Raw genomic sequence first — 119,227 nt, forward strand, 5'->3', positions numbered from 1 at the left:
TATCTAGTTTGTGAAACTTTGGTGGTGTTTGAATTGTTTTTTGTATTGTACTAAACTTGTTGAATTATAATTTAATTTCTTTTCATTCATCATGTGTTATAATTTTATACAGTGTTGAGCTTTTGATTCATGATATTGAACTTAATTTTAATTTTATAAAGTGTTCACCTTTTGATTCATGATATTAAACTTAATTTTAATTTGTTTTTTTTCTTAAGATAATTATTTCAGGCGTTTCAGAATCAAATGTTTCTTCCCAAGCTTCTCGAGGAACCAAAAGGAAATGGGTTCCAGAAGAAGATGCAACATTGGTTTCATGCATGGTGGACTTGCACAATGTTGGAACATTTAATGCTGATACCGGGTTCAAAGCCAGTTATTTAAACGAGTTGGAAAAAACGTTAGAAAAGGTTTTACCCAATGCAATGTTGAAGGCTAGACCTAATATTGAATCGAGGATTAGGTTACTAAAAAGGAATTGGTCAATCGTGTATGACATGCTTAATGGCCAAAACAATAGCGGTTTTGGTTGGGATGAGCATAGGTAGCTCGTTGTTGCTGAAGATGCGGTTTGGGACTCTTATTTAAATGTAAGAATTATTTCAAGTCTTTATTATCTTATTTTTACCAAACTTATAACTAATACGATTTCCTCTTTTTTATAGAGTCATAAAGAAGCCGGGTCAATTCAGACATCGTAGTTTCCCTTACTACGACCAACTTACTGCCATCTACGCACGAGATCGAGCGGCTGGTAAAGATGCTGAAACAGCTGCTGATGTTATTGAAGAAATAAATGTTCAGGATGTACCTATTACAGATATTAATGAAGAAAGAAACGAATTTTAGGACTGCGAAGCTGATGTCTCTTTGGATGACATGGATGTTTCTGCTACGGAGCCGCAACCAGATAGAAACCAAGGGGGTTCCTCATATTCAAAGAAGAAAAAGAAGAATTCTGATGCAAGTGATAATATTTCTTCTTCATTTCATGATGCTGCCACTTTATTGGCGGAAAACATGTGGGCCATTGGTGAACAAATCAGTAGGAGTATTGCCTCCGATGTGGTAGTTCGACAGAAGTCAAAAGAATTCCAGATCATCCAAGAAAAAGCTACAAATTTATATCCAACCTTATGTGAAATAGAATGTTTAACTGTGGATGAGCGGTATCGAGCTTTGAGTAAAATTCAAGATCATCCAACTCAAATGCTCGTTTTCTTTAGTTTACCTTCTGATGTGCGGTTGGAATGGGTCAGAAGATTTCTTGCTGACCTTTAAAAATCATGGTTCTCTTGATGATATTTTCGTAACTTTTTATGTTTGTAATATTTGGGATGGTATGTCACTACAATGTTTAACTTTTTGATGTTGTAAAACTTTATAACATATGAATTATGATGTAAAATTTCATTTTCATCTAACCTTTTGTTAATATATGAAAATTATGTTTATGCAAAATATAATTCTCAAGTTATTTATTACTGCTAATATTTTTTTATTGTAGAATAATTAAATTATTTGTTTCACTAATGATATTTTAGCACATTAAATATGTATTGCAGTTTAAAAATAATAAAGTAGATTATAAAATATATTTAATAATTATTTTAAATTATATTTTATAGTATTATATATTATGATTTTAGTAAATTCATATAAGAATATTTAATATTAAGAATTTTATTAAATTATATATTTTAATTAAAATATATTTAATAATAATTATTTTAAATTATATTTTATAGTATTATATATTATAATTTTAGTAAATTCATATAAGAATATTTATTATTAAGAATTTTATTAAATTATATATTTTAATTAAAATATATTTAATAATAATTATTTTAAATTATATTTTATAGTATTATATATTATGATTTTAGTAAATTCATATAAGAATATTTAATATTAAGAATTTTATTAAATTATATATTTTAATTAAAATATATTTAATAATAATTATTTTAAATATGATTAAATTATTTATTATTGATATTAATAATCTTATTAAAATTTAATAACAATAACAATAATCATTTACCTAAAAAAATTCTGCTAAGGGTATTCTAATCATTTTAATTTTTTCCCTTATACTATTACAACTTCATTCCATTCAACTAAACACAAGAATACTATTACAGTTCTATTTTATTCCATTCAACAAAACAAAAGGATTACCTATTATGCCTCTGTTCCATTACACTTTTATTTCATTGCAGCGAATCAAACGTGCTCTTAGATGTAATGTAAACAGTTAAATTATTATTTTTAAAAATGATAGTTAAATTACAAAGTTGTTATCTATTTATATATATTTTTTTGAAAAAAAACTCTAAAATTGAGATAATTTTCGTGGCAGTGCATGAACCGCAGACGTCGAACTTGACATCCTGTCCCCTCGTCTCGTGCTGCTTAGCCCGAGAGGCCGATATTAGTGCATGACTTCGTATCTGACCCAAAGGCCACGTACCGGTTGCCCATGCTACGCTGGCGCAATGCCATCCACTTTTTCATACTTGGTGGTACGGATGCAACCGGGGAAAACTGGCAGGCGGCGAAGTCACACGTCGAAAGAGGGTCCCACGTGGCATATCTGGAGGCGCTTTTACGGACTTAACCTCACAGAATGGGAACTTGTGGCTGAGATTTGAAGTGAATGGTAAGAAGCAAAGCAAACAAGTTGAAAAATAATAGAGAAAAAGCGCAAAGGTGGGCTACACCTAAATGAGCTACTAAATTACTGCCAATTGGCAGCATCCTGTTGCCTCTCTCATTTCTGTTTACTGTTCACCGTTCATTCTCTTTCTCAGCCAGCTCAAATGAATTCTTTCGCAAGGTTGAATTTCATTTCCCACTCGTACATTCCGATTCTTCCTCATTACTCTTTTTATCTTTGCATCAAAACAAAATTGAACTCGGCCAATTTCCTTTCTTTTTTTCAAGAAAATATTTCCACAGGAAATTGTAGTGGCTGAGATTTCTCCTTACTCCTCCCCAAACTGTTGTTTCTGGTGTTTTAGGTCTCACCAGAAACGAGCCAGCTTTCATCTTCAGCTTTATTTCTTAACTCTCTTTTAAATACTTTATCCATTAAAAAAACTGTTTTCAGATGTCGATTCCGATCTCTTCATTGCCGGAAAATATGATGTCTCTAACAGGTCCTTGTTGAACTCTTTCTCTCATGCGTGATCGTTGCTTCCAGAATTATCGTCTTCTATGGCTATCTCTCAAGGTATTTCCACCGCATTTTCAGGATTTCTTTCTTTATTTTCCGTTTGGTTGCCACCTAAAATAATTTGCTTTGTTAAAAACTCTGCGCACCTGAGTTTAAGTTTATGTTCCTTATACGCAGTTGAGCAGAGTGACAAAAGAAAAAGTGTTTGATTCCCCCCCCTCTGGCAACCACATAGAAGGTAAAGGATCTTTTTTTTCCTCAAATTTATTTATGTTTTTGGTTGCTAAAACGGCAAAGTTTTGCATTTACCGGAAGGATGTATGTGCAAGTGTCGTTAATTACTAATCAAAGTTTTTTTTCCTCTCATTTCTCGAAAGGTTTTGGCGTCTACGGGTTCGTTTTGGTGAGGATTCTGAGTAAAGGAATTTTCTTTTAATCTTTGGGAGAAGCCGTTTCTTCTCTTTGTTACGGTGGATGTCCTTTATTTATTTGTTTGTTATTTTCCAGAGATTTAACTTTAGTTCAAAGTTTACTATGTGATTATAAATAAAGTAGTTCAGTCTGTTTATTAATTATTATGATTATGAATGATGAGGAAGTAAAATTAATTGGAATGAAAAAAAAAAACCAGAGACGGATATCTATCGATTGTTGTTGGCTTTTGTGTTTTGCAGCAGTAAATAGCTATCATCAGGTTTTTTGGAGTTCAAAATCGGCATTGCTATTTGTAGTTTTGGATGTCGAAATAAATGAAAGGAGTTTCGCGATTTACCCGTTGCTCGTTACAGAGGATTTGAAGCAGCGGTAGAGCTCCCAGGTCCTGTAAATGGACGCATACTCCTCCGGAGAAGAACTTTTAATTAAGGTATTAATTATCAAATGAGGAAACTGTTTTCTATTTCTTTTAAATTATGCAATTTGAAATTGTAAAAAAATTAGAGTTCTTATTGTTACAACCTCAATTATTTAATTAATTTTCGTTTTGAATGGTAGACTAGGAAGCCTTATACTATTACAAAACAACGTGAACGATGGACTGAGGAGGAGCATAATAGGTTCCTGGAGGCCTTGAAGCTCTATGGACGAGCTTGGCAACGCATTGAAGGTTTTCACTTGTTCTTCCATCTTATTATTTCTTTTTGTTGGTGGGTGGAGGTGGAAGATACAGAAATATTTCAACTGCTGGATTGGAGCTAAAATTTGTTAGTACTTAGTAGTTCCATATGAAATGCTTTAGTAATTTACTGTTGTCTTAACTAAATATCTGTTTTTTCTCTCATTTCTGTTTACCTGGTGATTCGCAGAACACATAGGAACTAAGACTGCTGTCCAGATCAGGAGTCATGCTCAAAAATTCTTCTCTAAGGTCATTTGGTGCCTTCTTGCTTATGCTTATATCCAATGTATTTTTCTGCTTCTTAACTCTTGTTTCTGCTATAAGTATATGAAATGTTGATCCCTCAACTGTTGGGAATATTATGGTTACTCTCTACTTTATAGTTCATATTGTTTTTAACACTTACTTGCAACCAAGAGAATATTATAGAGGTTCCCCTGGCACATCTGAATAACATATTGAGGAGAAAGAGTTGAACCTAATACTTGTAAATACTCAATAGCTTTCTGTTAAAACATTAGTTCTGTAACAGTGATCAGATTTATAGCCAATTATGCGAAGAAGCACTTCTATCATATCTAGAAAAGGCAGCAACCTTGATACTAATTTTATAACCAAAGTAATTTTGCTTACCACATTTAGGTGAAGCCTTTCCCCTCTCTAGAAAGATGCTTTGTTGTTCTGAAGATGTCGGCTACTTCACTTCCATTTATTTGGGTATGAAAACAGTGATCAGATGTGTGCATGGAAGGTTTTATCTTCATAGGAGTCTGATCTGTGAGAAAATAAAGGAGCATGGCTCCATTTTTCTCCATTGTTTTAAATGGTTACTTCCTTGTTGGAATTTCATTTTATGCACCAGGCATCCACTTGTCTGTTCACTTTTTGAACTTGCTGATGTAATTTTAAACTTAATCTACCATAACAGAGGATTTGGATTTAATATATATGGGTTTTTGGCATATAAAAGTCACGTAGCGACATGTAGCCTGAATTATTATAGAGAATGAAGTACACCCATTTTGAGGTTTTAAGGAGAGAATTTGGGCTGACCCGAACTAAGGCTGCATCAGGGCTAGATTATGCCAAAGTTTTGACTCTGCTTCAACTTGAATTTTTCAACATCCATGGACAGTGATTGTCAATTACTGTTTCCTTCATAATCAGCTCTATGAAAATCGAACTTATTCATCCTGAACTTAAACTGTGATTCCTAAGAAACCACTGGTAATTTTCTTCCATCTATACGTAGACTGATCCTCTCGCTCCCCTGTATTTATGCCATTTTAAAGCTTTCTCCTAATAAAAATTGGGGGCTGGTTTAGCCAAGCAATTAATTTAGTCAATGATTGTGCATGTATGTTCAATTGTGGCCTTTTTGTATGTCTGCTACAGTCAAAATGTTATATCGTGTAGGATCCTTTTGAGAGAATTCAATGTGGATTTTAAGGACTGAAAACTGTAAATAACTCTTAAAAGGTGGCTTATGGAATGAGCTTACCTGATTTGAAAGCTGCAATTGTGTGTATACTTTCTTAGGTGAGGGTAGGAAAAACTGTCACAAAATTGTCTGATGTATGTAAAACAGGCCATATTGACAGCAAGTGTATAAAATTTTGCGTTAACCTCATGTAAGAGTTATAAGTAGATGTTACAGAAATTTTTCATGGACTTCTAGTTTCCTGATAATGCTTAGTATTATTCTAGTCAGATTATTTTTTTTTATTCATATTAGAAAAACAACTTTGTCTCCTTATCTAAATTAATTCCAGAGAAAATAAATGGCACCATCAATGACTAGAAACATTTTACTTCTCCATTTTCATTTGAGTTGAGACTGCTAACAAATATTCCATTCTCAGCTGGAGAAGGAAGCACTTACTAAGGGCATTCCAACTGGTCAAGCTCTTGATATAGAAATTCCACCTCCACGTCCTAAAAGAAAACCGAGAAACCCTTACCCTCGGAAAATGAGTGCTGCTACCTCTGTGCAGATGGGAGCAAAGGATGGAAAATCTGAAACTCCAGTATCTTCTTTGCATTGCAAACAGGCTTTCAACTTGGAGAAAGAACCACTCCCAGAGGTTAATTTCAGTTCCTCGTATACCTCACTTATCTAACGCATGTCCTTTGTTATGTTCTGCATATTGTCTAATCTTAATATGTTCCTTTTTCTGCCAGAGATCTAGCAGAGATGAAAAATCTTCAAATCTGAAAGAAATTCTAGATGATAATTGCTCTGAGGTTTTTACCCTTCTCCATGAAGCAAACTGCTCCTCCATATCTTCTGTGAACAAGAATTTTATACCAACATCAACAGTGCTTAGAAATTCTTGCCCTCTTAGGGAGTTTGTACCTTCAGTAAAGGAGGTAGTAAATCATGATAAATATGAATTCTATCCTATGTCATTCTTGAACTTTAAAAAATTTATGAGGCTTATAAACTTGATGTCTTACAGACAATTAATAAAGATACAAGTAAGCCTTCAAACTTGGAGAATTCTTGCACTTCATATGAGAAACCAGCTCAAGTTCAGAGAAAAGATGATATGGACGGTGCTATATGTACAGATGAGATGCAAGCCACTCATAATAATCCTCAACATGTTGCTGTGCATGTCCTAGATGGAAGCCCAGGAACATGTGCTCCAAATCCTTCTATGGATATAACTTTTCAGGATTCTATATTTCACCCTATGGGTGATATTCATGGACAAGTTAACCTGTTTGCAAATCCAGCGGCATCTGCTACCACTGCACATCAGAATAATGCACCAAGATCAACTCATCAGGCGTTTCCAACGTTTCATACTCCCTTTATGCATCTTCATCCCAATCAAGAGGACTACCGATCATTTCTACACGTCTCTTCCACTTTTTCAAGTCTCGTTGTATCTACTTTATTACAGAATCCAGCTGCTCATGCTGCAGCAAGCTTTGCAGCTACATTTTGGCCATATGCAAATGTTCAAAATTCTGATGATTCTCCTGCTTGTGACCAGGAAGGTTTTCCTTCTAGACAAATGAACTCTGCTACAGGTATGGCTGCAATTGCAGCTGCCACTGCTTGGTGGGCTGCGCATGGACTGCTTTCCGTATGTGCTCCTCTGCAGACTGGCTGTACTTGTGCTCCTGCATCCACTGCTACAGTAACTCCTATGGAGAATGGTGAAGCTCCGGCTGCAAAGATGGAAAGAAAAATGTATGCTGGTCAAGATCCATCCATGCAGGATCAACGGTTGGACCCTCAATATGCTGAAGCTATGCAATGTCAACGATCAGCATCTAAATCACCTACATCATCATCAGACCGTGAAGAGAGTGGTGAGGCAAAAGCAAATACTGAAGTGAAAGCAACTGCAGTAACTGAGCCTCAAGAACCAAATAAAACAAAGAATGGAAAACAAGTTGACCGATCTTCATGTGGTTCCAATACACCTTCTTCTAGCGACGTGGAGATAGATGTATTAGAAAATAACAAGGAAGACAAGGAACAAAAGGAAGATTCGAAGGCAGCTGATGCAAATCATCCACAAGTTGAATGTAGCAATCGCCGTGGCAGAAGCAGTACCAACCTGAGTGATTCTTGGAAGGAGGTATCTGAAGGGGTGAGTTGATGTGTGTGTTTTTTCATGCAGCTTTAATTTTGTTTTCATTCCATTTTTCTTGTGATATTGTTACATTTGTGGCCCCACTACTATTCGGTAGCTATGTTTGTTTTTGTCAGGGCCGACTGGCTTTTCAAGCTCTCTTCTCCAGAGAAGTACTACCACAAAGCTTTTCTCCTCCTCATGACAGAAAGAATAAGGAGAAGCAAAAGGGAAGTGTAGGTGCAGATGAGCAAAATCCAGATCAGAATAATGGAGAGACATCAATTTTACACTTCTCCAGCGAGGCATGCCAATCTTGTTCTGACCATCAAGGAGTCGAGAAAAAAGTGTTGTCAAAAGCTAAGAACATTGTGGACGAGAGCTTGCTGACGATTGGGCTAGGACATGAAAAGCTTAAGGCCCGTCAAACAGGATTTAAACCTTACAAAAGGTGTTCTGTGGAGGCCAAGGAAAGCAGAGTGATGAACACAGGCAGTCAAGGTGAAGAGAAAGATCCCAAGAGGATACGCTTGGAAGGGGAAGCACTGACTTGAATTACACTATTGCATCCAATCAACAAAGGAAAATTCTGTTTGCTGCTTGTGTTCTCTAATTTTCCCCGTGTCTGATTTACTATCATGTTTAATTTTAAGACTTGCAGCTCACGAGACCTTATGTCAAAGTGTGTGTACTATATGTCTATATTGGCTTAATCACTTTCCTGGACAATGCAGTTGTAGTTAAAAACTCCTTTGAAATAGACTTAGATAAGAAGCTTTAAGTATTGAATAGCCCTTGCTTTGGGTTCTTTTCAGCATATATACGCCCTTGTGTTTACTATTCTACTCTGGTGATCTTATTCACTATAACCTTTTAGATGCATTGAAACGGCAACATGAAAAGTAAAGGTTTGCTTGCCTGCCTTACGGTTGCAGCCTGCAGGACATCCACTGGTTTGTAGAAACTATTTAACTGCTCTTTTGCTTTTTTTATTTTATTCTTCCTAGTCTTAACTAGATTTTTTTTGGGTGCAAAAGAGGTCCTGCCATGAGAAATCAGTGAAAGGTGATATTGATGCTGCTATTCATGCTCAAGATCAACTAGATGTTTGGGTGCGCTATTCTTGAAACTTGATTATATGGTTCTTTATATTCTACTTTTGGAATCAATTCAGTTCTTATCTCCTTGTTTCCATTGATGAAATCCAGACAGTGCACGAAATGTGGAGTAGGCGAGTGACATTTTCGACATAATGAAAAAATGTCACCTGATGCTATACAGGTCTGCATATCCCTCATCCTTTTATTCTTGCGGAGAATGATTTCGATTTGTCCAATTTATTTCAGGTACACGATTTCTCCACTGCAATTTAATTTCAGAAGACAAGGGCTACTGGGTTGTCTGCCCCAACAATTTGAGACAGGTTCTATCCTTTATCAACATCTGATAGTGGCTCCAACAATAATTGAAAGAATTATATCCATTTATGGAAAACATGACTGTACAGGTTACATTTCTATTCAAATTTACAGTCCATCAAGAGAGAGAATACTATTATTTACATCAAACTCCTATGGAACATAAGATCATTTTGTTCGATTGCCAGTATTTGTTAATATAATTTTTTTTTCTGTACATTAGATATATCAAGTTCAAGTCTATTCATAGAAAGACGTCATTTAGTATTGCCCATTATATACTCGAAAGATCCAGCTCAAAACTTGCTGCAGTTTTGAAAATACTTTTTTACACAAGCAGAGCACTTTCATTTGGTGTGGAAGTCTGCAGACAGCTTAGGAAACGGTGCTGATGTTAGAAACTGAGATTGATGAGTCTGCAAGTTGTTAATGTATGCCTGAATTCGCTTCTTATTGGCAGGAGTCAATGAAAATGGTGGGTTCAATGGAAGACTTGCCGCCTCTCCTACAATAAATGAAAGTAAAACCATTGCTTTAGAGTACAATGCCGCAGCACTACCTTTGTTCCGCATATACTCATCTACCTAAAACAAGTTCATAAAAGATCAAGAAAAAAAAAGCATTTATGTTAGTCACACTACAAAGGGTAAGTAAATAAATTATGACGTTAATGCAAGTTACTCACAGCGCCATTTGTCCCGATAGTGAGTGCGGTTTGATATATTATTTCCATGGCATCAGGCATCTGTGCTGTAGCTGAAATTATTTGACCAATCAAAACCCCAATTAAGAGAAAGTTATAAACAAAGTGTTATTTCATATTGACAATCTAACCATCCATATCTTGAAGATGACATGACAACTTCTCGGCACGATCATAAGCAACGATAAATCCTTGCTCTGCCCAGATGCAAGCAGATGAAGGCTTGTTTAAATCTACATTGTCACCTGAATTTGGAGCCAAGTCTGCGCTACTCTGAATAGTGGTAGTAGGTTGATTGCCTGAATTGCTTCCAGGTGATTCATTGTCTGGAGCAGAGGTTTTCCAAGAGCTACAGATCTGAAGAGCTTTCTTCCATATAGCCAAGACAACAAGTTCAACTGAAAATGATTCTACAAATAGTCCTGCATTATACTGCACCCAACTGATGTTAGAGAGATGTTTCACTCAATACAATAATCTGCAACAACAGATATGCAAATGTTTTTTCCTGAAAAAACTAACAGGCTTTGACTCGGCCATAAATGGAACTCACATCCTAAAATATAACGAGTATTAGTTAACTGTTCATAGCAATCCAATGTTTCTAAACGGAAAAGGTTAAAGCATTTAAAAATTTCACCAAACAGAAAAGCAGGCTTTTCCGAAAGTTGAGCAGCAAGTTCGAATAGCCAGATCATCTATGACCTAGATAAGGACAGATATAACTGGGGAGCTACTACTTCACTATTCTTCTATAACTGACAAAATTTCTGCTACTAGAAATACAATATCCATGTTCTTCTAGGTCATGCAATTGCCTGTCTACAACAGATAGGCTGTACTTATTCAGCAGAAAACAATGAAAGATCACCTTTCCTTGAGCTATTTCTGCAATAGCCCGTGCATACCGATGCAATAACTGCAGCCTAGTTGAGGGATGCAATACGTTAAGTCTCTGTACTTCCCTTAGCATAGCTGATTCAGATGATGTTTGCATATCCAATCCCTGAAACTGTGGAGATTTTGCAGAAGCGGCAGAACTTTCAGCGGTCTCCTTTTCCAGAGAAACTGCTGGTTCCTGGTCACTCTTCTTTGCTTGGCACTTCAAAGTTGAATAATCTTGGAGGGACGTCTCAAGGTAATAAGAGAAAGTCTCCATCGATGTGGAATGAGAATTGACTAGAACGTATTCCTTCTCAATACCTTCCAATGAGTCAGCTACTGGCCATAGAAGGGAAAAATGAGGAATTAGAAGGATAGAAAGAAAAGAAAAGACAATGATTAAAAGAAAAGAAAAGAGCATACTGGGAACATTGTCTAGCAGAAGAATGCACCTCTGAGCTGAGCTGGTGAACACTGGTTATCAACAGATTTTCCTTTGCTATCACATACAGTAAGAGCCACTGCCCCAAGAGCACCTTTGACACTGGATGAACACTCGTACTCCTTTGTTTGTGATACCGTACCACATCCAAATGAACTAGCTGATTTCTGATTTATGCTAGATATGTCTATGACATCCCGATAAGGTAATGGAGATTTATTCTCAGAGGCAGAAGAATCAAACTGCTCAACCATTGCTTCTGATTGAAGACGTGATGAGTCCAGCTCAAGGCCCACCTTTTTGCTACAGATAATGATACAATAAACTTAATCCAAGCTGCTTTGCCTGCTAGACAACTTTACATAAAGGAATTTGAAACAAGTAGCATCAAAAGCACCAAAAGCACCAAAAGAGGATTTTACCTTCTCTCACCAAGGAACTTGTGATCGAAAAATTCCCTGAATGTCAGTCGCTCAACTGCAAATTGAAGTTAAATTTTAGATTGCAGGATTTACAAGTACTGCAAGTAAACTAAAGATCCCAAATATTTGCAAACTGCAGGCATAATTATTGGTACCATATAACCCAAAATCAAGACTGTTAGTAACCAGTACCCGGATCATGTCGTAACAGACTTCTGCAGAGATTAACACAATCAGGATGTAATTTTTCCAGGGCTCCTTCTGGAAACTGCAATTCAGTGGACCTCAATATATTCTGGAACAGCTGCATACAGAAGAGAATCACAATGAATTTTATGAAGCATTTAAGCTTTGATAATAAGCCAAATAGATCATCCTACACATAAACCTGTAGTTGATTATTGCCATCAAATGGTGGCTTCCCAGTGACCAGTTGAAATAAGATTGCCCCAACACTCCACAAATCAGCCTGCATTGATCATTACAGCCAAGTAAAAGCTAGCTAAAGAAAAATAAATGGAGGTGGGTGGACTGGAGGGAGTAAAATCCATGCAGTTCTTTCACCTTTGCATCATACTTCTTATTCTGAATAATCTCAGGTGCCATGTACAATGGTGAACCACATAGTGTATCAGCCAAGTTTTCAGGTGTCAAGGATCTGCAAAACAAGGTATATCAACAGCTTTCTATGAACAACTTTGATCCCTGTGTCAAAATGTTATATAGTTATCTAAACCATAACTTGTTTGAATCATTTTGGGTCATGACAAGAGAATACGACTGACAGATGTTCCATGGAAGTCAGAACACATGTTTCTAGATAGCCTAACTTTTCTAATTTTAAAAAAATGAGAACAGAAAAAAGATCTCTTCCTTACAAGTATCAAAAGCAAAAAAGAAACAGATTAAATTATACTGCATGTTGCAAAATGAAGCCATATCCATGAACTAAGCATTGTGCCAACTAGAAGGCGGCCAATTAAAGTGTTCACCTTGCAAAACCAAAATCTCCTATCTTCAATTGCGGAGTTGATCCTTTAGTTAACAGTAAGTTCTGCAAAGTTACAATAAATTTAAAAGAAATAAATGATCTAGTATTCATCACATACAAACTACAGAGGTTAGCTGCCAGTTAATTACGAAATAGATCTACTAACATACAACAAGACAGAATGCATTGCAGTGTCCTATAAAACAAGAATGCCTGCATTTCTTTAAACATGACCCGTACTACTGAGAAAATCAACATCCTACTAAACATACAAAGAATTAAACTACGATATTGAAGCACCATACCTGCGGCTTTAAATCCCGATGAATAAGGTGTTTTTCTTGAAGAACTTGCAATCCTGCAGCTGCACAAGATAGTCCACCGATCAGGGCATTCCAGATTTTTCTAAATAAGCTAAATAGAAACGAATGTAAGCAAAGAAAATTGGGGATATGAGGAAACAATGGGCTCCAGTTTGGCATCATATCCATTTGACTAACAAAGCAATTAAGAATATCTTACTGTAAATCACACGTGAAACAATAATAGCTATATAAATTGCAAATCAATTGCCTTAACTATCAAACATTTAATTTAAAAGCCGTTACTACTTAAGAAGCAAAAGTTTGTGCTGTAACTGTTGTCATGAGGTTTCCCAACAAAAACCCACATGCAATATCCAACTAGAATTATAAGTTTAAAACAAAAACAACCCAATCATCAAATTTGTATTCAATAACTGTTACTACCATCAATGAGGTTCAAAGAAGCAATTGTCTAAAGATTCTAAAAGAATTTCAAAACAGAGTACCCAATTGCCTCATAAGATGCCTGGCAACTTCCTCCGATACTTTTCCATATCTTTGAATATAAGCAGCGAGATCCCCTCCATCGCAATATTCCAACACTAGAAATATCCTATCTTCAGTCTGCCACAGCATTACTTACGCATTAATCAGTCATAAAATAATTCAAATTTCCAAAGGAAATAGAAAAAGTGGGTATATCAAAAATATTTTTTTTGAAAAAAAGAAAGACCTCAATGGCTTCAAAAAGTTGGATGATATTGGGGTGATTAATAGTGCTGAGAATGGATATCTCCTTGAGCAGACTTTCACTGACTTTGGAGCTCAGGAGTTTCTTATCAATCTCTTTAACTGCGACTTCCAACCCATGTTGTCGATGCCTTGACCTCCAAACCACCGCGAATGAACCCGACCCGATTCTTGGACCCAGAATATAGTCTCCGACTAGTCGGACCTGGCCAGGACCCGGTCCCCCGTAATCCACCCTCGTCGTCATCATCAACGACCAACCAGTTGACTTGCTCCCTTTACTGGGTTTTTGTTCCTTGAGTTGAAAACATCATCGTGTCTTGTCTTTTAGCCTTTTATTCCCCAATACCAGAATTGCCCAATTTATCTAAAAACAAAAGAAAATACAAGGAAAAGGGAAGACGAGCAGGGAGACAGAGAGAGAGAAAATAGGGTTGGTTTATTGGACCATTTTGTCTATTTCTTCTTTTTGCTTTTATTGAATTGTTTTTGTGTGGAAACGACGCCGATGTATAGTATTAGTAGTAGAAGCGTTTTGGTTTGGTTGGATTTGCACTTGGACTTTAAGTTAAAGCTAAAGTAGGATTGATATTTTTGTATTTTCATTATTTTTTTATGTATTTATAATTTTATCACAATTCTACTTTACTATTTTCTCTAAATTTATAATGTTTATGGTTATTTTTAAATAATTTGATCTAATTTAACATACAAAACAAGTGTCCATGCATATGCACTATTCATTATTTCGTTCTATTTAATACCAAAAATACCGAGCCATTAGTCATTTAAGATATTTTAATATGTTTTCTTATATATGAATTTAAATTGAAATATTGTTAATCCAATCACTTGAAAGCCGAGTTAATGGTTAATCGAATTAATTAAATTTGTACTCTTTTTATTCAAATAAGTTAAACAAAAATGATTATGTTTTTTTATGTTGTTTTTAATTTGTAGAAGTTTAGAAGAAGGTAATTTTTATTTTGATAAACTCTATCTATTATTTATAAAATAACAATTGTTTCACTTTTGCTAAATTTTTATTTTTGTTATAAATATTTTATTATAAAGTGGATGTTTATTAGGATAAAAAATTTGATACACTTTAGGACTCTAACGTTCATTAAAAGTAGAATCATATATAAACACAACTCACACATTATCATAGTTTGCCTCATAACTATTTACACAGAATTCGCATGTAATTATCTTCCAAGTCAAATACAGTGATAGTTAGCATATTCAAGTAGTCATATATGCCTAATAAGACCTAAATACATTCACCAAGTATTCAAGTATAACAATGTCAATTTTGTTAAACAAATGCTTCTTTCGTTGCTTGCTGCATTTCCAACAAACACATATATGTATATGATAGCCATTCAAAATCCAAGCCATATTCATGACCAAGAATATCATAATTCGAAATCTCATAGCATCATGTTTTCATGCAAAATTGTAGCTACAAATACCATTTGGATTTTATTCAAGACATCGCATTAAGCTATCACTCAACCATCACATATTGAAAATTTGGCCACCATACACACTTATATACATAACATGTAAACATCCAAAATCAAGTACCACATATGCTCAAATTCATGAGCAATCAAAATGACACATATGTAATACGACTCATGTATACATGCCACATAACCAAGATCGAAATGATTAAAAATCTATCGAGTTAGAAGCTAGATAGTGTGGACTTCAATTTGATTTGACCGATGCGTTCCACAAAAGACAAATACAAGACAAGAAACATAAATGAGTAAGCATTACGAATGCTTAATAAGTTCATACGAGCTAGAATAGTAAACTCACTTCAAATCACAACTAACATAATGAATTAGCTAACCATACGACTTTTCTGTCAACACATCTCATAGCAGTAAGGTGAGTTCATCAGATACAATTTTACAACATTTCAATACATACAATACATTTCCAAATACAATACATAATATCAATCAGATATTTTCCGTTTTACAATAATTATATAGCCTGATGAACTATAATAAATAGATACGGATATGCGAGGTAACCACCAAAAACACACTAAATTACTTGTTCAAGAGATAACTTCAAAACACACCTGAGCACCGAAGTGCTAAGTGTAACAGCCCGTTTTCAATAAAATCGGAACAGTGGTTTCGGGACCACAAATTCGAGTCAGAAAGAAAAATATTTTAATATTAGTGCATGGTATGCATTATGATAAAAATAACGTATGAAAATTTCATTAAGAAGATTTTACCGATTACATGTCTAATTTAATAAAGGACTAAATTGCATAAAATGCAAAAGTTGAGCTTTAGTAGCTATAAGTATCAAATAACTATGGAATTCAAAATTTGAGGTCCTTATATAGCAAATAGACTATTAAGAGGAGTTAGTAGATAAGTTTGATGAATCATCCATGGAAAATTAGAAAAAGAAAATGACTAAATTGAAAATTGAAATAATTAAATATGATAATAAACTGATATCATCTTATTTCATCATCTTCCCCAAATTAAAATACATGGAAACCCTAGCTAAGAGAAAAGAACTCAAGCAATCTTACTTGGCTTAATTAGGTATGTTTTGTCCCGTTTTTAGTAATTTTTATATTTCCAAGACCGTAATAACTTAATCTAGCTATTTTGGGGATTAATTTGAAAAGTTATCAAAGTATTAAAGTTTTTCCATGGAAGAATATGAAACAAGTATGAAGTTTTATGGTATAAATGGAAAGGTTGTTAATAGATAAGCAATTTTTGTAAAGGAAATTTTCATGAAATTGTGATTTAGGGACTAAATTGAAAAGATGTAAAATTCATAGAAAAATTCTAATTTTTGTGAAATAAATGGACTGTTATTGTTATATAAAAATTTGGCTAGGCTTAGAATAAGGGTTAAGTTGCATGAAATTTATTTTCCGAGCCTAGGGACGAAATTGGAATTAATCAAAGGTATAGGGGTAAAAATGGTACTTTTGCCTAAGATGTGGATTGGATTGAATTGAATATGAAATATATTAAATTGATGTTAAATTCATTTATATAGATACGAAAAGATCAAATAAGGAGTTAGATTGAGGAAAAAAAAGTATCAGATTAGTAGGTTTTTGTACACGAGCAAGTGTTGAGGTAAGTTCGTGTAACTAAATTGTATATTTATGTGATATGCTTGATTTATATGTATGTGATTTGTATAATTGTTAAGTATGAAAATAAATCACAAATCCGACAATGTCTGACAAGAAATAAATCTCGTTTGAACAAATGAAATTAGATGGATACAAGGTTCCTAGAGTGGTTGTGGTTCTGCATATGTTGCGAACACACCATATCTCGTAAGAGCATCCCGTTATAGCTCACATGAGCATCCCGATATAAGCTCTCTTGAGTTTTCTGATACATGGTTCTTCTAAACTTCCCGTTTATATGCTATTATAAGCATTCTGATCAGTAGTGATCCTGCATGTGTTGCGGACACACCGCAGCTCTTATGAGCGTCCCAATATATGACTACCCAGAGTTTCTCAATTAAAAGCTCTTTCATGAGCTTCCTGATAATAGCTCTACAGAGTTACCTGTTAAGTTCGCATGAGCTTTCTGATTTAAGATCTTATGAGCTTCGTGTTATTAAGCCAGGATAAGCTTCCTGTTACAAGCTCACATAAACTTTCTGTTATTTGCCTTGGAAGAGCTTCCTGTTTAAATGCTTAATGAGCATTCCTGAATATGAATTGATGGAAAAATAGTATGTACACTTTGTGTGTACTAACCATGTATCTATCGATATTATAAGTGGTTCAACGGGTAAAGTTATGATAAATGATAATAATGAATTTGTGATGAAAGATTAAGGACAAATATTTGACTACAAGAACATGACTTGCATATGAAGTTTGTATACAAGATATAGGAAGTGTATGGAAATGATATTTGCTTGATATACTAAAGCATAAATTGGTTGTTACTTGAAAGTGGAATTTGCTTAATGACCTTGTTCATCCATGATTAAGGGTTATTATATATAATTACTTGACTAACATGATGCGGATATATGTTTAGGCTAATGATCAACTTGCTTGAATATATTATGTGTATTTACCTTTAATACATTTGAATGGTAAGTTAATTCCCATTATACGAACTTACTAAGCATTTAAATGCTTACTCTGTTTTATTTTCCCTGTTTTATAGTAACCCGGAAGCTCGTTAAGGTTGGAAGCTAGTCGGAGCCACATCACACTATCAATCACCCTTTTTTCGGTATATTTATTAAATTAACTTTAATATAATGACATGTATATGTTAATTTAGCCATTGATGGCATGTAATATTTAGTTGTGATTAGCCATTTGGATGGCTTATATTTGATACATTTTGATATATAATAGTATATGGTATTATCATGGTTGATATGTGTTTTGGTATAGTTGATTTATAGATAACTAATAAGCAAATTGTTAAGCATGGATATTTGAATATATAAGATAATATGATATGTAATAGACTTGGTTTTGGCTTGATTTGTATATTTTGTGTTGACTTGGGAATGTGTTAAAATGTCATTGTAGGTGGAAGACAAATTGGGTGAGAAAAGTGGCATTGAAAATGGTCTATTTTTGTCCACACAGGCAGAGACACGGGCGTGTGTCTCAGCCGTGTGTGACACGCGGCCTAGAATATGGGCCTGTGATCTGGCCGTGTGTCTCTTGCATCTTTAAAATTTCAAAATAGAATGCTCAAGTATTTTCACGCGAGCAGAGATACGGGCGTGTGTCTCAGCTGTGTGTGGCACACGGCCTGGCACACGAGCGTGTGACATGGCCGTGTAGCCCTTGCACCTAATTGATATAAATTAAAATGTTCACACTGCCTAGCACACTGGCATGTGACTTGGCAGTGTGACCCAAGTCAGTAACCACCCTAATTTGGACACGGGCTGAAACACGGCCATATGTTCCTATTTCGAATGTCCACACAGCCTGAGACACGGACATGTCTCTTGACCGTGTGAGCTACACGGCCTGACCACACAGGTGCGTGTACTCTGCATATAGGAACAATATTGAAACTTTGCGAAAAATTCTCTGAGTACCGAATTAGTCCCGACTAATTTCTATTGCATATTTTGGGCCTCGAGGGCTCATATAAGGGACAATTTATGATTGATTTCTGATATAAATGATATAAAATGTCTGTATTTGATCTGTTTATTCTGGTAATACTCCGTAACCCTGTTCTGACGACGGATATAGGTTAGAGGTGTTACATTTATTAGTATCAGAGCTACAGTTTAGTCGATTCTCAGGCTAACTTAGCGTATACGAGTCTAGATATACATGTCATTATATAATATGTGATAGTGTAATATCTCCTAACCATTTTAAATATGTTTTTCATATAGCAATGTCATCCAACTAAGCTGAATTTGAAGAAACTGAGAGCAATGCTCAAGCTTCAGTACAAAGAGCATCATATAGTAGTAGAAAGCCCGTATCTGAGGGCCGAGGAGGAGAGGCAAAAGAAGTCTTCTTCCAAATGATGAATGAATGGTTTACAGAATTTGTAAGAACAAATCTGGTTGTACAATAACCTCCACCCCTTTCGTTTCTCAACCGGTTCCTGATATGCCACAAGGCACAGAACTTGTTAAAACTGGTAAGCCTCATGTAGATAAAATTCGTAAGTATGGAGCTGAAGAATTCCAAGCAACAGCCGAAGATGATCTTAAAAGAGCTGAGTTTTGGTTAGAAAACACTATCAGAGTTCTTGACGAATTATCTTGTACACCAGTTGAATGTCTAAAATGTGTTGTATCTTTGTTAAAAGACTCAACCTACGAGTGGTGGAACACGTTAATTTCTGTTGTACCAAAAGAATATGTTACTTGGGAATTTTTCCAAATTGAATTAAAAAAGAAGTTTATTAGCCAAAGATCCCTTGATCAGAAACGGAAGGAATTTTTAGAACTTAAACAAGGGAATATAACTGTATTTGAGTATGAAAGAGAATTTGTTCGACTGAGTAAATATGCTAGAAAATGTGTCTCGACTGAAATCGTAATGTGTAAGTGGTTTGAAGAAGATTTAAATGAAGACATGAAATTATTAGTTGAGATTCTTGAATTAAAAGAATTTGTTGTACTGGTTGACCGAGCACATAAAGTTGAAAAATTGAGTAAAAAAGAGACAAGCTGATATTGAAGCCCGAACTTCAAGTAAAAGATTTGCCGGAAAGTCATATCAGTCTTCCTCAAAGAAATCAAAGAAAAATCATGACTGTTCCACTACTTTTGCTGGGTATTCTAGGAAAGATAGATGTATATCATGCTTTAGTCTAAGATCTCATGCTACATTTGTAGCGAGTGCAGACAGTGTTAGAAGTACCAAAACTAAGTGCAAACACTGTAATAAATTTCATTTTAGTGAGTGATGCATGAGGAGCGGAGCATGTTTTAGATGTAGCTCTTTTGACCACTATCTCAGAGATTGCTCGGAAAAACCTGAGAAGGATATTATACAGACTCCAGAGCCAAGCAACTTTGCTACAAGAGGTAGACCACCTCATAACCCCGACAATGTCAGTGGTAGTTGAGGTATGATAAAAGATTCAACTGTCAAATCTAAAGCACGAGCATCAGTAAGGACATATGCTATTTGTGCATGTGAGGATGCCTCTACACCCGATGTTATTACTGGCACTTTCTCTCTTATTGATACTGATATAACTACTTTAATTGATCCTGGTTTAACTTATTCATACATTTGTACAAATTTAGTGTTTATTAAAAATTTACCTGTCGAGCACACTAAATTCATGGTTAAAGTATCAAACCCCCTAGGCCAGTATGTGATGGTGGATAAAATTTGTAAGAACTATCCGTTAATGATACGGGGTTTCTGTTTTCTGGCCGATTTGATGTTATTACCATTTAATGAGTTTGATGTAATTATGGTTATAGATTGGTTAACTCAGCATGATGCAGTGGTAAATTGTAAACAGAAGCATATTGTGTTGAAATGTCAGAATGATGAAATGCTCTATATTGAATCTGATAATTTAAATGGGTTGTCTAATGTGATATCAGCCATGCCAATACAGAAATATGTTAGAAAGGGTTATGATGCTTATCTTGCTTATTTATTGGACACTAAAGTATTTAAATCAAAGATTAAGTCAGTGCCAGTAGTTTGTGAGTATCCTGATGTGTTTCTAAAAGAGTTACCTGGATTACCGTCGGTCAAAGAGGTTGAATTTTCTATAGATCTTGTTCCGGGGACAACACCGATATCTATAGCACCATCTAGAATGACCCCTACAGAATTAAAAGTGTTGAAAGCACAGTTGCAAGAACTGACAGACAGAGGTTTTGCTCAACCTAGTTCTTCACCTTGAGGTGCGCCAATTCTGTTTGTTAAGAAGAAAGATGGATCTCTGATATTGTGTATTGATTATTGGCAACTTAATAAAGTCACAATCAATAATAAATATTCACTGCCTCGAATTGATGACCTGTTTGACCAGTTGAAAGGTGCCACCATGTTTTCAAATATTGATCTCTGTTCTGGCTACTATCAATTACGAGTAAAAGACTCAGCTGTACCGAAAACAACTTTCAGAACCACGTATGGACATTATGAATTACTTGTGATACCATTTGGCTTAACAAATGCACCTGCGGTATTTATGGATATCATGAACAGAATTTTCAAACCGTATCTAGATAAATTTGAGGTGGTGTTTATTGATGATATTCTAATATATTCCCGAGATGAAACCGAGCATGCTGATCATTTGAGAATTATTTTACAAACACTGCGTGAGAAACAGTTGTATGCTAAATTCAGCAAATGTGAATTCTGCTTCGGGAAGTTGGTTTTCTTGGACATACAGTATCTGCTGAAGGCATCAGAGTTTATCCAAATAAAATTTTAGCAATTGTTAATTGGAAATCATCGAAAAATGTGTTTAAAGTCAGAAGTTTTCTGGGATTAACTGGTTATTATCGGAGATTTGTACAAGGGTTTTCGATGATAGCTCCTCCTAATGCCACGGTTGTTACAGAAAGATGTGAAGTTTGAATGGACCGATAAATGTCAGCAGAAATTTGACAAATTAAAAACCTTGTTGACTGAAGCACCAATTCTAGTTCAGCCTGAATCGGGTAAGGAATTTGTGATTTACAGTGATGCATCATTGAATGGTTTAGGCTGTGTATTGATGCAAGAAGGTGAAGAATAGCCTATGCTTCTAGACAGCTAAAACCACATAAAAAGAATTACCCGATACATGACCTGGAATTAGCAGCTATTGTCTTTGCACTGAAAATTTAGCGACATTACTTGTTTGGTGAAAAATGTCATATATTCACCAATCATAAAAGCTTAAAGTATTTGATGTGGCATAAATATTTGAATCTGAGACAGCGCAGATGGCTTGAATTATTGAAAGATTATGATCTGGTTATCGACTATCATCTGGGAAAAACAAATATGGTTGCAGATGTTCTGAGTAGAAAGTTTATGTTTACCTTGCGAGCGATGAATACTCAATTATCATTGTCTGATGATGGCTCAATCATAGCTGAGTTAAAAGCTAAGCTGACATTTCTACAGCAAATCTGTGAAGCTCAGAAAAGTGATAGTGAATTACAAGCTAAACGGATACAGTGTGAATCGACTTCTGATTCAGAATTTTAGATTGGACCTGATGACTGCATGTTATTTAGAGGAAGAGTATGTGTTCTAAAGAATTCAGAGCTTATACAGAAGATTTTACATGAAGCTCATAGTGGTACTATGTTTGTTCATCCTCGGAGTAATAAAATGTATAATGATTTGAAGAAGATGTACTTGTGGCTAGGAATGAAACATGACATTTCTGAATTTGTATCTAGATATTTGATATGTCCGCAAGTTAAAGGTGAACATCAGGTACCTTCAGGATTCTTACAGCCAGTCACGATACCAGAATGTAAATGGGAAAGAGTTACTATGGACTTTGTATTAGGATTGCCCCCATCACCGAAAAAAAAGATACCATTTGGGTAATCGTCGACCTTTTAACAAAGTCTGCATATTTTATTCTGGTACGTATGGATTTTTCCCAAGATAGATTGGCTGAGTTATATGTTTCTAAGATTGTTAGATTACATGGAGTGTGTAACAACCCGTTTTAGTGAAATCAAAATAGTGGTTTCAGGACCACAAATCTGAGTTCGAAAGAAGATTTATTTTAATATTATTTTATGGTCTACCATATAGTAGGAATATCGTATAAAAATTTTCTTAAGAAAATTTTATCGATTTCATGATTAATTGAGAAAAGGACCAAATTGCATAAAATGCAAAAATTGAATTCTAGTAGCTAAAAGGATCAAATAGCTATGGAATTCAAAATTTGAAGTCCTTATATGACAAATAGACCATTAAGAGGAGTTAGTAGATAAGTTTGATGATTCATCCATGAAAATTTAAGAAAAGAAAATGAATAAATTGGAAAGTAGAAAAATAAAAGATGATAATTAATTAAAAGACAAAATATCATCTTATTTCATCATCTTCCCCAAATTATTTTCATGGAAACCCTAGCTAAGAGAAAAGAATTCAAGCAAGCTTAATTGAGTAAGCATTCTTGTTCCGTTTTTAGTAATTTTTATATTTCTGAAATCGTAATACTAGCTATTTTGGGGACTAATTTGCAAAGTTATCAAAGTATTACAGTTTTTCCATGGATGAATATGCATGAATTATGAAATTTATGGTAGAAAATGAAAGGTTGTTGATAGATAAATAACTTTTTTAAAGTGAATTTTCATGAAATTGTGATTTAGGGACTAAATTGAAAAGATGCAAAATTCATGGAAAAATTATTATTTTTGTGAAATAAATGGGCTGTAAATGTGATATGTGAAATTATATTAGGCTTGAAATGAGGATTAAATTGCATGAATTTCATTTTCTGAGTCTAGGGACGAAATCGTTATTAATTAAAAGTGTAGGGGTAAAATGGTAATTTTGCCTATGATGTGAATTGAATTGAATTGGATTGATTATGAATTGTATTAAATTGAGTTAAATTTACTCGTATAGATCTGGATAACTCAAATACGAAGTTAGATCCTGGAAAAGAAAAAATGTCGGATTAATAGATTTCAAATACACAACGTTTGTCAAGGTAAGTTCTTGTAATTAAATTGTATATTTATATATTTAAATTGAATGTTGTGTATGTGAATTGTGTAATTTCCATGTATGAAATTAATTACATATCCGACGGTGATTGACAAGTATTAAGTCCCATTTGAATAAATGAAATTCGATGGATATAAGATTCCCGAATTGGTTGTGGTCCTGCATGTGTTGTAGACACACCACAGCTTGAAAGAACGTCCCGTTATATGGTTCTTGTGAGCTTCCCATTAATAAATTTTCGGAGCATCCCGATTGGTTGTGATTCTGCATGTGTTGTAGACACACCACAGTTCTTCTGAGCGTCTCGATATATGACTCTTTGTGAGCTTCCTAATTAAAGGCTCTTTTTGAGCTTCCTGATTAATGGCTCTTCGGAGCTACCCGTTATTGACTCGCATGAGCTTCCCGATTATGGCTCTTATGAGTTTCTTGTTATACAGCCCGGATAAGCTTTCTGTTACATGGCTCACATGAGCTTCCCGTTATATGGCTCAAGAGAGTGCTTCCTGATTATGTACTCTAATGAGTACCCCCAAATATGAATTGACGGATTTCATATTTGTACACTTCAGGTGTACTACCCTTGTATCCATCGAGATTTTATATGGTTCAACGAGAAAAGTTCTAAAATGAGATAATATAGAATCAAAATGGATTATTACCCCAAAGTATCTGAAATACATGGAAATGGTTTGTATATGTTATATGATAATGTTGTTGTTATGAGTTCATATATGTTCCTTGATACCTCTATGAAATACATAACTAACATCTTTGATGAGGATATGTATTTAGGCTATTGGTCAAATTGTTTTGGATATATTGTGTGTACTTATCTTAATGAAATTGAATGGTAATTTAAATTCCCGTTATACGAACTTAATAAGCATTAAATGCTTACTCTGTTTCATTTCCTCTGTTTTATAGTAATTTGGAAGCTCGTAAAGGTTGGAAGCGGGTTGGAGCAAGATCACACCATCCTTCAGCTCATTTTGGTATAACTAGTAAATTACCTTTGGCATAATGGCATGTATAGGCTAAGTTAAGCCAAATGATGAAATGCTTTAGTTGTAATTAGCCATTGCAATGGCTAGTGATGGTATGTTTTATTTATATATGCATGAGGTAGTAATATGTTTGGTATGTGAGTGTGTTTGGATTGGTATTTTAGGTATAAACATGCTTAAGTAAGTAAATGATCAATTGAGTAAGTTGGAAGTATGAACAAATGTCATGATATATCATGTATAAGACTTAGTTTTGGCTTGATTTGAAAGTTATTAATCGGCTTGTGAATGTTTTTAAACGTTATTGTAGGTGGAAGGCAAATTCGGTGAGAAAAGTGGCATAGAAAATGGTCTATTTTCGTCCACACGGGCGGAGACACGGACATGTGTCTCAGCCATGTGTGACACACGGCCTAGCACATGGGCGTGTGTTTTGGTTGTGTGTCCCCTGCATCTTTAAAATTGCAAAACAGAATGCTCAGGTATTTTTACATGGGCAGAGACACGGGTGTGTGCCTCAGCTATGTGTGGTACACGGCCTTGCACACGGGCGTGTGACTTGGCCGTGTAGCCCCTGCACCAATTTAATGTAAATTAAAATGTTCACACGGCCTAGCACATGGGCATGTGGCTTAGCCGTGTGACCCAAGTCAATAACTACCCTAGCCGTGTGTCCCTATTTCGAATGTCCACACGGTCTGAGGCTCGTGTCTCTCAACCGTGTGAGCCACACGGCCTAAGCACACGAGTGTGTGTACTTTACACTTAGGAAAAATTTTGAAAATTCACGAAAAATTCTCTGAGTACTCGGATTAGTCCTGACTTATTTCTATTCCATATTTTGGGCCTCGAGGGCTCATATAAGGACAATATGATTGATTTTTGATATAAATGAGAAATGATATAAAATGTATGTATTTGATCTGTTTATTTCAGTAATGCTCCGTAATCCTGTTCTGACGATGGATACGGGTTAGGAGTGTTACATCCCGATTTTGGAATAAATTACAAGAAGCTTTTGGTACTCAATTGTATTTCAGTACTACATTCTATCCTCAGATAGATGAATGGGTAATACATACTTTAGAAGATATGCTTCGGTGTTGTGTTTTAAAATTCAAAGGTAATTGGGAAAAGTTTTAGCCATTTGTCGAATTCGCATATAATAACAGTTATTAGTCAAGTATAAAGATGGCAACGTATGAAGCTCTGTATGGTCGTAAATGTAGAACTCCATGTCTCTCGACCGTGTGAGCCACACGGCCTGTCCATACGGGCGTGTGTACTCTGCACTTAAGAAATATATTAAAATTTTGTGAAAAATTCTCTGAGTACCCAGATTAGTCCCGACTAATTTCTATTGCATATTTGGGCCTCGAGGGCTTATATAAGGGACAATATGATTGTTTTATGATTGATTTCTGATATAAATGAGAAATGATATAAAATGTCTGTATTTGATCTGTTTATTCCGGTAATACTCCGTAATCTTGTTTCAGCGATGGATGCAGGTTAGGGGTGTTACACTAAGCCTGTAGGCATCATATGTTATAAGACAATGCAACCTTCTAGAACACACCAAGGTCTCCGTAGAGATAATCAGTAACAGTGGTCTTCGTAAAGACGAGACATGGTAATCCGCAACAAATATTGAATTCTGATTTAAACAATGAATTCTTCATACATTAGTATCATCTCATATCATATACTGTATAACGCGCAATAGTCCTAATGGCGTGCCAATTGTATCCTATCATTTCTTGCATTCATCTAAGCACACTTAACACATTAAAATGATTTTTTACAATTCAGTCTATTTTTCACCTTTTGTACTATTTTGCATACAATTCAAAACACATTCAAAGTATATAGATTCATAATTCAAACACATACATTACATTTGCATATAAAATTATATCATATGAACTTACCTGGAAAAAACAATAGTAAACAAGGTGTCGAGGACTAATCCACAATTTTCCTTTTTCCTCGATTATCTACTAGTTGATTCAAATCTTGATTTATTTAGTAATTCATCTCAATTTATTAATTTTAATCACTTATACTATCTTATTCCATGTATATGACATGTTAATTTCATTTTTCACAATTTCCTAAATTTTCTCATTTTATTCAATTTAGCCCCTAAAATCGAAACAATCATAACTTTTACATTTAAGTTTCATTTGACAATCTTATTTCAATTTCATCCTTCTACAGCCCTCTAAATTCAATAATTATAGAAATTTCATGTCAATTTCAAATTATTTTCATTTTAGTCATTATACTCAAAACTAGCATTTAAACTTTACAATTTAATCATTTTTTCAATTCTAAGCTTAAAAGCTAACATTTAAACACCAAAAGCTTCAAAATTCATCAATGGTAACTTTTATAAACTTTAACAATTTTACAAATTAATACTCGGGTTAGCTAAATCGAGCTACAACGATCTCAAAAACATAAAATTTACGAAAAATAGATTTTAGAATCACTTACATGCAAGGGCCAAATGCTAGGGAATTTTTGAAGCTCTCAGTTATTCATTCAGTGGTGATATCCAGTGGAGAAGATGAGAATGAAACTCATTCTCTTTCTTTCCACTTTTGTTTCTTTTAATTAATGCCTTAATTTCGTTAATGTATCTTTAATTTTTAACAAAACAATTGTTAAAATCATGCACCAACCTTCCATACTAATATATGGTTTAATTTCCATTTAAGTCCTTGAACAATTTTTATTTAAGTCTTTTAACAAATAAAAATCAATAGCGATTTACTTTTATGATTTTTACGATTTAGTCCTTATACTTTAATTACTAACCGTGTAATAAAATTACAAGATAAAAAATCAATATAACACTATAATAAGTTCGTAAATATTAATAAATAATATTTTTTGACTCAATTATCAAAAAATAGGATTCTAAAATCACTGTTTTTGGTACCACTGAAAAATAGGTTGTTACATATGAAATGTGATAACACTTGGTTACTAACCAAGTGATATAACTTTTGGTTACTTATAAATTTTCAACAACCATTGGAATACTATATATTTTGAAAATATTCCAATAATCTCCCTCTGTTTTCAAAATATTCTAGATTTTGATAACTTGTAAACAATTGCATAAATGAAGGTGTCTTACGATTGAACCTTCACTTAGTGAAAACATGTTAAAGTTGATGGAAATTACATAATAGACTATGCTTTGAACCAACTATTTTATCTGATTAACCGAAAACATCTCACATAATGATTTCAACACCAATCAATGGACAGTATCCAGGGACATTATTTTGGCCATGTGTTTATAACCTCTTTTCATGAGTGTTGTAAGAGCCAAGCCCTTGAGCTCCTGGAAGCGATCACACTTCCACTCACATAGGTAGATCCTATCAAGAGTGTTCCCGTAATTATAACACTCTTAACATATTTATGTTATGGGTCTATTAAGAGTTTAATACCCTTATCCTTTCCTTATCATTATGGGTACTTAACACTTTTTACCTTGAGATGATACATTATATATTGTTTTATAGTGCTAGCAGCCACATACTGATGATGTAATTTGTCTCATTAAACTTAAGACTTGACGTTATACCAAGCATTGAGTTAAGTTTCCATAATGGGTGACTCAAATATTATAGGCTTGTATCGCATCCTTAAATTTCCAAATTTGCAGCATAGTTATGTTAATTATCTATACCACATGGTGAAACTTTATATTTATTTGTGTCCTGGAAATTCAAAAGATGAACATCCCACCATGTTCAATTATCCATTCTTTCACAAAAGAATGCTATCAATGATATCATTTCTATTATTGTAAAATTACAGTGATCACTTTATCTTTTTTTTATCATGACAATTTCATATTTGGATACTTTGTTTATTTATTGATATATAATAAATTAATTTCACAATCACCAAATATGAAACCATGCATCATGCCTTTTTCACCAAGTAAGTTGTGTAAAGGGGCCTCAAATCCCTTGGTGAAACTAGACAACATATTTGCTATTTGTCATAACTTATTTTCAAAGTCAATACATGACTTTAAAATCTTTTTGCATTCATAGTCAAATAACATTATTTTTCTTAACACACCATGTATATGCAGGGGTGTAAAATATATAGTCATATTAAAGGATGATCAATTGTTCAATCAAATGACTATAAAATCACACATTTATTCACCATTCACCATGGACATTTTCAATTATTTTCTAACTATGATCATAATTATGTCCATCACAATGGGTCAAATAGCATTCATATTGTTATTTCCATACTCATAAGATCTTTGATTCTTTGGCTTCCAAAGTAAATTTCTAAATTTACTACATCTCAAAATTTTATAGAACCACGAGATTATAGATCATATCGAAGCCATATATAAAAAATTACATGTACCATCATAAATATGCACAATATGATCTCAATTTCAAATATATGATTATCACGTTATATATTCTCACTAGAATATTTCATGCCAGAATAGTGATCTTATTATATAAGTCAATGTTTTCCATTATTCTACATTAACTAGAAATTAATTTTAACCATATATGTGCATATGATTTATTTCATTTTCAGTAAAAATCTCATTAACTTCCTTTCTTTCTCTTTTTCATGATTGTAAAAATATATGCATATCATATATATATCATATATTTATGTACCAATCATAATTATGCATGTATACGATGTATTTAATAAACTGACATGTTACTTTATCAAAAACTAATCTATTAGACACTTATACTTTTTGCATAATATAATTAATCTCAACAGAACATAACCATGAAATTCAATTCATACAATAATAGTAAACCAAAAATTTAACGTACCACTTATTGCTACAAAGATTTCTTCTAAATCAATAGTATCTTCTCTAATTTCTCACAAATTGCAAAAATAGAACCTTAAATTGTTGGTGTGTGGGAATAAGAATGAACTTATAAGAAATTAACGAAGGCTTCAAGGCGTGTATTTATGTCACTTTCTTTAAAGTTCTATTCACCCTCACTTATATTATAGTGTGCAAAAGATCAGTTACTGGTAAATGAACCTCGAGGATACAATGAAACCCAATGATTGTCTACATTTTGCACTGACGGAAATAGTCCACTGAACACTGAGTGGAGCATAGTAAGGATACAAATTTTTATAAAGAATTTAGAACAATCTAGGAATATGCAGAAATTCTTTATAGATTAATCTAAGGATATAAAAGATGGTGGTTGGATAGAAAGAAACGTTTGATGTGTTTTTTTGGTGTGTTAGACAAATGAAATTTGACTCTTATTTATAGGAGTTTTCATGTCTCTTTATAGGAACACAACTATCTAAATGGATAGTCATAACTTTTAACAATAAACATAAATATTCAATAGATGTCTCCTTAAATAATCATGGTTCATTGTTAGTAATAAAATGATATAATTTTTTAATTTAAGAGACATACTTCATCACTATGATATGTGATAACACTTGGTTAATAACCAAGACTCTAAGGTTTTCAAGCCTCTAATCAGATTTATGTATTCGAGATTATAAAATAAAATTTATTCTCTAAAGTTTTAAACATAAGATTCGGGGATTTGTAAAAAGTTCTTTTAATAAATCTTAACCGTGTTAACAAATATCTTATGTTTATTTTTCTCCTTCTCTTATTTGTTTATTACCATTGTTTTGTTCAAACTCGTATTCAAACCTTTGTCTGAACATCAAACTGGACAATGCATACCAAAGTTTTTAATCCTCCCCTGTGGATTTCTTGTATCAACAAGCATCATAGTAGTAACGAATGCAATATCATCACAACTTAATCAACTTGCAAGCAATATATTCTCCCATAGATAGTGACCATATAGTCATATTTAGGAGCAAGAACTAGCTTACTGTTAGCTTCAGATTTTGTCATTACAATTGAATAAACCCAGAATGTGTTGCACTGCATTCCCAAAACAAGAACTAGTCTCCCCTCAGGTCATGTTCAATATCATAAGCAAACAAGTCCAACCCACGCATAAATGTTGTATTGGAGCAAAATCAAATTAGATTATGTGATTAAAGAAATGTCAAGGAATGTAAAAAATACTCTTTACAAGAAGAATGAATTTAATTGTAAAACAAAAATACCCATTACATTTGCCATAAGGGACGAGTATTATCTATCATTCAACCAGTGGTTTGATTGATAAACCTACTTATTATTATCTATAATCTATCTATCTATATAGTTTAGAGAAATTTTAAATTATCCATAGTTTCTCCCCTACCCATAAATAGGAAGATAATACGCTTCAACGCATTCGAACCCACGTCCTCCTACATTAACAACAATACTCATGCCAATTGAGTTCAAGACTCAATCGACTGTTATTTATTATTTATGAAATTTATCACATTTATAATTTTAGTAAAATATTTAGTTAAATAAATTTACTTAATAAGAAAATCATCATAATTATAAATGAAAATTCTAATTTAATTAAAACACTTTTATGAAATGAATTTATATAATAAATAAAAAATTTAAGCTTTATGTTGAGTTAATCTATATTTAAATTATTATGTTTTCAATCTTCATTAATCAAAAAGGAAATTTTATTATTTTAGTTTTAAATAAAAATTTTAATTATTTATACAATAAGTAACTTTATATTCCATATATAAAATTTATAAATAATACATTTATATAATCTATTCTAATCTATTATAAATATATTAATTGTATAATTCTGGTTAATTTATTGACTATTAATGAAAGAAAAAAATAAAAATTAAATAATATATATTTTAATGTACAATATCTTATTTTTTTATTGTTTGTACAAATACTTTAATAATTAATAGGAATTATTTATTAGTATTATATCTAAATGATCGAAATAATTGATATATGTTAATTATGTTTATTAACTATTATTTTAAGGCTTAAAACTATACTCTCTTTTTTTGAAAAAAAAATCTTAATGAATCATTTTGTAACATGTGAAATTTACAAAATTAAAAACATCTCAAAAAAAGATAAATATGATTTTCTTAATTTTTAAAAAATAAAACTTATGTTTATTTATTTTATTCTTCACTCAAAAATTTCGGTGACAAAAAAATTAAGAACTTGTCAGAACCACAACTAAGTTTTTTTTCTTATTTTTTTTAAAAAAATGCTTATAAATATATTCATCTATTTTGTTCTTCACTCAAGAACTTCGATGACAAAACCATTAAGAACTCGTCGAAAACTCATCCAAACTTAGTTTTCAGTGGCAAACATTGGATTTTGACGAGTTTCTTTTCTATTTTTAAACCTCAATTTCAATTTTCTTCTCACTCCGATGTATTTATTTTTCTTAAAAATAGTTTTCTTCTTTCTTTTTCTATATACTATACACAAAATAGTTAATGTTAGGTAAACTTCTACCATAAAAAACTTAGATAAAGTATGAAACTCAAATAGTAAGAAGAAATTGAGTAGAAAGAAATGGGAAGAGTATTGCAATTAACAGTTAAAAAATGCATTAACAGAAAAGAAAGAATCGTGGTGGGAAAGGAAAGCGTGTAAAAAGTGAGAAGTTTTAATTTAAATTAAATTAATTTATTTTTTTATAATTTTAACTTTATTTATATATTTTTTAAAAATGTCACGTCTCATAAAATGATTGACTAAAAGGTTTTTTTAACGACAAGGACAATTTGAATAATGGAGTATAATTTAGATATCGGTTGGGGTAATTGAGTATATAATTTATGTAACATTTGTGACAAAAAAAATAATTTAAATACCAATTTGAAAAAAATAGTTTAATCTAAGTATCAAATTATAATTTAAGCTTGATTTTAAATAATGTTAATTTGTATCAATTATATAAGTAAATTTAAAAATTTGTTATTATAAGTTAAATTAAATTCACCTATTTTAATTATGTTCAGCAATTCAAATGATGGAGAAGAATACACTATTTTAAAAATTAGAAAAGAAAATTTAAAATCACATTAACATTAGAAAAAAGGACAAAAATAGCAATCATAATTATAAAAAAAAAAAAACTTTTATATGGTGTGAGAATTGAGAGTTGAGAGATAGTGTAGGGGCCCACAAAGCTGACTTGTTGATAGTAAACGTTCTTTAATGTCATAATCTTTTGCCACGCAACCGAGTTGAGATTAGCAAATCAACTCAACTCTAACTACTCATTTCGAGGCCGCAGCACCATCTCCCACAATTATCTATCACCTCACCACCCCCCTTTGGACTTTAGATGTCCAACATCCTTTAATTACACAACTCTCCCAATGGGAAAGCGAGTAACATCATTTCTCACCCCCAAAGCGCGTATACTCCGGAGTTTGGAAATCTTTCTTTGGCATTTAGATCTGACATTCCGTAATTCTCAAACCAAATTTTGCATTGCATAGTTGTTTTGATATTATCAAAGCTTCAAAAACCCATGCAAATTGTGTTTAAGGGAAACAAGGTGGTGAAAAATCATGTGTTTTAATGAAAGCGATGAGATTGTTTAAGCCTGTTTTAATTCAATCGAAATAGTCCCCCACACTCACACTGTCCCATGATTGTGAGGTTCGAATTTGTAGCCCATTCCACAGACCAATCTTCTTCACTTCCCCAACTTCCATGCCTTATATTAACCCCCTTCATCTCACCACGTGCCTTTTTTTGGTTCTACTCTTTTCATGGCTGAATATGCTTGGCCCATCTTTGGGGAAAGATGGGTATGTTTTGTGTAGTTAATGTTTTTAGTATTTCTGAGAGGAAGCCATGAATGTGATTCCTTTAAAAAAAAAAAAGACCTCTTTAGTCTCCAAATATTCTCTGAAACAAGTAGAGTCAACAGGAGGCAATGTTACCTCTACTTTTAGTTTGGTTTACTCTCGTATCTCTTAATCAACCAGGCATCTGTTTGCAACATCGTCAGCAACTGCAACCAGTTTTGCTTCCAAATGGGTGCGATGACAAATGCGGCAGGTTGCACATACCATTTCCATTTCATTTGAACACTTCATGTGCCTCTGTTTCCAATGCTTTCCATCTTTCTTGCTTGAATTCAACCACCCTTTACCTCCACATCGGCATTCAAAGCTACCGAGTCCTTGACTTCTTCTCTGATGGTATACTCGTAGACTTTCCTGGAACTGGAAGCTCCACTTGTCGTCAATACAACGGCTTGAATTCCTTCAATTTTGCGGGAAACGACTACTTGGGAATCTCTGATGATAATGTGATAGGTCTATATGATTGTGAAGACTCGTCACTTTGTAAAGCAGATTGTGAGACGAACGAGTTGCCTGATTGTGATGGAAACAGGAGTGGAGCCCTGGCATGCTGTTATCCACTTTCTGATCATAGCAATTGGCATTCAGGGGATGGGTTTTCGAGTTTTGCCAAGTTTGGATGTAGGGGGGTTTCGTCGTGGGTAGTTCCGAGGGGAACCAACAGTGGGAAGCGTGGGGTTAAGTTGGAGTGGGCAATTCCTAGAAACAAATCTCAAGGACTTTGTGCCAGCAATGCAGTTATGGTGAGTGCTACAACAGTAGAAGCAGGGGTCAGGTGCTCCTGTCAGGATGGGCTTGTCGGTGATGGATTTGCAAATGGACTCGGATGCTTCAAGTGTGAGTAATCTATTATTTATTTATTTATTTATTATCATCTTTATTAAGCAAGTAACACTGATAATACTTTCATCTTGGCTGATTAAATTAGGCTGATTTGTAGCTAAAATGATATTACTTAACTATTTATCAATTATTCCTTTTTTGGTATCCGTCTTTGACAGCCTGCATCAAGGAGGGGCAAGAAGCATATGGTGGGGAATGTGACAACAGCCCAAAACGTAGTCAAAGGAAACTTGTAATTGTGGCTGGTATGTTATCAGGAGATATCATTACCGTTGTAAATCTTCTCTATCTATGATGATTTGGAAGCCAAATCACATAATACGATAGGCATGAATGTATGTATATTTGTGTGTGTATGTGGTCATTTTAGTTTCTTTCGTGAATGGAATTCAACTACTTGTTGCGAGAATTAATATCTTTATCATTTTTGACATTCAGGTGTTCTTGCTCCAGTTTTCATCCTTGCTTCCTTATTCTTGTTCCTTTGCATATTGAAACGACCTGTTAAATCAGGTGCATTTGATATAGACCAGGCTCATTATCATAGTACCATTTCATTTCGGAAAGCTTGTAGGACTAGATTATTCAGTTACAGAGAGCTAGACGAAGCAACCAGAGGGTTTGACGATGGTCAGAAGCTCGTAGATGGAACAAATGGCACAATTCATGCTGGAGTCCTTGGAGATGGTTCACATATAGCTGTGCAGAAGGTGCAGTGCGAGAATGAAAGAGACCTAATTCATGTCCTATCCAGAATTGAGCTTCTATCAACTGTTTTACATAGCAATTTAGCCCGACTCCTCGGGTGTTGCATTGAATCTGGTTACACCCTGATGGTGGGCTATGAATATCCTGCAAATGGCACCTTGGAGGAACATCTGCATAACAACAGTGGACAAGAATTTGGCCTTGACTGGTATAAGAGGCTAAGCATAGCCGCTGAAACTGCAAGCATCTTAGCATACTTGCAATGTGAAATTTCTCCACCTATCTTTCACCATGGCCTCAAATCATCCGGATACATATTTCTTGACGTGGGTTTCTCAGTTAAGGTTGCAGGGTTTGCACTGCTTTGCTCTAGCTCCAACACTGGCCCCCTTGTTCAGAAAAACGATGTGTATGACTTCGGACTGCTTTTGTTAGAGATAATTTCAGGCTCCAAACATTCAGACATGCCTTCACTAGCCTTGCAAAAGATTAAAAGTGGGAAGCTAGAAGAAATAGTGGATCCATCTCTTTACTACCACGAGCAGCCTATATTTCGAAGAGAGCAAATAGAGATAGTTGCAGACATAGCAACCAGGTGCTTGTTGTTCGGTGGAGATGGCAAAATTGGAATGGTTGATGTCGCAAAGGAGCTGTTTCACCTTGCAAAAGAAAGCACCGATGGAGGAAGTAAAAAGGGAAGTGCATTGGAAGAAACATTTTCAAATTCAAGCCTGCTTCAGATGATATCCATGTCTCCTGACTCTGTACATTTGCCTCGAATTGCAGGACCAGTTTGATAAAACCAGCTTGTTCGTCACGTAATGGCTGCAAATATGCTAAATTAAGTTACCTGCATTCCTGTCTATACAAATTGTGGATTTGGGAACTTGTTTTGTTGATTTACAGCTGCTGCTACATAATATGTCAGTAACATGGTTATGCTTGTATTTTCAAAATCATGAAATGAAAATTTCTGAAACATGATCATGAATGTATCAGTAACTAAGATTTCAAACTTATACTTTCTCACCGCAATTTCCCCACTTTTTTTTTTTTTTGTACTCGTTACAACTTAGTTGAGTTTTTTTTTTTTGACAACCTTAGTTGAGGTTTTGATTTATTTGAATGTTCTGTGGAACAACAGTTGAAACCAATGAGTGGGTACAAAAGTACTTTTCTAGTTAACTTGCCAATTGGTTTAGATTTTATGTTCTGTGGTACAACAGTTGACTTTTCTAGTAATTCTTTATTTTTTAAATAATTAAATATTTATATAACCCTTCTAATACATTAGTTTTGTTTTAAGATTTTAGTCATTTAATAATTTCTCAATTGAATTATTATCCAATTAATTTCTAATTAAATAATAGTATAGATATAAATTTTAAAAAATTAGCATATTTACTCTTTTTTAAAGAAAAATTACATATTCCTCAAAACACTATTCACTTTTCTAAAAGAATTTCCATTTAAAAAAGAAAGAAAGAAAAGGAAACCACCCATATATTCTATATTTTTCATCTATAAGGTGCACATTTATATTTTTCACCCAAAAAATAACCATTTATTTTAAAAATACTTCTTTATATTTCTTTCAAAATATAACTATGTTTTTAAAAATAATTTTTCATCCACAATTATGAGTTCTAATACAGTAATAGATATTTTATGTTGTGGAATAAAACTGGTGTCTTAAGAGGGAGGGAAAACGAAAACGAAAACAGAGGTATGGGGCTTATCTGGGCTTAAAAATTGATTGGGTCAAAAACGTCATCTAGCACTGATCGGTAAGCTGCCCAGCCTAGGGGTCAGGAAAACCGGCTGTACATCCGAATGACCATGGGCCTACACCCTCCTCATTGTTTGGGTCAACTTCTAAAGTAATAGCCATTTAGGTTATAGGTAATAATAGCAGGCATAATCATTTATTTAACATTCTAACCTTATAAAAGAATTATTTTAACTCTCCATTTATTTTTTTATTTTTTATCTTCAAATTTATATTTTTCTATTAAATTATCCCTAAATAAATGAAAAATACACACGTAGATTGTCGTATAGATGACACATCAACATTTAATTTTTAAAAAAAATTTAAAAATATTTTTTATACTTTTTAAATAATTAATTAAACACTGATGTACCATGCACATGGCAACTCATGCGTATACCAGAATAGCAAAGTTAACAAACGTTAATTTGTCTATCTATTTTGAGGTGTTTGATAGAAAAATATAAATTTAAAGATTAAAAAATTAAAAAAATTAAATATAAAAATTAAAATAATTTTTTTTATAAAGTTATAGGTCTAATTCATAATGCCTTAGCAGTATAAGTTTTAGTATAGTGAGCATAATTGTGGTTAGCGAGTGAGCATATATTTTCAGGCAAATGACGAGTGTGAGGTCATAGAACAGACAAGAGAAAATCAAAGATCCCACATGGACTGTATATATTTGTTTGTGGACGTGAGAGCAACTTATATATGCAAGTACCAACCATGTTGCATGTAAGTCGAAAATAAGAAAAGAGAGTAAATTTTGGTCTTAAACTGAGACCATAGGATTGTGATGCTAAAAAGAAGTCTTAGTTTCTTTCTTGTTATATAATACCCGTCCTGCGAATCTGAAGCCACGTGAAATAAAGTGTATTCCGAATACCCGCCAACACCATAGTTTTTCAAACTGCATCTCCACCACCTTTTCCTTCACATTCTACTAAACATCATTAATAAAAAGTAAATTTGACAGTGATTTACTAGTTATTGTGGTAAAAATATTTTATCCAGATTAATTGTTGAAGTTTCATCATCACTATAATTATATGGGTTATTTACCTTGTTCCAATAAAAAATTCTACAAGCTGATTTACATCATACAATGGGTCTTTAAGATGTAGTAAAATAATAACATAATAAAATAAATATATTTGGCAACTTCAATTCATTTATTGATTCTATTTTGAAAATTTATTATATGAATGAGATCATATAATTTGAAGAAAAAAACAAGATAAAAAAACACTTGTCATAGGCGGTGAAGAATAAACTCCATCAACACAACAAATGTTTCAACCTCATCATTAATAAAACATTATGACACATTAACAATTACCTCTGTTACAACTTAAATACGACAAATCATCTTAATTATACATGTAATGAGATATATTGATGGCTTGTTATATACATGTAAATAGTTTTGATTAATGCTAGTGTGATTTGAGTTTTTGACGAGGATATAAACTGTATGAAATAAATTGATGGAAAGACAATTTAAAAAAAATGATGCTTATTTGGGTATATATAAATTTTTTTAAGTTTTTATTTGGGTAACTCGTAAAAATTACATATCCTCGGACTCTAAAACCAAAGCCACATGAGAAATGTGTATTATTCCAAATTAAGACCCACCAAGACCTAGTTTTTCAAACTGCCAGTCCATCACGCTTCCTTCACAAAATGATCGCAATAATTATAAATATACGTGTGATGTGAGGTTTTGACAGGGATATATAAACTATGAACATGATTGATGAAATTGAAGACCCAATATTGGAAGATTCAAAGTAATTGTCTTTTCAAAACAAGTGGTTTAGATAAAGAGGGTGGAAGTTAATGGAGCAGGGAGTCATATGGTTGGGGGCATCAATTTATGCGTAATGCATCTATTCTGAGTGGTTTGTTTTTTCATGGAGAGACAATTAATGAACAAAAGGCAGAATAAGATCTATTCTGGACTATAATAAATACCAAGAGAAAAAAATCTCGGTTAATCAAAGATCACTTGCTACATAACAAACTCCATCCATCCATTCAGCTCTGGAAGAAACTTCAATTAAGTGACATCTAATCACTTCCAGCAAACCAAAAAGCTCGACCGAATTTATGGTTGCATGCACCTTGCACGATATATATATGAATTATGTTGACAGCTCAATTGATTTGAATACAAAAAGGTTCATGAAAAGGGATAAACTTTATGTAGTTTTTACACCCGAAAACATGAATAAACGAAAAGAGAGCTTTAGCTACCTAATGGACTAAAGGGGTGTCTAATGTTTAAAAAAAAAAGGGGGACCAAACTCAGTGAGGCATTTTATTATATATATATGCTGCTAAACTGTAGTATAAGCAAGAAGCCACCAGGGTATTCTTTCAAGTTCCTTGACATAAAGGTCCATTGTTTTAGACTCTTGTATTTGCAATACCACTAAATGATTAATCTCTCAAACTAGACAGCATAGCCTATATGGAATTCATTTGTGCATATAGCAATCTTATCTAGCTTGCTTTACTTTACTTTTTCTGGTATGGGGCATTCCAGTTGTCGTTTCCCTAGTTTTAATTTCCTAGGGGGGATCTAAGTTTTATCAGTTAGAGTAATTAACAAGATCCATTAATTATATCAGCATTATTATTTTTCAATATTTTTATCACACAAATTATAGCTAGATCCTTAACATTTAATTATAACCAAAGAAAAGAAATCCCCACATTATGGCAGTGAATCAGGGGAGAGTGTGAGTTGTTGAACTAAAAGAAGTAACAAGAAAATGATGGTCTCTGGACAAGGTAAGGTTACACACATCTCTGAAGATGATAGAGAGATAAGGGGGACAAAAGGCCAGCAAAAGAATTATGATTTATGAAACAAAAAAAAACAGCCAACTGGATCGGGGACTGAGGAGGGAAGAAGAGAGAGCCGGGGAGTGGTGGGGGTAACCCTAAGTAAGAGTGTGGTCCTCACCCTATGATATATATATATACACACACATGCATGCATGCATACATACATATAGATAACCTGTTGTGTCTGAAACTACACAGTTGCAACTCTAAATACAATTTTAATTACCAGACAGTAATTAATAAAGAAATAAATTGGTACTACTACCACTAACATATTAATTTATCACCTGTAAAGAAAGCAGTATGTGCAAAAGCAAAACGATATACAAAATGGTGGAGTACTGTGAGGAGCTTTCATCTGATCTGAATACAAGATGAAAGAGATAAAAAAAGAGGTCCCCCAATATAGGGTTTTGGAAATAGGTTGCTTTAGCTTTTACAAACAAAGGCATGGCCCTTATCAGTTTTTGATGTTAACTTATGAGATTTCCTCGTAAATTCCTCGGTAAACGTAACTTACGGACCTGTTTGCTTAATTATAACCATATTCATATGTGTTTGAATGAGAGGACTAAGGAGAGTAGCTGTGAGATGAGCCTTTTTTTTTCTTAAGCACCATCAATGCACTCCACTCTTTATACATTTTACACCCAACTATTGAGTGTAAAGTAAATTGAGCTTCCTCCATTTGTTTGCTCTTACAGTTTCCTTCATTCATTTTTAACCAGTTACCCTTCAGATAGGAAAATCTTGTGTAAATCCCTTGTATATTTGATTTTTTTTATCCCATGTTCATGATATTATATATTTATATAAATTTCAATACATTTTTTCGGTAATACAATACATGATGTTCGTATGTTGTTTTTATTACTTTTACATACCGTTTTATGTACCATACATTAGTTTATGTAATTCTTATACGATGATCTTGTTCAAAGTACTCCACCAAATGAACCACTTGAACCAAAATAGCATTTACCTAACTAAATCTCTTATATGTTTATCATTTAGATCGTAGCTATATTATAACTTTACCACTAGCTCTATAGAATAGGATCAAGTCACGCCTTATCACATTTTAATAAAACACTTCATAACATATTGGCAACATTCTATGGTCTTGTTACCAACTTACAAAGTAAGACACCGAGTCAAATGGGATCACATTAGCATTCATGTGTACGATGCATATAATTGATCTCATAAGTTTATATATATAGGATATTTGAAGATCACGTATGGGTGTTTGTAATGAGAACAAGTACATTGAACATGATCCCTTAGGAGAGTCAATTTGGTTTTTCACTCAAGTGTTTATGGATACTTGCTATTGTCTCACATATGTCAATAATGTAAATAATCCTTTAAGAAGTGTTTGGTTGGGTGGAAATTTTGAGGGATGGAAGGAGGAAGTAAAAAAATAAAAAGAAAATAAATTTTGAGTGTGCTTGATAAGTAAGAAAAGTGAGATGAAAGAAAATCGTAGAGATGACCATTTCTCATCCTAATGCATAAAAATAATCCTTCCAAATTTGAATGACGAGAGGTGGGAGAATGCTAGAGAGAGATATATTAGTTCAAGATTATGCATTTTTTGAATATTTTTTTATTTTTCATCTCTACCAAGCAATATATGAATAAAAAATTATTTTCTCTTTTAGTTTTTCTTTCTTATTAAGTACACTTATAGAAAGTAAAATTACAATTTCCATTTATTCTATTTTTCTACACTTTCAATTTTTCATCTTTCCAATTTTCTTTCTACACTGCCAAGCAAAGCGTTAGCTTTCAAGAACCTTACTGAAAATCTTACCATATATAGTTGAATCATCCTTAGCATTTCCAACTTTTTTATCAATGGTAATAATAAGATGCATAAGATTATGGAGCATCCTCCCTCTCTATGGTACTGCATTATATCGTGCAGCTTGAGCTACATCCACAGTGCCATTTTGATTTCTGTTGAAGGAAAGATTAAAAGTACTTATGTATGGTTTGTGTGTATTACTTATGTCTTTGTCTATTTGTAATAATTCAATACCAGTAAAGAAATATGCTTATTAAGCATTAGATATGATATTGGGTTTACAATTGTGTTCCTAAAAACATCACAAATATTATTGAAAATCACCGTATTTTCTAGAACACTTTTAAATGTGTTCCTTGCACATTCCTGCCCTACACCATCAAAACTAGCTGGTTGGAGTTATAAATTTACTAATATTATATCATAAACATCTGAGCCTATTTCAAATATACATTAGAAATAAATCATTAAATTTTCATTTCTGAAAATATATAAGTATAGTTACTTCTTATAATTAAAAGAAAAAGTAAATGATGGCTGTCCCGAATGGTCCAGAGTCCAGACAAGTGGGGTTACTGATTTTTGTGGACACTAATTGCAAGTGTGAAAATTAAATTTGGCATGCAATGCAAATTAAATTCCCAACCCAATAGCTGTGGCTTGCCCTGCCGTCTGCCGACTGCCGGGTCCGGCCGCTGCTGCTTCCTATAGCTGCACCTTTTAAATTAACGAAACAAATGCATAGATTCTTATTATAAATTATTATTTTATTTTAATTTTCGATTTATAAAATTAAATATTTTTATTTAAACATTCTGTTTAAAATATGCCAAATTTTAATTATCATTCATACTTTTTCTATGTTGGGAATGTAAATGACACACATCCTTAAAACTTGTTGTATCTTGCAATAGATTAGAGTGGAGTAAAGTAGAGTAGAGTAGAGTAGAGATAGCTAATTAAGCTGTGTGTTTAATTACGGTCTATTAAATAAATATATATATATTCTCAAAAGTAGGTTAATGAAAGCCATTAATTATTTATTCTATAAATTCAAGAAAATACATATATTATGTGGTATTAGTGAAATTCAGATTTGGACCACGTTAATAATGAAGAGCCACATCCACCTGCTGATGACTAATTATGTTTTGATGAAACCAAATTTCAGTGTAGGTTTTAAATATTATCAATTCACACCCAAGTCTTTGTCTAACCCAACCTTCTATATTTTGCGATTTCCTTTCTAATATTATTTTTTTCTGCCATTGTTATTTTGGGTGAATAATTAAATACATTTTCTATCCCCCCCCCCCAGCACCCCACACTTTAAGCTCTTAGTTTAGATCATAGTACATGTGGTGCTGAAAACAGATTTACGATTCGCCATTGGGGTTGAATTAAATAATATGGAATATATATATATATTGTGATTTTGGTAGAGTTGAGAAAAATTGAAAAATCCACTGCATCAATATGTTTGGAGGTTTATAGAATATAAATTAAAAATCACAGTTATTCAGAATTTAATCAAATTTTATTTTTTATTTAATTTATATTTTTTATAATATAAAAATATTTTTTATTTTAGAATAGTGAAAATAACGTAAAATTTGTGTATAAAAATATTTTTCAAAAAACATCATATAAAAGTTTTTTATTATTTTTTATTTACTTGAAAATTGTTATTCTTTTGAAATATTTATGAAAAAAATTAAAATTTTGCCAAATAATATTAAGAAGTCATAAAATAAAGTTTATTTTGTCAAAATGAATCTAAAAATTCAAAATAAAAAATAACTTGAAAAATAAAAAATCAAATTGAACAGAATCGAAATGATTGATTTAAAAATTATAAAAAAACTCAATTAAATCAAACTGGGAAATTTTAAATAATTATTAATGAAATTAATTATACTTCTTGATTTACTTAAAAAATAAAACTCTTCTTGACTACCAAAATTACACATGACTAAAGGTGTATTTGAAATTCAAATTTAAAAGCTGCCTGCCACCCCACTCTTTTCAAGTTCTAATAAGTGACTTACAAAAAAATGATCATTATAATCATTGATTCTTTCTTACAAAAAAAATCAAATCATTAAAGTTTCATTTTATTGGTGTTTAATTTTGTTGTTGTTTTTCTAGATTTTTTTATTTTTTATTTTAGCTTAATATATTATTTGATACTTAGGTTTGATTTTTTTTATGGCATAAAAGTTCTAACTTTTAGTACCTAAAAGTAATGATGTTAAAATTTTAGTGTTCAATTCGAGCTCTAAGATTGGTTTGATGAAGTTAATTGTTAATATTATTAGGTTTGAATTCTTCATGACATTGTTAATCAAATAAATTTAATGTTAATTGTGAATTTATTTAATTTTGTGTTTAATTTGTCAACTGCAATCCAATGAATGTGATTTAATTTGGGTTTTAGGGTTTATTTGATGAAGTTAATTGTTAATATTATTAGGTAATTATGATTTTTCATCAAATCAACTCTAAAACCTGAACTAAACACTAAAAAGTTAACATTGTTACCTACAGGTATCAAAACGTATAACTTTTTTCAAATACAAATACCACATTAGATCGAAAAATAATGCAAGTACGACATTAAAAAAAGTGTCAAACTCAGTTACCAAATTATGTATTGAGCCATTCATTTTTATTAAAAAAAACTAATGTAATACTTTTTTTTTGCTAAAAAACTAATGAAAGTACAAAAAAACAATAATTGATAAATTCAAAATTTTAATTATTAAAATAAAAGTTGTGAAAGTAATAAGCCCCTCCCTCTATTTTAATACATATAATTTATTCTATATTAAAAAACACACATAAAAACATGCAGTAATTACTAATAATTCATGTACATGTCGACTATAGTGATGATAAAATATGTTGATCAACTTTTGTTAAAAACTATCTTGAATCTTAAATTTTGCCTTTTTTTAACCAAAAAAAATGTATGTACATATATATTCAAGGGCTTATTGTAGTAAGCTTGTGGTTAGTTGTTATAATTTTGGAGGGTAGGACCATTTATCCCTCTCTATAGTTTGAGCTAATCTTATAATTGTTGAGATATTAATACTAGTATTCAGCCGAATGTAGTCACAATAATTAGCGAGTTGCAATTTAATCCACTACATTTTTTTGTCAGTTGAAAGTCATAATTGAAATCACTTGCCGTCTTAATTGGAGACAGTTCAAAAAATCAGAAAGTAAATATTCCAGGGCACATGCAACTGTAATTGGTACCAAAATATAAAATGTCGCTGTAATTAAGTATATGTTTCGACTCTTTTTGTAGTTATGGGAGTGTTTGTATAAGCATTAAGATTTATTAAGGGTAATTTAGATATTTTATAAAATATATTTTGTTTTTTTATAAATTTTAAATTTTATCATTATATTTTAGTTATTTTTATATAACTTAATTTAATTGTTTTCGTTTTTAATTCATTGTTATCATCTTAGACTCGCTAGTGCAAATTTTTTACCTGCTTGTGGAAAAACACTCCCTACTTGAAGTAGGATTAGGGTGGTGACACACCCCTAGTATTCCTACTAGGGTTCCCACCCATTCATTTTCCATGAGGGGATTTTAGGCTTATCCCATATCGAATTCAATTACAAGTACTTTCTCGACTTTTCGACTCAATACTTTGTAATCTGATCCAACTCGATTATGTTTTTTTATTTTTCAAAATTAAATTCAATATTTATATTTAATTAAATATTTTTCTCATCTCAATTTTACCTCTGGTAAATTTATGATGATTTTATCCCTAATAAAATTTTCGAGAAATATATTTAATATTTCTCATTTTCATTTCTATTTAGAGAATTCCTTATTCCTTATTCATTTCTCATTTTCATTTCTATTTTGAGAATTCCTTATTCCTTATTTAAAATTTTAGAATTCCTTATTCCTTATTCATTTCTCATTTTCATTTCTATTTTGAGAAAACCACATTTATTTCCAAATGATTTCATTTTCAATTTGGAGAAAATCATAATCATTTCCTGAATGTTTTCCATTTCTATTCATTCTATTCATTTTGATTCAACACGCAATTCATTTCTGGTTTCAAAAAGCTAGCGGAGGGATCGATTGGATATATGCAATTGAGGCTCAAATGATTTATAATTAAGTTTTAGTTTTTCATCTATTAATTATAAACTCATTTAGTCACGAAGTCATTCCACTATAGTATCGTGACCGAGCTCTCCCCAATGACATACCATTACAAAAGCAACTCGATTAGTATGCGTCCAATGACCTTGTCATAAGTGTGTTACCCTCATAAGATATCCCTAATCTCTTTGAGATAATATCCATTCTCTCAATATGATCCTATTTTATCTTGTGGTAACTATTACATGTTCCTTCATGAAAAGTCAATTACTATCAAATAGTAATCAAGTTATTCATCACAGAGACAAACGACCAATGACCACATTTACTTTTCATCAACCATGTAATGCTAATGAGAGGATATCATTTACCCATGTCTCGAGCTATGAATTCCACTGTTGTGAATGGCGCTACATACTGTAGAAATCATACACCCAACGCACCAGTTTTTGGTTCTATATCTATTCAAACTCAGACTTTTACTTACATCAAAATGTTCGAGTCACACATACATAATCTTTCATCCACTCAGGATTTATGTATGCCACACTATGAACGTCACAAGTGAATAAATCTATAAACGAATTCAGGGTCTATTCTTATAGGTTCTATCCGATATATTGTCAGTTTGATCAGTCACATCATGTTTTTATCTTCTAGGAGTCATCCACTCCGATGCCCAAGGCAAAAAGTCTCCATAATTGGAATTTGATATATGGCACATTAGTCTTTCAATTGATTTACTTGTTTTCGATTAGACTAAGGATATGTTTATGTTCATCTACTAATACAAACTATTTTTTCGTATTACGATCCGACTACGTAATACCTCTTAGTATTAGTTTAAATGTTAGACAACTAATGAGCAACATTTATTTCCATTTTGCTTTTCGTGCAAAAACCATATGAGGATAATCATATAAAGTATATTAATGAAATCCATGAATTTGTTTTATAATTCAATCTATTTGAAAAAATTACAAGTTTACAAACGAATATACTACACTTAGGGCACTAGATCCAACAATAAGGTCATTGGACAGTCATTTAATAAGTAGCTTTATAATAAGGAGATCTCTGTAACACCCCTAACTCTTATCCGTCGCCAAAGCAGGGTTACGAAACATTACTGGACTTTACGTATTAAAAGCGAACATTTCATAACATTTAACATGGATATCAAGAACCAATCATAAACACTTATATTGTCCCTTATATGGGCCTTCGAGGCCCAAAATAAGTGTTAGAAATAAATCTGGACCAAACCGAAAACTCAGAGAATTTTTCTCAAAATTCTAAAAATTTTCCTAAGAGCAAAGAACGTCTTACGGATATGAGTACATCGCATACGAAAGCCCAAAGGCTGCACAGAAGAAAATAAGTGCTAAACGGAAACCCGTAAGGGTTAAACGGAAGCTCATAAGAGCTGAACGAAAACCCATAAGGGTTAAACTGAAGCTTAAAAGAGCTGAACTGAAACCCATAAGGATTAAACTAAAACTCATATAAGTTAACTGAAGCTCATGAGAGCTAAACAAAAAGAAAACAAGGAAGTTCGCAACAAATACTAAACCTCGGTTTACTTAGGTAATTTACCGTCAATTCCTCATTTACACTGAACAACTATACTCAATCCTGCGTTCCGTTCACTTCGAACATTCACTTTAATTTCATAATTTAAAAAATAATTTTATTTTCACAAATGATATAAATAAATATATATTACCATTCATAAAATTAACATATAACATTAAAGTTTAACCATACGAACTTACCTAGGTTAATTTGTAAGTTTGTAGTAGATCAAGGATTATTCTGTTAATTTCTCTTTTTCTCGTTGATTTACGGGCTCTGATCTAAGATATAAAATTATTCATACATTAGCATATATTTCAGTTTCAATCCACTTTATAATCAGTACCCTCCAAATTTTAAAATTACATAATTACCCTAACTTTTAAAATTTTTGCAATTTAGTCCCTTACTAATTAGTCTACCAAATGAACTAAATTTTCTCAATTGACAACTTATCTAAGTATTATAGGCTATATTACAGCCTTTGATATATAAAAATTTAATATCAAACCCTAATTCTTAAATTCTTTACAATTTAGTCCTAAAATCAATATCTATCAAATTCACTTTATAAAATCATCATATAACAAAATTAAAGCCCTAAATCCATATTAATTCATCACAAACAACCAGCACTCATCAATGGTAACTTTCAAAATCACTCAGAAAATCAAAAACTAATGAAATAGATAATTGAACCTAATTGTAAAAGTTTTAAAAACAAAAAAAAATTACAAGAAATAAGTAAAATTGAACTCAGTTGTAGCAAAAAAAAAAAAAACAGCTTTAGAAGCTTTCTCCCATGCCGTTTTTGCCAATATTTCAAAGAGATTGTCTAGAAATCTCTTTCAATTTCTATTTATTTGTTTAATTTTTGTTTAATTTACAATTTTGCCCTTCATTTGTTTTATTTTAATGTTTTACATTAACATGCCGTCCAGCCATGCCAAATTAGGCATATTTGTTCTTTAAGTCCTCCATTATTTATTATTTAAATAATTTACTCACTTATTTTATTTAATTAATTCAATCTAGTCATTTTTATTTAATTAACTATCAAAACAATGATATTTTCTAACGAAATTTTAATACTAACTTATTGACACACTGTAAATATTTATAAAAATATTTACGTCTCGATTTAAGAAATCGAGGTCTCGATACCTCGTTTTCAAAACCGCTTAACCTAACACTTTCTTCTAAAACACAAATCACTATTTCAAAAGTCTTCCTAAAATCATATTTAACTCATAAATACTAAATAATAAAATTTTTGAACTCACTTGTCGAATTTAGTGGTCTCAAACCACTGTTTCCAACACCACTGAAAATTAGGCTGTTACAATCTCAGTCATAGTACATTAGTAGAATGATTTCATGACTAAATAACGTTGTAATTAATAGACAAAGAATCAAAATTTAATTACAAATTACTTGAGCCCTGATTATATATGTTCAACCTATCATTCCGCTAGCTCAATATGACCTTGAAAGTTTTGTATTAGAATCCATGAGATGAATCAAATGAAAACGACGAATTAGAGAAGTAAATCACATGTATCACTATCCGCAACAAATACATTTTGTCACAATGAACAAGAGATTACTTAGAGATCAAATTAATTACTTTGTATTATTTTTTAATTATTTGTAGTTAAATAATTAAGTTTGAAGTGGAAATTAAATTAATTAGTCACTGTAGCTTTACTGAAAATGTTAATTAAATTTATTTTCTGAATTTTTTAAACTCGTGTTGAAGTTATATTTTGTTTACCAATTAAGGGGTCGGGACGACTTTTTTTTTTAAATGGTGACAGTTGGAATAATGTCACATATGTGGTGGGAGTTCGGAGAACAAGTATTTCATACTTTTTTCATAAAAAATTGATTTATATTTATTTAATTGATATTTATAAATATATTATATGAAATGGGTCGCGAGGCGGGTACAGCTGGAATTAGGTGGGTCTAGGGACACATGTGGGTGGTGGGACGGGGATGGTTTTAGTCTTGCGAGTCATGGGGCGGGGATGGGGATGAAAATTCTTGGCGGGGATGGGTGTGGAGGGAGCACCCCCGCACCTGGCCCGCCCAATTTACATCCCTAATAAATGATTGAGTAATTAAACATATATTAGAATTTATTTAAAGAAATTATTTAATTCAACTATAAAAAAAATTGATTATGTACATGTTTTAAATCCTTTCCTATTATTTACTCATGTCCATATTTTTCTGTTATTTTTAAGGCATTAGATGGAGGTTGCATCATTTTAGAAAGAAAAGAATTGGATACAAAAGATTAATTAGACTTTTAAAATTAGAAACGACACTGAATATTGGTGTTAACAAATTTAATAATTAATTAATTTTTTTGAAAATGCGCCATCTCATTATTCACTACGAGAATAAGGATTAAATTGCGTTCAAATCCTGGTCGTTATTCCCTTCCCTAATTTTATAGGGAAATTTAGTTATATAGGAAAACATATGGCAAAAGTATTCAAATTATAGAAAATACTTAATATAAAATAAATAATCTTATGTTTGTTTTACTCGATAAAAATATTTAGGGTAAACTATTAAAATAGTTACTTTTGTTTACTTCAGGTTACATTTTAGTCACTTACGTTATCGTGTTGTAATATTTTAGTCATTGAGCCGTTAATTGCCGTTAAATTATACAATTGGTCTCTCTATATTTTTTTCATTTTGAGTAATTTAATTTTTTTGTTATGTGTTTTAACTTCTTTTTTTCATTTATTTGTCATTCTCTTTTGTTTCTCCCTCTATTTTCCTCTATTCTCCATTTCTTTTAACATAGTTTTCCTATGTTTTCCGTTTGTTAAAACTAGTCTCTATACTTTTATTTTGGTATTGGATATTTCTTGTACATTCTATTTGATCTTCCTTTTGATTAGTTTTTAATATGTTTTCAACTTACACTATGTTTGGTTTGGTGTATTGGCTGCCAATACACCCCTAATCGGTGGGCCCCACCTAATCCGGCTCTATTTTGTCGTTTGGTTTGATGTATTGCTAATGCGCGTGTAATCCATTACCTTCCTAATCGATGAAAACCACCGATTTCTATTCCCCCTCTTTTGCCTAGATTAGCTACCGCTTCAGCAAACCCTCCCTGTTTTACCCTCCCCCGATCCCCTTTGTTTCTCTGCTGTTCCTTCTAGCTTCATCCGATTTCCTTCCTTGTTTCTTTGCTTTTCTTTTCTGCCGATTTGCTCCCAGTCCATTACGCCTCTTTTCTGCCAATTTGCTCCCTCCGTTTCTTTTCTTTTCTTTTTCTCTCTGTCACTCTTTCGATTGCCTTCTCAACCAGTCGACCTTTTTCTTTTCTTGTTCTCTCTGTCACTCTTTCGATTGCTCTCAGTTGGTGGGTCTGAAGGTTACTGCAACTGAAAGGTAAATGTTTCGAATCACTGTAATGAGTTTCAACTCTCTTTTTCTCTCTGTAATGAGTTTCAATGGTTGCCTTGTAGTGTCTTTAGCTTTTTTCTGCATGTTAGCAGATTCGAATCACTGCCTTGTTAGTGCAGTGACTTCTTCATCGATTATTGCACTGTTAACCTAATCGGTTTCCCCTTTTCTGATTACAGGTTGTTCTTCATTGCACTCTGCCCCGATCAAGTCAGTACATGTTAGTTTCCCCGATTGCATGTTTCTATTGCTGTTTATTTTCTGTTGCTGTTTTTTTTCCTTTGAGTCATCATATATCATTGAAGTAAAAGAGATGTTTATCTTCATCTGTTGTGCATGTATATGATTGAAATATAGATTTGTTATCTCGGTCTCTGTTATCATTGATTCCGTTTATTATTTTCTTCATCATTTAGCACAGGAAGATACAGTGCTGGGATTATTTATTAATTTCATTGATTTTTGCTTATTTCTGATTAAATCTTGTAAATATGATAAATACTGGGAAAGAAATAGGCGATTAGACTTTAATGGCATTTTAGCATATATGGTTTTTGGTGTAGAGAGGGGTAGATATACATGCATTGCATGCATGGTCTCAAAAGCAATGGACAAAATAGATCTAATCTTTGATCCCTTAGCTTAGATGTCAAAATTTGTTGGCTTCAGTTTAAAGTTTTATTTATATTGTATCATTTTGCATAAAATAAAAGCTAAATCTTAGCAGTTTTGACCATTGCCATTTAGATATATATATCTTAGCAGTTTTGGATTTATATATTTTAATGTAACAGGCCTTATATTGTTTTAAGATGTGTGTGACCATGGTTTTCTATTCAAAGTCAGCCTGTTTGACTGGAAATATGAGATTGCTTGCTTCATATTTGAAGAATTTATAGGCGATTTCGGTTTTGTTGGTTAGTTCTGGAAATTGTTTTGATAGTCTGCTGGAAAATGTTATTGATTTGTATTAATTTGTTAGTGAGTAGAAGATGAAATTGGAAATTGTTGCATTTGTTTTGATAATGTTCTTGATTTGTTCTGGAAATTGTTTTGATTGTCTGCTGGAAATTGAATTTGTTTATGTTAGTCAGTAGAATATGAAAACAATTTACTTGATTTGTTCTTGATTTGTTAGTCAGTAGAATATGAAAATGGATATGCTAGTGACGAAAATGAGTTACTTGCAGGACATTTCATTATTTGTGTTCTTAGATACATGAGATACACGTGATTAAACCGTTTGGTTGATAATTCACTATTAATAATAATTGATAGTAAATTTATATAAGTGAATTAAGATAATAATAAATTTAGATCTTAAAATAAAAATTGGATTTATCTGATTTGCTAAAATGGAGATTAAATCAAAACATGTGATTGATGATATGTTTTCATTTACACCAATTAAAATCGGTCGAATTTAGGTGCTAAAAATTTATAAATTGATTAAATCGAGCTTGTGTCAAACATCGAGGAGTTAATTTCGATTTAAACTTATTACTATTTGAATTCAACTCAAGTATATTACATTTATCTTCGAGAATGTTTAAGTTTTACTAGTAGTATTATAAAGGTCCTTTCTAATATGAAATATGAGTAAATTGGTTTTTTTGGTAAATTTCTTTGAACAGTTTTTAAAAAGTACAAAAGAAGACCTATATTTCCATATGAAAATAAAATATTTGAAGTCCATTAACATATACTAGTAAAGTTGTAATTTATTAGTACGTTAATGTCGGATATTTTATTTAAGATTTTCAAATAATCGAAAGAATATTATAAATTTGAAATTAAATGGGATCACAATCCTGCATTTAATTCTATATAAATAAGATGTGATTGATATAATTCAACTATGAATACTGAATGCCAGTGAATGAAAATCAACAAAATAGATAGGGCCTTTTATGTTTATAATGGATTCCATATTATACAAATTTGTCTCTTTGGTTTTCCTAATGTCACATTATCTTTAATATATAAGTTTATATTTTATTAATCATAAATAATAATAATAAAAGTTATTTTGAGAGTGGAAGTTAAAATTCTAATATAATCGATAAAATGTAACATTATTTATAGCTAATGGGATCTTGTAACTCGGAAAATCAAATTCGAAAAAAAAATAAACATTCCTTGATAAAATATATATTTTAAAATAAGTTGTATTCTATAATATTTTTTGGTAAATTATATAAATAATCACTCGATTATTAGTAAATTTTTAGTTGAGTCATTTGATTTTAAAAAAATGCATCAATAATTAAAATAAGGACTTTAATATTTTATTAAAATAAGGACTAATCAATAATTAAAATAAGGATTTTAATATTTTATTAAAATAAAGACTAATCAATAATTAAAATAAGGACTTTAATATTTTATTAAAAATCAAGAAATTTAATATTTTAATAAAGAATTTTAAATTTAAAATGTTATAAAAGTTTTAAAACAAGAGAAAAAAGATTATTAAAGCAAATCCTCATTCTTATAAAAAAAAATAATGTTGCTTAGAAAATCTTTTCACATTTGAACCTACCATGTGAAGAAAATCTAATTAAACTTGGTTCTCCAAATTCATATTTATTGAACCCTTTTTTACTATTTCTAAGGAAAATTATATATAAATTTGTTTTCGAAGTGGTCAATAATGTGAAATCATAAAATGGAGTCGTATATATGATTTTTCAATTAACATTATTATTAAATAAAGTACTAAAACAAACCCAAACCTTGTTGCTTAACAAAATATTTTTCTCAATCATACCACAAAATTTGTTGCTTTACAAAATAAACAAGTTTTGATACCTTAATTACTATAGTTAATATAAGGGAGGGCAAGCAGGGATCTAGCTTCCCTTGAATAAAATAGATTTATTGCAGTATTAAACCTTCTAATTATTTAGTAATACAATTTAATCCTTTTAGGATTTTTTTTAAAGTTTGTCCAACCAAAATCTCTAACTTTGTTGCAACGATATCATTTAGTAGATAATTTTTTGCTTCGTGTGTTCTAAATTTGTATTGTTTATTTTTATTTGATAATGTGTAATTGCAACTTCAATTCATTGATAGTGTGTTCTAATTTTAATATGTTACAGTAATGGCTCGTCTGCCTTTAATTGCACAAAGTGTGAGGCGTAAAAGAATTGGTATTGCATTGACATTATGGTTGGAAATCTGTAGAATTGCGATTTGGTTCCTATTTAGAATGGGTGCTAGCCTTAGCCTACAGACTTATAGACCAATGATTAGGTCCTATACCTTAGATTTTTATGCAAAACGGGATTATGTGAAAAGGCTTGTATATGCTAGTGACGAGACTTGTATTGAACAAGTTAAGATGAATAGAACTGTCTTTTTTAAACTATGTGAGATGTTAGAATCGATAGGGGGATTGAAGTCGTCAAGGTTCATGCTTGTTGATGAGCAAGTAGCAATGTTTTTACATATCATCTCCCATCACCTGAAAAATCGAGTTATCAAGCATCACTTTAGAAGGTCCGGGGAAACTGTTAGCAGAGCATTTCATAGTGTTTTAAATGCTGTCATACGCTTACAAGATGTCTTATTTAAAAAGCCGGAGCCAATTACAGTTGATTCTTCTGACACAAGGTGGAAATGGTTTAAGGTATTAGACTGAGTTTTATATTAGCTTGTACAACATTTAGTTGACTTAGATTTAAATTAGTATTCTAACTCAAGGTTTTATATCATGTGATATAGAATTGCTTAGGTGCTCTTGATGGAAACCACATCAAGATTAGGGTGCCAACAGTTGATAAACCTAGATATCGAACGCGAAAAGGTGACATAGCAACAAATATGCTAGGTGTTTGTACACCTGAAATGCAATTTGTTTATGTTCTTCCTGGTTTGGGAAGGTTCAGTTGCCGATGGACGGGTGCTTCGAGATGCCATTAGTAGAAGACATGGACTAAAAGCTCCTCATGGTAAAGTGTATAGTTAGAGGAATTTGAATTATTCATTAAGATCAAACTTTGTGTGCTGAATTAATCATTTTAAAAAAAATATTTTATAGGTTGTTATTATCTAGTTGATGCTGGATACACAAATTGTGAGGGATTTCTTGCACCATTTAGAGGACAGCGATATCATCTGAACGAGTGGCGTCAGGGTTATCAGCCAAGTTCTCCGCAAGAGTTTTTTAATATGAAACATGCCTCGGCACGTAATATTATTGAAAGATGCTTTGGCTTATTAAAACTTAGATGGGGAATACTTAGGAGTCCATCGTTTTATCTTGTAATGGTGCACAATAGAATTATTATTGCATGTTGTTTGCTCCATAATTTTATTCGAACCCATATGAGTATTGATCCCATTGAAGCGGAGGTGGGAAAAGGATTACCTACTAATGTGGTGGATGACGATGAACCGAATATCATAAATATTCATCCATCGGATGCTTGGGCTACTTGGAGAATGGAACTAGCCAACCAAATGTTCGATGAATGGCAAGCATCTAGAAATTAGTTAGGTTTAGGGACAAATTGAGTTTGAATTGATTTGTTGATGTCATTTTATGTATCTAGTTTATGAAACTTTGGTGGTGTTTGATTAAAATTCTATATTGTACTAAACTTTGTTGAATTATAATTTAATTATCTTTTCATTCAGCATGTGTTATAATTTTAAATTTAGTATTGAGCTTTTGATTCATGATATTGAACTAACGATATAATATTATAAACTGTTCACCTTTTGATTCATGATATTAAAAATAGTAAATAATGTTAATTTATTTTTTTTCTTAAGATAATTATGTCAGGTGTTCCACAATCACATGCTTCTTCTCAAGCTTCTCGAGGAAGCAAAAGAAAATGGGTTCCAGAAGAAGGTGCAGCCTTGGTTTCTTGCATGGTGGACTTGCACAATGTAGGAACATTTAATGCTGATACCGGGTTCAAAGCCGGTTATTTGAACGAGTTGGAAAAGATGCTACAAAAGGCTTTACCAAATGCAATGTTGAAGGCGAAACCAAATATTGAATCTCGGATTAGGTGCCTAAAAATGGAATGGTCAGTCGTCTATGACATGCTTAATGGCCAAAACAATAGCAGTTTTGGTTGGGACGAGCATAGGCAACTCGTTGTTGCTGAAGATGCAGTTTGGGAATCTTATGTAAAGGTAAAATGTATTTCAAGTATTTATTTGTTTTTTTACAAAACTTATAACTAATATGATTTCCTCATTTTTTTTAGAGTCACAAAGAAGCCGCTCAGTTTAGACATCGTTCTTTCCCTTACTACAACCAGCTTACTGCCATATATGCAAGAGATCGAGCGACTGGGAAAGACGCTCAAACAGCTGCTGATGTTCTTGAAGAAATACATGTTGAGGATGTACCTACTACAGATATGAATGAAGAGAGAAACACATTCTATGACTGCGAAGCTGACGTCTCTTTAGACGACATGGATGTTTCTGGTACGGAGCCGCGAGGAGATAGAGACCAAGGGGGTTCCTCATCTTCAAACAAGAGAAAGAAGAAATCTGATGCTCGTGATAATGTGTATTCTTCATTTGATGAGGCTGCTTTGTTGGCCGAAAACATCAAGGCCGTTGGCGATCAAATCAGTAGGAGTATTGCCTCCGAGGTGGTAGTTCAGCAGAAGTCAGAAGAATATCAAAAGATGGAAGAGAAAGCTTCAAATTTATATTCAACCTTATAGGAAATTGAAGGTTTATCCGACGATCAGCAGTATGAAGCTCTGAGTAAAATTCCAGATCATCTAACTCAAATGATCGTTTTCTTTAGTTTGCCTTCTGTTGCGCGATTAGAATGAGTCAGAAGATTTCTTTCTCACCATTAAAAATCGATGTTCAAACTTTTTGATGTTGTAAAACTATATAACATATGGATTATGATATAGAATTTCATTTTCATCTAACCTTTTCTTAATATAAGTTAATTATGTTTATGCAGAATATAATTCTCAAGTTATATTTTGATTTTAGTAAATTCATATAAGAACATTTTATTATTAAGAATTTTATGAAATTATATATCATTATTAAATTATATTTAATATTAATTATTTTAAATTGTATAAATTCATATAAGAAAAATTATTATCAATAATTTTATGAAATTATATATTATTAAATTATATGTAATAATAATTATTTTAAATTATACAAATTCATATAAGATAATTTATTAGTTATAATTATTTTAAATTTTATTAAATCATATATTTTAATTAAAATATATTTAATATTAATCATTTCAAATTATCTTTTATAGTATCATATATTATGATTTGAGTAAATTCATATAAGAATATTAATTATTAAGAATTTTATTAAATTATATATTTTAATTATAATATATTTAATATATTTAATAATAATTATGTTTAAATATGATTAAATTATTTATTATTGATAATAATAATCTTATTAAAATTTAAATAACAATAACAATAATCATTTACCAAAATAAATTTATGCTAAGGGTATTCTAGTCATTTTAGTTTTTTCCATTATGCTATTACACCTCTATTCCATTCAACCAAACACAAGATTACTATTACGCCTCTATTCCATTACATTCAACCAAACAATTGATTTGCTATTATGCCTCTATTCCATTACATCTCTATTCCATTACACCTCTAATCCAATACAGCGAACCAAACGTGGCGTTAGGGTAATAATTTTGTATTGATCTTCAATGAAAGCCTAGAATAAAGAGTTTTTTAAATATTTTTTTTTGCTTATTATAGACAATTGTGAAATGTGATTTCTATATTTTATGGTTATTGTTAAAGCTAAGCAAAGGATCCAAAATTGGATTATTGTGGTGATTTTATAGAATTGCTTGGACTGATATTTCAATGAAGATTCTCATGATATTGGTTAACCCTTCTTATCCCATTAGGGTTAGCATGGTTTCTAGTTTTTAGCACCAATTTGGTAAGCAAATCAATGTCTTTGGTAGAATTTAGCTTGGTGTTCTATTATATTCCGAAGAAGAATCGATATTGATTAGTTCAATATAATCTATTTTATTCATCTTCCAGTAATCGAAAATGGTCTCTGGGTTTACACATAGAGTATGTAATCAAATATATTTGGCTTTAACAAATAAATAATAAAAAGAAAAAATAAATTGTTCAAAAAAAGTATAGGGATTAATTTTAACAAATGAAAAATATAGAAAAACTACGTTAAAGGAAATGTAAAAGGGAGAAAACAGAGAGAGAAACAGAAGAAAATGGAAAACAAGAAAAAAAATTTAAAAGAATGTAAAGAAAATAATTAAATTGCTCAAAACGAAAAAATATAGGGACCAATTGTATAATTTAACCTAAAATTTTTGTTTGAAATGATGATTTAACCTGCCATTTCAGCTTACCGTTACCCTATTAACAACTTAATGACTAAAATATTATAACACGATAACTTAAGTGACTAAAACGTAACATTTCAAACATAAATAACTAAAATGTAATATGGGGCAAACGAAAATGACTATTTTAATAGTTGACCCAAATATTTAATATTATAACTCTTTGCCAGTGATAAAGATTCCATACATGTTTTTTTTATTAAAACATAAATTTAATAAATAAATAAGTAAAATGTTAAAATCATATGTTTGTTTTAATCTATAAATATATTTAATATTATAACTCTTTGTTGTGATAAAGATTCCATGCATGTTTATTTTATTAAAACATAATATTAATAAATAAATATATAAAATGTTAAAATCATTTTATTACCTTCATTAGTTTCTTGTATGATGTATGTTGCACGTGAATATATGCATTTTTATTTTTACTATTTAACGAAATATTTTTATTTTATATAATTGAAGATGGATTACTTCAACATTTATTACGAATTTGAATAAATGTAAAAAAACAACTCTATGTATCTTGAAAGTTTATATAAATATCTTAAAGATTGAATTCCAATAAATAAAAATTATCGAGGATTAAGATTAGAGTTTGATTTAATTTGTATGTTTACCATAATAATAGATAAAATTAACTATGCTTTTAGTATATTGAAATTATTGAATTAACCATTAATTTTTAAATTTAATGTTAAAACATTAATTTAAATTTAGTTTTAATATTAAAAAATATTTTTTAACATTTTATATTTTAAATGCTTTTCATTTTAAAACCAAATAACAATATTATTAATTAAAAAGTAAATTCCAATTGTATTAAATATAATTAAATTTAAGTTTGATATGTTCAAAATTAACTTGTTTAATTGGGATGAAATTATTCTAATATATTTTTTAAATTAATATTTTGTTTTTGTATGTAAAAAAAAAAACAATTGAGATTAAATCATCTAATTGTATTACGAAAAAAATAATATGAAATAAATTAAAAAATAAAAAAACTTAAACTTCTTTAAAATAATTTAAATAAATGTAAAAAGTCCAAATTCCTAAAAAAAATTAAAATCATCATAATACTTCTTTATTTTTGAGATACTTTCAACTTATCAATGTTAATATATAATTCTTTTAGGCTTATAGAAATAGCAAATAGGTTTGACTAAACCATAAAGCACGTCAAATTCATGGTAAAGTGCAAACAAATTTTATCATTAGAATCTTACATTGTACATGGATATAAAAACAAAATTGAGAAAATAAAACCTATCATTCATGTTGCTCCTGAAATGTTCATTCTTCCGCCTTTAAACTTTGTTTCATGCTCGTGGAGTTGCGTGAATAATGCTAATATTTTTTTAACAAATAGTAAATCTTAATCTTAATTTATATATTACTTATAACACTAATTAAATGACAAATAATTTAAATTAATATATAATCCTCAATTGTGTAATTCAAACGAATACAAGTTTTATTTTACAAATAAAAAAATATTAATGAATAATGAAGAGTATTCTCGTTGATTCAGAAATTTTTTTAAATTTGTGCTTTTATATAGATTATAATTCAGATTACAACACATTCACATTATGAGTAAAAAAAAATGTTACAAATATATTTATAAAACAATTGAAGTAAAAAGCAAATAAGACTATAGTTGAAATGATAAAGTTAATATATTAAAAGTCATAGTGACTTAGGTTCAAATATCATTATGTGCAATTTTCTAGATTTTATATAAAATATAAAATGATAAAATACTTTAATAATAATATTTTTCATTTTATAAAAGGAATGTGATTAGGACCGTATGCTTTGTTGGTCGAATCTTATATTATGGCTCGCTATGTTACATTTTGGAATTAGATTACATTGTTTGAATTTCCAACATTCCCATGAACTCGATAATATATTTAAATTATAGTCATGATCTTAAATTTTAGACCAAATTATATTTTATTTTAATTATTTTAATTTATTTTTTTCAAATAAAATTTAAGATTAATTAAAAACAAAAATATCTTTTCTCTTAAAACTGAAATTGAAGATCTCATTCTTTAAAAATATAATTATTATATTTACTCTATAATTTATCCATTAGCATATTAATTATGGTTATAATTATAATTATAAAATTGATTTTAAGATTATATATTTATTTATTAATATATAAATTATAATAAAAAATAAGAATGGTAATAATTTTATAAAAAATTAAAATAAAAAACTAAACTTATTTTTAAAAAATAAATTCTATAATAAAAAATAATTTAATAAAATATAATCCTACTTTCCTTATACCAAACTGAGTGTAGCAATGCAAGGCCAATAAACTGTAGTATAGTAGTAGATTAATGAGTGAAAGTTAAAAAGAAGGGAAAAAAAGAAGGAAAAACAGAGATAACCATAAATGATACAGTTTGACAAGAAAAGAAGAAAGACATGGGACTTGGGAGAGTAGAGGGGGTCGAAGGTGAAAGCTTGAAAAAGGGTTGATGAAGTTCAACTGCAGTAATGGGGGGTTTGGTTAGAAGTATGACAATAGAGGAATCTTTTTCTTTGATGTTGTTGGATCGAATGAAATGAAACAAATGGACTCAACTTTTTCATCCATTAGGAGCGCAGGACCAGCAGACAATGAATGCCACCAAAGTCAAAACTCCATTCCCGACCTAACTCTAACACTAACATGCTCCCTCCTCTCATGGTAATTGGTAAGCAAACAGCAGTAGCAGTAATAATAGACATAAATATAATAATAGTAAATAATAATGGGAATGAGTTTGTGGGCACATTTTTTATCAGTACAAAGTTGATTGAGATTTGAGAGTTAAAGACCAACTGGCCATTTGTTCTTGGTGGAGAAGATAATAGAGAGAGAGAAACCAAATATGATGAAAGGAAGAGCTCACATGAGTCGAACCAGATCATTCATGGGCCCGTACGTAGGATGAGTATTTACCTCCTCACCATTCTCCTTCTTTCTCTCTCTTTGACACCCCCCCCAAAAAAGAAAAAAAAAATCAGCTTTGGCAGTTTTCTTTAAAAGAAGAAGCTTCGATGGAGGCAGAAAAAAACTGGGTTTAAAGCCCAATTCCTCCTCCTCTTCTTCTTTTTATGCTTTCTCTCTAAGCTAAATGCTAGGTCAATCACGAGAAACAACCTTATCCTGTTGATTCTCCCACGACCTTAATTTAACTCGTTTAGGGTTTTCACTTTTCATCGTTTTCTTTAAAGAAAAAAAAAACAAAAGGGTCAAAGAAAAAGCACCGACCCTGGGTCGTTTTTGCCCTGAGAACCTGTATTTTGCTTCCCGCGGCCCTCAAAGATCTCGAAGAAATCATGAATTCTTCCAAGAAGCCATTATTTGCAGGTCAGGCTTTGTTTCAGTTTTATTTCTGCTTAGAAACAGAAAAATATTAGCAGTAGCAGCCATATATCTAGACCCAAAATTTCTTTTCCTTTGTCTTTCCCCTCATTTTGCCATCAATCTAAACCATATTATCTAGTGTGATAAAGAAGGTAATTTTTGGTGCTGGTGGGTCATCCTAATGAACTTTGTGCAAGATGAAGATCATGAGGGAAACGATGATGAAGTGACAAGAGAAAATACGAGCAACTTCCCGTTTTCCTCTTCCTCTTCTTCTGCTACTTCAAATAACAAAGATACTGTTGCTCAGCAACACCAAAAGCACCTGTGGTTGGGAACCTTAGATTCTCGAGAAGATTACAAAGTCCAAGTGCCTGCTATCAAATTTGACGAGAAACTAGGGCAGATGGACTTGTCACTTGGCAACAACAATGAATATCAATCAAATATTGGAAGCTGTATAGGCGGAGATAGTGGTAGTACCATTAGGTGTATTGAGAAAGAGCACATGTTTGATAAAGTTGTCACACCTAGCGATGTAGGCAAGCTCAACCGCCTCGTTATTCCAAAGCAACATGCCGAGAAGTACTTCCCTCTCCACTCGTCAACCAATGAGAAAGGGCTGTTGTTGAATTTCGAGGATCGAAACGGCAAGTCCTGGCGGTTCCGCTACTCGTATTGGAATAGTAGCCAGAGTTATGTGATGACCAAAGGGTGGAGCCGTTTCGTCAAGGAAAAAAAGCTTGATGCTGGTGATACCGTCTCCTTTCAGCGGGGCGTTGGGGAGTCGGGAAAACACCGCTTATACATCGATTGGAGGCGCAGGCCTAATGCACCCGATCCAACAACGCTTGCACATATACAGCTCCAAAGTCAGTTCAACTTCCCTCACTCTGTCCGGTGGGGTAGCCTCTACTCCATGCCTCAACCCATGTGCGTGCCTCGGAACTATGAGCCTTTGCATCGCTTGAACTACAGCATATATCCTAACACTCATCGCCAGCGTCAGGCAATTACTTATGGCAATGCGGGGCAGTATTATCCAAGGTCATCATCTGGGTCACATCATCATCAAATTGGAGCAGTGCAAGCAGGAGGAGCGGAGCCTATGGTGATTGATTCGGTGCCGGTTGTTCAGGGTAATAAAACTGTAGCTAAAAGGCTAAGGTTGTTTGGTGTGAACCTGGAGTGTCCTAATACTACACAAGCTGAATCTTCCTCCAGTTTTCCTCATGGCACAATAGGTTCAGATGACTCTCCTCATTTCTCTTCGTTTTCTCGACAATCAACATTGTCCAATAATAATACTTTGCGACAGTCCGGAATGCAAGCTGAATATTCAAAGAAAGGAAAATCTTCCTTGTCCATTGATTTGGATCTCTGATGAAGAGAAGATACAGTGAAGGGTTGCATTTCCTCTTCTTTTTGTTTGCCTTATCAGCAACATTGCCACATGCGCTGGATTTAGGAAAGAGGCCTGAATGATATTAATGAAGATCAGTCTTTAGCAGCCGTCCTAGTTTTTTTTTTTACATATTGTTTTAATCCAGTAGTTTGTTGAGGTTTGGATCTATGAGGAGCTAAAGCTGAAAGAAGTTGCAACATAATTGAAAATCGTGTATAATACATATACAGTTATATCAGCATATTACCAACTTGTTTATCAGAAAAATCATATTTTTCTTTACTGGAGAGTGGAGATAACCATGGCCTTTCCAAACTGCATCCATGGCTTTTTTCCTAGTTTGTGCAGTGTGTGTGTATACGTGTATATATATCCCTCTCTTCTTTAGTTCTCATCTTAACATCAGTACATTCTCTTCGCCCTCTCTGACTGACAACATTTACTTGTTTTCTGATGCATGTGTAGCTGACAGCATATATAGTCTATAAAGAAGGCCTTTCTTTCTCTCTCTATCGTTTCTCTATGTTAGGTTAACAGGATATTAACTATTATATACATGTATATTCTTGGCTGGTTGCCGCTGAACAACTAAGCTGCAGGCTTGCAGGTAATGCACAGAAAAGTTGGAGCACTGTAAAGAGGTATTATCAGTATTTCTCGTTGTTAATTTGAAATTTTTTTTACTTATCATAACATCGATCATTATTGCCACTTTACATTTCCTTTACAGCCATGATCTTATCTGGAGTGGACTGCTACAGACAAAAAATACATAAATTAAATAGGGTTTAGATTCCCCCTACTGATATATCAACTAAGACTGGACTTTCGCCCAATATATATTTGTAAGAACTCACATAACCTTGTTTGCAATTTTTTTTTAGGTTTATATGTTTGCATCATAATATTGTACAGTATATCTAATAAGTATGATTAAGTTTCAATCAGAACACTATAATTATTAATTACATAAAAAAATATAGCTTCCAAAATGACTAGAAATGGTTATGCCATAATTTTAATTATAAGAAATCATACATTAGTAGCCCTTGAAGTATATCTTTATTTTCTTGGTGTATACATATATATATATGCATGCATGCTGACTGAACTACTGGAAACCAACAGTACTAAATATTTATTGTAAATACTCGTGTTTACTGAACGATACGGCCAGTCAAAATTGACTAAAATAGTAGTAAAAGCATAAAAAAGCAGTGAATTCACCCTTGAACCCTTGTTTTTCCTGGTTAACCGAACTGCATTGAATTCAAGAATATATAGATATAAGACCAGGTGATATTCATCTCTGTCATTTTGTCACTTGTCAGTATCTATAAGATATAGAAATGTATTGTTCACTTTGATGTCTATAGATACTGCTGTCTTAGTCTTGATGAGAAGTTTGATGACAGATTTTTAAAGTATTTATATATGAAAGAAAATTATAAAAGCTTTCATGGCATTCGGTTCAACAATTTCTAGGTACTTTGTCTTATTCCGACGATTATTGAAATCCCCAAATCATGCATTTCATGCTTGGAGCTAGCCATGCAAAATACTTATATATAATGCATAGAATTGACCGTGTTAACTGTAGAATACTAGAAAGTCTGTAATTTGTAAGACAAATAGGAGAAGACAAAGAAAAGCTTTGGGATTGCCTTATATGCGGAAAATCAGTTAAAACGTCAGAAGCCGAAAATGTGAACAATGCATGACATTTTCATTTCTGAACATTGTTTTCTGCTTATGGAAGTATTGTTGATGGCTTTTTCGGTGGGAGAACTTATGGGCAGAACAGAACAGGACCCACAAAGCGCAAACCATGATCAAAAGGATGTCGGAGTTTGAGCTAGTCTATTGCCTAAGAAGGCGGAAAAACAAAGGAGCCAGTAGTATAATTTGATCATCTGTTGTTGCCTGTAGTCATGCAGTGCAAATTTGATTTTTTTTTAAAGAGCACTGTTATAACAACAAACTAGAAAGGTGGTACGTATGAGGTAAGATGTTGAAGAAAAGATATAAAATACCATACATTTATCTATATGTATTGATGGTGGGGGTATGGATAATGGATCTATTATATGCATGCCTTACCTATATACAGTTGCACTTGCACTACATTACGCAAAAGAATAGAGGTTGGTAATGTTTGAGAGCCATTCTCTTTACATGAAATACGTAGCTAGCTAGGCTTTTCTTTTGCCATGGGTTACATTAGGACTGGCAGATAACTTGTATAGATGAACACACACGGAAAGAATTCTTTTTGATAATTGGGAGAGGGAAATGGGGTTGTTTGGGATTGAATCCAAGTTCTTATGCATTAAACATAATGCTTTTGCTACTAGACCGAGAGATTGTTGGCAAAGCATATCAATATTTCGTCCCTTCATTTGTGTTTGAAGATTACGGTTTCATTATTTCTAATTCTAAGAAAGGTAACATACACATGTATAAATCACATTAGGACTGTTAGATATGAAATTAAATTTGGTGAATGGTGACTATTCTTTTTGCATAATTTCTAGACCATAGAAGAAATATTCTAGGCCAACACAAAGATCAGACATGGGTTCCGAAAAGGAAAGATAATGGGAATCCTTTAATGGCCGCATCGTTTCATATTTTTGTTTGTGCTCCATTGGTTATATATATGTTTAACTTGAAATCATGTGAGGCTATATCTCGCATCGATTCCCGGTAAGCTTAAAGGACTCGAATCAAGCCATTCTATACGTGTTTGCTGATAGTTGTGATGATAGTGCAATGGGAATTTTCTGGAAAATGTTCTTTTGCCACTGTAACAGGCACTGATAAACCCGCCTTTGATTCTTCTCACCATGAAGTGCTATTTCATCTTCACTGTGTGCCATCTGAGACAAGCCTTTTAACCATAGATGAAATGTCAGAAAATTCCAAATATAAGCATTATCTAAAAAATGAAATGAAATATCTATATATTATGGATTAGCATCAAGGAGACCTATAATAATATTGCAGAAACAAAGCAAAATTTATGGGGTACCCCATTTTCCCCCCCCACATTATATACTAATAGATTGTGCAGCTTTTTCAGAATATATATATTATGGTAGCTAAGATTAAAGCCATTGATGTTGGAAAGATTTTGCATTAAAGCAAAAGGTGTTATTATGTTTAATTTTAATAATAGTAAATATGAGAGACAAGATGGGTGGAATTATTGTTAAATAAGGATTTCATTAATTTCAGTCACAAGATTCCTAGCTACGCTAGCTCAAAAAGAAGGGGGGTAAAAGTCATTGAAATTTGAAGTCCCTTACACCTATAAAGGGTGATATACATAGGCTAGGTTTTACATAGGCATAATTGATGATAATAAAGAAGCCGCATGTGCGAGGGTACAGATATGATGAACAGAAAAGATCCATAGCCTATTAAAAAAAACACAGACATAGAGTGGCTTCTTTCATTCTTGATTTCACTGTTAAGTTGTTCCTTAATCTTCTTTCCTTTTTCGGCACCTTAAACATTATTTTTCACTTCATACTTTATAATTTTGAGGCTGTTGCAGGAGGCGTGAACCGTTCAAACTCTCTTTTGGGTGTCTTATATATATATATATACGTCTGTGTAGGAGTATAGGAATAGGCTGGTAGGCTGAAAAATATTGCATGGGCCACGTTGTTGATGTGAAGTTAATGCCATATCTAAGTTTTGATAAAATGGAAGATATGCTAGAAAATGATATGCTTTTCGCCTTCATGAAAGCTTTCTTTAACTGTCACTATATATGACTGTATGTTTGATTTCTTTAAAAGATTTATCATTTATTAGAAGAAAATAAGTAAATAAAATTATGTGAGATAGGATTCTTTTCAGCTCTCATTATACCTAAAATGTAAATATATTGTTTGATATAATAGGGATAAAAATAATAATGCCAAAGTGCAATGTTGATGCCGCGAGGAGGGTCTCGGTGGGTTTCGCTGCTGTTATTCGGAACTGTAAAGGTAGGCCAGTCCATGTCTAGCCGAAGCTGTTGCATTTAGGGCGCTATCCTGGCTTAAGTCATATTGCAATTGAATAATATTGTGGAGTCGAATCGTCAAGTGTTGGTACATGCCCTCGCGCGCTCGCTCGATGATGATTTTGAGTTGATTGTTCTGGTTCGTGATTGTCTGATATTTCAAAGTCAATTTAAATATCTGTCTTTTCGTTGTACTCATGAGTGTGCTAATAAGGTAGCTGATTTTTTTGCTCGAGTTATCTTATGTTATAATATTTATTCGAAATAGGAGTTTTCCACTTTTCTTCTTTCTTTTTTTTTATAAGATCAGTTGATTTAAATTATTAATTACTTTTCTCTGCCGATTTTAATTGTCTACTTTTGTTTCTTCTTTTCTGCTTTGATTTAATTTATAGGTTTATTGGCTTAAAATAAAAACAATATCTTATTTATTTAACTTTTAATTTTTAATAATTATTCTATATGTTAAAATTAAAATGGTGGAGAAAAAAGTCAAAGCAATTGTAGTTCGGTCCATTGCTAATGCCATGTATATCCATTATCCATAAGAGTAAGAAGGTAACCTGCTGTATATAAAATTTGTCCATTTATAGAAAAATTTGCCTGTTTTTGATGGGGGCAAAGAGCTAGAAGACTTTAAAGAATTTGTAAGCCTTTAGATGGTTATAATTCCTATGATAAGACGATTAATAATGCTTTTTTAAATTTAATCTTTTTGGTACATTGGGAAACGTAAATGTATAATATTATTAGAGCTTCAACCTTAAATTTCCAGGTGTAAACATAAAGCTGTTAACCACTTCTATTTTAGATGGTTGTTTTCTTTTTGTTAAAATTAATTAATTCAATGCACTAATAGGTGAAAATATTTTATAAAACAATTATTAGATTAATAATAGAAGATAAGTTGCTAATGCAAGAGGACGTGGTTTCGAGTGTGCTGAAGTGCATTATTCTCCTATTTATGAGTTGAAAAAAGACTAGTCACAATAAACAAATATTATCAAAATCTACAATAAAATTATTATAAAAAATAATCCTTAACTGCTCTGCTTAAATATCTTATCAATCAATTAATGAATATAGGTTAAAATATGATGTTACTTGTATAAAATTTGATTTTTGGTCCCTATATTTTAAAAATTAAGAATTCAATCCTTTTATTGTTTTTTAATTTAAAAACCCTAACCCAATTAATATTGTCATTGATAGTTTCTATAAAATTTGTCAATTTAATATATTTATTTTATATCAATTATATGCCGTGTCCAACCTAATTAAAATTTTAAGTTAATAAAATTTGACAATAAATATTTACAATTTTAATGATTGGCTGATATTTTTCAAGCAAAAAACGTATGACTTAATTATCAACTTTTTAAGCCCCGAGACTAACAGCATATTTTAACTATAAATAAATGAAGAAATAAGTATGAAAACTCCTAGACAAGTCAAATGGGCTTTCCTCATATACCTCCTTCGTAAACATCGGGGAGCGGTTAGGCCTTGCCCTAAACATTGGACCTTTACAAGAAAGTTAATGATCCAAACAATGTAATGGGTCAGATCCGGAGTCTGTTCAACCCGATTATTTCCAAAAGAATGAGGTTCTGTTTCCTTTTTTTTTCTCACCGTCAAATTTATTTTAGTGAAAAAAAAAAGCATAAACGAAAGTTGCTAGATTTTGTTTTCTCCTTTTTCTCTTTCGTGTTAATGGAATACCGGTGTGTCCAGTGCGGGTTTCGGATCAAAACCCTATTCGTTCAATACTCACCGGGAAACATTCGGTTGATGAAATGTGTAAGCTTTCAATTTGTTCCTTATTTGAGAAAATCAGCTTCTTTTGTTTTCATTGACTTATTAACTTTTGCATTTGCATTTGTTTATAGGTGAACTGTAAAGCAGTTGCTGATGAATATATTGAATGTGAGCTCATGGTAAAGACCTTAATTCTTTTTATGAAAGTTTTCTTAAATGCCCCTAATATTTCTTTGTTAATCTACGGGAGTAATTTTTACTAGAATAAAAAGAAATTTGGGTTTATTTTTATTTTTAAATTCGTGTAGATTGTTTTGATTGATTTAATATTGCACAAGCCAAAAGCATACAGACATGTACTTTTCAACGTTCTCAACCATGAAAGAACCCATTTTCAGGTATAATTGAATTGTTTGGTTTTACACTGTTATTCAATTTAGTTTGGCTATTTGTTTAGTTCCTGAAACATTAATTTTGGTCTTTTGTTTAATTATCTGGACATGCTGCCTCTGACATGGAATTGGGTATTTTGAAAATTTTGCAGGGTCTCTTGTGGAAGTCATTAGTTGGTTTTCTTGTACTGGATGCATGTATCCATATGGTAGCAAATTTTACTTAATAGATATAGTTTGATAATACTGTTCAGTAATTTTTAGAATTCTTTATACTAAATGGGGTTCCTTAGCGGTCTAAGACAGAAGTTTGCTTGTCAAAAAACCTGAGGAAGAATGGGGCACATCCATGAGCATTTCTTCAATTTTTTGGATATATCGTAAGGTTTGTTCATCTTATGGAACTGCAAATAAATTTCGGATTCAATATTTCTAATGTTTGGCCCTTTAGATAATTTCTGATGAGTGTCTTTGCTAATGTCAATTGTAGATGTTGATGGATGTATTTCTTGGGAACTATATGTTTCTGTGTTCTTTCCTTTTTGCAATCAGGAGCCTGCTCAAGACATCAGCTCAATTCTCCAGGTACGTATTTGCATTTCTTAGTTGGCTATCTCTGGCATGTGAACTTTGAGAACAGGTTAATCATTTCTGTACTCATTCAAATGGTTATCATGGAGTAACTATTTATTGTATACACCTCTGTTTCATTGCAATTAATGTACCTTTTTGTCTCTAAACTTCATAGGTTCAGAGATCTGTTGCTTGCAGTTCTAATTTCAAGTTACTTCAAGATTCTTCTCACTGCCATGATGGTTTGCTTTCTAATGCCACTTGGCCTACTGACTAGAAAACATCACACTGGCTTCATTTTTTTCCTTGTATCCAAAGATCATCCATCTTACTCTAGCTTTGCATTCTGCAGGTTTGGGAGTTTCCACCTGCAGTGATTTACATCATTGATTTATTTGTTTTATCATCTAATACAGTGGCACTAAAAGGTCAGATAATCAGTACTTTACAGTTTTTCACATGACAAATAGCCAACATTTGTGTTTATATACATTCTTCATAGTTGTGATTGTTGTTTCCAAACTACTGTGTGTCACCTGCATGAGCCTTGAATGTGGTAGAGAACATGTATTTGCTTTCTTTTTAATGTGTTAGCTTTCAGTAATCATGGATAATACGGGCAGATTAATATGCCCCTGGTGGAACATGGAATTTAGACAGTATTTAGTAATTGTCATAACTGACTCAAGCTGAAAGGTGGGGAGTGGGAAGGAATGAGGATATTATGAATGATTGAAGATTCTATTCATGCAAAATATTGCCATTTGTGTTGCTGGATATCATGTTTCTCTTTTGATTTTGGTGGCACTTTGGTGTATGATATCTCAAATGTTTTCTTGAACAAACTCTCTGTTAGAAACTGATGAACTGTTTCCTTGTGAACCAGTGATAACCAAGTCAACTATGAATCGATGTATAGGGGCCTGCTTCATCGCACATGCCATAAAATTTTGTATAACACAAGCATTTGCTTAAGACATTGAGATACCGATATATATATTTTTGAATGTTCACGCGATATTGAAACTAAAAATAGCTTTTGATCTTTCAATCTTCTGTTATGTGTACTCTAAAATATTTGTGAAGGCACTCATAATATACATATATCAATATTCTCCTTCAGACATGGTTCTACTGTACTTATTTTATAGCTTACGTACACTGATACACTAAGGTCTCTTTGACCTCTCTAATTTCCTGTGAATTGTATGTAATACTTCCATTTTATTCAAAGGCTGTTCTATCATAAGAATCAGCCGCTTCAATGTCCTCAACACTGCTTAGCCCTCATGTTCGACTCATGGCCTTTTACTCGATGACTGAATTGGCCATGGATCATTCATTGAGAAGTTGAAGCTCTGATTTTTAGTAATTAAGTTGGGCTGCTTGCATGTGAAGATTTCAGGATAATCTTCAACTTAATCGGTAGTGATGAAAATTGAATTACAAAACTCATCCTGTTCATTGGTGCTAAACTGATGATTTTGAACCTCATCTGGGTTTTTAGGTGGTTCTGGCAGGGGTGATAATTCAGCCATGAATAACCCATTGTGTAAGAACTCATCAAACCCTGATCCTCCCTGAATCATAAACCCCCCCCCCCACAGTTTAGTTATTGCTCCATTCATCGCCACATAATTTTAATTGAAAATTTACTCTCAACGCTTACCATTGAAATGGAATCCACTAGAACATGATTTTCGAAAGCCAAGCTAGAGCCCTCCTCAGCAAAAGAAGTATCATGTTGATTGTTATCTCCATTTGAGTACGATGGATCATTAGCTACCAGACCTGAACTGCTCCCTACTTCATTCATGGTCCAAACACGGTCATTGGGTGTTCTTAGCTTCTGATATGTTAGATCACTAAAGCCTTCCTGGTTCTGAATCATAAAGTAAAAAATGGTTTTAGATGCCTTTTTCATAAGTTCATCACCCACACGAAAAAAGGAAAAGAATGAGTCGAAAATAAAAAGAAAAATGCCCCAATCTTACTTTTGGAATATCAGTATTGGCATTATAAATTTGGAAGTCAGAATATACCTTGGGTTCTTGTTTGTCATGAACAAAGTAAGGTTGGTTGCTGTAGAACTCATCATTCTTAATAAGAAGAGAATCCACAAATTCATCAACAGTCTGTTCATTGTTGACTAACTCAGATTGAATTCCACTATATTCACTGAATGCCACCGGCTCTGTAGAGTTTAACTGCTCCTGAATCATACGCAAATAGGTGGTGAACTTTTGATTTGTCCATTATCATTAATGTGAAGAAAATTTTAAAATTTTAAACCAAGTGTTGTTAGTAGGAATTAGGCATCTTACCTTTGGAACTCCGTTGTTTGTACAGTGGTTTTCTAAGTTGGAAGAAGGCAAATATTGATTTGATTGCTCTTCTTCTCCGATCGAAACATTTATCTTCCCATATTTTTTCTTCAGTTTACAAAGAATTAAACTTTTCTACACAAAAATTAAATGAAAAATAAAATCTATCATACTAACAGAAAACAGAGATATAAAGGGTTAAAAAAAGAAGAAAAAAGGTGATCCCATCGATGCATGGTGGCAGCTAGAATACAATAGAATATGTACATAGAACATACTTGGTTTGGAAGATTAAGAGTGAGTTCAAACTCATGCATGACCCACAGGGTCTTATTTGCTTTTTTGTTTTTAACACAAACACGACCTTTGTAGAACACCAAGGCCTGTCTGGTTCCAGTTATCTTCTTTCCATCGCATGTTGTCACTATTGTACGAGATTTCCCTGTTGGATTCCAATAACCTTGCTTCGTCACCCTGTTTTTTCGTTTACTATTGCGGTACTTGTATCTTGGTGAGCAGAAGAAATACCAGACGTTGTCACCTGACACTAACTCCGACCGCCCTGCAACCCACGATCAAAGGAAACGAAATATATATATATTCCAAAAAGAAACAAAAACCCTTTCCAGGACATGCAAAAAGTGGGTTTACCAGGCAATTCCGCAGGTTCGAATTTGCAGATGTCATTGAGCTGAGTAATGACTGGAACGAGTGAATCACCGAGTTGGATAAAAGAATCACGATCGAGTTGTAGTTTTTCCCATAGAAGCTCGATGGCTTCAGCATCTGTTGGGTGGAACCTGAATCCCTTGACGTAGTTCATTTCTTCCAAAGTAGCTAGTTACGTACAATATAATCCTCCCCCAGTACTTAAAATATTATACTACTGGCAAGCGGTCTTTGTGATAGCACCGGTAAGTGTGCTCAAATTAAAATCAAACTAATTGCAAATGACAATGCCTAAAATGTCCTAACTCACTGTTTATATGTGCAATGTTTTGCTTTAATATAAAATTTATATCTAAATTATCATACGATAAACTTGAAGCAAGAAAACAACAAAACATAATTTAATTTTTGATAGTGATCAATAAATAATGGAAAAGTAAGTGATGAGGGAGGGAAGAAAATACAGTGTGGAGGATTCAAAACTAAATGGAGTAACCAATCATCTGAAACACTTTGTATCTAAGTTTGGAAAAAAAAGGAGCACTGGAAGAGTGAATTGCAAGTTTGGCTTGTGGAAAAGGCGCAACATCTGACCCCACTAAACCGCGTTTGATCATCAGAGGGGTTTGCTTTTTTCTCATCTAGTCTGTATAAGATTGGGGTTCAATTGTGTGCAAGAGGGATGATGGTGAAATGGAATATGGTCCATCCTCCCATTTTCACTCTTTTTTATGGCTTCACTTTCTGGCCTTTATTTCTCCAAGTTTGTTATGCTCCCCACTAACTATATATGATCGATGCCTTTATTCCACCAATTTAAAATAAGTAATTATTATCTTATGTTAAACCATTAATTTGGATCCTCAGCTTTGGGATTTGGGGTCTTCAATGTTCCATGGCAAGCTTCTTGTTCCTTGATGACCATGCAGCCTCTTCATGAGTTATATTTATTGTTCATTAATGTATATATTAACTTGATATGATTGAAACTATTTTTTTATATAATCTTGATAGCCTTTAGTAATTATTTTGGTGATTTTGAAATCTATTTTTTTACTATAATTTTAAACTTTTACAATTTAATTTCAACTCAGTTAAAAATTTTATTTAAAATTTTAATCAAATATTAACATAATATTTTTTTTTGCCTTTTGTTATTTTATATAAGAGAGATAAATTTTAAAACCATACATAAACTTTCGTTCAATGTGCAATATATACATGGATTTTAATTTTTTGCAATTTTATACATTGCCAACTAACATCATTCTTGATATAACACAATTTTTTGTTTACATATTACATACCAAATAATTATACTTTTCAATATAAAAATAAATTACGCATTTACTTCTTTAAACGTACACAATTAAAACAAAATCAAAGTTTCATTATGTATACATTTGAATCAAAACCAAATTTTAATGTGTATAATTGCACAAAACTAAAATTCATATATCAAATCACATATTAGATACATAATTCCGATATTTATCTTTAATTAAAAAACTAACAACTACTAAAAACTAATTATGTATACATGCCACTAAATATACTCTTTAATTGGAAAATTGCATATACAATTATTGCATTTAATTTTTTAATTTCAATATGATAATATATTAAATTTCCTATTTGGGTTATATTTATGTTTTAGAAATTATTAAATCAATTTAGGTTAATTTAAAGTATATTGATTCTTTCCATATTTGAATAATATTCCAATTATTGTCTTATACAATATCTTTGATTTTTTTTTATCTAAACTCTTATACGTACAGTATCATATTCTTAGGGCAAACATATCTTTAATTTAATTCCTTAATTTTTGTGATAAAAGCTTACTAGAGTCCTCAATAAATAAATTCGTAGAAACTTTTTGATTTTTCAATTATTTAATAAACTACTTATAATACTCTTAAAATTTTTGGTAAATATCTTTATTATTTTAATATTATTAAATTTTATTAATGTATATCAAAGCTATTCATATGTCAAGCGATTTTTTTGTCTGAGTGGCCTGAATTTAGATTTAAGTTATTTAATTTCAAAGTCCATCTCACTCAACCAATTTTACTGTTTAAAAATAATTTTATATTAATTTACATATCTAATTAACTTTAATTTTTTATTTGTAAACAGTAAAGATAAGTCATTCGGATTAGCTGGACAGAGTCAAGCTTCGACTTGAGCTAAATATATTTTTGAAACTAAACCTCAACCTACCATAAGCACCTCGAGTGCCATCAGCAGCTACGTCATATACACTCATAAATTACTTCAAATTACATTTATCAAGGACAGCATAGAAACCTAAGATTACAAATATCCAAATTCACACAAGCTAATCATATACAGCCATAAATTACAAACTAGTCCAAATCCAAATAACAGCCATATTTTATCTGAAACCCTTCCTTTTGTTCCTTGTAAACCAAGCCTTCTTGAGACTACGTGTCGAAGCCAAATCCTTCATAACAATAATCAGTACGTGACCTTTTCCTAGGTAGATTTAGGGCATCAGGTTCAAAAGACAAATTACAGCCACCAGTTATAGGTGTTGGATTTTGCCCTTCAATGCTGCTACTACATTGATTGTCAAAAGCATTGGGTATTCCTTCATCTAAATTCCAATCATCAATCATTTGCTCAATCCTGTTTCCTTGGGCCTGAATCACACAACAAATTGAACATTTTTTTTCCAAATGTTTATATCATTGTCTATGAACAACTGGAAAAAAGAAAAAAGAATTCTTGCAGAGCAACTTACTTCTGGAAGTGCTTCTAAACCTGCAAAGACCTCTTCATCCGTTGATGGTCTAGCAGAAGTTGATAAATCCTGTATCATAGAGAAAAACAATCATTTATTTTTACACAAATGCCTTTGATTACCAAATGAATATTACCATTTTAACTGAATCTTCAGCTGCATCATTTTCGGAATTAGATGGCATGTTACATCCATCATCGTCCATGATTAACTTATGTTGATTGCTTCTTTCATCACCAGGCCCTAACTCCCCTAAGTTGCTGATGTCTTGTTCATTAGTGCCTGATTGATCTTGAAGTACCTCTTGCCCCATTGGTATCTCAGTAAGTAAGTGATGCTACATCATACAAAAGTAAGAAAAAAAGAAGAATTAAATGTCAAAATTCATTCACCAACATGAATGAACACCTCTCCCCTAAAAAACTTACATTTGCAATTGCATTTTCCGCACCATGGGTTCCGAAATCGCCAGAGCCATCGTGCTTAGGAAAATCACCACCAACATATGAATTCCACAACTCTATATATTGATGTTCTAGCTCCTCGTGATCATTAAGAGCTTCCAGCTGTGTTAACATCTCATTAGGGTTTGAGTTGGCCTGTGTCATTTACAGACAAATAATAATAAATTCAGGTGCATATACATGTTCATCATCAACATCTTAGACTTTGGGAAACAGAGAAATTATAATGATAAGCATCATGAAATTACCGTAAGGCATCTAGCAGCTTCCGCCTGATTTGCATTATTTGCAATATAATTTCCCAAGTTAGGAGGCAAATAGTGACTTGATTGACCTTCATCAATGCACGAAACCTCAGCCTTCCCGAACTTCCTCTTCAATTTACAGAGAACAAAAGTTGTCTGCACAAATCAAAGAACAAAATAACCCAAGTACTATTATTATGTCATCAAACTTGATTAGAAAAAAAAACTTGTTGATGTTAACGTTCTATCAGAATAAGTTGTAGGAAGAGTGATTAAGCAGCATATGTACCTGGTTAGGAAGAGTAGCAGTGAGCTCATATTCATGCATGATCCAACCGGTCTTCATTTTGGTATTGTCACTAACGTGTCCCTTGTAAAAAACCAACGTCCTTTTCTTGCCGATCTCGATATCCTGGTCCATAGCCATTATCCTACGAGGTTTGCCCGTCGGTTTCCAGTAACCTTCGTTGGTTGTCCTGTTGATCCTTGAACTGTTCTGGTACTTGAAACTTGGCCGGTAAAAGAAATACCAAACGTGATCGCCAGAGGGTACATTCGAATGTCCTACAAATTATGGAATTTTACAAAAAAAAGAAAAAGAAAAAAGAAGGGGGTATCTGAAATTAGACCAAAATGGTGGAATATAAGTAAAATACCAGGTAATTGCCAAGGCTCTAATCCACAAATATCTTCCAATTCAGCGATAGCTTGGACCAGAGAATCACGGCCGAGATTTTTGTTTAGTAGATAGTAATGGAGGAGCTCGAAATCTGTTGGGTGGAACCTGTAGCCCGTTATGGTGAGAATTTTTTTCCAGAGATAGTAACCAACCGCAACCCAGAAGAGGTAATAGCAATAGTAACTGCTAAATCGTTCTTCATTAGGAATCCGGTGAATGATATGGTAACCCTTTTTGTTCCTCATTACAGAAAGTAAGAACATTGAAACAAGACAAAAGAGAGCAAGAGTAGTGGTCAGAGAAGTGAGGATGATAACGTGAGTTGCAAGAGCAGAGAGTGGAGTATTTTATATGGAAGCTCCTCAGAAACAACAAAAGTTAAGTTGTGACTTGTGGCACAAGGTTCTAAAAGTGAATGGGACCCACCCTCCTTCCGGAGAAACCGTGTTTTCACTTCAGTTTTTCCAATTCCAGGCTTAGATCCTTGCTCCTACGTGGACTGGTAAGTCAGCAACGCTAAATAAACGAAGAGGAAGGATCGAGAATATTGACTTGCTTTGTAAAAATAAAGGAAGTACTACTTGTATTTTATTTTTTTTCCCAATAAAAATTTAATGTTAGTGAAGTTGCTGAGTTAGTGCTAGAGTCGACCCCACAATCACACATCTTTCTTTTTCCGTACCATCTATAATCCTAGAATTATTCAATCCATCATCCAATCACTTTCCTTGCCTTTGCTTTGTCTTCATGGTCCTTACTCCTTTTTGTTCCCCTATTATCCTCCAATGAATATAAAATAATAGTTTTAGACATTCTAGAATCTTCCATGCCACGCTGTTTGGGTTCTTTTCATTGGCATGTCATGCATACCATGCAACCAGCAGTGGCCCATTCTTCAAATTTCTATCTTGTTTGGGACAAAAACTTGCCCATTTGTAGCTGCACCATACGAGATCAATTTCAGTTTCCTCTTCCTTTAGATGCACAAAGCACAATGACTGCAGATTAAAAAGCTCCAAATAATTTCTTTTATCAATCATCATAAAGTGCAGACTGCAGGTTGATGATGGAAAAGATATTTAAATAATTTTTCTTAATCTTTGTCACGAAGGGGTGGTGGCGCAGTTGGCTAGCGCGTAGGTCTCATAGCTTATTGGGTTATCCTGAGGTCGAGAGTTCGAGCCTCTCTCACCCCAATAATTTTTCAAATCCATTTGAATTGAGCATAAAGCAATAATATTTAAGGATTGCATTTAGCAATGCTGAAAAAAAGCTTTTTTGATTTCTGTGCTATACAAGTAATTTGAGCTGAAAGGAAATGCGTGACTTCTTAAAAATATTTTTACTCAGATTTCAAATCCATTTGAAATTAAGCATAAAGCAATAATATTTAAGGATGCATTTAGCAATGCTTAAAAAAAGCTTTTTTGGTTTCAAAAAAAAACATTTGGAAGACAAATTGTGCTATACAAGCAATTTTGGCTGAAAGGAGTGACTTTTCAAAAATATTTTTACTCAGAAATTAAAATTTTTAGCTTTTATTTTAAAAGCATTATTATTTTTTCATCCCCTATTTTTCTTCTCCCAATTTTTATTCCTTTTAAATTGCAAATGCTAATGTAAAATTTGTTAGGTTTATGTTTTCTATTATGTAAATATCTAATATGGGTTATATATTCAAATTACATTTTAAAATAAAATTATTAATTAAAAAAGTATTTATTAAAATAATACAAATGTGTTAATATCTAACTACAAATATTTAATGGTTATATTTAAATATTTAAAATATAGTTTATATATTTTAATTAAAATTTATAAATAATTAATATTAATTGCTTAAAAAAATTATTTTATATTTTATATATTAAAATATTAACAACAAGTTATAATAAATTATATTTTACATTATTGTTAAAATAACATAATATTAACTAATTTGAACATTATTTAAATGCATATTTGTTACTTTATAATACCGTATCTGAAATAAACATTTTATTTCTCAAAAATATTTTTTGACAGCAATACTAAACACTTAAATCTTAAGCCAGACTTTTAAAAAGTATTTCTCAAAAATATTTTTCCACAACACTTTTTAAAAGCAATGCTAAATTAACCATAAATCTGTTCAATGTTCACTTGGCTGCCAAGAATTGTAAAATGCCACCAAACTAATCCCAGAGGAAAGTTGATTCACTATATTTAAATTTGTAATTGTAAAGGTTATATTTTTAATAATATTTAAAGTATTTAAAAATAATTAATATTAATAGTTGAGAAATATTTAAATTTTATATTCTATATTTTATATATTAAAATATTAATAATTGATTACAATAAATTATTTTTTGTATTTTCACAAAAAAAATTCACTAAAATCTTAAATCAAAATTTTTCAAAACAAAAAACTTTCTCATGAAAATCTAACCCTGAAATTTCATTGATGTTCCACCTTCCTCTTTCCCATTAATAAATGAACAATACTTAATGAATTAACTATTATTATTAAGAAAAATTATTAGGTTATATATTCTAATTGCAAAGGTGAGGAGGGCATAGCTACTATTAATGAACATATATAAAATGGACTGGCCTAAAGTCAAAAATGTTCCATTTACTTCATATATCCTGGAAATTTGAGGTGACAATTATGAGCTTAGCTTAGCTTAGCCTAGCCTCGCCTCAGACTCAAATATCCAAAGTTTTTGAGACCCTTCCCCCCCATTTTGATTTCATTCATTGATTCATACAACTGTCAGCTACAACCCGACCCAGCCTGATTAAAATTTATGCCAGGCCTATTCGTGCTTTGATTTTTTTCATCAAATAGCTTAGCCTCATCTGCTTGAACACTGCAAACTTGTTGTATAAACAAAAACAAAAGCTGATTTCTCTTTTCTGCTATCAACAACCAGTCTACGGGCTCCGACGTGGACACCGCAATCTCACCGGTGAGAACACAGCGGTTAGCCGGGCATGATCAGAAAGAGAGTAGTTTTCCGGCCATATCCCCTTCTCTACTTCACGGGGGAAAAGAGCTGCATTCTTTACTGTAAAACCGACAGTCTCTTCCTCATTACCTTCATTTGAGTCATCCGAGCTGCAATCTTCGTCCATATGATCTGACCACGTTGAGTTCCAGATTCTCTGTAGTAATGTCAACCAATTATTAAATGCTTTATTCTATGAAAAGAGCACATAAAGATTTACAGCATAATAACCCATGACGATACGTTTGTTTTCTTGCTGATACGTTTCCAGATGTTGGTCTATTAGTTACAAGATAAAAGTTGCTTAAATACTACATTGACATAAAGCTAATTTTGAGGTTGAAATTAAATAATGTTGCCAAAACCTATTACAATGACAAAATAGTAAATGTTTTCTCATATTATCATAAATGTCTCACAAGGTTTCTCATATGACCAAAGTTTCACTCATATTACCACTTAATCACCTTAATTTTAAAAAAAAATGTTGCATCAAGTGACTTATAGGCCATAGCTCAACTACTAGGAAAAAGGACTGAACCTAATAAAGGCACAAATTAGCGGTGAGCTGCAAACCTTAAATTCTTCATAGTCTAGAACACCATTTCCATCAAAGTCTGCTTGGACCCAAAGATCTTTCGTGTCTTGGAAACTTAGTCCATAAGAAAGACCGGTTAAATTTACCTGTAGATGGTTCAGAAAGGGTGAGAATTTTACCACTACCATTATACTAATTATATAAAGAAAGTGAATGGAAAGTACCTGTCTAAGAGCATCACAGAATGCCGAATAAGTTATATGGTCGACACTGTTGTCAGCCCTTAGAAAGGCAAATGCATCATTTTCAGCCAAAGAAGCCTTTTGAAGTTGAAACTGGAACCAAGAAAATGGAAACTAAATTTTAGACGTGGAAGTATGTATGATAAATGGTGATCTTCATTACCAAAAGAAAAGGTAAAACAGGTATTTTCCATCACATGCCTAATCATAAGATACTCTAGTGTTGTGTAAGAATCACAAAGATCAGTAGTGAAGTCAGATTCCAGAATGTCACTTGGCACTTTTGTCAACAAGTGAAGCAATGTCACAGAGTTGACTAGTTATAATGCATAAGGTTATCAGAAATCCAGCCAAGCACCACATATGGCCTGCGATGTAAATATCCAATGACTGCTCTATCTATAGAGAGCACGAGTAGAAACTTGAATATTGACATAATAACTAAATAGGCTAAAATGTGAGCTAGAAAGACGGGATTTGAAACAATATGAAAGAAATGTTGAACTAACCTTTATTATGCCAAAAGCTGCTTCAGCCCAACTTATCTTCAATGGTTTTCGTGACTTATTAGGATTACGAAGCCATATAAAATCGACACCACATATGTTTCCTCTATGATTCCGATGACTAATCCACTGTGGGATATATGAGTAGAGCCAACATATTTAATCAGTAAGCATTGCAGATTCCAACCAAATAGTATTTTGTTGATGAAGAGATGCTAAAATCTGAAATCGAATACCACTAACCTTGTCAGCATCTGCCTCACTGTCTGAACATTCATGAGCAATATCATAAGATGATACAAATCCCTGGGACCTAAGGAACTTGTAGACATGCCCACGCTTGCTTCCATTCCAGTCACTGAAAAATAAATAACATTACGGAAACAAAATAAATTGAGATCCCCCCCCTCCCCCAATGATAAAGCTTACCCGCAGAGTATGACAGGCATCTGGGTGAGTTTGTTTTCTTGTTGATACGTTTCCAGATATAGTAGTATTTGATAAACCTAAGAGAAGAATACCAAAACTAGAGATTAAGTGCGGTCTGTTACCTGAGAAACAAGCCAAAAAAGAAACTGGAGTTGTATATGGACATGCACCCAAAGAAGGGATATCTACCTGGTGCAGTCTTGCAATGGATAAACTGGAATCATGAGGAAATAATAGGTGGGTGTTCACAATAAGGATTTCTTGTTCAACACAGTTATTCTGATTTATTGAAAAAGGGACAACTGATTTAACATGCAACAACTGAGCAACTCGGTCTCCACAGTCATTGAAGAGCAATTCTCTATAATTTAAAACCTTGAAGTAGTCCTGGTGTATAGCAGTCAATAAACCTGGGAAGTAACATCAATGTAAGTTCTCAAGCCTACAATTAATAAGTACTTAAACAAATATTTAGCATAGCAACAAAAAATATGAAAACCGAAGTAAATGAATTAATCTTTGCAGGATGGCCTACACACATTATAAGGACCTGCTAACAATAAACAGCCTATAATATATGACCATCCTCTTCCCCTGTCACTGGCAGCTGAAAAGATAGAGCAAAAGCTAAAATATGTGAATTATAAAAGAACCAATTCAGCTCCCAAAAGGTGAGAAAATGGTCATTCTTCTATTTTCCCTGTCCTATAGAAGCCAAGTGAAATGGAGTAAGTATATACTGAAAGTGGACGAGTTAGACATGAATTGCCAAACTAAAGAGCCCCAGCTGCATGGAACTACATCTTATATTGCAAAATTTTGTGTCAAACTCTCAAATTGTCTAATAATTTCAGTTTGATTCAAGCTTCATCAGCTCCTACTCGGAAAAGCAAATAAGAACAACCCTATCTACCCAATTTATAAATAAAATCTTAAAATTTGCTTCCAGTATGAGAATAAATCAGTCAAAGAGCCCATACCATCTCCTCGGTTGTTGGTCCTTGCAAGCTTGAAGGTCTTATAGCCTGCAGCACTAAGCCTCTCTTCAAACATATGCACCAATTCTTCGTTTCCAACCCAAAATTCCTATTATTGAACGAAACAAAAAGGCATTAAAAACGGCTTATGTCACCAGAGTTGAAAAAGGGCTGTTAATGGAAGGAAGGGAGTCATTTCTTCAACAAATCATTTTCAGAAAGTCAAAGGGACGAGAAAGAGCATAAAAGACACGGGAACATGAAACCCACCTGGAGACATATAATTGAAGAACTTTCATAAAGCAACCAATCTACAATCCTCTCGTTTCTAGCTAACCAAAATGCTCTAAAATCACTCTCTCGTACGCTCTGATTCTGTTTCATCATCACCCAAAATGAGATTAGCAAATTTTACCAATGAAAAGACGCATACAAAAGGGACGAAAACAAAGAAGAAGAAGAAATCACCTGCTGGTCCAATCGCTTGTAGATAGGAGCCAGAATGTTGAATGTGGTACATGAAACGCAAGGCTCCTCCACTGGTGAAGAAATTTTACCAGACTTAGTCCTCAAAATCGTTCCTTTAAAAGGAAGAATAGACTCATTTTCACTTGAATCCACATTAGCAAATTCAGGGTCATTATAAAATCCTGCCAACACCTTCCCAAACAAAGCACCATTACAAGAGAGTAAATTGAAAGAAAAACAAAACCCAGAGTCCCAAACAAGACAAATATTCCAAATTTCCACATACCATTTCAGAATTCTTGCCACTTTCACAATTTTTCTTCTGGTCCTTTGACGTAAACAATGAGAGAGAGAGAGGATAAAAGGGAGGAAACGAAAGCCCAATTTTATGAAGAGGGTGCTTTCAAATTTTAGATTCTGGCGTTTGGGTTGCGGACAGAGTTTGAATCTAGGGTGAAGTATGCGTTGGTTCAAATGTTCCAGGATCCAAGTTGTTTATATAGAAAAAGAAATTTAAAAACAAATTGATGGAGAAATGATTGATCGAATTCAGGGAGAGGGAGGCAGCAGTGGAATTTTTTTTTTCTTATTTCGTTCATGAAAAACAAAGAATTGATTCCATTGTTTAGTGATTTTCTCTTAGGTATACATGAACAGCTGGCTAAGCCACGGCTGCGAGTCCCTCTCCCTCATGCGTATCTTTTTCGTGGAGGGGTATTTTAAGTTTTAACGTCCTTTTTTGTATCTTTATCTTTTAACTGTAAAAACTAACAAGAACATACATTCCTTTTTTCATCTAGGGTGATTAATTTTACTGTTTAAAGTGGGACTTTATTTTATTTTCCTTTTCACTTTTATTTATTAATTATTTTTATCAACTTTTTAAGGAAAGGGTAAAGACAATTTTTTTTTCATATATATAGTTTTGGAGTGCTAATTTTATCTGAAGGAAAAGAAAAGAAAAAGATATAATTTAGTAAATGAATGTCATTTTTTTTTATTTTTAATTTATATAGAATATTAAGGAGTTCAAAATAAAAATAATACATCATTTTAATAATAGAGTCAACTATATAAAAAGGATAATTGCTTGTGTTATAATATACTTTGTGGATCTTGACTTTTTTCTTTTAAATACACATTACAACAATTGCTTCTTCTTCTTCATTTTTTCTTTTTAAATTTGCAAACTCAATGTTAAAAGTATTTAGAATGCACCTTAAAAATAAGGATTAATGAAGAGAAAAATATAAAAGACAATATTGATATCAAGTCATACCAAAAAAAAAAAACAAAGGAGAGGAAAGGCTTAGCTGAGTGAAAGGGAAACAGGCAAATGCAAGCTATGCAACCGCGTGTCCGGTGTTGCAAGTGATGTATCCATCTGTCTTTGTCTAATCAGGTACGTAGGGAATAATATTTATATGCATAATGGCTGACGGCACCGACAGCATCGATACCCCTAACTGGCTTAACCTTAAGCATCAATGAATGTGCGACTCTGAACGGTTCATGACTTTACCGAGCTATGCATTGCCCACTGAAATTGATTTACAAGAGTGACTAAAAAGGAATAGGAGGTGCCATCCACAGCAACTGATTCGTGGTGATCATCCTCCCCAACCCCAAATATGGACCGATTCTATGTTGATATAATGAATTGATTCGATGCTGATATAGTGAATAGTTGATATTATAATGAAAGGAGAACCAAATTGGTATATTACTACAAAGAATATGATTTACAGTAATACAGATGAGAAAATGACATGGTAGGCAAATAGAATACAGATAGAATCCGAGAGAGGAAAAATAACACACACAAAAAAAAGTCTCTGTTTGGAAAAATTAGAAAAGACCACACAATACAGAAAAGCCAAGCAAGACGAGCCAAACAATATGAACCAAAAGCAGAGCCTGACCAGGAAACGACGCGCTACCTCCGCTCCCGACCTCACAAAATCCTACTTTGGCCACGCGAGTACCGGCACATAATGCATCGGCGCGACCGCACCAGTAGGTGACGCCATTAACGCCGCAAACGGGCTCCGTTCGGAAGCAATTGACCGGGCAGGATGACGGCTTATTGAATCGAGCGGAGACGCCTTCGTTCTCATCGGCGTTTGTAAATCCGTCGGAAGGTAACCGGATAGATCCCGAATTATCCGGCAAGGATCGCGCGATCGGCGCCCAGAAACAGAAGAAGAGGAGGACGGTTAGGATGTTTAGCTGAATTGCCGTGAAGCACGGCATATGTGTCGTGATTGAAAGGATTTGCTGCAACTGCTTCTCGATTCCTAACCGCAACCTTTTTACAAGCGTTAACACTTGACCAACTTATTTTCTTCACCACCGGGCAAAAGTCGTTCAACTAACGTCTACCAGAGTTTTCAATTCTTGTTTCTCAATAAGCCCAAAGCCCCAAACCCATTGTAACTGGGCCTGCTTCTATTACTTAATAGACAAAGCATAGTTATATGAATTTTATTGGGACCAAAAACCGAAAAGAACTCCCTATAGAACCAAAGGGTTAATTGCATCAGACCCTCAAACTATGACAAATTTTTAAATTAAGTCTCAAACTTAAATTAATTTTACAATTATCTCAAATTCAACATAAAACATATTTAAAATACATGAATAAAAATATAAACGCATGTATACCCACTATGGACATAACAACTCGATATGCTAAAAAAATAGCCCTAAACTATCTCTGTATATACACGAATTTATATAGATTTAACCCTTGGTTAAATAGTAAAATTATATTTTTGACTCCTCTCAAAATTTAAAAAATCATTTTAAGCCCCTTCAACAAAAGTCTTTAAAATTAACCCAATAAAATTTCTGATTAACCCAAATCAGATCGGTTGAATTAACCCAAATTTGTTTCGGCTACCATGGTTCCTTCCATGTGGAAACTTTAACTGCATCAACATAACCATACCAGATTATTACCAAAAAGAAAAAGAAAGCATAACCATACCAGATAAATATGACCTACAGATCTACATATTACAAGCACATGCCAAAGTCATACAATGAAAACAGTCTTTATTACAAATAATTTACTTGATTTCATAGAGATAGAGGGATCTCTCTTTGACTACCACAGATAAGAACCATTTTCCCCCCTCTCAAATAGATAGCAAAAAAGGATAACAACCAACACAAGATGTTTGTTTCAATGAAACAAAAATAGTCAGATCAAGTATCCTTATCCTTCACTGCTATAGCAGAAGATCTGAACCAAGGTACCCACACTGAGGTTGTCTTTTGGTATAACCTGTATGCTTCAGCTCTATACTCTTGCTTCAACATCCGTTGCTCCACAAGCACAGTAACATAAGCAAAGCACATACTGTTGATCAAAGACCCCACAAAGGTCCATCCATGACCCAAGTTCCATGCAAATACAACCAGCCCCCACCACCATAACTGCTCCCCAAAGTAGTTTGGATGACGGGAGTACTGCCATAAGCCCCGGTCAAGGTTGGGAACCACGGGTTTTCCGAGCTCTTTCAGCTTGGTATTTCTAGTCACAAAATTATGCAGTTGCGTATCTGCAAAGTATGCTATGACAATGCCACACAAACAAACTCCAGCAGCAACCAAATCCCAGATATTCATGGGCTTATCAACCGAATGCACCACATACAGTGGAAGACATATCCCAATCAGAAATATCTGCAGTGTTTAATCACCCATTAGTTCATCATCTGTTTTTTTTATTAATTTGTTTACCATTTGATAATTACTTGGTGTGATATTTGGTTCTTTCTACTTGAGGTTCAAATTTTTACTTCTGTTTCTTTGAACAATGAAATTCCCATCTTTTACCTATTAAAGAGAAGCTCTTTAGGCACTTTATCGAACAGATTTCCCAATTTAATAAAAAAAAGGGGGTCAATTTAGTTTCAGAAAGAACCAAAAACTGATCATGGAAAAATATCTTTGGAAACACTCGCACCTGTTGAGAAAAGTAAACAGAGAAGAAGGAAATCCACCACCAATGCTTGCCATACTGTAGGCGCATATCAGCGAACCTCCAGTCTTCCCTGGCACCCCACTGCCATTTTTCTCGCCTGAAATAGCTATGGGTCAGCCTAATACTCCAAACCCAGGTCAAAACTATCACTATCTTTGATCTCAACCCATCAAATTGCGCCGAAGGGTGGGTTGCATAGTAATGAATTAGCAACACCGGTATCACAGTCCAATACAAATCAATCATCTGAAACAAACAAAAGAGAACCCATTAAAAATGTAGTAGAATTTAAATTATTCTTAAAGAATTGCTAGTAATTAAAAAAAAAGACTGACCCAGTTGCTGGATTGGATGTGACCGATGATCCAGAAGAGGACGTTGACATTGAAGAAAAAGAAGACATTGGCTAATAGGAGAGGGTGATGGAAGCACCACGACCAAAGAGAAGAAAGAGAACTACTATTACTGTGGAAATGGTCAAGGAAAAAAAGATAGAAGAGAATTGAAGGGAGAGGAACAAGAAATGCTACTATAGCATTTTTCAAGTTACCACTTCTGCCCATGTTTGTTGTGTTTTCCCTTTTTTTCTCTCGGGGACTTGAGGGTGAGTGTTGGTCGGAGGCACCACTTTTATAGCATCAATTTTCACTTCTTTGTGGGACACCGCCAAAATACAAGTCCAAATGATGAGCTAAATTTTTACCTTGGCGTGCAGGGAGGGTGGCGCATGGGTTCCAGCCCCACGCCTCAACAGAAATCGTCTAATCACCGATGGTTCGTAATCATGACTTTCGGCCTCTTTGTGATAAGGGACCATTGGTTTGGCATTGTTAATTAAAATGTGAAATAAAAAATTAGGCATCCTACTCATTCCATCAATTTAGCTTTAACCCAAACTATTAAACTCCTTTTCTTTTTTTCTTCTTTCAATTTAACCAAACAATATTGTAATTAAAAGAAGTATATGATTGGGTTGATTTGATATTCCAGAACTGCAGATATTTGATCATAATTTAAGAAAAACGTTCAAAACCAACAATATTAGCAGCTAAATTTGACCAAAATTTGCGTGCAAAATTATCATGAGCATGAAACCAAAAAATAAAAATAAAAATAAAGCAATGCAGAGATTGAAGTGCATGCAATGATGGGTGCAGCTTGTAAAATTTAATTTATATAGGTTGGCTTGGAACCCACAGGTTATAATCTCTCGCCCCCAACTCCAACCTCTCCCGGCGCAGCTCCAACCTGAACAAATCCCCGCAATCCACGCACCCAGGGAAAAAGGTAGCATCAGTGGCTGGGGCCACACCTTCCTCGTTATCCTTAGATGCCCCCTCACACCTTTATGAGCTTAATCTACGGCAAAAGGTCCCCAAGACGAGCTAATGCTTTTCCTAACACACGAGAATATGTTACAAATAGAATTAAGGAAAATAACGGAGGAAATTGTAAATCCGTCTCTGAACAAAATCACCAGTACAAGTAGTTTGTTCGATAAAAGAATCAAAAGAAATGGACGGGAATACATGGAAGTGAAACAAAAGAACCATGGCTTGCATTTAATGCTTATATCCTACAATACCTCAACAATATCCCATCCGTCCAACCACTACTTACTCTGCCTCCCAAAACCATACTTATAGCAAATAGCAAAACCAACTTCAGAGGATTCTTTGTACTTTTTACCAAAAAAATAGAAGAAAACTAAAATATTATATAGAAACTTTAACGAGACCAAATGCAACTTGCATTCCAGCAGTTCACATTCATGTGGCTCTCATATAGGCCCGTTGCCAGTTGCAATATCCCTTTTTATAGCTCCTTGAATCCATTTGATAACAAACCACTGTATCAACAAAAAGACATAGGCATTACAAACATTCATTTGTGTTCCAATTCAGCCCAAAACAGAAACAAATAAACTGTGAAAACCTTACCTGAAGCCCAAGAATAACTGGAATCCACAATTTTCCTTTCTCACTAGCGTCAGACCCATCTACCAGCTTCTTGCTAACTACAATAGCTTGACTCTTATTTGTTGCAACACTTGTGATGGCTTTTACTAAGTTTGGGATCCAAGCATCATCATTCGGAAGAATCTGTATTGAAATAACATGTAATTATCAAAGAATTAAATGAAATCAATTATATGAAAGGGTCATGAACAGAGAGCACAAGATGGAGGAAGAGGGGGGGGGGGGAAGGAGATCAAACCTTTTCGTCACTGTCATTTTTATTGCACCTCCCACTATTTTCAACCAAAACAACAGGAATGACAGAATCCTGCAAGCATCAAAAGTAAGGAAATATCTCAAAAAAGTAATAAGTCTAAGCATACCATCAGAAAAGAAATAGTAACCAATATAGATAAGCTTATCAGCTAACGTATCCTTTTCAAACGATAAAATCCAGTTTTAAACTACCTGTTGATTTATTTATTTATTTATTTTATTTTCTTCCAAAATAACTTCCCCACTGTTTATGCTTGAAGAATGATTTTTTACACACAATATTCGATAACATGAAGTAACTGCTCGACCATCTCATTTTAAAACTGTGACTCTCAAAATAATAATAACCAACCAGAAGCTATCCATCTAGAAGCCAAACAGCTATGATGGAAGTATATTATACATTAAAGGCTGATAGTGAAATCCCCCCCCCCATCTCTTAATCTTCCTCTCCCACAACTAAATAGTACCGATTTTCCCCTGTTTGGGGAAACATGGCATAAATTGCAAACTGAACTCCCTACTTCCACAACTTACAACTAACAAATGAGTGACAAAAACATGCACAGCTACCACAGAAGCTTGTTAACAGATCACCTTATCTCATCATTTCAACCTATCCAATGCCTTATCCATATGTCTCAGACATATAAATTTGAAAGAAAACATCTACCACAAAATCTTTATCTCCCCAATTTAAATTCAATCAAATAATTTTGAATAATTACAGAAGCGATCAATCAAGCTTCCATGGGAAGTGCAACAGAATTCAACATTTCTATCTGTATGACTGATTAAGGGTAGCTGATGTTAATGGTCTACAGTTAGCACCAAACATCCAAAATGCAAATAAAATAAAATGAAAAATGCTCTTACAGTTGGAAACTACATGAGAAAGAAGAATAGAGCAGCAACAGCTAAGGAAGTGAAAATGTTTGTGAATTGTGGTAGCAATTTGTTTCTAAGGAAGTGTCAACAATTAGAAGATAAAGTAATTTCTAGCATCAAAATTCAAAAGAGCTTAACCACTTCTATATCTAAAAGAATTTTGGATGTTTTGAAGGATCATATCCTTAAATTAAAGGCAAATCCTACAAGAGTGAAACCACCCACAACTCTTCTGCTATTTTATAACTACCAAGTACTAACTGCTTCTCTCCAGTGGGTGGAATCATTCAGCTCTATACTTCAGGCAATTACAAGTTAGCAACAAACAATATTTTGGTCAAAGGCTTTATGGGGGCAAACAAGCTTATCTATTTTATTTAGGCAATCCAACATGTGTTCAACATAAATTACTTGAAAGAGAATACATACATCAAAATCCTTTTTCCTAATACGAGCTCCGATACGGATCGCCTTTAGGACACCCTCTGATCTTTTAGAAGAAAAAACATCATAACTCAGTCCATCTGGTGGACAAAGCTGTGCATGAGTGAGAACAAGCAAATTTTTGCGCCATATTTCTTTTCCAAAACTGTTTGTGATAGCCCTGATGATCTGCTTATCCAAGTCATCCACTCTATAGGCGTCCAGGCGATCAACATAAAGCAAAACATCTATGGTCTTATTCAAAAGAAACCTGAATGATGATTAATAGACTTTGTTTTTGACCAAAATAAACCATAACAATGTAGTAAAAGTAAAACTAAAATTACTAGCTTCATTGAGAACTAAATTCATCGTGGAAAAATAATAAGATTCTAAGTTAGACTGCTTCATCAAACTACAAACCCTTTGATCAACTGAAGAGCTTGGTGATTGACATAGCCAGCCTCTACAAGTCCTGGTGTATCAATTACATTCAATGTAAACCCTGCCCAGGAGCGTGAAGCCATTACGGGTCTCAACCCCTCTGACTGCAAAATACACAAATATAATGAGAATTCAAGCTTAAGAAGCCAAAAACAGCATAAAAGAACCAAGCTAGGAAGCCAAAGGAACAGATAAAATCAAATCTTACCTGGAAAGCAGTGACTCGAACAACTTGCTCCCCAATAAGAGAATTGATAGTAGAAGACTTTCCTACTCCGCCTTTGCCCATAACTAGGATAGTCAAAGTATTGACATTCTGCATTTTTATTTTCGACCACAAAAAAAAAATCTTGAGTGGATATGTTATTAAGAGAAAGAAAATGTAAGAGAATAAAGGGTTTATCAAAAACCTTTTGCTTCAATTTTCCCAACAACTCAAACAATTTCGTCTGAGTAGCAGCGGGGAATTGTTGAAGGCCGACCCATTCACGAGGGAGAGGAGTACCCATTACCGCAAACTGCATAAGAAATCAGAAAAACCCAATCAATAAAACCTCCAAGAGAAGCGGTAACCTTAAATCCTAAAAGCGGATAGCATGCTAAAACATTGACCCGTATTAGAATATGCAGCCAAAAAATATAAGACGGGTCCGTTCTTTAGACGGGTCCGTTCGGGGATGCAAGTTGAGAAGGATGAGAAAGGAAGGGAGGAAGAATTTGGGGAGGTTTTTTGGTGGGTGGATTGGATTTTGTGGGGCAGGTGGATGAGGAAATGCAGGAAAGAGAAAGGATGAGGGATTGGGCTTGGGAAGGCTATATTATCGAAATTCACGGGTCTCAAGTAAGGCTACATAATCTGCCCACGTTCACTCTGCTGCTTACCCGTTCCTTATTCCCAACCGATCAATTTGCTTATGTATTTGTAACAATAAGTGGGCTCAAGGTTGGGTTAGCTTCTTCGGCTTGGCATCGATTCACGGCTCTCTCTAGTATTGCTAATGCTTTCTTTCTGACGGCTTCCATTTTGAGTGTGAGCCACCAATTTTATAAATAGTAATAGGTAGCTTTTCACGTATTTGAAATTGGAACCTATTTCTTCCCAGAGTTCCTGAATTTGAGTCAAATTATACATGTTTTTGCATCGTTTACTTGAGTTTAAAAGTAAAACTCAGTGGTGCTTTGGTGATCATCTTGTGTCATTGGAAGGCATGCCTAGTTTTGTTGATCTAGTTATTCCTAAAGTATCACATCAAATGCGTTACCTAGTTCTTTCAACAAAGTTTATGATTGTTTCCCATTGTATTTTATTTTAAATTCACTATCATTTTTTAAATTTGTCGTTTTACACAGTTGTTTATCATGATTGTAGAACACATATGAAACTGATATTATTTGGTGATCTCATATTAAAAATTCAATCAAAACAAAGTCACCCAAGTTGATCCCTTAACTGTGGACAGTTGGATTGTATCAAAACTCTATGTCGCTATGCGATTAGCTATTAAGAATTCACGTTTGTTTTATTCTATAATATTATATTGTAAACAATTTATTGTATTACTATCTTAATGGGATTGTTATAGATTTTTTATGTTAGCAAGTCTTGAATGGAAATCTATTTAAGGGAGAGACTTGAAGTGAGAAACTTTCTTTTAGAGTGCAAATTGTTAATAAAACCGTTTGTATTGTGAAGTTCGTAGGGGTGAACTTAGAAGTGAGACTATTATTCTTCAAAGTTTGAAAGTAAGGAAAATCGTCACGACTGTGAATAAGTAAGATTCACTTGTTGTACCTGTTGGAGAGAATATATATTTCTCATTGAGTTAAACTCGTTTATGTTTATCGTGTTTACTGTCTCTCATTTTAGTGTCAGAGAAGTGCCCACTTCTCTGTCACTCCTTCCCAACATTAACAACATTAAGGTAAAAAGTTTATATAAAATATATAACACTTCAAACACGATAATAACATAAAATATAAAATCTTTGAGTATAACATGAATACATGAATTATCAAGTTTACTTGTACGCCTATTTAGAACAATTGAAGAAAGGAATAATATATAGAAACATTTGGAAGCAGTATGGAAAATTCCATCAATTTAGATTTCTCCCTATCGAGCTTTTATTTCCGGTATATGATGAACAAGAAGTTGAAAGGGAGTAAAAATTGAGGGCTAAACTTTGCCAAGTACTTAAACCATTCTTTTCCGTAGTAATAGAGTTCTCAAGTTCTTTGTAACCATCTTTCATTGAAGCGGGGGGAGGCAGTCCTGAAGCAGTGTCATCGTCCTCTGCAGGCTTACTGCCATCCGTATCCTTAACTGCCTTGTAAATGAGGACCGCCAGCAATGGATAACTCAAAGTGGTCAGCACCCAATTCACAATCAGCTGGTTGAGCAAGGGAATCTTTTTTTTGCCGACTTGCCAGGCAACTGCCGCTCCTGCACTCTGCACTCCCTTGTAGAAACCAGCATATCTGCATGTTTTACATGGAGAATCTGTAAGTTAATAGCTTTATGGCTTATAGCATTCACATGTAATTATAGACTTCAATTATATGGATAATATCCATTTCCTTGTTGATATCAGGCAAAGTGTAAGGATCCACGAAATAGATGGGGTGAAATGGGAGAAGTAATTACCTGCTGAGGGTCTCTGAGGTATCAGCTAATGCTCCAATCACCCAATAAACCAAACACTGAAACATGGCATCCAATAACCCATAGCTACAGTACAATACGAACGGTCCAGCGAAATCGCTTCCGCATCTCTTGAAGTCCAACCGGTTGGGAGGTTTGTCAAAAGAGTAATTCAACTGGTTGGCAAGGCCACCCGCCCAAATTACCGTCCCGAGCACAGCAACAATTCCTACCCCAACCAAGCCTCTTGTTCTTCTGCTCTTGAAACTGAAGTCTAAAATATATCCAATTCCCACTGAACCTATCATTTGAGCCCCCTAATAGAATACATTGTTAAATCCTCTTGTTCTCAGATTAAACATCAAACCGTTGACATTATCGAATTGGTAGCTGTAGAAGAAGTTGCTAGCCCAGGCAGCTGGGATGATGAGACGCAGCTTCCGGTTACAAAAGAGCTTAAGGATCTAAATAGCCTCAGTGGTAACATTTGAGTATTTAATGTTGGTGCAATGAGTACCATCGTCTTTGACAACACGATCAGGGGATAAAATTGTCAATGAGATGAGGGTACCAGCTGACATGAAACACATGAAGACAATATATGTCATGTCGTTGACAGTTTCAGCCTTTTCCTGCCGGTGGTAGTTCAGGATGAAAGGTATGAGTCCACCAATGACACCACCCAAGTTGAAAATAATCCAGAAAAGAGAAATATAGGTGCCTTTACGAGTAGCAGTGGGATAGGAAGTCATGATAGCCCCTTGTCCAGCCCAAAGAAAGCTTGCACCCATACCGAGCAAAACACCAGCAAAGATAGCAAAAGTCTGGTCTTGCTGGTGATTGTAGTATAGGAAAGAGCCAGCATAAAGGACATAAGTGGAGCAGCCCATTGCAAGGGTAACCTTTGGTCCAAAGATGTTGTAAACACCACCACCAAGGACTCCAAAGATGGAAAAAGTTGTGTACAGAGCGGTGTTAGCATTATTTGCTGCATCAGGGTTGACTTGACCACCACCTCCCATGCCTGTAAGGGCATTGAACATGCCAGGACAACAGAAACATACTAGACCTATTAAGCTAACCTGTACCAGGGGTGAATTGTACCGGAAAGGAGATGTTACAGGCACTTTGGCAGCTGCTTCCTCTTCTCCTTGGAATCTCATGATTGATTCAGTTGCTTTAACTTAAACGTGATTCTCCTGGTGCCAAGGAAGAATCTTATATAACAAGCAAATATGGCACATTGGTTTCTTCGTAGGGAAATTTGGATGGAATTCACATTGTCTTCCGTTAGTAACTAAGTAGGCAACCTTTGAGCTCTTTTTTTTCTTCTTGTTTTTCCCATTAATCAGATAAACATGTTATCCCAAACATGTCAGCTTATAATCATGGTAAGTTAATCCTCAAAACATTTATACATATTTAGTTGAATTTTGCTGAGCAGTAGCTGTTCAGATTGCTTAGTTGTGCAACAGGATCTGAATATTTTAGGCAAAAGACAAATAAAAGGGGTTCCAAAACACCAACAAAGCAGAGAAGACACGATTGATGGACATGCAAATTTCCAATTGTTCCAAAATACCGATGTCAAAACTAAAGCTATTCCCAGGATCTTGATGTCTGTTTCCACCAAGCAATGCCTTTTGCAATCCATCATCAAACATTTCAAGTAAGTTGAGGGTCGCAAAGGGCATAGTTGAATTCCCATTGGATGGAAAGATCCAAAACAAGAAACAGCACAACTCATAACGCCAAAGATGAAAGTCAGACATGCTAAGAAGGAATACTAGTTAATCACTTAAAGCTTATCATAACAGTCTAGCAAACATGTAATGTACAGTCCACTTTACGACCAATCAATTTATCATAATAGTCCTAACTTGCTTCTCAATAAGTAGCAGAATTCATCTAACAAGCAATGTCGGGTCGGGTTATCTCCGGCGGATTTTCTTTTGTAAACAAATATCATAACATAAAAGAGAAAACCCAATGCAAATGGAATTACTAATTGGTCTATTAAGGACTATATAAACAAAACAAGCAACGGTTAAAGCTGTGGACAAAAATCGAACCCAAAATTCTATCCTTTACTAACCGGATTCAATTTCTTCATTTATCAACGGTTGTTTGGGGCAAAATTCATAATCCCCATTGTTGCCCAATCTCTGAAACATCATGGAAATAGCATTTGCCGCTTCAGTATACCCGACAAATGTGAAGAGAGTAATCTACGAGATAAGACCTCACAGCTCAAAACTCGTTACCAACAAGAGACGGTCTTTTCACAACAAGTTTCTATGCTCAGTAGCTGTTGCTCCTGACAGGAATCGGGTTCTAATTCTTGTGTCGCTTACCTTTATTTCTCTACTCATCCTGTTTTAGAACATGTTTTCTCCTTATTAGCATTTGCGGTAGTGATGGGATTTGCTTTTCTGGATATTAGGTATCCGAGGTTGAGTTGGAAAACAAGAAACACAATCTTCTCCTGGCTGTTCAAGACACACAACGGGGACTTGCTGCAACTGCTGATCAACGCTCAATTATCGAGGAGGCTCTGGTATAATCTCTTCCCCAAAACCCCCAATTGGAATTTGTGTAATATCTTGAAGTAAAGGCCACGCCTTTTCCTTTTTTTTCCTTGTGTGTGTGTGTGTGTGTTGTGAAATTTTGTAGGTGAGTGTAGAGGGATACAACATGGGTGCACCACTTGACATGGCGGTGTTGGATGGAACTTGGCGCCTGCAGTACACTTCTGCCCCGGATGTTGTCGTTCTTTTGGAAGCTGCTGCAAGGCTTCCTTTCTTTCAGGTGCCACCACTGAAATTCTTTCATCGGATTCCTTTTCTTCTTCTAGGAGAAGGTTTAGTTCTCAGCTGCTACAAAGTTTGGGCAATGTTAACTAAAGTTTTGTTTTGATATCTTGCTGGCAAATTGGGGTAGGTTGGGCAGATCTACCAGAAATTTGAATGCAGGGATCAGCTCAGAGGAGGTGTTATCCGAAATGTTGTTCGATGGAGTATTCCGAATTTGTTAGAGGTAAACTTCTACTTTCAATCTCTACACCTCTGTTATCTTGAATTGGGTAAAATATAGATCCTCAAGCAGTTTATTTCCATTCACTGTTATTGGCTTGTGAAACTTTCCTTTTTGTTTCAGGCATCAATGCTAGCTTCAAATATGTCCACCTCAAAAAGATACTCAACTGATTAATATTGTTGAAGAAAATATTTTATTAACAAATGTTGTCTTCCTTTTAACATTACAGGAACAAGAAGGTGCCACTCTGGTTGTTTCTGCTAAGTTCGATGTTGTTTCTGTGCGGAACATCTATCTTCAGTTTGAAGAGGTTACCCCTGTTTTCCACTTTAAAAACCTGTATTTCCTAACAAGTTAAGGTTTGTCACATGCAACTGTTTTTCAACCTGGGACGTTAGTCAAACATGGAGGAATATGCATGGTAGCAATTCATGGCCATGTAAAGTCGATTGATCAGTGACATCTTCCGAGGTTTGCACAAGCCATAAACAGTTTAGCCGGAGTTTTTTGAAGTGTGACTGCCTCTAGGATTTTTATAATCTGTGCTAGAATTAAATAGCCTTAACCCTTAAATGTGTCTAGTTAGTGTTTAAAATGAAGCTCAGGAGATACCACATGCATCACTGTCTTTTTGTGAGACTTTGATACGCATAAACTCATCTATGATCACGTATTATTTGTTTCATGCCCTTCTATAAAGCTCTAGTTTTATACCCTTATATTTGCAAAGAAAATACTTATCTCAGTAAACAGGCCTTTTAGTACTGTTTCCAGATCATGCATAAAAATTTTCTAAATTTACTAGTGGAAGTTAAAAGCGGATGCATATACATTCATTCATGCATACGTATATACATATATGCAAATAAATGATTTCACGTCTGCAAGTTGTATTTGACAGATAAAAGTTCAAGATATAAACATCAGTGAACAACTGCAAGCTCTGATTGCTCCAGCACTCCTTCCACGGTCATTTTTAAGTCTACAGGTACCTAATTATTGCCCGGATTTCTGGTTGGAACTTGCATTACTTAACTTTGTATTCTGCCATTTGCATAATCTCCATGTTAAGCTTGAAGTCCTACATCCAGTTATATTCATAAATTTAGATTTTGGAAGATCTTCTCTGATCTTCGGATGGTGACTGATTGTCTGTGAGGTCAAGAGCTCAAATGAACTGATGTACTTTTTCTCTGCTTTGATGCTTCGTCATAATATGTATTAACCTATCTCCAAAAAGTGATTTTCTTAAAGTTCATATTGATGACTCAGCAAATTCAAGTCGTTAGATTGTCTAGCAATCATATAGAAGTGCGTTTCCACATGCATTCACAGTTGATTCTACATGAGTATTTTTTTTTTCTGATCAACAAGGAGAAAATAGAAGATTACAACGAAGTTAATCTAGACCAGGTTACTCCACTGTAATCATCATGCAGTGCTTTGAGAACAGGATCAGGGGGATTAGCAAAAATATGAATGCCCAGCGGTAAACTTAAAGCAAAACTTGCCAATCCAAGCTTGATCAAGACCACCAAGTGCGCCCCATGGTTCATACTCATAAGTGTTACAATACCCGATATTGCGAGCAAAACCCCACAACCACTTACCAGCAGAATCCCGAATAACCGCTCCTGATGCTGCTGTTGCCATGCCATCTTTGAATGCTCCATCAATATTAAGCTTCCATTTGTTGAATGGGGGAGGCAGCCAGCCACTGAATGTTTAATGTTTATGTGCAGATTTTGCAGTTTCTCCGAACCTTCAGAGCTCAAGTTCCTGTAAGAAACCCTGGAACTGGAAGGTATATCATCAACTTCATGTATTACCTTAGCTTAATCCTATTCTGATTATGATCCATATGAATTTTTAAGCATGTCTGATTGCAGGAGATCAGTAGGAGGACTTTATTACCTTTCGTATCTGGATCAGAATATGCTGTTGGGCAGAGCTGTCGGCGGTGGCGGAGTATTTGTGTTTACGAAGGCTCAACCTCTTGAGCTCTAAAGCACGAGGGCCGGAAACAATCAAACAGTTGTCATTACTCGTTAAGTCCTAAGCATCCAAAGGATAAGTGTAACTAAAATGCCTTCTAATTTTCCGGAAGTGATGCAATGTTAATAGTAATACATTTTTTACGGTGAATGTACTTAAAAAGGTTACTTTGGTGGGATCAAATCAAATTAGTCTCTCTCCTATTAAATATATTAATTTAGTCTTTGTATTATTAAAAAAATCAAATAATGTTAAATTAGAATATTGTTAACATTTACGGTTTAACGAAGTTAATATTTTTTAATTTTTTCTGGTTTTGTAAATGAAATATTTTGTTTGGAATTGAATTACAATTGAAAAATAATAATTTTTAAGACATTTTTTATACAATAAATGTTAATTCTATCGCAATTTAAACTTATTTGATTTTTTAATGGTATAAAAATTAAATTAAGATATAATTAATTTGATTTAATCCCAAAGACTTTCCAAGTATTTTATAACCCATTTTTCCTACTAAAGGCAGAGAAAGTAAAGTAATGAAATATACTATTTTCAAAGAATTAATTAATTATTGCCCATTACATGTAATAATTAAATAATAATTATATATTCTAACATTTCATGGATAAGCTATGTAAATTGGTATTACGTAAAACATTTTAACAAGTTTTTTTAGTACTACCCTTGAATAACCCTAACTAGTATTAATTTGAACAACCCTTTCATTTGCAATAACTACTATGCTTCTCACGCTTGGGCTGGTTATTGATTATTTATTTGTCTCTAATTTTAGAGTTAAAATATGCTTTTATATATTTAGAATTTAGTTTACTTTCGTTTTTAAAAATTCAATTTTTTTATAATTTAAATTTAAAAATTTAGGTTTAATTGTTATTATTGTTGAAATTTTTCTATTAAATTCATTAGTGTGACATTTGAAAATTTAAAATAAAAAATTATCACTTCATAGTTATGTAACAACAAAAATAATATTGAAAATATTGATGTGAATTTTTCTTAAAAACAATCCATTCAAATTCGTCATAATAATCTTTTTTTGTTTTGTTTTTTGAATAGTATTATTAAAAAAATTAGCATCCGCATTTTAATTGAAAGTAACTTACTATTTGAACTAATTAATAATATTATAAAAGTACAATAACCAATTTATATTAATGTGTATAAATTAAATCTCAAGTTTTAGCATAATATTGGGGTCAAAACTGGAATTTTACCATTGCCTTATGAAAACGCAAAGCAAACCAAAAGAAAGGAGAAGCCACGTGTCTGGTCCCTAAGACCATTATAGTATTTAAATTACATATAATCACTTAACATTTTTTTTATCAAAAAGTTAATATTAACTCTTCAAGTTAATTAATAACATTATAAAAATATAAAAACTAAATTATATTAGAAATTAAAGTATGTAAATAAAATTATTTAAACTAATAATATCATTAAAAAAATAGGAGACAAAATTATATAAATTTAAAATATAAAAATTAATTTTTTAAAGAAATACTAAGATAATATAAAAAATGAAAACGATGTCGTACAACAACAATCACAAATCGAAAAAAAACCCAAAGCCTAGCAATAGAAAGCAAGAAACCTAATCCTAAAACAACAACCAAACATAGACAAAAGCAAGAGAAAAAAAACCCAGCCACAACCTTTGAGCTTCCCCCATCCAAAAGCAAAACGACAGTCTATACAAAATAGAAAGCTTCTAAGAAAAACTAACGAACTCTCAGAGGCAAAGGTATAGGAGAGACCCACTGTTCCGGTAATCCTAGCCTATCGTTGATGTTGTGTGTCATCGACCAAATGGACACCCACCAGTGCATCATGGGAGCTGACCCGAGGAAGGCAATCAACGAACACCCAAAAAATCTGACCATTCGCTCACGAGCCCTATCCTTCCCACTGTCCATCACGTCTGTCGATCGCGTCGAAGCACCTGCATCGAAGTTAGAGGCAAGAGGCGACTGGAGCAACAAGTACCTGTTCCTCAACCACAACCTCCCAGATGGTTATAAGACCGTCCTCCACCCACCAAGACGCACATTGCTGATGCCAACCTTATTTTACCATCAGGTGAGCAACTTTGTTTAATGCCCCAGATATGCATGCTAATTGTCAATCGATCTATACTTGTAGATTGAAACTTTGAAATAACCACCAAAAAATCTCTTTCCATTTCCACTGATCGAAAGTCCAAATCCAAAGCAAAGCAAAGGGCTTGCAAGGCTGCCCAAGCCTTAGCAATAAGTGGACTTTGGGTAAACTCATTCCAAAAACAAGCAACCCCTATGAGTAGGTCGTAGCTATTCCGGATAACAACCCTCGCATAGGCAGCCCCTAAATCCTTGTAGTATAGAGCATCAAAATTGACCCGAACAAAAGGTTCTACATGTGGCTATCACAGCACTAGATCAAATGGCACCAAGCACTGTTGGGATCCATACAACTAATCAAATTGTCGAACATAACCCAGAATAAATGTAATAATTTTTAAATTAGACTGTCGTTTCCTGTCATGAAGTAAGATATTTCTCTAGTATCATACTGCCTAAATTGTGATTATTACCGTCAAACATTGCAAAGGAATGTGTTAGGATCATCCCGATTAAGCAACGAACAAGTAAAAATAGTAGAAGAAATTGAGAATATGAACACACAAATTTAACGTGGAAAAACCCCTCAAAAGAGGATAAAAAACCATGGGCAAAGATAAATTTACTATAATGGCAAAAGAATGAAGAGTACAAAAGATGGAGATAAAAACTAAACCCCGAAAACCCGAAAACAAAGAACCCTCAAACGTAAACACAAAATTCTCTGAATGTGTTATGAGTTCTAATCTAATGGGTGTCTCTTAATTCTAAGATTGTAAAGGAGCCTATTTATAGGCTAAATTAGTAAGTCAAATAAACTATACTAATAAATGCTAAATATATTATACTAATAAATACTAAATCTTCTAGAAAGAAAATATATTTTTGTTTAACTTGACTTGCAAGCAATCTCTTAGAATTTGGGTCACACAATTCTAACAATCTCCACCTTGACACGAATTCTTTCAATGCCATCTTTGCCAAAACCCGCCACGGGCCTATCTTGAACTATGCAGGGAATTAACTGAGTCGAATCTATGCTTAGAAGCTGGAAGACTTCTAGCATTCGACTTGTGCACTGCCAAATCAAAACTAACCCGGGTCTGATTTTCACGAATACAGTGCCCTACCTTTTCAAAACCTGCATCTAAAAGAGAACCTCTCTTCAACGAAACGGTCATACCTTTTTCCCTCCTATGACCAAGTTGCCTCCGCTTCAAATGAGTTGACTTTGACTCCGTAACGGACGAGGGACGTCCGATTTCACCAGTCACTGTAAAACCTTCCAGAATATAAAGACTGTCGGTTCTTTTACCTTTTAACAAAACGAGAGCTCCACGAGATACTTTAATGTTGCTCGACTCGATGTTGATTCTGCATCCTTTCGAGTCTAAAATACTCAAGGAGATGAGATTCTTTCGTAAATCAGGTACATACCTGACATCTGAGAGTGTCCTAATCGTCCCATCGTGTATCCTAATTTTAACAGTACCAATACCGATTATTTTACTAGATGAATCGTTTCCCATGTGCACAACTCCACCTTCAACTGAACTGTATATGGAGAACCATTCTCTATTGGGACACATGTGGAAAGAACATCCTGAATCTAAGATCCACTCAGACGTAAGCTTGGAGTTATCGCTCGTTAACACTAACAAGAAATCATCACCGCCTTCATCGACCAAATTAGCACCAGCTACATCTTCCTCGTTACTCTCAGCAGCTCTTTTATTTCGCAGTTTATAACAATCTGCTTTGACGTGACCTAACTTTTTGCAATAGCGACACCTTTTATCTCGTTTCTTTGATGCTACCAAAACGGAAGCTTGTCTATCTGCTTTGCTATTCAAATCAAACTCATTGTCGAGTTTGTCTCTACTACTCAACAAATGACCCTTCACATCTTTGAACGAGAGTTTGTCTCTGCCATAAATCAGGGTCTCCCTGAAAGACTTGTATGAAGAGGGTAAAGATCACAATAATAACATAGATTGATCTTCATCGTCAATATGAACCTCAACGTTCTTTAAATCATTTAAAAGAGTAATGAATTGACTGATGTGATCTTTAAGAAGCTCACCTTCGTTCATGCGAAACGTAAATAGACGTTGTTTCAACACTAAACGGTTAGCCAGAGACTTAGTCGCATAAAGAGTTTCTAACCTTTTCCATAAGGCGAATGAGGTCTTCTCCATCAATACCTCCTGCAATACTGTATTCGCGAGGCACAACTGGATTGCAGACAAGGCCTTTTCATCAAGCTCTTCCCATTCTGTTTGATTTAGATTCTCAGGCTTTTTCCCTGTAACAATCTTTTTCAAGCCATTTTGAACTAGAATTGTCATCATCCGAACTTGCCACAGATTGAAATTTGTCTCACCATCGAACTTCTCAATTTCAAACCTTGTTGCTGCCATCTCTGACCGGGCTGATCTATGAAAGTTAAACTAGCTCTGACACCACTTGTTAGGATCGTCCCGATTAAGCAACGAACAAGTAAAAATAGTAGAAGAAATTGAGAAGATGAACACACAAATTTAACGTGGAAAAACCCCTCAAAAGAGGATAAAAAACCACGGGCAAAGATAAATTTACTATAATGGCAAAAGAATGAAGAGTACAAAAGATGGAGATAAAACTAAACCCCGAAAACCCGAAAACAAAGAACCCTCAAACGTAAACACAAAATTCTCTGAATGTGTTATGAGTTCTAATCTAATGGGTGTCTCTTAATTCTAAGATTGTAAAGGAGCCTATTTATAGGCTAAATTAGTAAGTCAAATAAACTATACTAATAAATGCTAAATATATTATACTAATAAATACTAAATCTTCTAGAAAGAAAATATATTTTTGTTTAACTTGACTTGCAAGCAATCTCTTAGAATTTGGGTCACACAATTCTAACAGAATGCTACTGGAAAGTAGGTGTTGCACCCATCCTTCAAAAGTGTCACTAGTAAAGTCTATTTGCTAATGGAAACCAAGATCTTGCCAAATAATCAACACCAAAAGACAATCACAACACGCATGAAAAGAGGTTTCAGCACCCATGCCACATCAAGGACACACTGCATCCCTCCGAAGGTGTCACACATATAGATTAGAGTTAGTAGGTACATAATTGTTAAGGAATCTCCAAATTGTAATCTTAATTTTTTTTCGGGCCCTGTAATTGCCACAAATGTCTATACATACACCTAGTAGCAAGGTCCACATCAATGTACGTATCCTCCACAGATCCAGAGAAGCCTTGAAGAAGAAATCGATACCCATTGCGCACAATATATTCCCCACAACTCTCGAGACACCACTGCAACCGGTCAACGGCTCATTCTTGCAGCAGTGCTTACTAGTAAGTAAACATCGAGAGTACTACTTTCACATTCTATTGTCGCCTTTACATATTAATAAGATTTGCAACCTTAGTAATTCCACTAACCCGAAGTGACTCAACCATACAGGGATGATCACTCGACAACCATGGTATATCCCAGATGGAAATTAAATTCCCATTGCCCACTAGCCAGCTGCAACCTTTGGGAAAAAAGTCCTTTGGCAACCCAGATACTCCTCCAAAGAACAGATGGTCAGTTCCCTAATTAAGACGTCATAAAATCATAATGCGAAAAATATTTAGCCTTAAGGATCCGTGCCACCAACGATGATGGGTCATATGCAATGTTGAATTTAGCAAGGTCACGGAACCCCATCTCTCTAATTTCTTTAAAATCGCAAAACACCTCCCACAAACACCAAAGAATACCACGCTTAAAAAGAGATTTCTACCACCAATATCGACTAAGAACCCCTTCTAATTCCGGACAAAAAGATCCTGGTAAAAGAAAACATGACATAACATATGTAGGAATCGCTTATAGAATTGATTTAATAAACACCTCATTCCTTCACTAGGACAAACAACGAATACAATCTTGCATTGGATCTTCTCTTTAATATTACAGAAAGCCACCCTTTCGTTACTTCCAACCACAATTGGCATACCAAAATAGTTACTCGGATCGATCGAACACCTAACCTCTCCCCTCGTCTTATATTGACATTTCAACAAAAACAAATAAGGGACTTCTCAAAATTCACCATTTTTCCCGAGCACCTTTATATTCGTGCAAAATATGTTTGATGTTATCAGCCCCACTCAAAGTTTCACCACAAAAAATCAGGCTATCGTCTGCAAAGAACAAGGAAATCATCGAACCTGATCTAGACGCCTTAACCCCATCACCAATCCATCACGTATTGCCATGCGCAATAAAGAAAATAGACCTTTGCTACAATAAAGAAACAAAAAAGGCTCAATGGATCACTTTATTAGAGTCCTCTAGTCGGGATAACATGTCTCCGGACCTTTCCACTGATCACTACATAATAAGTAATTGATCGCACACATTTCATGACAAGGTCCACCCAAGTGGTAGCGAATCCCAACCTCAACATAACCGCCTCCACAAAATGTCACTCCACTCAATCATATGCCTTACTCATATCGAGCTTCAAAGTAAACAACCCTTGCCTACCCCCTCGTTTCATTTGAAAAAAATGCATCAATTCAAAGGTCACTTCTACATTGTCGGATATCAAACTGCCTAAGACAAAAGCACTCTGAACCTCATCAATATAGTAGGGTATGACAACATGTAATTTGTTAAAAAGGATCTTAGAAATAATTTTAAACATCACATTACAGAGGCTAAAAATGCATCCAACTCGATTCGAAATAAAAAAAATGTTGGTATGATTAATTGCAAGCATAGACAACTCCCCGTTTAAAACACCCAAACAGAATTAATTGATCTCGGTGCCAATAATGTGCCAATAGGTTTGATAAAACAAAGCAGATATACCATCCACCCCTGCGTCTTATTAGGGTTTTTGCCTTATGCTTCGAAATGTCGTAACTATCTCTTCCTCTCTGAATCTAGAACATAGAAAAGTATTCATGCCCTCAGATATGTGGGGAGAGATACCAGAAAAAATATGGTCCATATCGTTTTTGTCTTGCGACGTAAAAAGAGCAGAGAAGTAATCACATACAACTCGTCCAATCCCCTCATCATCTTTAAAAACCCGCTCATTTTGATAAGTCAGTCTCTCTATTCTTTTAAGTCTATTACAACATGTGGCAAATTAGTGGAAAAAATTGTGCTCTGATTCCCATGTCAAAGCCAATTGGCTCTCGCACACTGTTTCCAATACTTTTCTCCTTTATCAATTTTCATATTTAAATGTATCTTTGTAATGATTAAGTCCTTAAGAGTCTCATCGTTCGGATCCACCCTACTCAGCTCTTCAACTTGCCTTTGAAGATAAGCAAGCGCCCTCTTATCAGATCTCTTTCGATCACGAGCTCACTTCACCAAACCTTGACCTGCAAGTGAAATAGATGTGAGAATGTTAGCCTTTGTGTCTAACCAAATTCGTCGCACCACTTCACCATACGACTTTTCAAAAACCCACGCAACCTGAAAGTGAAAAAACTATAAATTAGCCCTAAAAAGATTACTTTCATTCCCCATATCAAAAAACAAATGTTAATTATCAGAGAATAAGTGAGCCCAATACGAAATTTAAGAGATAGGGAATATTTCACGCCACTTTATGTTGACGACACCACAATCTAATCTTTTCCTAATATTTGTATGAGCAAAATGACCACGCTCCCACGTATACTATCGACCCTTAAAATGTAAATAAGAAAGATCACAGTCATCAAGGCACATCGAAAAGCTTCCATACCTCTAGTATATCTCAATCAACCTCCATGTTTCTTATGAGAAAATGCAATTCCATTGAAATCTCTTATACCTAACCATGAACTCAAAGCCCCCTCTGAAAGCTATCGAAGTAACTCCTAGGAATGATATTGATTAGCCTTCTTAGGATGATCGTAAAACCCGGTAAAGCGCCACGAAGTACCTTTCATATTGTCATCCACCATAACATCAATATGATTCTTAGAAAAAGAGCGTAGTGAAACCACACACTTTTTTTCCAACACAACGACAAACCTCCTCTGCTGCCATCACTACTTATATCTAAACCCTGAAAATACCCTCAACTTTGCCTAACCTTCTCCATACTTGAACTCTGTAGCTTAGTTTTTATGAGAAATGCTACAATAGAATTTGTCTCCCCCAGTATTTGTTGGATGTAACAGACAACCTAAGGATTCTTCAATTCCCAGACATTGCAACTAAAAATTTTCATGGCGCTCGACTACCCTGCCATGTAGGGGTAGCCGATAAGTTAGAAGCTGGACCAATATCCTATTCAGCCAAACTCATTGTTAAAGTTGTTACAGCAGAACCCGAAGAGAATCGCATAATGAGAAGCCATTTTTTACCTTCACTTATCTCTATTGGGGAATTTTCCAGCACTGTGGGATCCTTCGGATTTGATTGCTCACCCTCCTCCCATACTCTTTCACGTTTACCATTCAAATTGACCATAATAAGCACACCTGCCCAATCTAGTAAAATGATATGATAAGTTAACTTTTTATATTATAACTCAAGAAACTCCTAAAAACTCTCATGATAAGGACAAAAGTCATGTTTCCTAGTCTTGCTACATTTTTTATGTGTTGCTTCTTGCTTTCATATAAGATGATATATTTGTGTATGGGTCATAAAGATTCGTGGTTATAAGCCTGAGTTAGTTGTCTGTGTAAATGGAGTAAGGGTCTTTCTTTGTGTTTAAGCCACCACCCATTGTTTTTAGAATGAACAATATGAACTAAGTTATGAAAATAAAACCATGGCGTTGTCTTCAATGAAATGAACATTAAACTGACAAATCGTAATGCATGAAAAATGATTAAGTAGCCTCTGGTAGGGCAAGAGTTATTGCAACTAGATTGACAAATCGTGATGGAACAAATAAAATTAATGTTAAGGCTTGATCATGGACTTGGATATGGCTAACATGAAGAAGGTTTTCTGCTAAAGTTTGTTTGTATATGACATTTGCCAATGGGCAAATTGTATGACTTGCTGAGTTGGACAGGTTCATTGGTATTGTGTATATAGTTATTGAGATGTTTGTTCTTGAATTCACTAAGTTCTTTGAACTTATTTAGTTAACTTTCCTTTTTAGGATCGCTGACGAAGTACAGGACCTTTTGAAGACTACGCTAGAGGACATCTATTTCGTGAGATTTCTAAGTATTTTGTATTATGCATGGCATGGAGGTGGTGTCATGATGGTGTCATTTTAAAGAATGAATTTTTTTATTCTAAAGTTATTCTTTTGAAACCATTAATTCAATGAAACCTGTGACAGCCCAAAGTTGACCCTAGTCGGGAAGTGGTTTCGGGACCGCTAAACCGAGTCACTAAAATGTTTGAATGTGATACTTATTGTCTAGAATATGTAATAATGAATGTGTGAAAATTTTAAGCTTCAATTTGGTTGATTTCATGTGAATTTAGTTAATAGGACTTATGTGAGAAAATTCTAAAATGTGATAGGTCAATGTGTGAGGACCTATTAGTGCATGTGGACAAAGGGGGGACTTGCATGTCAAATTTCCCCCCCCTAATGAGTAGTGGCCGACCATGACAAGGAAGGATGGGCAAAACATGTCATGAAACATGTTTTGTTAGTGGAAGAATAAAATAAGGAGTATGGGTAATAAAGAAATGGAAAACAAAAGAAAAAAAAATGTGTGTGTAGTGTTTGTCCCCCATTGCCGTGAGCTAAAGAAGAGAAAGGGGGGGAATTTTGTTCATCCTTTTCTCATCTTCATGCTTGCCAAAAACTAGAAAGAAAAACAAAGAAAAATTTTCTCATCCTTTGGTTCATCCTTGGCCAAAAATTTTAAGGAGGAAAGAAGAAGAAAGGTGAAGAGATTCGGCCATGCATGTAGCTAGGCTAAGGTATGTTTGATGATGTTCCATGAGAGGCATGCATGTTTTAGTTGTTAGCTTGAGTTCTACCTAACCCATGGTCTAAATCTTGCTATGTGATGGAAATGGCACTTGACCATGGATGAATCATTCTTGGTTGATGTTTGATGTTGTGGTGATGAGGCATGAGAATGAGTTAAGATTCGGCCTAGGTGGAGGTTGTGTTAATGCCATTGCATGCAAAATATGAAGCTTGTTAATGATGCATGTGATGATGGCTTGATGATTCTTGAACCTCCTTTTTAGCATTTTTTTTGTGTGAGCACATATGTGCATTGGTTGCTAAATGGAGAAGAATCGGCTAGCAAGATGTGTGCTAAGGCCGAATGTAACTTTGCATGTTAATGAGCAATGCATGTGTTAAATTGATGAAAAGGGGAGGATGCTTTACTAGTGTGTATATGTGTGTATTAAGTGTTGAAATCGACCCCAAAAATGGACATGCATATTCGGCCAAGGGCAAAGAAATTAGCTAATATGTTGTGTTTATGCATGATTTTTGCATGTATGAGACTTTAATGTCTAATGTATAAATATGGGCTAAGTGCCTTGTGTTCATCTTTTGATGCCTAAATGATGAAATCAATTTATTTGTTTGATTAAGCTCAAGAGCAAAGGGGAAATAAAACCGATAAAGGGAAGGAAAAAGTGGTTGAATAGCTAGCGGAATCGTTCGACAACACCCGAGGTAAGTTCTTGAGTAAGAGAGCTTAAATTTCGATGTGATTAAATCATGCTCTATGTGTGGCTATTGAGCCGAATGTGCAAGGACAATATGTGCCTTGTGTTTGAGTTTCGTAAACGAAAATGAAATATGAATGTGCCATGAATTATTGTTAGATGTGCATGATTAATTGAATGCTGTCCGGGCTAAGTCCGAAGGCTTTGTGCTAAGTGAATATATCCGGATTAAGATCCGAAGGCCTTTGTGCGAGATACTAAATCCGGGTTAAGTCCCGAGGGCATTCGTGCGAGTTATTAAAGCCGGGTTAAGTCCCGAAGGCATTCGTGCGAGTTGTTAAATCCGGGTTACGTCCCGAAGGCATGGTGTGAGTTACTAAAACCGGGCTATGTCCCGAAGGCATTTGAACGAGGAGCTATATCCGGTTAAATCCCGAAGGTACGTGATTTGGTAATGAATGAGCTTGCTGTAAAATTCCAGCGAATACTCAAAAACATCCCAATATGGGGATATGTTACGTATGTGTTGAATTAAATCGAGCCCTTACAAATAAATGTTCGCTCAGTTGATAAACGAGCTATCGGCCTTCGGCTAAGTTAGTCTATTGTGTATGTGCATAAGGGTTGTTAATGTTGTGAAGCAAGTTTAATATCGATAAATTGCGTATTATGAAATATTCCGTTTAGCTAAATGTGTGATATTCTTTGTTTATGCTGGAATTCCTTGCTCAAACTTACTAAGCATAAATTGCTTACTCGTTACATTGCTCCTCTGTTTTATAGATTTTTGGTTCTCCAGCTATCGGACTCGGGATCTTGACGTCGAAGTCGCCCACACTATCAAAGGCTCTTTTGGGTACTATTTTGGTTGAATCTTGATATGGCATGTATAGGACTACCCATTGTTGTTTTTCGAGTACTTTATGAAATGTATAAGTGTACAGCCATGCGAAAATGGCTTGTAGAAGTGGAGTATGGCATTAGACCATTCGTGTTTATGAATGTATAGATGGTTTCATGATGTAACTATAGTTGGAATGGAAGTGTTGAGCAAATGATCAGCCACTGGAATGGCTAAGTATGATCATATGTGGGCTTATGTATGACAAGGCCCTAGTTGGTCCATGAAACCCCAAATTAGGTAAGGTTTACTTTGAAAACAGAAGCTGATAGCAGCAGTGGTGTGGATTGGAAAAATCACAAGAATTCGTACGAGTGGAATTAAATAGTGAATAAATTATGTAATCGAACCTTGATGAATCTACTTTCATATGAAATTAACGAAACAATCATATGAACAGTACAGTAAGAGATATTCGGGTTCTTGTGGAACAGGGCTAGAACAGTTTCTGGATTCACTGTTCCGCCTTTGGAAATTCACTATAAATTGACCAGAGATAATTAGGGGTCATACCATATATGTATGGATTCCTCTCTGAGTCTAGTTTCCATAGAAACAAACGGCATCAGTATTGAAGCTCTGTGCAGAGAGATATCCCAGTCGTAATGGGAAAAGGTCAGTGTAGTCGACCCCTGTAACATGGGAGACTTTGACTAATAAACTGTACTAATTGGCCCGACCAAAAATTCTAGAAAAAAATCCATAGGTGGGGACATGAGTCTAGTTTCAGGGAAAAATCACAAAACTGATTTTTGAGTTGTGAAACTCAAGATATGATTTTTGAAGCGACTAGTACTCAGACTGGGCAGTGTCTGGAAAAAAAAAATTTTCAAAGTTTGTTAACATCTCGTGTCCGACTCCGGTGTCGGTCTCGGGTTCGGGGTGTTACATTTTATTGGTATCAGAGCTACGGTTTAGTCGATTCTAGGACTACCGTAATGTTTTGGGTCTAGCTATACATGCCATTTTATGTGATTACTTGATAGTGTGGTGATTTCTGACAATCGTAAATGTGTTTATTTATAGTAATGGATCCCGATCGTGACCGAGAAGTAGCTGATGATCTTGAGAGTGTAGCGCCTGCTCCCGCACAAGGGACAGTGCCGGCGGACTCTCAACCTAATGCTAGTAATCAGAATGATGAAGCTAGACAAGCATTCTATAGCGTGATGAATGATTGGTTTAACCAATACATTCGAACTAATATGGCTGTTCCACAACCTCCATTCCCGACAAATACTACCCCCGCACCTACAATACCACCGGTAACGGACCAAATAAGGTCAAATAAGCCCCCAGTTGACAGAATCCGAAAACATGGGGCTACTGAATTTAAGGCTATGGATAGCGATGATGCCGAGCAAGCTAAATTTTGGCTGGACAACACTATCCGGGTACTCGATGAGCTATCTTGTACACCCGATGAATGCCTAAAGTGTGCTATCTCCTTGCTACGTGATTCTGCCTACTATTGGTGGAGTACTCTGACTTCTATTGTGCCCCGAGAGCAAGTAACTTGGGAGTTTTTCCAAACTGAGTTTCGGAAAAAGTATATCAGTCAGAGATTTGTTGATCAAAAACGGAAGGAATTTCTTGAGCTTAAGCAAGGCTCCATGTCGGTTACTGATTACGAGAGAAAATTTGTTAGACTTAGCAAATACGCTCGGGAATGTGTTTCGTCCGAAGCTATTATGTGTAAACGCTTCGAGGATGGGCTGAATGAAGATATAAAAATGTTCGTTGGCGTTCTTGAAATACAAGAGTTCGTGGTACTTGTTGAACGAGCTTGTAAAGCCGAAGAGCTTAGAAAAGAAAAGCAAAGAGTTGATGAGGGAACTGGAGAGTTTCGTAAAAGATCCTCGGGGAGGTCTCTTCAACAGACATCGAAGAGATTTCGAGATGATGCGGGCCAGTTTAGAGGCACTTCGGGCCTTTTTGGAAGAGATCGTGATCGACCCCCTGTGGGTACACGAGGCACTTCGGTCGCCAGTGTTGGGAATGAACGTCGAGACAGGACGAAATGCCGATATTGCGGTAAATGGCATTCGGGGAGTTGTAGATTTCCTGACCGCTCCTGTTACAAATGCGGATCAGTGGACCACTTCATTAAAGATTGCCCGAGGTTGTCGGGGCAAAATGCAAATCAGAGTGGGAGATCGGGTGCTACCACTGCTCGAGGTAGACCATCTGGAAATATGGGCAATGCTAGTGGTGGTCAGAGAGGATCTAGAGATGATATAACCAGATCCGAAGCCCGTGCGCCTGCTAGAGCTTATGCTATACGTGCCCGCGAGGATGCTTCTTCGCTTGATGTTATTACCGGTACATTCACTCTCTTTGATACTAATGTAATTGCTTTGATTGACCCTGGTTCTACTCATTCTTACATATGTGAAACCTTAGCATCCAGTAAGACTTTACCTATTGAGTCTACTGAGTTCGTAATTCGGGTGTCAAATCCCTTGGGTCATTACGTGCTTGTCGACAAAGTGTGTGAGAAATGTCCCCTGGAAATTCGAGGTTCCTGTTTTCCGGCGGACTTGATGCTTTTGCCGTTTGATGAATTTGATGTTATCCTTGGTTTGGATTGGTTGACCGCGCATGATGCGATTGTGAATTGCAAGAGCAAGACTATTGATTTGAGGTGCGCAAATAACGAAGTAGTCCGAATTGAGTCTGCGGACTTGGAGGGGATGCCAGCTGTAATATCAGCAATGTTGGCACAGAAATATGTAAGAAAAGGGTGCGAAGCATACCTTGCGTATGTACTTGATGACGAAGAATTAGAAAAGAAATCCGAATCTGTGCCGATGGTTTGTGAATACCCGGATGTTTTTCCGGAAGGATTACCGGGTTTACCACCTGTTCGGGAGGTAGAGTTTGGTATTGAGCTTGTACCTGGGACTACGCCGATTTCGATAGCTCCGTATCGTATGGCACCAACCGAGTTAAAGGATGTTAAGTTCGAGTGGACGGAGAAATGTCAGAAAAGTTTCGACCAACTGAAAACTCATTTGACTGAAGCTCCAATTTTGGTGCAACCCGAATCAGGTAAAGAGTTTGTCATTTATAGTGACGCATCCCTACTTGGGTTGGGTTGCGTATTGATGCAAGAAGGTCGAGTCGTGGCCTATGCGTCGAGACAATTGAAGCCACACGAGAGGAATTATCCGACCCATGATCTCGAACTAGCTGCCATCGTGTTTGCTTTAAAAATATGGCGACATTATCTGTTTGGTGAGAAGTGCCATGTATTTTCGGATCACAAAAGTCTCAAATATTTGATGACTCAACGAGACTTGAATCTGCGACAAAGACGTTGGCTTGAGTTGTTGAAAGATTACGAGCTTGTCATTGATTACCACCCGGGAAAGGCTAACGTGGTTGCGGACGCCTTAAGCCGGAAGTCATTGTTTGCTTTACGAGCGATGAACGTGCATTTGTCTGTTCTACCAGACAGTGTGTTAGTAGCTGAATTAAAAGCTAAACCATTGTTGACTCACCAAATTCGTGAAGCTCAGAAAGTCGATGATGAATTGGTTGCAAAACAGGCTAAGTGTTTTCCGAACGAGGAATCGGAGTTTCAAATTGATGATGATGATTGTTTGAGGTTCAGAAATCGTTTGTGTGTTCCAAGGAATTCGGAACTCATTTCGATGATTCTGAACGAAGCCCATTGTAGCCGAATGTCAATTCACCCGGGGAGTACGAAAATGTACAATGATTTGAAACGTCAATTTTGGTGGCATGGTATGAAACGGGACATCTCTGACTTTGTTTCGAGATGTTTAATATGTCAACAAGTGAAAGCGGAACATCAAGTGCCTTCAGGATTACTCCAGCCGATCATGATACCCGAGTGGAAATAGGATCGAGTCACAATGGACTTTGTGTCCGGACTGCCCTTGTCAGCAAGTAAGAAGGATGCGATATGGGTTATTGTTGATAGACTGACTAAGTCGGCTCATTTCATCCCCGTACGTACGGATTTTTCATTGGAGAAACTAGCTGAATTGTACGTTTATCAAATTGTGAGATTACACGGGGTACCTGTTTCTATCGTGTCGGATAGAGATCCGAGATTCACCTCACGATTTTGGAAGAAATTGCAAGAAGCTCTGGGTACCAAGCTGCATTTTAGCACTGCTTTTCACCCCCCAAACCGATGGTCAATCCGAGAGGATAATTCAGATACTTGAGGATATGTTGAGATGTTGCATCCTCGAGTTCAGTAGTTCATGGGAACGGTATTTACCTTTGATTGAATTCGCTTACAACAATAGTTTTCAATCAAGTATTAAGATGGCACCTTACGAGGCTTTGTACGGTCGTAAATGCCGTACACCATTGTTTTGGACCGAGCTCGGTGAAAGCAAAATTTTCGGAGTTGATTTGATTAGAGATGCTGAACAGAAAGTAAAGGTAATCCGTGAAAGTCTGAAGGTAGCCACGGATCGTCAGAAATCGTACGCAGATTTGAAACGAAAAGACATCGAGTATCAGGTGGGAGACAAAGTGTTCCTTAAGGTTTCACCTTGGAAAAAGATACTCAGGTTCGGCCGTAAGGGCAAGTTGAGCCCAAGATTCATTGGGCCGTACAAAATCTCCGAACGAGTTGGTCCGGTTGCGTATAGATTGATTTTGCCCCCGGAGCTTGAAAAGATTCATGACGTCTTTCATGTTTCGATGCTTCGACGCTATCGATCTGATCCATCGCATATAATTAGCCCATCAGAGGTTGAAATTCAAGTCGACATGAGCTATGAAGAAGAACCGATGCGTATCCTAGCTCGTGAAGTGAAGGAGTTGCGAAACAAAAGAGTTCCGCTAGTAAAGGTGTTATGGCTCAAACACGGGATCGAGGAAGCAACTTGGGAGACCGAGAGCTCGATGAAAGAACGATACCCAAACCTATTTACCGGTAAGATTTTCGGGGACGAAAATTTCTTAAGTGGGGGAGAGTTGTGACAGCCCAAAGTTGACCCTAGTCGGGAAGTGGTTTCGGGACCGCTAAACCGAGTCACTAAAATGTTTGAATGTGATACTTATTGTCTAGAATATGTAATAATGAATGTGTGAAAATTTCAAGCTTCAATTTGGTTGATTTCATGTGAATTTAGTTAATAGGACTTATGTGAGAAAATTCTAAAATGTGATAGGTCAATGTGTGAGGACCTATTAGTGCATGTGGACAAAGGGGGGGACTTGCATGTCAAATTTCCCCCCCCTAATGAGTAGTGGCCGACCATGACAAGGAAGGATGGGCAAAACATGTCATGAAACATGTTTTGTTAGTGGAAGAATAAAATAAGGAGTATGGGTAATAAAGAAATGGAAAACAAAAGAAAAAAATGTGTGTGTAGTGTTTGTCCCCCCATTGCCGTGAGCTAAAGAAGAGAAAGGGGGGGAATTTTCTTCATCCTTTTCTCATCTTCATGCTTGCCAAAAACTAGAAAGAAAAACAAAGAAAAATTTTCTCATCCTTTGGTTCATCCTTGGCCAAAAATTTTAAGGAGGAAAGAAGAAGAAAGGTGAAGAGATTCGGCCATGCATGTAGCTAGGCTAAGGTATGTTTGATGATGTTCCATGAGAGGCATGCATGTTTTAGTTGTTAGCTTGAGTTCTACCTAACCCATGGTCTAAATCTTGCTATGTGATGGAAATGGCACTTGACCATGGATGAATCATTCTTGGTTGATGTTTGATGTTGTGGTGATGAGGCATGAGAATGAGTTAAGATTCGGCCTAGGTGGAGGTTGTGTTAATGCCATTGCATGCAAAATATGAAGCTTGTTAATGATGCATGTGATGATGGCTTGATGATTCTTGAACCTCCTTTTTAGCATTTTTTTTGTGTGAGCACATATGTGCATTGGTTGCTAAATGGAGAAGAATCGGCTAGCAAGATGTGTGCTAAGGCCGAATGTAACTTTGCATGTTAATGAGCAATGCATGTGTTAAATTGATGAAAAGGGGGAGGATGCTTTACTAGTGTGTATATGTGTGTATTAAGTGTTGAAATCGACCCCAAAAATGGACATGCATATTCGGCCAAGGGCAAAGAAATTAGCTAATATGTTGTGTTGATGCATGATTTTTGCATGTATGAGACTTTAATGTCTAATGTATAAATATGGGCTAAGTGCCTTGTGTTCATCTTTTGATGCCTAAATGATGAAATCAATTTATTTGTTTGATTAAGCTCAAGAGCAAAGGGGAAATAAAACCGATAAAGGGAAGGAAAAAGTGGTTGAATAGCTAGCGGAATCGTTCGACAACACCCGAGGTAAGTTCTTGAGTAAGAGAGCTTAAATTTCGATGTGATTAAATCATGCTCTATGTGTGGCTATTGAGCCGAATGTGCAAGGACAATATGTGCCTTGTGTTTGAGTTTCGTAAACGAAAATGAAATATGAATGTGCCATGAATTATTGTTAGATGTGCATGATTAATTGAATGCTGTCCGGGCTAAGTCCCGAAGGCTTTGTGCTAAGTGAATATATCCGGATTAAGATCCGAAGGCCTTTGTGCGAGATACTAAATCCGGGTTAAGTCCCGAGGGCATTCGTGCGAGTTATTAAAGCCGGGTTAAGTCCCGAAGGCATTCGTGCGAGTTGTTAAATCCGGGTTACGTCCCGAAGGCATGGTGTGAGTTACTAAAACCGGGCTATGTCCCGAAGGCATTTGAACGAGGAGCTATATCCGGTTAAATCCCGAAGGTACGTGATTTGGTAATGAATGAGCTTGCTGTAAAATTCCAGCGAATACTCAAAAAACATCCCAATATGGGGATATGTTACGTATGTGTTGAATTAAATCGAGCCCTTACAAATAAATGTTCGCTCAGTTGATAAACGAGCTATCGGCCTTCGGCTAAGTTAGTCTATTGTGTATGTGCATAAGGGTTGTTAATGTTGTGAAGCAAGTTTAATATCGATAAATTGCGTATTATGAAATATTCCGTTTAGCTAAATGTGTGATATTCTTTGTTTATGCTGGAATTCCTTGCTCAAACTTACTAAGCATAAATTGCTTACTCGTTACATTGCTCCTCTGTTTTATAGATTTTTGGTTCTCCAGCTATCGGACTCGGGATCTTGACGTCGAAGTCGCCCACACTATCAAAGGCTCTTTTGGGTACTATTTTGGTTGAATCTTGATATGGCATGTATAGGACTACCCATTGTTGTTTTTCGAGTACTTTATGAAATGTATAAGTGTACAGCCATGCGAAAATGGCTTGTAGAAGTGGAGTATGGCATTAGACCATTCGTGTTTATGAATGTATAGATGGTTTCATGATGTAACTATAGTTGGAATGGAAGTGTTGAGCAAATGATCAGCCACTGGAATGGCTAAGTATGATCATATGTGGGCTTATGTATGACAAGGCCCTAGTTGGTCCATGAAACCCCAAATTAGGTAAGGTTTACTTTGAAAACAGAAGCTGATAGCAGCAGTGGTGTGGATTGGAAAAATCACAAGAATTCGTACGAGTGGAATTAAATAGTGAATAAATTATGTAATCGAACCTTGATGAATCTACTTTCATATGAAATTAACGAAACAATCATATGAACAGTACAGTAAGAGATATTCGGGTTCTTGTGGAACAGGGCCAGAACAGTTTCTGGATTCACTGTTCCGCCTTTGGAAATTCACTATAAATTGACCAGAGATAATTAGGGGTCATACCATATATGTATGGATTCCTCTCTGAGTCTAGTTTCCATAGAAACAAACGGCATCAGTATTGAAGCTCTGTGCAGAGAGATATCCCAGTCGTAATGGGAAAAGGTCAGTGTAGTCGACCCCTGTAACATGGGAGACTTTGACTAATAAACTGTACTAATTGGCCCGACCAAAAATTCTAGAAAAAAATCCATAGGTGGGGACATGAGTCTAGTTTCAGGGAAAAATCACAAAACTGATTTTTGAGTTGTGAAACTCAAGATATGATTTTTGAAGCGACTAGTACTCAGACTGGGCAGTGTCTGGAAAAAAAAAATTTTTCAAAGTTTGTTAACATCTCGTGTCCGACTCCGGTGTCGGTCTCGGGTTCGGGGTGTTACAAAACCTCAGCGAAGTGATTATGTTTTTTTTTGCAAAGTATCGAGTTATTTATGTTGAATGATTAATGTCTGTCTAATTATATGTATATGTATACGACGTTGTAGTCAAATATAGGTTTATGCCAGACATGGTTTTAAGAGCTTTCAATGGAGCCTTTATGTTTTTCATTTTCCTTGGAAATGTATAACCTTAACTATCTCTAATTTCGCAAAAGGGTTTACAAATCATATTTATTTGAACTATATTTTTATGAAGATCACATCTGTACAAGTTTAAAGGAAAATATTTTAAGGCAGTGACGCGCCAATCCTGAGTCCTCCTTAAGGATCGAGTTTGAAGCGTTACAAGGATCGTCCCTTTCCTCTCAAAGCCTACAACTCCAATTCACTATACCCTCATTGGTACCGAATTGATTGACAGGTCCCACTCAAATGATATCTCTTTTGAGCCATACGCAATCTAAATTGGACAAAACCCCTTGCAATGTCTCAATCGCCCACACAAAAAGCAAAAACAATTGACAATCTCTCGTATTAGAATCTAACATAAATCGATTGTTTGTTGGACAATACTACTTCCTCATTTTCAAAGGCCCTTGAATATCTATCTGAACTCGAATCCTCAATATCCCCAAATACCCCTACGAACAGATGTCGTATCATAGGTTACAAAAGTCCCTAGGAAAGCCCCAAATTGCTTT

At 34.1% G+C, this 119,227-nt stretch overlaps 14 protein-coding genes, 2 long non-coding RNA genes and 1 other non-coding gene across 31 annotated transcripts in view; 8 read left to right on the forward strand and 9 right to left on the reverse strand.

Moving 5' to 3' along the window:
* Window positions 1-1,385, forward strand: part of LOC121223724 (uncharacterized) — a 3,038-nt gene extending 1,653 nt beyond the window's left edge. Inside the window, exons 2-3 of the long non-coding RNA XR_005921065.1 lie at window positions 219-590; window positions 666-1,385. This is a non-coding gene — a long non-coding RNA (uncharacterized lncRNA). The remainder of the gene's footprint in view (window positions 1-218; window positions 591-665) is intronic.
* Window positions 1,386-2,760: 1,375 nt separating this feature from the next.
* On the forward strand, window positions 2,761-8,672 carry LOC107912274 (protein LATE ELONGATED HYPOCOTYL). 6 transcript variants are annotated; one of them, XM_041105975.1, is made up of 10 exons: window positions 2,761-3,238; window positions 3,359-3,419; window positions 3,559-3,584; window positions 3,856-4,046; window positions 4,175-4,286; window positions 4,486-4,547; window positions 6,161-6,382; window positions 6,480-6,668; window positions 6,758-7,906; window positions 8,026-8,672. In XM_041105975.1, exons 4-10 carry the CDS (start codon window positions 4,008-4,010, stop codon window positions 8,440-8,442), a joined length of 2,190 nt encoding a protein of 729 aa, XP_040961909.1. In that variant the 5' UTR covers window positions 2,761-3,238; window positions 3,359-3,419; window positions 3,559-3,584; window positions 3,856-4,007; the 3' UTR covers window positions 8,443-8,672. The 6 variants fall into 6 exon arrangements, with proteins under 6 accessions (XP_040961909.1, XP_040961905.1, XP_040961906.1 ...); XM_041105972.1 differs by having other exon boundaries at window positions 2,792-3,238; window positions 3,559-3,651; XM_041105973.1 differs by having other exon boundaries at window positions 2,792-3,238; window positions 3,859-4,046.
* Window positions 8,016-14,282, reverse strand: LOC107912275 (serine/threonine-protein kinase ATG1a). 4 transcript variants are annotated; one of them, XM_016840369.2, is made up of 13 exons: window positions 13,785-14,282; window positions 13,558-13,675; window positions 13,052-13,110; window positions 12,748-12,809; window positions 12,320-12,413; window positions 12,144-12,224; window positions 11,948-12,059; window positions 11,756-11,810; window positions 11,344-11,636; window positions 10,881-11,227; window positions 10,141-10,441; window positions 9,992-10,062; window positions 8,016-9,890 (listed from the first exon to the last, which is right to left on the reverse strand). In XM_016840369.2, exons 1-13 carry the CDS (start codon window positions 14,049-14,051, stop codon window positions 9,654-9,656), a joined length of 2,097 nt encoding a protein of 698 aa, XP_016695858.1. In that variant the 5' UTR covers window positions 14,052-14,282; the 3' UTR covers window positions 8,016-9,653. The 4 variants fall into 4 exon arrangements, with proteins under 4 accessions (XP_016695858.1, XP_040961910.1, XP_016695859.1 ...); XM_041105976.1 differs by having other exon boundaries at window positions 10,255-10,441; window positions 10,881-11,230; XM_016840370.2 differs by having other exon boundaries at window positions 9,992-10,056; window positions 10,881-11,230.
* Window positions 14,283-33,506: 19,224 nt separating this feature from the next.
* Window positions 33,507-36,343, forward strand: LOC107912272 (probably inactive receptor-like protein kinase At2g46850). The gene is made up of 3 exons (XM_016840362.2): window positions 33,507-34,648; window positions 34,813-34,899; window positions 35,093-36,343. The coding sequence occupies exons 1-3, from the start codon at window positions 33,880-33,882 to the stop codon at window positions 36,157-36,159; spliced, it is 1,923 nt and encodes a 640-aa protein (XP_016695851.1). The 5' UTR covers window positions 33,507-33,879; the 3' UTR covers window positions 36,160-36,343.
* Window positions 36,344-60,790: 24,447 nt separating this feature from the next.
* LOC107912271 (B3 domain-containing transcription factor NGA1) lies at window positions 60,791-63,406 on the forward strand. The gene has a single exon (XM_016840361.2). It carries the CDS (start codon window positions 61,901-61,903, stop codon window positions 63,101-63,103), a length of 1,203 nt encoding a protein of 400 aa, XP_016695850.1. The 5' UTR covers window positions 60,791-61,900; the 3' UTR covers window positions 63,104-63,406.
* A 5,214-nt stretch (window positions 63,407-68,620) lies between these two features.
* On the forward strand, window positions 68,621-70,984 carry LOC107912270 (protein ARV 2). 2 transcript variants are annotated; one of them, XM_016840359.2, is made up of 9 exons: window positions 68,628-68,939; window positions 69,029-69,076; window positions 69,206-69,295; window positions 69,442-69,487; window positions 69,592-69,674; window positions 69,780-69,874; window positions 70,038-70,104; window positions 70,215-70,290; window positions 70,749-70,984. In XM_016840359.2, exons 1-9 carry the CDS (start codon window positions 68,697-68,699, stop codon window positions 70,835-70,837), a joined length of 837 nt encoding a protein of 278 aa, XP_016695848.2. In that variant the 5' UTR covers window positions 68,628-68,696; the 3' UTR covers window positions 70,838-70,984. The 2 variants fall into 2 exon arrangements, with proteins under 2 accessions (XP_016695849.2, XP_016695848.2); XM_016840360.2 differs by lacking the exon at window positions 69,206-69,295 and having other exon boundaries at window positions 68,621-68,939.
* Window positions 70,985-71,066: 82 nt separating this feature from the next.
* On the reverse strand, window positions 71,067-73,480 carry LOC107912269 (NAC domain-containing protein 6). 2 transcript variants are annotated; one of them, XM_016840358.2, is made up of 6 exons: window positions 72,838-73,480; window positions 72,465-72,748; window positions 72,187-72,321; window positions 71,905-72,069; window positions 71,532-71,744; window positions 71,067-71,442 (listed from the first exon to the last, which is right to left on the reverse strand). In XM_016840358.2, exons 1-6 carry the CDS (start codon window positions 73,007-73,009, stop codon window positions 71,281-71,283), a joined length of 1,131 nt encoding a protein of 376 aa, XP_016695847.1. In that variant the 5' UTR covers window positions 73,010-73,480; the 3' UTR covers window positions 71,067-71,280. The 2 variants fall into 2 exon arrangements, with proteins under 2 accessions (XP_016695847.1, XP_016695846.1); XM_016840357.2 differs by having other exon boundaries at window positions 71,905-72,075; window positions 72,838-73,467.
* Window positions 73,481-74,944: 1,464 nt separating this feature from the next.
* On the reverse strand, window positions 74,945-77,406 carry LOC107912268 (NAC domain-containing protein 86-like). Its single transcript, NM_001327066.2, has 7 exons — window positions 76,991-77,406; window positions 76,624-76,898; window positions 76,338-76,490; window positions 76,054-76,224; window positions 75,762-75,962; window positions 75,626-75,694; window positions 74,945-75,524 (listed from the first exon to the last, which is right to left on the reverse strand). Exons 1-7 carry the CDS (start codon window positions 77,256-77,258, stop codon window positions 75,306-75,308), a joined length of 1,356 nt encoding a protein of 451 aa, NP_001313995.2. The 5' UTR covers window positions 77,259-77,406; the 3' UTR covers window positions 74,945-75,305.
* A 717-nt stretch (window positions 77,407-78,123) lies between these two features.
* On the forward strand, window positions 78,124-78,209 carry TRNAM-CAU (transfer RNA methionine (anticodon CAU)). Its single transcript is given in 2 exon segments — window positions 78,124-78,161; window positions 78,174-78,209. It is a non-coding gene; the product is annotated as a tRNA-Met (tRNA).
* Window positions 78,210-79,610: 1,401 nt separating this feature from the next.
* LOC107912263 (uncharacterized calcium-binding protein At1g02270) lies at window positions 79,611-83,997 on the reverse strand. 2 transcript variants are annotated; one of them, XM_016840350.2, is made up of 11 exons: window positions 83,453-83,997; window positions 83,167-83,358; window positions 82,969-83,073; window positions 82,702-82,807; window positions 81,911-82,131; window positions 81,722-81,798; window positions 81,536-81,650; window positions 81,296-81,421; window positions 80,769-80,879; window positions 80,583-80,690; window positions 79,611-80,163 (listed from the first exon to the last, which is right to left on the reverse strand). In XM_016840350.2, exons 1-11 carry the CDS (start codon window positions 83,453-83,455, stop codon window positions 79,933-79,935), a joined length of 1,395 nt encoding a protein of 464 aa, XP_016695839.1. In that variant the 5' UTR covers window positions 83,456-83,997; the 3' UTR covers window positions 79,611-79,932. The 2 variants fall into 2 exon arrangements, with proteins under 2 accessions (XP_016695839.1, XP_040961911.1); XM_041105977.1 differs by having other exon boundaries at window positions 83,167-83,348; window positions 83,453-83,990.
* Window positions 83,998-84,859: 862 nt separating this feature from the next.
* LOC107912267 (uncharacterized) lies at window positions 84,860-85,740 on the reverse strand. Its single transcript, XM_016840354.2, has one exon. It carries the CDS (start codon window positions 85,417-85,419, stop codon window positions 85,015-85,017), a length of 405 nt encoding a protein of 134 aa, XP_016695843.1. The 5' UTR covers window positions 85,420-85,740; the 3' UTR covers window positions 84,860-85,014.
* Window positions 85,741-86,206: 466 nt separating this feature from the next.
* On the reverse strand, window positions 86,207-88,113 carry LOC107912265 (uncharacterized protein C594.04c). The gene is made up of 3 exons (XM_016840351.2): window positions 87,493-88,113; window positions 87,140-87,403; window positions 86,207-86,856 (listed from the first exon to the last, which is right to left on the reverse strand). Exons 1-3 carry the CDS (start codon window positions 87,718-87,720, stop codon window positions 86,377-86,379), a joined length of 972 nt encoding a protein of 323 aa, XP_016695840.1. The 5' UTR covers window positions 87,721-88,113; the 3' UTR covers window positions 86,207-86,376.
* Window positions 88,114-88,621: 508 nt separating this feature from the next.
* Window positions 88,622-92,162, reverse strand: LOC107912266 (translocase of chloroplast 33, chloroplastic). 2 transcript variants are annotated; one of them, XM_016840352.2, is made up of 8 exons: window positions 91,759-92,162; window positions 91,557-91,664; window positions 91,355-91,462; window positions 91,126-91,250; window positions 90,709-90,973; window positions 89,375-89,443; window positions 89,098-89,259; window positions 88,622-89,006 (listed from the first exon to the last, which is right to left on the reverse strand). In XM_016840352.2, the coding sequence occupies exons 2-8, from the start codon at window positions 91,653-91,655 to the stop codon at window positions 88,938-88,940; spliced, it is 897 nt and encodes a 298-aa protein (XP_016695841.1). In that variant the 5' UTR covers window positions 91,656-91,664; window positions 91,759-92,162; the 3' UTR covers window positions 88,622-88,937. The 2 variants fall into 2 exon arrangements, with proteins under 2 accessions (XP_016695841.1, XP_016695842.1); XM_016840353.2 differs by having other exon boundaries at window positions 90,709-90,913; window positions 91,759-92,032.
* A 972-nt stretch (window positions 92,163-93,134) lies between these two features.
* On the reverse strand, window positions 93,135-94,890 carry LOC107910928 (UNC93-like protein 1). The gene is made up of 2 exons (XM_016838845.2): window positions 93,791-94,890; window positions 93,135-93,624 (listed from the first exon to the last, which is right to left on the reverse strand). The coding sequence occupies exons 1-2, from the start codon at window positions 94,093-94,095 to the stop codon at window positions 93,243-93,245; spliced, it is 687 nt and encodes a 228-aa protein (XP_016694334.1). The 5' UTR covers window positions 94,096-94,890; the 3' UTR covers window positions 93,135-93,242.
* On the reverse strand, window positions 94,252-94,950 carry LOC107912262 (UNC93-like protein 1). Its single transcript, XM_016840349.2, has one exon. It carries the CDS (start codon window positions 94,948-94,950, stop codon window positions 94,252-94,254), a length of 699 nt encoding a protein of 232 aa, XP_016695838.1.
* Window positions 94,951-95,669: 719 nt separating this feature from the next.
* Window positions 95,670-99,122, forward strand: LOC107912261 (probable plastid-lipid-associated protein 10, chloroplastic). 3 transcript variants are annotated; one of them, XM_016840348.2, is made up of 8 exons: window positions 95,670-96,118; window positions 96,231-96,344; window positions 96,461-96,595; window positions 96,728-96,823; window positions 97,053-97,133; window positions 97,725-97,811; window positions 98,566-98,627; window positions 98,713-99,122. In XM_016840348.2, the coding sequence occupies exons 1-8, from the start codon at window positions 95,963-95,965 to the stop codon at window positions 98,828-98,830; spliced, it is 849 nt and encodes a 282-aa protein (XP_016695837.1). In that variant the 5' UTR covers window positions 95,670-95,962; the 3' UTR covers window positions 98,831-99,122. The 3 variants fall into 3 exon arrangements, with proteins under 3 accessions (XP_016695837.1, XP_040961913.1, XP_040961912.1); XM_041105979.1 differs by lacking the exon at window positions 98,713-99,122 and having other exon boundaries at window positions 95,811-96,118; window positions 98,198-98,627; XM_041105978.1 differs by lacking the exon at window positions 98,713-99,122 and having other exon boundaries at window positions 95,811-96,118; window positions 98,263-98,627.
* A 4,737-nt stretch (window positions 99,123-103,859) lies between these two features.
* LOC121223725 (uncharacterized) lies at window positions 103,860-108,147 on the forward strand. The gene is made up of 3 exons (XR_005921066.1): window positions 103,860-104,299; window positions 104,409-104,533; window positions 108,061-108,147. It is a non-coding gene; the product is annotated as an uncharacterized lncRNA (long non-coding RNA).
* The last annotated feature ends 11,080 nt before the right edge of the window (window positions 108,148-119,227 follow it).

This window comes from Gossypium hirsutum, chromosome D11 (genome assembly GCF_007990345.1).
Source record: "Gossypium hirsutum isolate 1008001.06 chromosome D11, Gossypium_hirsutum_v2.1, whole genome shotgun sequence".
NCBI classification, from domain to species: Eukaryota; Viridiplantae; Streptophyta; class Magnoliopsida; order Malvales; family Malvaceae; genus Gossypium; species Gossypium hirsutum.

Coding starts and splice junctions, on each gene's coding strand:
- LOC107912261 (XM_016840348.2), top strand. CDS start 95,963: ATGGAAATAGCATTTGCCGCTTCAGTATACCCGACAAATGTGAAGAGA. Junction 96,345..96,460: donor CAATTATCGAGGAGGCTCTG/GTATAATCTCTT, acceptor GAAATTTTGTAG/GTGAGTGTAGAGGGATACAA. Junction 97,134..97,724: donor TCTATCTTCAGTTTGAAGAG/GTTACCCCTGTT, acceptor TGTATTTGACAG/ATAAAAGTTCAAGATATAAA.
- LOC107912262 (XM_016840349.2), bottom strand. CDS start 94,950: ATGAGATTCCAAGGAGAAGAGGAAGCAGCTGCCAAAGTGCCTGTAACA.
- LOC107912265 (XM_016840351.2), bottom strand. CDS start 87,720: ATGGGCAGAAGTGGTAACTTGAAAAATGCTATAGTAGCATTTCTTGTT. Junction 87,404..87,492: donor ACATCCAATCCAGCAACTGG/GTCAGTCTTTTT, acceptor TGTTTGTTTCAG/ATGATTGATTTGTATTGGAC. Junction 86,857..87,139: donor CTGTTTACTTTTCTCAACAG/GTGCGAGTGTTT, acceptor TAAACACTGCAG/ATATTTCTGATTGGGATATG.
- LOC107912271 (XM_016840361.2), top strand. CDS start 61,901: ATGAACTTTGTGCAAGATGAAGATCATGAGGGAAACGATGATGAAGTG.
- LOC107912267 (XM_016840354.2), bottom strand. CDS start 85,419: ATGCCGTGCTTCACGGCAATTCAGCTAAACATCCTAACCGTCCTCCTC.
- LOC107912266 (XM_016840352.2), bottom strand. CDS start 91,655: ATGGGTACTCCTCTCCCTCGTGAATGGGTCGGCCTTCAACAATTCCCC. Junction 89,444..90,708: donor TTAGGAAAAAGGATTTTGAT/GTATGTATTCTC, acceptor TGATGCTTGCAG/GATTCTGTCATTCCTGTTGT. Junction 89,260..89,374: donor AAAATGACAGTGACGAAAAG/GTTTGATCTCCT, acceptor ATTTCAATACAG/ATTCTTCCGAATGATGATGC.
- LOC107910928 (XM_016838845.2), bottom strand. CDS start 94,095: ATGATAGGTTCAGTGGGAATTGGATATATTTTAGACTTCAGTTTCAAG. Junction 93,625..93,790: donor ACCTCAGAGACCCTCAGCAG/GTAATTACTTCT, acceptor TAAAACATGCAG/ATATGCTGGTTTCTACAAGG.
- LOC107912274 (XM_041105975.1), top strand. CDS start 4,008: ATGGACGCATACTCCTCCGGAGAAGAACTTTTAATTAAG. Junction 6,383..6,479: donor AGAAAGAACCACTCCCAGAG/GTTAATTTCAGT, acceptor TTTTTCTGCCAG/AGATCTAGCAGAGATGAAAA. Junction 6,669..6,757: donor TTGTACCTTCAGTAAAGGAG/GTAGTAAATCAT, acceptor GATGTCTTACAG/ACAATTAATAAAGATACAAG.
- LOC107912270 (XM_016840359.2), top strand. CDS start 68,697: ATGGGTCAGATCCGGAGTCTGTTCAACCCGATTATTTCCAAAAGAATG. Junction 69,875..70,037: donor ACATCAGCTCAATTCTCCAG/GTACGTATTTGC, acceptor TAAACTTCATAG/GTTCAGAGATCTGTTGCTTG. Junction 70,291..70,748: donor TAATACAGTGGCACTAAAAG/GTCAGATAATCA, acceptor CTTGTGAACCAG/TGATAACCAAGTCAACTATG.
- LOC107912268 (NM_001327066.2), bottom strand. CDS start 77,258: ATGAGGAACAAAAAGGGTTACCATATCATTCACCGGATTCCTAATGAA. Junction 76,491..76,623: donor CTGCTACTCTTCCTAACCAG/GTACATATGCTG, acceptor TGATTTGTGCAG/ACAACTTTTGTTCTCTGTAA. Junction 75,525..75,625: donor GTTTAGAAGCACTTCCAGAA/GTAAGTTGCTCT, acceptor TGTGTGATTCAG/GCCCAAGGAAACAGGATTGA.
- LOC107912269 (XM_016840357.2), bottom strand. CDS start 73,009: ATGAACTACGTCAAGGGATTCAGGTTCCACCCAACAGATGCTGAAGCC. Junction 72,749..72,837: donor CGAACCTGCGGAATTGCCTG/GTAAACCCACTT, acceptor CGTGGGTTGCAG/GGCGGTCGGAGTTAGTGTCA. Junction 71,443..71,531: donor TAGTGGATTCCATTTCAATG/GTAAGCGTTGAG, acceptor TTTATGATTCAG/GGAGGATCAGGGTTTGATGA.
- LOC107912263 (XM_016840350.2), bottom strand. Junction 83,074..83,166: donor ACAAGCGATTGGACCAGCAG/GTGATTTCTTCT, acceptor ATGATGAAACAG/AATCAGAGCGTACGAGAGAG. Junction 81,651..81,721: donor ATGCCTGTCATACTCTGCGG/GTAAGCTTTATC, acceptor TTTATTTTTCAG/TGACTGGAATGGAAGCAAGC.
- LOC107912275 (XM_016840368.2), bottom strand. CDS start 14,051: ATGATGACGACGAGGGTGGATTACGGGGGACCGGGTCCTGGCCAGGTC. Junction 10,442..10,880: donor CAGAAATAGCTCAAGGAAAG/GTGATCTTTCAT, acceptor AGTTGGGTGCAG/TATAATGCAGGACTATTTGT. Junction 10,063..10,140: donor TCATCTTCAAGATATGGATG/GTTAGATTGTCA, acceptor AAATAATTTCAG/CTACAGCACAGATGCCTGAT.
- LOC107912272 (XM_016840362.2), top strand. CDS start 33,880: ATGTTACCTCTACTTTTAGTTTGGTTTACTCTCGTATCTCTTAATCAA. Junction 34,649..34,812: donor TGGACTCGGATGCTTCAAGT/GTGAGTAATCTA, acceptor CGTCTTTGACAG/CCTGCATCAAGGAGGGGCAA. Junction 34,900..35,092: donor GAAACTTGTAATTGTGGCTG/GTATGTTATCAG, acceptor TTTGACATTCAG/GTGTTCTTGCTCCAGTTTTC.